This window comes from Dermacentor variabilis, chromosome 8 (genome assembly GCF_050947875.1).
Source record: "Dermacentor variabilis isolate Ectoservices chromosome 8, ASM5094787v1, whole genome shotgun sequence".
Lineage (NCBI taxonomy): Eukaryota > Metazoa > Arthropoda > Arachnida > Ixodida > Ixodidae > Dermacentor > Dermacentor variabilis.
In genome coordinates this window covers 50,784,135-50,928,313 of record NC_134575.1, presented here as the reverse complement: position 1 = coordinate 50,928,313, position 144,179 = coordinate 50,784,135, and the positions used below count along the sequence as shown (strand labels likewise).

General features: G+C 47.7%; 1 pseudogene; it reads right to left on the bottom strand.

Moving 5' to 3' along the window:
• Window positions 1–48,952: 48,952 nt before the first annotated feature.
• Window positions 48,953–137,800, bottom strand: LOC142591023 (allatostatin-A receptor pseudogene; annotated as a pseudogene).
• Window positions 137,801–144,179: the final 6,379 nt, after the last annotated feature.

The window sequence follows — 144,179 nt, the reverse complement described above, 5'->3', positions numbered from 1 at the left end:
ATCTGCGTTTTAGACGAAGCTTCTTACAACACCAGCCAACACAAGCCTCGCAGACACATATACCGCCATTCCCATGATAGCACAGCGCCCCTTACAAAACTACCATAGACGGTGGCGCCAGATTTCCCTCTAGGTGTTATAGTGAGAGACTATCCTCCCCTGTGTGATAACGCTAAGGAGAGTGCCTTGCTATTTGAGGCGCGAGCTCACTGCCTCAGCACAAAAATATACAGATGCAAATATGCGTTACATTATGAGGAACGTTATAAACAGGGATAAGGTGCCTCAGAAAGGCTGGTCTTTCTGAGGCCTTTCTGAGGCACCTTATCCCTGTTTATAACCTTTATACCACAGTCTGATATTCCATCTGTCCGCCCCGTACTTGATTTTGGATTATTAGGAATGTGCGTGCTGCAAAAAAAAGAAAAAAAAATCGGGCATGACTGGACACATACTAATGGAATGCCAGGACATTCACTCAGCGAGACCTATAAGCAGAGTCAGCCTTCCAGAAGCTTTGCTGTTGAAAGAAGAGGGAAGTGTTAACTGGGCAGCAGTCGTGATAAGTGGGCGACGATTAGAGTGTTGGTAGAAGAGAAAAGAAAAGGGAAGAGACTGATAGAAACCTGACTCATCATTAATTGCACGCGCAGGCAGTGGTTATCGCGCTGGAGGCTTCATATACGAATGGTAGGGTAAAGATCAGGTAGGCAAAAGCCTATAGATAGCGATAGATGTAGTAAAACGTAATTAAATATAGCAGGCGATTTATCCCCGCCCAGTTGAAAAGAGGATGCAAATGAAGTAGGGGAGGGCGAATATTCGAAACTTTAGAATAACGAATCGTACAGTGTCCTTTTCAATTCGGTGTTCCTATCGAATAGTCACTATTCGTAAATGCTAATGTGTTGTTCGAATACTTTTCGAACATTTCAGTATGTCAACTGCGCCCAAATAAACATAAAATTGGGACTAAAATACGGTAAATTTTCTTCCCCGCGGCAATAGTATATACATAAAACATGAGAACTTGCGTAGCGGAGCACGCTATTACGTCACTCAGGTAGTCATACTCTGCAGGCTGTACAGCTATCCTTCACACTCTCTGATGAGGCCTGCGCGCACGCGCGTAAGCCACTTCCTTGCTTCTAACAGTCCAATTGTGCTGTTTATGAAAAACGCTTCATAAGGTACTATCTAATGACAGAAACTTCCTAGCTTACGCAACACCGGGTAGTGAATATCTTTTTGTGTTAATTAGATAACGGCAGTTCGTTATTCGAAAACTGTTCGTAAGGTGCCCGATAATCGATTGAATTCGATTCGCTTCTTGCACTATTCGAGGCCCATTCGGTTCGGTCTCAAAAATCGCTGCTCGCACACCCCTACAATAAACATCATAATCGTCATCATTGTCGTCGTCATCATCATCATCAACATCATCATCATCATCATCATCATCATCATCATCATCGTCGTCGTCGAAGTACGAGAGAGGAGACCCACTCCAGTGCACGCTTGACGCGTTTCGGCTGTGCCGATGCGGTGTGTCGCTACGTTGCTTCAATGGTAATCGCATTAACGCTTACAGTCACCGTAACATGAGTTCTGCACTTCTTTTATTCTTTTGTCTGTGTTGTTGCGGGTTTGTACTATTACAGGCCCAGGGGCCGCACTGGATGTACTTCGGAAAATGCACCCTGAGCTTGTACTTGAATCGTGGACAAACACGACATGGCGCATTCCACACACTGAAGCCTAGAACCGTTCAACGAGATGCTGCTGTCAACGGGATGCTTCAATTTTGCACGTTGTGTTTTGCGTATCTCGTGTCATGTGCGTGTCATTCCAAGCAAAAAATAAAGAAAGAAAGTCGCCGCGTGTAGTGTTTGTTGTCCTAACTGGATGAAAAAAAAAAAGGAACTACGCTTACGTGAAAATGCTTGTGAGATCGTGTGATCGGACCTGCCATTTAGTTCGGCAATGTCGATCCTCGCAGTATTCGGCCGCTATAGTTCTGCTATATTCCTGCTTACCGCGGGCACAGGTTAACCCAATAAAGCTAAAACGTTACATGACTGGACCGACCGCTGCTCCACTCTGAGGACGATCTTAAGGCGGCCCAATGTACCGAAGCACACCCCGTGACGCCACGGACGACTCGATATGGCTGCGCGGTTCGGGACAAGCCGACCACCTCACGCTCGACTGCTGAAGGTGTCAGCGATTCAGTCCGTCTTGCGAGTGCTCTCAGCCTAAAGAATTCTTATGCGTACCATAGATCCTAATTCAGCTAAGTGTCTCTGTCACGTCACGGTCATACATCCGGGACAACTTTAAGCGCACTAAGTCGAAGAACAGATGCGTAGTGTGAATGAAATGGAAATTGTTGCTTCGAAAACGGAGATGTGCAACGTTTATTTATTTTTTTAATTATTCAAGAATACCCTTAAACGCGTCATATGGCAATATTTCATAGAAGGAGGGGGCGAAGGAGGCGAAACTGTGTCGACATTACTTATAACTTAAAGGTACGAAATCATAATATTAGTATCACTAAACTACATACAACGGGCTGAATAGACTGCGTATACCATAAAGAAAAATGTCGCAGCTTCGCCCGAAAGGCGAAGCATCGATTGCTATAGCAAATTAGTGGACGGGTGTAAGGATAGTAGTTTTATCGGCCGTATACGCTTGTAAACATCGGCACACAACTTTTCGTGGCTATGAAGGGAGAACTACGGGCGCGTGGCTGCTGCACTTGTTTGTACTGCGCCAAGTAGTCCGGCAGAGCTTGACAGTGCTTTTGGTTGCCCGGAACAGGTGCTGAATCGACGCAGCTTCCACGGGGGACGGTTTCGTGTTTCCCCAGACGCGGAAGGGAAAAGCCGCGAAATAAGTAAGCCTTTACAAACAATTGTTCGTTCTTTCTTATTTAACTGCTGCCATTAAGGTGTTTATGTTTTGTCTTCCCCAGCCTAAACTAACGTGCATTATAACACGGGACTGCTTTCAGAAGCGCTCTCACTTGTGCGCGCTTTGCCTCCGTAGCTTTCCCTTCGTAGCCACAAAAGGTTGTCGTCGAGCACAACTAAATTAACAAGCATGGTGTCACGTGCACAGAAGCAAGCATGCGCATATCTCATTCCTTATTATGCATTCACTCAACCATCATTAGAGAAAGAATAGCATACTCTGCTACTGTGCTACTCGGAATATCCTGTAGTCTAGAGGAAACAATTCAAATTGCTGGCCAGAAGCCTTCACATATGTGTTGGCATTCCCCTTGCATCTGCCAGTGCTTTGGCAATTAACTCACTTTTCATGCACAAAGATTTACGAAAACTTCTCGTCACTGAAGACCTTCAGGATAGAACCACTGCACACATACATGAAGATATACGGAGGTGTAAAAGCTTACTGCCTGCTGTTTGTCTACGCTCCTTCCTTTCCTTATCTCTACTTTGTTACCACTTTACCTCCCCCTCCCCTCTCTCCCCAGTGTAGGGTAGCCAACCGGATCTTTTTCTCTGGTTAACCTCCCTGCCTTTCCCCTTTCCTCTCTCTCTCTCTCTCTCTCTCTCTCTCTCTCTCTACTGCCTGCTTAAGAATACTGACCTACTTGCGCAACCCATCTCCCATGGCGACTAGCAATTCCACAAATAGTCACTTCAATTCCTAGAGTAGGTCGCAAATAGGATATGCCCGCAGTTCCGATAAAGCAATTAACTTTATCGCATCTTTACAATAAGTGCGTAGATCGCATTCACGTGTATACCGATGGATCATGCTGGAAACAAAGCACTACATCTGCGTTTTATACATCTGCATACCAAGAGAAAAACGCCTAAAAGCTTTGCCAATTTACAAAGTCTACAACGGCAGAACGTTACGCAATACTTTCTGCTTTACTTTACGTATATGTAAACAGTCAGAACCTCTGCGCTGGGTATTTCTGAGTGACTCACAAGCCTCATTGATGTGCTTAAATGAAACAAGCTCAACAACAGCAAATAGCACACTGACATACGAAATGCAGAAGACACGTCATAGCGAAAGGTCTACAGCACGACATAACTTTGCAGTGGATTGCAAGTCCCTGTGAAATCATAGGAAATGTAACAGCTGATCACATGGTGCGTGTAGCACAGTAAAAGAATGAGTTATCAGTACTTCCTCGAGTGATGCGCGATGTCTATTGAACAAACTATGCGGCAGACCGTCCAAAGAAACTTGGTTCATAAATGATGCACTGAATTCTCAATTATATAATATAGTTCCTGGAATGGAATTCAATTTTCAGGTTTAAAATTAGTTGATCTGTTGAAACAACAGTTCATGGGATGCGGCTAGCACTGCCTATACTAAAAACATCCCGTATAGAATAAGCAAAACTAACAGTACTACATTCTCATGTGAAGAGGCTGAAGAATACATAGAACACTTTCTTCTACACTGCGAAAATCATGATGCTATCTGCAAGAACGTTAGGGAAAAACTAGACGGCTTGCATAGATAGCCACTATCCTTAGGAAAAACTTTAGGTCCATGGCCAGCTGAAAAACTTCAAAACATCGCTGCGCGTAGCTTAGTACAATTTTTGTGAAACTCAAAAATATCACAAAATACTAAAACAGCAGTTAGTGCTCGCATCGGTATTAAGAGGCACCTTTATTTACGTGTTCATTGCGTCTTCGTGTTCATATAGCATTTGCATTTGTTGTATTCATATTTCGGCATTCAAGAGGTACCTAATTCGCAAGTTCCCAACATTTTCTGGTGAACACCTTCATTTTGTGAACATTTATGCTTTATGAACTCACGCGTTTCGTGTGAACACTTCTGTTTTGCGAGTATTTACGCTTTGTGAACGCTTCTGTTGCGCGAACAGTTATGTATATTGCAGTACTGAAACTTACTACGTGAATTTTCGTTCATATGCTTATTAGTCCAGTTTTGTGAATGTTTACATATTTCCGACGGTAACTAACATGTAAGAGAAGAGGAGTAGCTGGCACCACACATAGGCGCCAACGTCTCCTTATATATATATATATATATATATATATATATATATATATATATATATATATATATATATATATATATTAAAAACCCATCTCGCTATATATATATTAAAACCCAACACCCGCGGGACGATAATGCAGCGCCTCTACCCGACGCTTCACGGCTATCTCTGCCCACAGCGCAACATACCCGGAAACCGTGGCACACTTGCTCCTGGCAAACCCGCCGTGGTTGCTCGGTGGCTATGGTGTTGGGTTGCTGAGCACGTGGTCGCGGGATCGAATCCCGGCCTCGGCGGCCCCATTTCGATGGGCGCGAAATGCGAAAACACCCTTGTACTTTGACTTAGGTGCAACCCGGGTGGCCGAAATTTCCGGACTCCTCCACCACGGCGTGCCTCATAATCAGAAAGTGGTTTTGGCACGTAAAACCACATAATTAAAAATTTTTTGAACTTGCTCCTGGAATTCCCGTGGCCGGAAGGCAGCGAAACCGGAAACGGATGCGAAACGAGCCCAACAGGCAAACGAAGACCACCTGTTCAAAAGTGGGAGGCCGTGCTCGTGCTCGGGGAGCTGAAAGACCAATGACAACTCGTCGCCAGGGCCAAGAGGGCAATCAGATCCCGAGGGTTCCTAAACTGAGGAGCCTTCCCACCTTAGGGTGGTACTGGCCTCGCTCGGGGCACTGTTTCGAATAACAAACGTTACTTTGTCACTCGATGACCGCTGAAACTCGCGGTAAGGACGCTGCAGTGAGAAGAAATGTGGCAGCAGCAGCGAGCGAATTGACCTTCGTGCAGCCGCTCGCACCAACGCAAACTACGCCTTGAAAACACAGCGCAGTGCGGCCTGTGTACCCGTCGCAGAGGGGCTTTCGAGATAGAGTGGCCCGGCGGGCCCCCACGGCTGCCTGGGCTACGCGGAGGCGTACATGCAATTGCTAGTACGTGCACAACGGGGCGTGGTACTATAGGCCAAAGCAGGTCACGTGACTTCCACTGCTTTGAAAAAAAAAGTTAGCTACCCGGAGTAGAACGCGCCCCATCTCCCTCTCCTCCCTCCCCCTCCCCCGAAATCTCGGGCACGAAGGAAGGCGGCGGGATTCCTCCCCGCTTTCCGCCGTTGCGTGCGTCAGATTGAGCCGTGATCACCGCCTCACCCCCCTCTCGAAACTTTCGCTCGCACATACAGCATATGGCGCGCGGCGACAATCTTATCGCGCGTGCACTTTACGCGGAACCTCACGGTGACGCCGATTGGAGGGCCCACATAATTGCTACTCCGATAATAATTATTACAAGATATAGGAACAACTATCAATTTAAACAGCGATCACTATACTTGGACTTCGAGATACATTTGCGCAACAAGCTTCTTATATCTAACGAAAGAGGAGACGGCGCATTTTTTTCACGATAATTGTGGGGGCCGTTAACCGTGGTTGCCAATAGGCCACAATGTTCGTGGAAACGTGCGCAGTGTGATATTGGGATCAAAAATGGCGCAGGCAGCCGAAATTACAGCCTGCACCGTCCCAACATTGCGCTTTTCAAATGATTTCACAACGTTTTCTCAAGTAGGGGGCGCAATGCATGGTAATCTATGCTGAAACGGCGAGCAAACTGTACGGTGCTCGTGTAGAACTTCTGCGTGCTACTGGCCGTTTCTCGCATGCAAAGAAGGTCTACGACTAACGACGCCTTTGTAGGGAACTCCAATTACGCGCTTTTCTGTGAGACGTCCGGTTTGAGCAGTCCTCTCTGAGTCTGGCGAAAAAGTACTCGCGTCCTTTCCAATGTTCGCGAACTGTTGTAACTACAAAAAAAAAAAGGAAGAAATAAAGAAACAACGTTTGTGGAGAACGGCTGGTATTCCCAGTTGTACAGATATAACGTTCAACACTCGGCCTTAAATGCAACTCGCCAGCATTCCTTCCTCGACAAGCATCATTGATCGCCTTCGTCCTCATAACACGCAGCTGTCGACTGCAGCCGCTAAGCTCTCGTCCATCAACTATACTGCTGCTACACCTCACTAACTCAAGCTAGCTTCCTGTCATTCGGGTTCCAACGTTGCGTTCGACGCGCTTTTCCTCTTTTTTTTTTTCAGGTTTACACTAGAAAATACTTCTGCTGCCCTTAATAAGCACTTTCGAGGGTACGTCTATTAAACCATGCCGCAGCTTCGAACAAGGCTATACTTAGTTGTGTTAGTGGTTTTCTCAGCCTTCGCAATGACCGTTACTGAAAACAAGCTTTCTGCCGTGTCTGTACACTAGTACCCTATGCTTTTTTTTTTATTTCCCCTACAATTTATTGCATACACTGAAGGTCGGTGCAATTTCGCTATTATATAGCAGAAGAACGGTAAAGGGCGAGCAAGACAAGTTTGTTTCACTAAATCCAGGGCTTTGTTGGGCAAAGAAAAACAAAATACTATAATAAAGAAATAGTCGAAAAACAGAACTAGACGTGCGCTACTGGGACGACGTAATATGACATACTGAGAAAATAGCCATCACTGCCTGCCAGTCCTGCCAGCCCGCTTCTCGTCGCAAAAAGTGTTCGCGTCACGATTTCGCCTCAGGCTTCTCGTTAAAGTTTTCGCCGAGTCCCCGGTAGCTCTTCACTCGAGTTTCCCAACGTGATTACATTTCTTTTTCACTGACGTCTCTCAAGCAACGTTCCGAACTGCGTGCTTCCTTTCTTTGTTTTCCTGTGTCCTGTTTTCCCTTTTCTTTCTTTTCTTTTATTTGTTGAACCGCCTGTGTTCGCGCCTTGCTGCGTTCGAACGAAGTTTGTTGCCTGGTGTATGATTAACTCCGCGGCTTCCCGGCTCCTGCGCATTATTGCGGCTCTGCTTTATCTTTTTTTTCATTCCCGCTGGTTTCGTCGAAAGTCTTCCTCTGCGGTCGGTGTTGCTTCGCATTTCTGTCTCACGCGCGGGGGTCATCTTCACGGCCGTTAGGGCTTTGCCGTCCTCATTTCCTGTCTGCCAGAGCAAGCAGCAAGGCCGCCTCCTCCTGACAAATACTTGCGCAGTATCGGTGTGGCCGACCAACGGATGTTAGCGTCATATTCCCACCGCAGTTTGCCACACGAAGACGTACATACCGAGGGTTTGCTCTCGAGGACTAGCAACAAAACGTCTCTTTCGATTTTACGCGGGCATTGTGAGATTTAGTGTTCAAAAGGAGGGGCGCTTGGTCGATATGTTCGCGTGCGGTCTTCCAGCCTGAACGTCTTGAGGCATCGCTTCTCGAAAACGCGTTTTGTGTCGCTGCGATATTGCACGCGGGTATGTATGCTTAAACAATGCTCTCTACAAAATTTGGTGTTTTTCTTGCAGACGCAAAAAGAACCCTCGGAGTAACTCGCACGGACGACACCACGTTGCTGCGACACGTGTTAATTGTCCTGCAGAGCAAAATTACGGCTTCCTTATTGCACGTTCGCCGGCTGTAATAAAGAGAGAACTAGCCCCGTTCGTTGCTTTACTAAAGAGAAAGTAAGCCGCAGAGGCGGATGGGCTTCCTTGCGCCGCACTCTGCCTCGGTGCCTGCCACACTTACGGACTTGGACACGACACAAAGAGACGCTGCGTAGTAAGAAGACGACGCACGCGCTTGTGTCAGCTTCTGGCTTGCCGGCGGCACTGTTTCTGGTATTTCACATAACCTCGGCTCCAAGCAAACGGTTTACTTCCGAGTCCAGAAAACAAGCGCTTGTGGTGGCTGCACGCTCGTCCATGTCTCGCGTGATGCGTTCGCAGTAGGTAACCTATAACCTCCAACTAAACCGACAGCCGACATATGTTTCCGCAGTGCTGTTTCTGATTATATGTCTATTTGCGTTCGAACGCGAGGTTGCTCAAGCCTATTGCAAACAGGGATACGGACTCCGAAACCTCTTGAGGATGTAGCGAAAAACAAACTCTCTCGTAGAATAAAAACAGGAACAGCGCAACACCGGACGAGCGAGTAAACAGGACAGAGCGCTGTCCTGTCCTGCAGGGGTCGCATCTATACGTACTACCTCAAGAACCGTATGACACTACCGCGTCTTGCTGCCCTACATCGCTCTGTCCTGATTACTCGCTCGTCCTACGTTGCGCTGTTCCTGTTTTTACTCTGAAGATGAACCAACCAGCCCCATTGAACTCACTGCAAACTGTCTCGATTTTTACCGGCCAATACAACGATTTGATTATGAGGCACGCCGTATAGTCGGGACTCCCTGATTAATTTTGACCACCTGGGGTCTCTTATGCGTACAGAATTTACGGTACACGAGGGCTGTTTTTTTTTTTTCGTGTGCGTGTGTGTGTGTTTTTAATGCCGCAACTGTCGGAATGCGGCTGCCGTGGCCTGGATCGAACCTGTGACCTCGCGCTCGGCTACTGAGCTACCTCTGTACTTTTTTGCTATAAGCGAGTAGGAAAAAGAGAGACAGAGAGAAAGGCAAAGCAAAGACAGGGAGGTTAACCAGAGATTATCTGCGGTTGGCTACCCTGTACCGGGATAGGGACAAACGGATGCGATAGGCGAGAGAGAGAAAAAGAATAAAAAATGAGAGAAAAAAGAAACATGCACGTGAGTGGGAGTCTAGCCAACTTCACGCATTATGTCAACCTCTCCTACACACATATTTGTTAATGGTAACAATAAATTAAAAAAAAATTATCTTCGTTCCTGCAAATGCATCGAGGGAAAAGCCGAAACGCTGGTCGTTCAGAACTGAGCACTTTCGCGCGGAAGCTGAGCGGGACTTTTCGCCGAACTGAGCGACAATATAATCCGTGCGAACTGCGATTGGCAGAGCCACAACTTAAAAGCTTCAACCTATCATTTAAATTGGTCGCCGTGAAAGTGCGGCTTCAGAATGCGCGGACTCGATTAAACTGGTTATTAATATGCGCAGTCCCTCGATGTGGTGAAGGCTTCATAGGTAATCTAATTAGGCCGCTGAAATTAGTAACGTCTTATGCAGCCGGCTCATTGCGGCTTACAATATGAATCTTAGTCCTTGCCGTCCTACATCGTTTATTTCCCCTGCTGATTTACATTTTTCTTGCACCTTATCTTCTCGGACACAGAAAATGTTATATTATCTTTATCATTGTGTCGTCCTGTTGTAGTTGTGGTCGTTGTTTTCTTCTTTTTTTTTCTCTCGCAAAATCGACTTATTTGCCACTCTCTGAACTAGCCTTTCCGCGCGCGTCATTGATTTATTTCGAAAGCCTTCATTATAATCCCGTCGGAAAAGTAAAGAAGCACGTACAGGGCGGGCTATGCGTGGACGGAGCAGCTGTGCTGAGTTCGCTGACCCCCTCCACACGGGGCCAGCTCCCCCGGTTTCCCATTTCCTTTCTTTATGTCTTTTGTTTTAGTAAATGGAGAAAAATGGGAACTTTCTCCGTCTTTAACGAAACAAGGAGTGTCAAGCGAACATAATTTACGACCTCTCGTAGGTATCCGCCAATAACGGGACATTACCGGCGCTTACGGCGATCGAGGTGATTTGTCAAAGACGGCCGGCCACGTAACCCAACTAATCTCTCGCCATCGTCGTCTTTTTTTCTGGCGAAGATAAAATGTAATACTATTTTTCGAAAGCAGTTCGTGTTTCACCGTCCACCGTCGGCTGCAGTTGCTTCGGCACGTCGCTTAAAACTCGAATCTTCCTCTTTTTATGTTCTTTTTATCTTTCTTTCGCAGCGCGTGTGTCTGTCTTCCGTAGCACCCCTCCTTTGTCGCTGTCGGCTAAGCTGTCGCTGTGGCAGAAGAGCTTTAAGCGGGAGATTCAATTCGAAGCCGACTCCGTTTCCGCCTATTCGACTACGTGTATAACTTAGTTATCGTTTTATGAAACAACGGCTAGACTGATTTGAAATAATATTTTCGCATTTGAGAGCGAAAGCTGAACTTAGCGATAGTTCTAGGCGAAAATTTGACTTGGGACCTGGAGCGTTTTACGATAGTTTCCTAGAATTGATAAGTTCAAAAAGAAATTTTGTAACTGTGCACCAGAAAAAGAACACACGTGTAGCTCAGCATCAAAAAAAGATATCGCAGTTCTACACATTGGTTCTGCTGGAGCGTTCAAAGCGGACAAATCTTACACCACGAATTTACAGATTCCATGAAAGTGACGCAATGCTTGCGATGGTGTTGCGAAAGTCCTGAACGCTAATTGGTGGTGTAATTCAGACTGGTGTATAAAACACCAAATTTGTTCGCTTTAGCTGCATTATTTGGTTCAATTTGCAGGATTGTTGTATCGATTTTCATTGCTGAGTTACGCGCTTGGTTACCTGATCGCCAAGTTCTTTGAAATTTTACAATTTTCTGGAGTCTTTTTTTTTCTTTAATGGATCGCGTAAATACAAAACAAATCTGCTTGCCACACTCACCAGACTTTAACGATTCCTTTCAAACACAACAAACACTGTCGAAATTCGTGCAGGCTTGCTGACAAACCCTATTTCTCAGTACCCATTATATATTATGTCCACGATTCATTCTTTATTATTATTATTTATTGACTTCGCCAGCTAGAGCTTTCTCTTAAGATAACGTGCAAACCAATGCTCCTCTCAACTATATCGATCGTGGTGAATAAAACGAAAATTAATTGAGCGTGCTGCCTGCAGAAATTGAAACAATGAGCATTTCCTAAACACTGGCCACGTGCACCCGTATACACGAATGTGTACGGCATAGATATAGACGCATACCTACAGTGACTTTCTTTTTCTTTTTTTTTGTTGTTGTTTTTTGTTCTTTTGTTGTTGTTTTTGTCGGGTTGTTGGGTTGGTTGGTTTTCATACAAAATTTTCTTTTTCTTTAATATCGCCTGCGATAAGAGAAGAGTAATTTGGCACGGTCAATTGGGTTTCTGGAAGAGCGGCCGCTGCTTCCATAAAACATCGCAAGCTTTATGTAGCTGAAACAAGAAAAAACATATATTAACTATCTGATAACTTAGTTATTCACTTTATCATGCATGTTAAATTACGCAATCGAAGCAGAGCAGCAGTGAGGTCACGTCTGATTTGCAGAAATCCTATAAATGGCGCCCCTTTCCAGATATGCGCCCGTAAAATGGGCGGTACGAAATGCACAGGCGTTCCTGTTAACAGTTACCCAGAAAGTATCCCTTCGGGATGCTAAAACTGCGACGCCTACGCCTTCCTTAGCAGATTTTTTTTCGGGACGGATTTCTCAGAGGCGATGCTAGTGCTCAGATTTCTGCTGACCACTGCTGGACTTCGATTTCGAAATTTCAACACCTCTCCCAGAGTGAGTGATATTAGGGTAAATATGCGTATCTTTTGAAGTCCCTTTCCGGGCATTGAGATTTCTCGTGGTTGTCCGCCTGTGCTAGCAATATTCCTATAGAGGTCATGAGTTGTCTTTCGCCTCAGACTTTAAATATACCTGGTTTAATTTAAAAAGGGAAAACAGGTAGCGCAAGTATTGAGAACACACGTAGAGTAATTAGATTCGATGGTAATCGGTTCCAACCTGGCCCAGCACTCACTTTTCTAATGAAGCCTGAAGCGGCTGTTTCTGTTCAACACGTTAATATAGCGTATATAAAGCGCGCAAGAATGGTATTTTTTTTTTAGAAAGGCCAGAAATCAGCAAAAATTACGTGGCAGAAATCCGAACAGTTCGCAATCAGTAGTTTTTATTACAAGTACACTGTAAACGGAAATAACTCCGAGGTGGGAGTATACTGCTTGTCCTATAGCGACCCCCCGGTTCGGAGTTTTTTTTGCTCCGTATGATCGGAGTATAATTTTTACTCCGTACGAGCGGAATTTTCGCTAGGAATTATGGGAGTTTTTTTTCTGCCTTTTCTTTATTTTTTGCTTTGCTATTGACGGAGTTCTTTCGAGGTGCAATGGGAGTATAAAAAGAGCCATCGCGTGAGTTTGCGCGAACATGTTTACATGCAGAGGCTGCTGGTCAAATTTCGAAATATGCACACGAGACCGCGTCGAATTCGACGGAACAAGTCAATGAAAGCACATATATCATGACATACATAAACATTTCAGAAACACCCAATGCAGAAATTTGAAAGACATCACACGTACACGCGATACTCAAGAAGCAACGGTGCCAGTATATATAGCCACGATATTGTGTGCCTCGAAACCGCCTAGGGAGCAGCTGTGCTGTTTTCAGAATTACGACTCACATGCTCGTTCATACGAGATCTCTCTCTCTGAAATTAACAGAATACCTTAAGCAACACAAAACTGTTAATTCAAAATAGTGAGAGAGAAAAAGTTAATGGCGTAATTTTTCAAAATTATCATGCCATTCTGTGAGTGCTGAAGCGACTTCGCACACTGCCGGCGTTCGCGGCCAAAAAGTAGTGCGTTAGTTACAGTAAGCAAGAAAAATGTAAGTGCATGTGTTGCATAGCAAAATTAAATTTTTGCGATATAGTGGTAGCGTAGCAAGAAATTATTACGTTTGAGCATTACCCGCAGCAGCCGACATAATTAACACCGAGAAATGCGCAGTCATACATTTTATACACCGCACTACTTGCTCTGCGTCCGAGCAATCTGTCTCGGTTGCGAAAAGGAGCTACATCGCTGATCTGTCGAGTGAATCCCTAAACTCGGAGCCAGCAGGCATGCGTCTAAATCAATGTCTCGGATAGAGCGTAATGTTAATGCAATATAGGAAGCAACGACGTGACCAAAACATATATGCGCGATAACAATTCGATTCACATAGCTCAATAAGAAGCTTTATTTTCAGTACGCATACTTATGTCCTTCCGTTTTTCTTCGGGCGAGGATATCCGTTCACAGATACATAAAAACAGTTGCTTGCACTCCGGTCTTTCTCACTGGCAACACAGCACCGCAACGAACTTGGGTTACGCCATTCATGCGCGACTAGCACGGATGTCGTCGCTCGAACAGTGGCTACTGTTGCCATTGCTACGCGGTCCTTTCAAACACTACACTGGACGTTGTCAGCATGTACTAAAAGGTCATAGAAGTCGCATTTCACGTACTGAAGAACACAAGACAGGGTGACGCAGCACGAAAACACAGCCAGAACGTGAGCCGACATCACGAGCCAGTGAGCAGCTTCGAGGTATACCTAAGCCTTTTTCCGCACTTGAAAACGTGGTTCTTGCAATCATCGTTGTCAGCAAAGCGATCACAGCTAATGTACTTGATGCTGAGATACAGTGAGCTTCAGGCATGCCAAAAACACTTTCTGGAAGGAAATACGGGAAACAAATTGACGAAACGCTATCGCGGAACGACACTTCACAGACGTAAACAAACCGTCAGCCATGAGCACTGCCCGCTCCGCCGAACGCGCCCGGTCGCTGGCGAGGCGCACAGCCTCATGGGAAGCGCCACGTGACCAACCTGTATCGGCGGATGGGAGTTTTTTTAAAACTCCCTGTCGGAGTTTCACGGGAGAACAAGATTTTTAAGCGGAGTAAAATCGCGTCATGTCGCCTTAATACTCCCGCAGCTAGCCAGCGGAGTGAAACGAGGGGATGGCGCTGTTTTGCTCCCATACATCGGAGTTAATATTTGAGAGGGGAGGTTTTAGGGCACATCACCTCTTAAAAACTCCCAGGTGGGTTTATTTTCGTTTACAGTGTACAGAAACTCTCTCAAAAGTCGGTCGTTTTGTTAGCGTTGCAGCTAAATCACCGATTGCTACGCAGGATACTGTGTGTTGATTCTAGTTCACTCAACATCGTGTCCTTTTTTTTGTCTGTGGCTTCTTTTGCATAACGTGGCGAAACCTTTGTCGCCACACACATCGGACATGGCAGGACGATGCGAAACAGTGCATTGTCACTGCTGCTGCACTGGCACGCGTATCGGACCGTCGGATTACGCGTTTAAGTAAGCTCCTTAATTGCGACTTTCTTACATGCGTTACAGAGCGTGTGTAAAAAGGAACGCCGGAATAAAGGTGCTTATGCGTGGGAATCGACTGTGCCTTAGATAAAGCTGTCAAGTGACCGCGAGGACGTGTAATTCGCTGTAATTTGCCATTCTCAGATGGAAGTGACGAAAAATGTTTTCGCAGCAGCAGAGACATTGCTGAAAAAAAATGAAGAAGAGAGAGAAAAGAAGAAAAAACGTTCTTAAAAATGAGCGGGGGCAAGAAAAGCACGTTGCGCGGCCAAACCGAAACCTGCGACCACAGAGCGGCAGGCGGACAAACTACGTCGACGCCATCGCCGAAGCTTTTCCGATACCTTTTCCAGTTGCCATGTTAACCGCAGCCTCAAAACTTGTTACTCTGTCGCATTATTTTTGTTCTTTTCGGCGTCTCGAAGGACGATTCCTGTGCGCGTTATGTGCATTACATTCCAACATCTTGCCCCATGACGTATTTAATTCCGAATGCCGGTTCAAAACGCGCGTTTCGTTAGAATAGCGAGCCCTCCGCGGGCCGCACTACAACGCATTTCCGTCGAAATAGCGCCACGGCACGTATCCTCCTCCCTCTTGTTCTTCAAGCTTTATAGCTATAGCACACATGATGAGGGGAAGGTATGAGTGTATGATAAGCGGTTATGCACGTTTTCATTTGTTGCATCCCGCAAGCAGTGCGACATTTCGCGAAATGCGACTGCGGAAGTGCGTTCTCCGGACGGAGCTGCCATTCCGTACCGTATCCTTAAGGTGACAGTAGAGATCCCTCTGCGACTGACTGTGAATGACTGACTATTATTTTTCTTTTCTCTCTTTATCTGTTCTTCCATTTTCCCCCTTCTCCAGTGTAGGGTAGCCAACCGGGTACGTCCTTGGCTAACCTCTCCGCCTTCCCCTCTTCGCTTCTCTCTCTCTCTCTCTCTAAGGCGACAAAAGGAATTGCTCGCGCGTGCGTCCAACGTAGGCTTAGGCCAAGGAGGTTTTATTAGACCTCCTTGCTTTAGGCAACGTTTGCGCGAGCTCGTATTCTTAGAGGCGAGACTCTCCAGTGAGCCTTGAATAGACTGGATGACAAGCCATTTCCGGAAGCGAAGATCTTGGGAGCCTGGCCCCACAGTTCATTAGCCCAGAAAGCAGTTCGAGCGCTTTTTCACTACCTGAAGGTAACAGACTTGAGTGCCCGACTATAAACATCCTACACCTAACTTCTCTCTCTCTCTCTCGCTCCCCATGCCCCTCCCCCCGTGTAGGGTAGCAAACTCGACTCAGTCTGGTTAACTTCCCTGCCTTTCCTTCTTCCCTTCTATCTCTCTCTTTCCTCTGCGAACCTCCCGGGATATCGTGACCGCGTGAGTGGCGGCTAGACCGTTCTCCTTGTCGAATCTGCCAACCAATCACAGCGGAGTACGCGCGCATACTCCGCTGTGACTGGTTGGCCTATTCCTCGTAGCACCACGTGGTGCGTGGTGCAATACACGCAAAGTGCCTCCAACGTCCAGTCGCGCGGCACTTTTGCGTGTTTTCGCGTGATTCTTTCACGCTCGGTAAAGTAATTTTGTGTAGCACGTATTGGGCAACAGAAAGCTGTGCCCTATGGTTTTCGTGTGGCTCTACAATTTTCTCATTGGTACTTTTCATCTAACAATAATATCTGAGAAGTTGATTAATTAATTATTGAAGGCTAAGTACGTATTTAGGCAGGATGAGAAAGGTAATCTGTGTATCCCTGTGCGACCGCAAACAACATAACCTGGGTTCTGTCCAGCTGCGTGGAATTTGCATATGTATATTTCTTAAATTTTGGTGCTTGATAGTTAGGACGCCCTTCATATTAAATTGGAAATAATTAACCCAGTATGAACAAAAGGAAGGTATGTAATCCCAACTTATTGAAAAATTCCTTAGCGGACTAGTTGAATTTGATACTTGAACCAAACAAACAAGATAGGAAAACCAGCGCATGATAAATTAATGACGTCCTTCGTTCTTTCTTTCTTTCTTTCTGTCTATCTTTCTTTCTTTCTTTTTTTCTTTTTTCTTTCTTACTTACTTTCTTCCTTTCTTTCTTTCTTTCTTTCTTTCTTTCAACTTCTGGAACAACGTATGCAGTGAAATGTCTGCTCCTCTCTCCGCAAACATATGGCTTTAAAGCGGCCCTCGTTTGAAGAAAATGTTCAGTGACTCTCTAGTTTCCCCGCCACCCCCCACCCCCCTAATGAAGAGAAAGAAAACATTAAGCGTGACATCTCATAAGCGCATCGTAACACGCATTTAAAGAGCAAATTTCTGCACGATGGGCCCTTACCCGCAAGACACCAAAAAATACATCAACTCGGCACAGCTCGTTTCCGTCTACACAGTCGCGAGCCATTCCTACAGCGCAGCTTTACAACAAGGCTCGACCAGAGCGGCCACAAGACGCTCTCTATTCTCTCCGTTTCTTTAAGGAATTAAGCGAGGGTGAGTGGGGTGCGAGAGGGTAGGCACATCGTTATCGCTTATTTTAACGAGCGCGCGTTTGCGGTTAGAAGACGGTCTCTAACGCTGCCGTCTATTGTGCGCGCTACATGGACAACGACGCTATGCCGTCGCTGCGGCGTTGGCGTTTCTCTGGAGCTTATGTACAGTCCGCCTACGGCGAAGACAATCGGGGACCGAGCCGGCTTAAGTATTTCCGAGGATGCGCTCACTACTTGGCGTTCGCTCAACGATCGCGCGGACCTCGCATTAGGTTCGCCTACTTCGAGCAGAAGGACCCTTCTTACTGAGAGACGGGAAAAGGTCAGAGCTAAACCTCCTCTCGTGCGTTTTAAGCGATAGCTTGTCTGTATCACTGCGGCCACCTTCCAATTGGTTGTTAACTGTGTAATAGCAGTTTGAACCTCAAGGCAACGAATATGCCGAGACATGCGGTGGGTGGGAGTGAGGGGTTTTGGGGCGAGTGAATGCGCTTATCAACGAGTATGAGGCGTAACGGTCGCCTACGATTCTGCTTATGTGCCATCAGTGAATAACCATGCGGATGTGCCACTGACCGACTTTTTTGGCTACGTAACTGCGTAATCAAACAAGAAATGGCACCTAATATTCTCGCCACAACAAACATACGCCTGCAAGCGCAAAAATCGTTCGATACAGTGAAGTTTTCTTTTTCTTTTTTTTAATTCATGAGGAAACTTCTTTCTTTGCCTCTTTTGTCCGTTCTCGTGGTTAGTGGGTGGCGGTCGGATTTCTTCCGCTGACGGAAGGGCTCGCGACCTCGTGCAAATGATTTGTGGGGTGCGTTCGTCGCAGAACGTTGCTGTCACGAAACAACTTTGCGACGTCTCAAGGTTCATAATATTTATTTATTTATTTATTTATTTATTTATTTATTTATTTATTTATTTATTTATTTATTTATTTATTTATTCATAATGTCTCACAGGCCCACTGAAGGGCCTTGAGTAAGAGGAACGGTTGTACAGAACCTAAAAATGTGGCATCAAATAAAAAGGTTCCCAAACAAAGGTTACAGATAGCGCAGTGAAACGTCATTGTACAGTATTATAAAAGAGCTTCGCGGCTTGACAAAGATGCGGTGTGGCCAGGAAGACTGTTGCAACTTTGCAGCGGTGATGAGGTGGACGGCCCTCGTTTCACCATGTACGCGCAATCCACTGAGTGGCCAGGAAGATTGTTGCAACATGCAGCGGTGATGAGGCGGACGGCCCTCATGTGACAATGTATGCGCAATAAACTGCGCGTGTTGTGAAGGCGTCGTGACGCGCGCAGAAGTGCGTCAATTGGCGAACTGCGACATGTGTTGATACAAATGTACCTGTGAAATAGACATAGGAAAGCGGCCATGCGGTCAGTTTCTAGTGAGCGGAGTGAAACGTGACAGTGACAGTGACAAGAACTTTATTAGAGTGTCCTGAGGAACTTGACTGGGGGGAACCGAAGGCTCCGCAATAAGGTTGGTGGCTCCGCCCACGACGGGACAGGGAGGTGGTGACTATCCGCGACGCCGCAGGCCCTCTGGACGGCCTGTCTTATCTTTTTTATTCGGGTAATGCTGGAAAGATGGTCACGCATACGCGGGCTGAATCTATTCTGAACAGCTTCCAACATGCTGATAAGGTACTCCTGATCTGGTTACTACGTGGATGAAGCAATTAATGTCGGTACTATGTTGGCTCTTCAACGTACCCTGGTGTGACAGTGGTAGCACACGTTCGTCGACACAGTCCACTGCGCGTCTCTTTTCAGGGAAAGGGGGGGGGGGGGAGTGAGGGATAAGCTGCTGCTTTTTGTCGGCCCACCACAGCTACGGTTAGACCCAACCCGTAGTGCGTGTTGTCTGCATGGCTTTAAAAGTGGGCGGTGGCAGCAGTATCTCGCCTTTGTGTAGTAAGCGGGTGGAGAAGTTAGAAAGCGACGTTGAGCAGCCCTTGTCAAGCAATCGTCAACACGCTGTCGTTGTGTAGCTGCTGCCGTCCCATCATCATTGCTCCCATCGTCGTAATTCCGTGGTCGTCGTCGTCACGCTGTCATGCCGCCTACAAAATACATCTCCTTGTTAACGCGCGCTGCCGACGTGAAACACCGTTATCTATGTCAGCACTGTGCTTCGGAAGTACTGCTAGTGCGTCTGCTTTACTTCTGTGCTTCGCACTCGCTGTCCGCTTCATGTGACAATCATCTTCGATGACTTCGACAAAGATTTTCTTTTCCCTTTATCTACCTCCCTGGGTTTCAGCTTATTTGCCTGGTCGGTTCCTCCTTCGGTGGTGTGGGTCGATCTCACAACAGGGCCGATCCCGGAGATGATGCAATGAAAACTGCGCCAATCCTGGAGACTCTAATCGGCGGTCGGAAGGATCACGTGGGTCACATGTCGTGGTGCTCCGTGGTCACATGGGCGCGTGTGTGGGTAAGCAATGGTAAAGGTGAGAATATAAGAGAGTGTTGCCGCACATATTTCACCCATCGGGCAGAAGAGCAGTAAATGTTTCAATGGCAAAGATTCTGCCGAAATCGGCAAATATTAACAGTAATATTGTCCTAAATGCACTGTGTAGAGAGAGAGAGAGAGAGAAAGCAAGGACAGGATAGGCAGGGAGGTCAACCAGAAGAGCAGCCGGTTTGCTACCCTACACTGTGGGTGGGGAAAAGGGGAATGAAAAGAGGAAAAAAGGGAGCGAGTAAGCACTGAATGTGCGCGGGAGGGACACTATACAGAGGGACACTATAAACGGTCTCTTATACCGGTGCACTTCAAGTATTGCACTAGTGCACGAATCGCTTTTCGTGCCAGTGACGGGTGTGGCCACGGTCCGAGTATCTTTGACTCAGCGAACGGTCTTGAGCCCAGTCGGCGCAAAGTCGCCCGCAGAGAGGCGTTGTACATCGTAGCGAGGGCAGCTGCACAATAGGTGCTCGATGGTTTCCTCGCACCCACAGGAGTCGCACATCGGGCTCTCGGCCATTCCCAAACGATAGAAGTATGCGTTCGTGAACGCCACTCCGAGCCACAAACGGCACAGCAAGGTTGTTTCGCTGCGGGAATGGCTCGATGGCAGTTGTAGCCGTAGCGTGGAGTCCAGTTTACGTAATCGGCAATTGAAGGCACTTGAAATCCAGAGATCTCGTGACTTTTTGCGTGCAAGTAGGCGAAGTTCCGTGGCAGCGTACGACCTCGCCAAAGGTGTTGGACGCATCTGGGTATATTCATGGGCAGATCGGGCAGCCTTGTCAGCTAGGTTGTTGCCAAAGATGCCACAGTGAGCAGGAATCCACTGAAATATGATGTTGCGCCCCCTTTCCAGAGCATGATGGTGCACTTCCCTTATGTAAGATATCATCTGCTCGTAAGTTCTGTGGTGTAATGCAGACTTTATACTGTGAAGAGCTGCCTTAGAATTACAAAATACAACCCATTTCTCTGTTGGCTTTTCGGTGACATACGTCATAGCGGCATGGAGAGCTGCAAGTTCTGCCGACGTAGATGTAGTCGCGTGTGACAATTTGAACCTAACTGTAACCTGCTTAGCTGGAACGACGAATGTAGCAGTTCAGCTGGTAGCTGAGGTAGAACTGTCGGTTAATATATGTGTGGGGTCATGATACGTCTGGTGCAGTAATAGGAGCGTAAGTTGCTTCAGAGCCGGCGATGGATGATTAGACTTTTTTGTAATTCCAGGAATAGTAAAATTCACTTGTGACTGTCGCAGGCGCCACAGTGGAGATGAAGACTTTGCTGCCGGTGTAATATATTACGGTATGCACTCTTGATGAGCGTTAATCACTCTTGAAAAGGTCGCTTGAGGTCTCTCGGCTGGTAGGGAGGCCAAATGATGGTCGGGGACCCTTGACAGATGGCGAATGTGCGCTCTGAGAGAGTCGACAGCTACATGTGTCTGGATAATATGGTCTCCCACGATGGCAATTGTTGCTGCTTTTGAGGTGCACCGAGGCAGCCCTAAACAGCTGCGTAGGGCTTGACCGTGGATGCTCTCCTAAGAGCGAAAGTTCCTCTTGCATGCATTTGGCAACACTGGTGGACTGTAACGTAGGAGTCCGAGAAGCAGTACCCTGTACAGCTGCATCATAGAATGGACTGGTGTACCCCAGTTTTCCCCGCAGGGAAATTTGAAGACCTGTGCAATGGCAGCAAACTTCTTCCCATAGACGCAGTGAGGGCTCCACGAGAGGTTGCGGTCGATGATTAAACCCAGAAAGCAATGCGTCTTAATATAGGATACACCTTGACCATTGATTGAAACAGGATACAATGACATTTGTTTGCGCGTAAAGCCAACCAATGCGCCCTTTTCAGGAGACACACTGAGGCCTTGTTCTCGGAGTAGGACGCCATCATGGTTGCCGCCCGCTCAAGTCTGGCGCGTATCTGAGGGCGAGTCACCGCAGAGGCCCAGATTCAAATGTCGTCTGCGTATATTGAGGCATGAACTGTCTGCGGTAGGTACTCCGCTAGTCCTACCAGGACGAGGTTGAACAAAATAGGGCTCAACACTCCACCCTGCGGCACACCACGGCAGATGTAATGTTCTGAAGTTGGGTCGTCTTCGGTATGTAGGAAAAAGCACCTCTTTGTCAATGGTCCCGAAGCCACTGGTGCATCCGGCCACCAACTCCAAGAGTCTCAAGTGAGTTCAGCATGGCCTCATGGGTGACGTTGTCGTATGCTCCTTCTATATCTAGAAAGAGTGCCACTGATAGGCGCTTGAGGCTTTTTTGTTTTTGGACCCAGGTGACGATGCCAATGACGTTGTCGATGATCGAGCGACCTCGACGAAAGCCCGTCATGGCGTCCGGATAGATGTTGAATCGCTCTAGGTACCATTCCAAGCGGGCACGAATCATTCTTTCCGTCACTTTGCCGACGCAGCTCGAAAGCGCAATCGGACGATATGATGCGAACTCAATTGGAGAATTTCCAGGTTTCAGAATGGTGATCAAGCGACTAGATTTCCATTGTTTAGAAACGGCGCCGTTCTGCCAAGACTCATTGTAGTAGTTGAGCAGCTCTTCACGTGCGTCTTGTCCAAGGTGTCATAGGGCACCATACGTGATGCCGTCAGGTCCTGGTGACGAAGAACGCCTGCAGGTCGCCAACGCAGCATCGAGCTCTTCAAATGAAAATAGCACGTTTATTTCTGGTACACGTGCCTCAGGGACGTCATTCAGTGCTGCGTCGGTAATCATGGCCACGGACCCAGCAAACCGTGCAAAGAACTCTTCGGCCACTTGAAGTTCCGAGCGGTGTTGGTAGAGGGCCACAGCAGCAAAGGGCTTCCTTTGATGCGGAAATGAGCGAAGACCCCTAACCGTTCTCCATATGTGCCAGAGCGATTTTCTGGAATCAAGCAACTGACAGAATGTTTTCCATCGTTTGTCTTCCAATTTATCCATACGACGCTAGACTTTCTTTTGTATGCATCGTGAAGCCCTCAGATCCAAGATGGACTTGGTGCGCCGATACCTCCTCTCCGCCTGTCGACGTGCCGCACGCAGCCTCTCCAGTTCCATGTCCAAGTCTGTTCGCCTTGCTGACCTTGTAAACGAGCAGATGGATGTTTTCAATGCCTCTGCAATTGCATCTGCGATAGTGTGTGAGAGGCCATCCCGACAAGCGTCATCCATATCATTTCTAAACTTCGAACAATCAACTGTACGCAAGACAACAGAGGAGCGTTGCTCAACTCCTCTAATCTTTATATGTGTTGGAATATGGTCGCTTCCATGTGTTTCTATGTCCGTAAACGACTGTACGCTCGAGGCAAAGCGCCGTGACACCAAAGTTAAGTCCAAGCAGCTACTGTAGGTCGTGCCTCGCAGAAATGTAGGGCTGCCGTCATTCACACAGCGCAAATCATGGTCGGCAGCAAAGGAGGCAAGACTCCTGCCTTTGGAGCCAATTTTAGTGCTTCCCTATAGCTGGTGATGCGCGTTGAAGTCACCTGTAATAACCCAGGGGCCATTGTTCATTAGTAATATTTTTTTAAGTCGTTCACCGTCGAAGTGACCTGCTGGGGATATGTAGGCTCCAATTAGAGTAAATGACACATCCTTCTTTTGTACATTCAGGCAGACATATTGGTTGTCGTCATGAGGCTCTACCGAGTTAGCGACATATGTAAAGTCCGTGCGGATGTACATGATTATTTTCGTGCCCGCACCGCATGTGGACGAGACGAAAGATTCATAACGGGACAGTCTGAGGGGAGTTGATGTATTTGGTTCGCAAATGACGAGTATGGGGAAGCGATTTGCAAAAATTAATTGACGAAAGTCTGCTATACGGGTCCGGAGACCCCTAGCATTCCACTGAAAGATCGACGCACCTTTCAGTGCGGAAGGGGACTATTGATCGAGTCATGATGCTTAAAAGATGCTAGCAAGCACTGGATTTAGTGCATCCAGTATTTGCAGCGCACTTCGAGCTGCTGGTGTTTCGAGCTTGTTCAGTATGATGCGCGTTGTATTAATTAGCGATTGCAGCATATCAGCCACCTGCCTGCCTTGGTCGCACAAATCACCGACAGTAGACGGCGGGGGTTGTCCAGCAAAAGTTTGCTGTGAGTCTGTTGGTGGATGCTGTCGTTTCGGTACAGCCGGCCAAGAACTGCAGATGTGGTCTTCTCAGTGGCCTTGTTCTTCGCGGTCTTTTTCACACTGTCTGGCCTGGGCGGTAGAGGCGGAGGTCGTGTTGTAGGAAGTGGCATGCCAGTCGCAGAGGCAACAGTCTTCCTTGAGGAGCACCGGCGACGGGAACGTCGCTTCCTGATTTTATCGGAAGCGTCCGGCCTCTGCATGTGTCTTACTGTTTGTGTGCCTGACGATGAGGACGCCCTGGTGTTCCATCTCTTCATTCTGCGGCTCTGCACAAGCTGGAAGTCGTCATCGGAAGTGCCCTCACTGCTGCGAGAGTAAACATGGGTGCCTTCGCTGTCGCTGTCGCTCTGCTAACCGATCCGCTTCCTGGAGGCGGCCGCCGCTGACGCCGCCCTCGCCGGCAGACGTACGGGGTCGTCCACTTCCATCATGACCGAGCAGGGAGCGAAGACCAGCGGATGGAATTGAATTTGCACAGAAATAAACCGGAGCTAGAAAGAACAGCGCTGTATCGAAAGCACTTCGTCGTCGTCCACTGTGTACCTCACAATGAATTGTGATGCATATAAACGACAATTTAATCCAAGTACTCGCTGGTGTGGCTCTGTAGCAATGACGTTATGGTTCCGAGCGTGAAATCGCTGGTCTGAAATACAACCCCACTGTACTTCAGAGAAAGCTTTAGCTCGGTCGTGACTCCAATTCCACCTATGTCAACTACATGTAAAATGCCAAAATGATCTTCTGAGATAACCCCTACCTCCTGGCCTAAAAGTTTGCTGCACTTGACAGGGAAAATTCTATTCTAGTGACTTTTGGAAGCGGTATTTTGATTTAATGCCTGGATTGTTTATAAGGGTTGTCGAGAATTGGTACGCTAGAAAAAAAATAGAAGCACCAAATTTACAAATTCGTAACTCTGCACCAAAGCAGATATTCCAGTTCTATCAACTGCATCTGTTATAACATCTAAAGCGCACAAAGTGGACATAGTAATTTATGTCTTATGTGAATTTAATACATGGTTTACAAGGGTTTCGTAAGAGTCATATTCAAATAGTATTGATGTAATTAAGGGTAATGTATAATACATCAATTTTGTCCACTTTAGATGCACTATTCTATGCAGTTGCCATAATCGCGATATCGTTTTGCATTGCTGAGTTAGAGGGTTGTAAACATGATAGTTTCGTTTTCCGAAAATTTTTATTTGAATGATCTGCATAATAAAGTTAAAATCCGCTTACTGAAGTCAGAAGTCTTCAACTTTTTCCTTCAAATACAAAAAGCGTGATCAAATTCGATGCGGTGGTTGCCGAGAAAAACAATTTGTACTTTTCTGTGTATTTATATTTAGGAGGCCACAAGCTTAATCTTCCACTGGCTCGCGGACTGCTATCTAAATAGATGGAAAAGGAAAAATCGTTTAGGAGAGGCCACCGACATTGCCAAGACGAAGAAACTTATGCCAGCCACGACCACTGTAGGGCGAAACTAAGCGCAGATCCAACAAAATCCAGCAGAATCCGCTTTCGCGACAACGTGAACTGGCGAGAAAGCCCGGAAATGAAAGTTGCAGAGAGCGATGCCTGATATGATGCCGCTGATATGGGCAACACAGTTTTGTTTTCTCTAATATATTTAGTTGCTTTTAGCCGAAGTTTAAGAAAGGCTGGTTTCGTTAAAGAACTTTTTTTTCGTCCATTGGAATAATATATTACCCAGCAACCATAAGGTTGGTGTTTCATTTACTCTGCAATTCCGCTTGAATGATTTCAGTTTGCCGAGATTCTATTGCAATAGAACGTAAGACTACGGATCAAGACGGCCACTTCAAGTGATCAACATTCTGGCAACCAATGAAGGACGGCGCTGCAAATTTGAGTCTGTTATCAATTCAGGCGTGCAATTTCATGCAGTCACGTTGTAAAATTTCACGTTTTTTTTCTTTTTCAGTTTGGCTGGTTGCTACAAAATATAATGCTTCTTTTTTTTATTTAAAGATACCTTACAGGCACCTAGAGGCATTGTGTAAGGGGGGAGAGTACACTCAAAGGTTATACAATAATCAGAGAGAGAGAGAGAGAGAAGGGAAGACGGAAAGGCAGGGAGGTTAACTAGACTGAGTCCAGTTTGCTACCCTACACGTGGGGAGGGGAATGGGGAGTGAAAGAGGAAGAGAGAGAACTTAAGTGTAGGACGTCTATAGTCGGGCACACAAGTCTGTTGCCCTCAGGTAGCGAAAAAGCGCTCGAACGGCTTTCTGGGCCAATGAACTGTGAGGCCAGGCTCCCAAGATCTTCGCTTCCGTAAATGGCCTGTCATCCAGTCTATTTAAGGCACACTGGAGAGTCTCACGTTGATTATCGAAGCGAGAACAGTGGCACAGAAGGTGACTGATGGTCTCTTCACACTTGCACTTAGCGCACATTGGTGAATCCGCCATTCCAATACGGTAGCTGTAGGAGTTGGTGAATGCTACTCCTACCCACAGCCGACACAGCAGTGTTGCGTCACGTCGTGGAAGGTTCGCTGGTAATGTAAGTTTCAGTGATGGGTCGAGGCTGTGTAAACGACACTTAGAGTTCTGTGGTGTATGCCAGCAACCTAACGTGATTGCACGAGCGAGACTGCGAAGCTCTCTTGCAGCGTCGACTCTGGATAAAGGTATAAGGAGTGTCGGTGAGCCAGCCTGGGCACGTCGGGCAGCGTCATCGGCGAGGTGATTACCAACGATGCCACAGTGTCCCGGCAGCCACTGAAATATGATATCATGTCCTCTTTCAGATGCGCAATGGCAGGTTTCGTTGATTTGTGACACCAGCTGTTCATAATTGCCACGTCGTAAACTTCGCAAGCTCTGGAGGGCTGCTTTCGAGTCACAAAATATTGCCCATTTGTTGGGCGGTTCTTTTTCAATGTATTCGACAGCAGCGCGAAGAGCGGCCAGTTCAGAACCTGTAGATGTCGTTGCGTGTGAAGTCTTGAACTTGATGACGACCGATTGAGATGGTAGAACAACGGCGCCCGTAGAATTTTCCGAGACGGAACCATCCGTGTAAACATGAATTCGGTTAGCGTATGAACAATGCAGAAGCTCCAATGTGATCTGCTTGAGAGCCGCGGTGGTCAGGCTAGCTTTCTTCACTATTCCTGGAACAGTGAGGTACACAGGAGGCTTCTTCAAGCACCACATAGGGGATGGCGTTCTTGTTGCGGGTGAGTGCCTCAAAGACAAAGAGTGCCGGTTAGCCGCAATTGATCTGGAGAACGCTGCCTTGGGTCTTTTCTCAGGCAAGTGAGCGAGATGGTGGTCAGGGACTCTGGAAATATGGCGAACATGCGCCCGGAGTGCGTCGATATCTATATAGGTCCTTATTGGGTTGTCTCTCGCGGTGGCAATTGTTGCCACGGTTGAAGCATTTCGAGGTAGCCCCAGACATGTTCGAAGGGCTTGGCCTTGAATGCTCTGTAGGACATGGATGTTAGTTTTGTTAGCATTGGACAGCACCGGTGTGCTGTATCGCAAGTATCCTAGGAAGAGCGTCCTGTATAGTTGAAGCATAGATGCCACGGATGTGCCCCACGTTTTTCCGGCAAGAAACCTTAATATATGGGAGATAGAAGTAAGCCTCTTCTTCAAGTATGAGATGTGGGGGCTCCATGAAAGGTCTCTGTCTATAATAACGCCTAAGAATCGGTGAGTTTTTGCGTAGGAAATTGGTTGGTGGTCAATAGAAATGGGGTACCAGGTCATGGGCTTGTGGGTAAAGGCGACTAAGGCGCACTTCTCGGTCGAAATGCTGAGGCCTTGCGCACTCACGTACGATGATGTTAGGGTCACTGCTTTTTGGAGCCGTGCACGCACCTGGAGACGTGTAACTGCCGAGGCTCATATGCATATGTCGTCAGTATATATTGAAAGGTTTACTGTATGTGGTAGAACGTCGGCAAGGCCAAGGATTGCAAGGTTGAACAAAGTGGGGCTAAGAACCCCACCCTGAGGGACGCCACGGTAAGTGTAATGGTCAGCAGTTCGGCCATCTGCACTGTGCACAAAGAAGGATCTTTTGAATAGATAGCTCCGAATCCACCGAAACATGCGTCCACCAATTCCGTTATTTTCCAGGGCATCAAGGATTGCTTCATGCGTTACATTATCATAAGCGCTTTTCACGTCGAGGAATAGTGCAACCGATATACGCTTGTGGTGTTTTTCTTGTTGTACAGACGTGACTAGGTCGATGACGTTGTCAATAGAGGGACGGCCTCTTCTAAAACCAGCCATGGCGTGGGGGTATACGTTGTGGCGCTCAAGATACCATTCTAGGCGGGTGAGAATCATTCTTTCCATGACCTTCCCAACACAGCTGGACAGCGCAATGGGTCGGTAGGACGCTAGGTCAAGTGGCGACTTTCCAGGCTTCAGGAGTGGTACCAAGCGGCTGGACTTCCACCGCTCAGGAACGACGCCATCATTCCATGACTGGTTATAACATTCCAGTAGCCTGCTTCGGCCATCTTCACCTAGGTGGCATAAAGCAGCGTAGGTGATGCCGTCTGGTCCTGGCGACGATGAGCGCCTGCAGGAGGCCAAAGCAGCGTCCAATTCCTCAAGTGAGAAGGACACATTCAATTCTGGGAAGCGTGTCGCAGGAACCTCACCCAGAATTTCGCTACTGATGGTGACCACACTGCCCGCAATCTTCACACAGAAGTCTTCGGCTATATCTACCTGTGAGCGGCCTTGATAGAGGGCTAGGGCTGAGAATGGGTGTCGTTGCTGTGGAGACGAGCCAAGGCCGCGCACCGTCCTCCATATGATAGATAGCGGCTTGCGGGGGTCAAGTGATTCGCAGAACGTCTTCCACCGTTGCTCCTCCAGCCTGTCCATACGACGTTGGATTTTCTTCTGTATACGTCGAGCGACTCTAAGGTCATGAATTGACTTCGTGCGCCTATATCGCCTCTCGGCTCTTCTGCGAATCGTTCGAAGTCGCTCAAGTTCCATGTCAAAATCCGTACGTTTTTTAGCGGATGTAAATGTGTACTTAGACGATTCCAGTACACTTGTAATAAGGTTCTCAATGGTGCCGGTAAATCCTTGTTTGCATGCCTCTTCCACCTTTGTCTTATACGTTGACCACCTTATATATGCTTGTCGGGAAGTACAGGAGGAGAAGTTTCCAAATCCAGTGATACTTAAGTAGGTGGGAATATGGTCACTACCCTGAGTCTCGATGTCAGAGAACCATCGAACATTTTGACCAAGTTGCCGTGACACCAAGGTCAAGTCTAAACAACTGCTGTAGTTCGAACCACGCAAGTACGTCGGACTGCCATCGTTCATAATGCTAAGTCCATGGTCGGAAGCAAATTCCACAAGTTTCCGGCCCCTGGAATCTATTCTGGAGCTTCCCCAAGCCAAGTGATGAGCATTAAAGTCTCCCGTGATTATCCAGGGTCCAGTAGTCGCCGTCAGGATGTCTCGCAATCGGTCGCCGTCGAACCGACTATATGGGGATATGTAGGCGCCGATAAGGGTGAAGGCCACTTTATTCTTTGTAATACGGAGACACACGTATTGATTTCCATCATGAGGCTGCACCGAGTGGGGAATGTAAGTCAGTTCTGTACGGATGTAAACAATTACTTTGCTGGATTGCCCGCACGTCGACGCCATAAAGGCTTCGTATCCAAAGAGTCTTAGCGCTTTGGACACGTTCGGTTCACATATTACCACTACAGGAAATCGGTGCGTGAAAACGTATTGGCGGAAACATGAAATCCGTGATTTAAGTCCTCTGGCATTCCACTGGAAAATCGTCGCGCTACGCACTTCATCACGGAATGAAGGCAGTGGAAGAGCCATTGTGCTTATGCAAGATTTTCAAGCACTGGGCTCAGGGCATCCAACACTTGCACTGCGCTTCGAGCTGTTGGCGTATTCGAGTTGCCCACAAGCGTGCGAATGGCATTTATCAAAGACTTGAGCATTGTTACAATTCGGCGGTCATGCTCTGTCAGCTCATCTGGATGAGGGGTGGAGCATTGTGGTGCCTTTCCTTGTTGGGGTTTTTCCACAGGGCTTATCCTTGGCAGTGGTGGCCATTCCTCATCCACGGCATTCTTTTGAGATGCTCCGTTATCCATACACGGTTTGGAAACGTTCTGCGCCGAGGTTGGAGCAGATTCAACAGCAAGAGGCTGTGCGGCACGCGTATTCTTTGTGCGGAGAGCAGAATACCTTGATGAGCGTCTGCGACGAGAACGACGTCGCCTGACGTCAGCAGCTGCTTCACGATGAGTCGACCGGTCCCTCACCATTTTTTTCAAGATGGAGAGTTCTCGCTTAACTCTAGGACATTCCTTTGATGAGGCATCGTGGGGCCCTTGACAGTTCGGACACTTATAAGCTTTTGCCTGGCAGTTGCCTGCAGAGTGTTGCGCTGCACAGCGGGAACATATAGCAGACTTTCCACAGACGGCGCTCACGTGGCCGAATTTCTGACAATTTCTACACTGAAGCGGCTTGGGAACAAAGGGCCGGACAGCATGTCGAAAATGACCTACCTTCACATGCGATGGAAGGCAGTCACCTTTAAAGACAATTTTCACGCATCTGGAAGTTCCGAGACGGGCCACCTGTATTATCTGGGTCCCATGATTGGCAATCTTTATCAAAAGTGGTAAATCCTCGCCTGAGATGGCCGCATCAATGTCATATATGACGCCTGTAGTAGTCTCTTTTCCCATCGGGATGATGGTACGGACGTTCATGCCACCGAGAACAGTGACGGCTCGCAGAGAATCTAACGCCGACGCTTGGGCGACGTCTACCGCGACAATATTCTTCCGAGGGTTGACTCGTACGTCCTCAATGCCATTTGGCAACAGTCTCTCGAGTTCAACCGATGCAACTTGCCTGTTGAGGAACCTCATGTTGTCGGAGGGTAGCACAGGTAAGAAAAGAATGGTGTACTTCGGCGAACTCTGCGGAGTCCTCATAGCAGATGTGTCCACAGAGGCCCTAAGCATCCGCCGCTTTGCTTTCTGACTCAAGACAGTCACGTAGTCGTCGTCGGAGCTGTCGTCGCTCTCGGTCGAGTCTATCAGGGTAGCCTCGCTGTCGCTCGAGAGGCTGTTCCGCTTCCTTGAGGCTGCCGACGCGGGCGCCGCTACGTCAGGTGGGAGTGCGGGTGGCTCCACTTCCATTCCCGTCGGGCAGGGAACAGCGTTCCCCGGAAGAAAGCGAGAATTACCACAAAATACTGGTGACGGAAAACAAACACTCAGCAATAGAATCACTTCTTCCTACAATAATCAGAATACACATGTGAATACATATACAAAATATACAGTCTCAGAAATGCGCTAACATGCAGTAATGTAGTGTTAAAAATTGTGCAAAAGACAAGCCGAATGCTTTTTAACGCGAGAGATCAGTGAACAAGAATTTTTCACAAAGTAAATTATGACCAATAGAATTACAGAGCGAGCGGGACAATATTTGGTTATAATAAAACAGTATTTAAGGGGTAGTAGCACAATAATAACAGGAAACTCAAGAAAAAATAACACGTTAGGTTATGTAGAGCTTGAAAAATGCGTTGCTAGAAGATACCGGAATTTTTCCTGGTCACTCTCATAAGCGATGACGTTAGGAATATTGTTCCAAAGGCGAATGGCTCTTCGAAGAGCGGAGTAGTTATCCGCCGAATAACGCATTAATTTGTTTTTTTCTAGCAGGCTGCGACCCATATTGTTGCTTCTGCCACTGTGGTAACCAACGCTGAGACTGCAGCACGAGGTCTCAGTTTGCAGAGCATGGTTCAAAAAAGCGGACTCGCCAAAATAGCCTGCCGAAATGTGGTGCCACTTTTCGAAAACACTGGCCCCTAGGCTGAAGCTTCCGTTGTTTTGCGTTATTCCTTATATTACCTTTTATTCCCTTTACCCCTTTCCCGACCACAGGATAGCCAGCTACATACACACGCTGAGTTCCCTGTCTTTCTCTGTCTTTACTTCTCTCTGTCTTTCCTTGCTCAACCGCTGTTGATCACTGTCGCAATAGCCGCAAAAAGTATTAACGCACTTTAGCACACGGGATGAATCTAGCTGTGACTTCGTAGATTTCTTTGTAAAGTTTCAGTTATCCCCAGGAACTGAGATGTGCAGCTAACTGAAGAATACAACTCAACAACTGGGCACATCAGACGCGTCCGGGTATTATAGTTTAGCAAAGGGGCGGCTTTCCATAGAAAAAAAAAACGCCGCCGAATTCCCATCTCTTAGCTTAACTTCCGCAAGACCCGTGTTTGTCCACAGCTGAAACGTAAACTCGCAGACCCACCCCTATGTGCGTTTCTCGAACGAATACCTTCCCCGTTTCCTTGACTGCTTTATTTTCCGTTTCTCAATTTCCGTGCACTTTGCCACGCGGTACTTGCTGCTCGCGTAACATAGTCGTCGCCTTCCATTTGCATAGCCTCTAACTGACAGCGTATAACTGTGCTTTGCTCTTCCATACATTCTGTTTCCTTTTCCTGCTTTTTTTTCGGCGATACAATCGCCACCCCTTTCAATCCTTAAGTAAACATTTTCGAAGTAAACAGAGCCAGTTTCTCCCACCACAAGGTGAGGGGTTTCACCGGAAACAGAGACTAAATGAGTTCCACTACAAACACTACAAATTTAGTTTGTTCTTTTTTCTTTTTGCCCCTCAAATGCGCGGCAGCCACTCTCACAACGTGTGCAAATAGTACGGAAAGCGTAGCGGCGAGATTAGCTCCAGCCAAAGAACCAAGCCCCCTCCCCCTCGCCACATTCGCCTTTCGTCGCGACGTTTCCACAATACAGTAAGCTAATTACTGCTCCTTTTGGCACTGTCAGGTTCTTAGCAAGCGAGACAGGTTTCCACTTTGAGAGAGGACAGAATGTCTTTTTTTGCACGTTACGCAGTGAAGTCCTGCCCAAGTCCTAGGCAGAGAAAACATCCTTCAACCTGATCACACCGGGCCCTCCATTAGACAGGACTTATTGCTACTGCATCCAAAGTAGGCTGCACAGGCCCGTGTAAGAAACAGACTTTTGACGCGAAATTAGTTACAGTTATAGCATGCGGAAAACGTTAATAACAGCTTCAGTATCGAAACTTGGGGGAGGGGGGGGAGTTGGCGTAGGTTCGCTCTCGGGAGAGAGAGAGAGAGAGAGAGGAATATAGGAAGGCAGGGATGTTAACCAGTCAAGGGTCTTGTTGGCTGCCCTACGCTGAGGGAAAGGAGACGGGGAAGAGAGCGAAAATAGAAAGAAGGTGTAGAGACGTGAACGGACAGTACTTGAGTTAAAGCCGCTCGCGCAAACCAGACGTTACGCAAAAGGACTGCACTTAAACAAGGACAACACGCGACGGTACTAGTTATCAAGTGGATTTCTTTATAGAAACGAGAATATCTATGTGGGGATACCCGACTTGATAGCGATGAACAAACCCACAATGCGTCAACAGTAAAACAGAAAAAAAAATAATTGCCCAAGCACTCCATTCAGATGGTTAACAAGCGAAGCTGAAACGTGTGGCCCCGGTGCTTATCACTTAAGTAGTTACTCCCGACGGTTCATTTGACGACGGCTTGGTAGACTGCCAGATCCTCGGTACGAAGTCGCTGCTTCCACCAGGCTGCGTGAGCCTGTTCTTTTGCTCGTGCTGCAGCATCGGCACGGCGTAGAGGCGCTCGTTCCCCGTTCTGTTCGCGGCGTCGCTGATCGAAAGTTGCCTGCTCCTGAAGAGCACGTATGACGCGTGGCCTACCCATTTCGGAGCCAGAGAGAAACTGGTGCGCGTGCGCTGCGCGGCGACGGACAGCAACGACGTCACTGCTGGCGCAGCTAATCCAACACCTCCTAGATAGTACGAAGCCTTTTAACTCCGATCCATGACGTCATGTTACCTGGCCCGACCGCCATAGAATCTAATGGCGATGCTCCCAAAAAGGCAACAGTGATTTTGACGTCACCGCTTTCATCACGCAAGCCTTATCCATGGTAGTTTCGGACCAGGTAGCGTGACGTCATGGATCGGAGTAAACAGGCCTTGTGCTATCTAGGTGTTGTTGGCTAATCGAGCGCCTCTCTTTCTCTCTCTTGTTTTTCGCGCATGCGCACGGCGTACAGGCGACCGACAGTCGTACGGATACGGTCGGACGAATCGGCTAGCCATCTACAGCTTCTCTGTACATGTACGCTATTTTCCGATATCTATACATATTGCGTAAAGCTTTTCATTTCCTCTTCATCTGCTCCAAGAGACCGTCTCTTGTCCTTCACACCGCAGTCACAACAGTGGATGTCAGCTATGAGACTGACGTACGAGCATCTCAACAGCGCATGGCAAGCAGCGAGTTACAACGCCCGAAAACGCGTGCTGCACCACTCGATGACACCTACAATTCTGACCGGCGTCAACCACCCTGGCTGGGCGAGCGCCTCATGTTTTTTTTTCTTCTTTTTATATCATGTCAGAGGATCTCGCTATATAGGCAGATGTTAGCACAGCATTTTTTTGTGTGTGTGTGCGTGCTATCATATAAGAATTTACTTTCTTGAAAGAGTAGATTCTAGTTTGAAGTAAGGTTATATTTAGTGAACAAACAATACGAGGAACTACATCGCGATGGAAACGTACCAATTGCAGGACCTCCTTCAAATTTGTGAGGAGATGGGCATTTCCTCCGGCTCCCACAAAAAAAAAAAAAGAAACAAGGAAAGCAATTCTCGACGTGACGCAGCAAGAGGACGTGATGGTCGAGGAAGCTTACAAGGCTTGGGAGACGATTGGATTGGAAAAAACTTCAATAAAAGTCCTGCAGGACGCACGTCAGCGCGCAGTGGGCGTCTCCCACGCAGGGACTGACAGGGAGTACCTGGCGGCCGCTGCGCGAGCCTGCTGGACGGCCCATTGCTGGTCTTCTAGGAGTGGGCTTCGTATCGTCTTCTCCCACTTGTCGGAGGTAGAGTCGGGCGGAGCGTTTCTGCACTCCCAGAGCACGTGTGCGAGTGTCGCCGTGACCCCGCACGAGGGGCACGCATCGTCTGGGTAGACGTCCGGGTGGATGATGTGTAAGGTGGCGGGGTTGGGACAGGTATCTGTCTGTAATAAGCGTAGCGTTAGCGCCTGCGGCCTGTTTTGTTTGGGGTGCGCGGGCGGAAAGAGACGTCGTTCCAAGTAAAAGTGTTTGGTTATTTCATTGTAGGTTACTGGGGCGTCCCTATTCGCCTCCAACTCATCGAGACGTGGTTGCCCGGGGGTGACGGCGCGGTCGGTAAGCGCGCGCGCAGCGTCGTGGGCTGTCTCGTTGAGGTTGGGCGGGGCGTCCGGGATCCGACCCAGGTTGGCGGGAAACCAGATGACGGTGTGGTGTTTGAGGGTGCTTGGATCAGCGCCGCGGAGGATGCGTAACGCCTTGACGGAGACGACTCCTCTCTCGAACACTTTGATGGCCGGTCTCGAGTCGCTGAATATTGTCGTTCGCTTATCGTCGAGCATTGCCAGGGCCATGGCCACTTGCTCCGCCACCTCGGGATCGCGTGTGCGTACTGTTGAGACGTTTACAGTCCGTTGCAAGGATGAGACCGCTACCGCGGCGAAGGCTCGGTTGCATCGGTAGGCGGCGGCGTCCACGAAACCGACGTCGTCTGCTTTCTTGTTTATTCGTTTGAGGAACGCGGTGGCCCGGGCTAGGCGCCTGCCTCCATTGTGTTCCGGTTGGACGTTTCGCGGAATGGGTGCGATCGTGATCAGGTCGCGGAGCTCGCGGGGAACCGGCGTAAGCTCCGGTGGATCCTGGGTGTTCGGTGGGAAGTACCCGAGCTCGCGCAAGATGTGACGGCCGGTCTTCGTCATCGTCAGTCGTATCATCTGCGCTCTCTCCTGAGCCTCAGCGATCTCTTCGAGGGTATTGTGCACCCCGAGCTCGAGGAGTCGATACGTCGGCGTCGTGACCGGGAGCCCAAGGGCCCGCTTCACTGCCTTTCGGATGAGTGTATTGAGCTTGTCACGCTCCGATTGTTTCCACTTATGCGTTGCTGTTGGGAGACGATTGTTGAGCAAAAGTTGGAGGCAAGTTAACGCGCGAGGCGTGAGAAAAAGCCAACGCGAAAGCTCGATCAACAAATTCGAGCATAAATACGAATAGCACGATACCATCTCCACATTATCAGGGTAGACGAGAATAACGTTTACTTTTCTTGCTGACTTTCGAAACTTTGCGAAGAACGAGCTAACCGCCACTCTGGTCCGAGGGGATTTGGAACGCCTGGTTGATGAGGTGGATTGCGGCTGCGACGAGGCTAAGACGGCTTTGTTGAGGTGTTCTGATGTTTTAGGTCAGGCAGAATACGAAAGCCAGAGAGGAATTCCGCTCCCTTTTGATGGCAGCGATAAAGTCAGGCCAGTTGAGAAGAGACATCTCGGCGAGCCTACTAGCTCAGATTGCGTCGGCGGCAGTAGTGCTCTGTAAAACGTACGGACATCTAGCGACGAGCATAGGCTGGTTTTGCCACCAGGACAAACGACGAAGGCGCCAGCTGAGAATGTCGGACGCTGGCTCGGATACGGGCCGGGTCACGTGCGCCAACAAACTGCCCAGACGTCAGCAGTAAATGCCCGAAAACCTCGAAAAGGCGGGATGGGATAAATCCGAAGCTTAGGCGGTTGCTAAAATCTAGAATAGGCATGTCGCACGCCGGGAAAGAAAACACAGAAATTCAGACGCCACAAATGCCGCCTTTTCTCAGCGTTGTCAGGGCACCGTAAGCGAAGGAACATGGCGAAGCATCGGGCTAAAGGAACATGGCGAAGCAACGACACTAGAAAAACTGCTACGATATCCGCTTTCTTCCTTGGGGGAAAGAAAGACGACTTTCAAGCTGACAAAGAGCACGTGTACGCGGTTCCTTCAATGCACCGCTCTCCCAGTGTTTGGAAGCCACGAATCGAAACTCACAGCCACTATAGGTGCTTCAGGTAAATCAGCTTTCTTATTCTGTCGCCATAGGACAAGGCGTAGACCCGAGAATAGGACATCCCCTCAAACGCGTCCAATAGGATGCGTTTGCGAACACTGAGTGATTAGGAACATGGTACTTTGAAAGCGCATTGTGTTATTTGTCATTTTAGTATTCGTTTTAACGCGATAGCGTTAAGGAGCGCGTGTCGCAGAAAACCCGGTGTCGTCGGCGTCGGTGTCGGCGTCGGCGTCCGCGGCGTTGGCCGTGAGCGATAAATCACGGCAGGCACTTCATAAATAAAAAGCAACTTCCAAGATGGGCTGGGTGGGAATCGAACCAGGGTCTCCGGAGTGTGAGACGGAGACGTTACCACTCAGCCACGAGTTTTTTTTTTCTTTATTACACTCAGCCACGAGTTCGATGCTTCAAAGCTGTACAAAAGCGCCTCTAGTGAACGCGGTGTTGCCTTAGAAACGAGCTGTTTCTAAGGCTCAGGCGTGCGTCGCTTGCTCAGGCGCACATTTCGTTGTCGCGCCGAACGCTGCGTTGCTCGACGCTCACCGCGTCCGATGCGGGGCGCGTAGTCGCTGCGCCGTAGCCCATTGTCTTACACCCCTTGGCGGGTCGACGGGAACGCTGTCGCGTTCCACTCTTGAAGGCGAAGCTTAAGCGTCCTCGTTTTCTTTTAGTCTTCTCTGCGATAAACTAGTGTCACGTATTGAGCGTCTGAGATGGTTGAGATGTAAAGAAGAGCGCATAGTGTGAAGCTGTAGGTCTTTTTCTGTTCACGAGACAGAGACACTTCTTTTTGTTATTTATTCCCTACTGAAATCTTATTGCGGAACGCTCGAGTACAGAAAGCATCAGTGTTTACGTTTGTTTGTTGCTTTTACGTATATGTTGGCTAGGAAAAGCCGAAATGTTTGATTATGACTTGTTTTATGTATTGTGCGCGTTAGTTGCATCCATCAGTGTAGTATTTTAGTCCCCTTGTTTTTTATGCTAGCGTGAGTCTCAGTATTCGTTTCTTCACTTGTTAGGACGCTTGCGAAATGGCACCCGAGCGCACAGATCAGAAGCGCTCAGCCTTTGCGCCTAAGGCTTTAGGGGGCGAAACTAACCCCCGTATTCAGATATGCATCTTAACTCGAAGCCCATGCTTGACTTGATATAAAAGACGCCTAGTGAGAACGCGCCCAAGACGCTCATTGCGTTTCCTTTGGTGCGTTCACGACAGGCGCCGTTTAAATCGAGTCAAGCGCGGGATTCAAGTTAAGATGCGTTTCCGAATACGGGGTTAAGTCATCTTCGGCAACATTCGTTCCTTCCAACCCGCCGGCGTTACAGTCGAGGATCGCTTGGGGAAGCAATTCCGAATCGACTGGCCCTGGTCGCGCGATGACAATTGAGGAAAGATCCGCATCTGGAACTTGCTCGCGAGTACGCGTCTCGGTTTGTTCGGAAATCTTTTATTTCGTGTTTTGTTCAGCTAGCCAGATCCGTGAAAACGCCTTGTTCATTCCTTTTGGTCAGGCGGTTTGGAGAAAAATTCGCAGCGTGCTTGGTTTGGCCGGAGTGGTTTGGCGTTGTTGATTCTCGGTCGTTCCAGTGAGCCTTCTCAGGGCCGAGTAGCATGAAAGACCACCTTGAATCTTCAAGACTTCTCCTCGTAACGAGAAGGAATGCGACGCGGGTGGCATCAGCACCAGCTCCGCCTCGTTCCTTCCAGCGATGGGATCGCCAAGGGCATTTAAGGCGGAACCCTCGCGTTGTTAGAAGAGGGAGTCGCCACCAGGGTGCGCTCTTGGCGCTACACGTACGCTATTTCCCGCTATCTTTGTACATATTGCATATAACTTTTCATTTCCTATTCGTCTGCTCCAAGAGTCCGTCTCTCGGCCTCCAGCCCGAAGTCACAACAATATACACAATTATATGAAACACAACCGCGACGGTGACAAAACCATCTGGAATGTGCATATAATTGCCTATCGCAATAACAAGGTTTTCCAGTTACTTTTTGTCATAAAGAAATGGAACTGTGCAGAAGATGTTGGGATTTCCTTTTGTTTTCCAAGCTTCTATGCATCGTTATGTACCATCGGAACATGTCGTGTTCTCGGAGACATATCGAAGCGGATGTGTCGGGCCTACGCCCGGTGGCCTACTTCCTGCCTAGGAATTCTGGTTTAGGCATGACCATTTCCTTTGCCAATGTGGAATCTTTCGCGTCCAAGCTCTGGTCATCTGAAAATTATGCCGTATCTGATTCCTATTGCATCGGAAACTGATACAACGTATAAGAGCTCATATTTGGGGGACTTCTTGCCGAATGCTAGTCGCTAATCCAGACTGTTTTGTCAACTTGTGAGTGAGTACGCCTCGACAGGTGAAATATTGTGCTTCATATGTTGGGAGTGCAAATCTCAAGCATGTGTGATTTGTATTGGCTAATAGACGTTTGCACGCATTGCGTTCCCGTAGGCTGTTTTGCTGAGAATGTCTGATGAAAGCAGGCGCGTACTCTGACCTGGCTGCGCCTGGGTATGCTTACTGTCGAGTTTTGCCTGGCAGGAAGGCAACCTTTCGCGCCGTTTGGCGTAGCGCATGGGCTACTCTGCCGCAAGGAAAACCGAAACTATGGAAATTTATAGAAACGTATTTCGCTTTGCTTTGCTGAATTGCCAAAATATTGAGCACATTAGCGAGCCTTGCCTACAGGCACCCGCATCTGCCTAAATCAACGTAGGTCCACGCCATAATCACCGTCTTTTCCATCTGCGAGCAAGTTGCGAGTCTGCTTTACAGTATGCATCTTATCGAGCTGTGCCATGTCTTTTCACCTACGTCAACGTTGTTCCACTCATTGGCGATGGAGGCTTTAAACAGACTATGCCGTGGCGGCAACATTATGCGTTGATAACTTCGTAACTATTGAAGAGGGAGAAAAGGCTTCGAAATGGTACTTTTCCGTAGCCTCCCGGATGGTTGCGTCAGCGTCACAGCCCATACGAAATTTAAAAAGTACACTTTATTACACGACGATCACTGAGAACGCAGAGCCTGTAAAGTGACACTAGGATTGACGGGCAGATTTTGGCTGACAGCACACAACCATGCAGGCCTGGTGTCAAATAACACAAATAGAAATAGTGACACGCATACCGGAATTTGCTGGTTCGAACTACCCGAGTTGCCGTTTTATAACCAAGAGGTGACGTAAAAATCAAACGTATTAACAGGACATAAATTTGACTAAATTATCTGACAGCCATTGAATATTAATCACAACGTATGAGCTTTGTTGCATCCTACCACTGTGCGTTCCAGGCGGCATGCCTGCCGATAAATGAGGCAAGATAAAGGTTTTGCAAATTAATTTTAAGCTAAGGAGGTGTCGTGCGTGACAAATCTCTATATTGTGCGATACATTCTATTTTGGAACGTAAAACCTTCTTCACGGTGTCACTTCAAAAGAACTCGAGTCTCCTGGCTTTTACTGCTAAGGGAGCTTTCCATAGGATAACAACCGTGGTCCCAGACGCGCTCAACGGCGTCAGCTCGCTTCCTGCTGTTGAAAACAAGTGGTTATCTCCCTACAACGTTTTGCGAACAGAAGAATGAATAAAGGACGCGCGCCACCGTCTTCTAGATTCCTTGTTAAAGCAGAAAGCCGCTCATTCAGCTGCACTCGGCGCGCACAGCTTTCGCAGTTAACGAGGTCTCAAGATCGATGGCGCAAGCTTTCCCCGCTTTCCTAACTAGCACCCCTGGTTATTCTACCGCCCCGCCTGATGGAATCTATCTGTGCTAACGCTATATCTTTTCGCAAGCATTTGCTTTTTTTTTTCGTGCAAGATATAAGGTCGGTCGCATTGGACGAATGAAAACAAGAAGCAAAAGGTGAGGGACAACATATACATATAAGACAGATACAATAAAAAATAAGAGAGACAGGGAGTTATAATCGAGCCAGTGCTTTCGAGAGCAGCGATGCACATAAGGCAAGAAAGTGCGCTATACTGCGTGAGGGCGCGAAGCATAAAATACTACGGATAACTACAGATAAGAGAAAATATCCTGAACTTCGGAACGGTGAGCAAAAGCCTGCGCTGGCAGCGTCAATCCCGTAAGGCACAAAGAAACCCACGAAACAACACAAGCAAGAAAAATAAATTTGAAAATACAGTTAAGCGGGATCGTGTGAAAGGGATAATCTAGTTGCTAGGTTTCCAAAACTTAGGAAATCTTGTTACCCCATTCTTCGATGCCTTTATCGCCTTCGCAGTACCAGCCGATCGCCTTTTCCGTTTCTGTAAAGGGTGCTTTGCCGCGGGCACGTAGGCAGTGCCAAGAAGCTTCCTCTGAGGTGGAAAAAGAAGCTGGCACACAAGCGCGTTGCACGGAAGTGAAAACATCCGCGCTAGCTGAAAAGGAAGAAGGCGCCGTGGGAATCGAAGCAGTCGGGTTGCTGGAGGCGGGCTGCCGAAGCACCAGGGACGCAGGGTGCAGCCGCAGGGGGTGAGCGTGTCAAACGACAAGTGCAGTAATTGAATGGAATGCTGCTTGCAAAAGATGGTCAAGTAGTTTCGAAATGAGCTAGTTGGCGTGTATTCACGCCCATGAGAACGCGAAAATACACGCGGACGACTTATGGAAAGGATAGAAGTGGCGGCCATCAAGTTGAGCGAACTGCTCGGGAAAAGTTGCCCGATCCATGTGGCAATATACTGAAGCCATTATAGGAACAGCCCCCTACGGGAGTAGGTTGCAGCCAGTACATGCTGCATTTAAAGAGTTTTCGTGCTGCGGGGTTTTGCTGAAATTCTCGAATGCATCGACGGTGTCGAAATGTCGCCGTTGTTGACATGTTCTATGTATCTTTTTGTTGTTTTCATTCTCCATTCCTGTAATAGCCCGATGAGGGCTGACAGTATCAATGAAGGAATGAATGAATGAATGAATGAATGAATGAATGAATGAATGAATGAATGAATGAATGAATGAATGAATGAATGTCGTCGTCGTCGTCGTCATGGTGGTTGTTGTCGTGGTGATCGCTGCATTCGTTGCTGATGTCGACATTTTCTTTTATGTTGAAGATGGCTGACGACACTTTCTTTGGGGGAGGTCTCGAGAAGCTTTCTTTGCTAGTTCTGATTTCGAACGCGCAACGGCCGACAGTGTCAGCCGCCTTATTGCCCGCTAAGACTACTCGCGAAGGCCGCCATTGGATGTTCGTCAGACGCGAATGATGATATCGCGAAACACGGGTATTTTTCTCTGACTCGGCTATGACGACAAGCGCACCTTCTGCAGTGAACTCTGGTGTGTCAACGATGGTGTCACGAAATGCGTGCACTTCAGTTCATCAGTGAAGTGACTTCACCTCTCCATGCTATTGCATAGGTGAACCAATGCAGTGGCATGGAGAGGCGACCTCGCTTCACACACAAACGGGAAGGCACGCGCCAGGCGACATCGTGTGAGAGTCGTGGTCTACCTTTCTCGTGTACTCGTAGTTATTTGACGCGAGGACCAATAAAAACCAGCGGGAAATATTCTCATACCTTTTCTTTAGTAAGTGTTGATTTCCATTGGCCGGCCGCGTTCTGCGAGTATCACGTACGACATCGCAATTTGTTTAGAACTGTTCTTACGAGTACTTGGCACGCGAGGACCTTGGTTGTGAGCGCGGGTCCTGCAGAAAACGTTCGTTGACCTTCCACGTCGAGCAATGAGGCTAAGCACGAAATATATATTTATTGCGTCAACATTAACGTACACGTAATCTTTTGAGTGACTATACGATACAAGTGTCTTGATTATCACACACTTTGTCATCATCAACATCCACTGCTGAACGCGATAAAGATGCGCCAAATTGAGGCGGCAGGAATGGGAAAGTTCATACTTTATCATTTCCGTTGCGCCGCATGCTATGTGTTCGAACAACTGCGGACGCTGATGGGGGGTAATCGAGACAATACAGCACACGAGAAGCAAATTGGGCAGTATTCCCGTTCGGGCACTTTCCAGGATACTCTTTACCACAGGGAGCATTTGCTTGACGTCACCACGCACGAAATTTTGTTGTTCTAATCGCAGCGTCCACGTTCCTGCTGCAGATTAGCCAATAGAAATAAAGCGCAGCTTTCCACCGCGATGGCTGCACAAAGGTGCGGTGTCCTCGATCACGGCACCGCTTACCCGTTGTCGTGGGATGTGACGTGAAGAGCGAGACGACGTCACGCTGGAGCGGAAGTCGTTCCGCCCGCTGTTTTGACGAATCATCATCATCATCATCATCATCATCATCGTCGTCGTCGTCGTCGTAATCATTGTCATCGTCGTCACGCTGGAGCGAAAGTTGTTGCGCCCGCTGGTTTGACGAATCATCATCATCATCATCATCGTTGTCGTCATCATCATCATCCTGGTTACACCCACTGCAGGGCAAATGCCTCTCCCATACTTCTCCAACTATTTGGCTCCAACTATTTGATTTGACGAATCAGCGTGCCCTGAAAGTGATATACCGAAAAGTTGCCCACCGAGAATACCGCTCCGGGATTTGAGTTATACATTGCGTCCCCCTTCCGGGACGCATCAAATCTGGAGAAGAGAAAGAAGAAGAAAGTGAACGCGGTGACACGAGTAGATTGAAATGCAGGTCACGTTGTGCGCGACAGTGGGCTCTCAAATGGCGTGTGTGCGTATTCGGAGGAGAAGAGTGCGCGTTTTGTCGAACGCATTAACTTGGCGCACTCACTGCGTGCGCGTTCAGTGCGCGATTATCACAACACAGCGTCGGTCTCCAAAAATTTGAGTCCTTTGGTGATTTCACGTATGCGTCAAAAGTTCGTAGACGGAACGCAAGGAGGTCCCTTCCCGGTTCCCGTGTTCAGGCTAAATGTTTTTTTTCTTCCACAAGATTTCAGACCACGTCTACATAACGTAATACAATGCAATTCTATATGGCATTAAAACTTACTAATTTTCCTTCAGAGTGAAGCCAAGGATGGGTGCATCTACGGAAATACAGTCTTCAGTATCAGCAATGCAATCAATATCGGCTATCTAGTGTTCTCCTTCTTTCTTTTACCTCATAGCTTGCTGCGTTGAGCTGGTCTTTTCTCCCCTGTCATCTGCGATAGAGGATAATGCATGCATGTAGCCTGGCTAAGCACTGTGTTTTTTATAGAGAACTTTTTCTTTTGTGACTTACAGTGGCCCAAAACAGCTTACTCAGAAAAGCTTTAACTAAATAATAAGAATGTACTCCATACTTCACAATGAAGCATCGAACGAGCCTTTTTTCTTCGTTACCAAACCATACCTTCTGCGTGCAAGTTTGAGCGACTTTAGAGAAGGGAAAATCCGAACAGTTTATCAGTGGACTTTCTTCCGATGTGGTTGACGTCTAAGCGGCTGATGGGAATCCATACCGTTCTCCTGAAACACAAATCCCGCTGGTGTCGCTTATCTACGCTACTGGCAGCACATAAGCCACACTCACTCTACGCACACCATCTTGGGTGTAATTTCATCCCGCAACGACGATCATCATCAATCCTGTGCAAATCTCCTTTCTTTAACGTTGTGCGCCTTAATATCTGCAGCGTCATGAACGCTTTCTTAGACATAGATGGCGTTCGTGACAAGCAAATACCTTCTGCGCAGCAACAAAGTAACCGCAAACATGAATGATGACGACTGTCGTCTGCGTGAGCAAAATTACACCCTCGAGGGTGTTCACTGCATTCTTCACTTCATGCGGTTGCCCCCGTTGCGCACGCTTCGTCCTTGTATAGTAACAGCGTGTTGTGGTCCTTTGTATGCAACGCTCCTGGCACAATAGCCGCTTCTCTCTTGGGTCTTTTCGATGTGTTTTGCGCAAAGGCGGTACTTCTTATGCCATATACAATCTAATCACGCTATCACCAGGGAAATGTGATGTCCGTGTTGTTTTCATAGAAACGCGTTTCTTTTCCTGAACGATCGAGCATGACAACGAGCTGTATGGCCCCGCAAGCATTTTCGGCCTTATCGGCTCCATTGTGTCTCCTTGGATGCGCTGGCGGCAACCGTGAAATGGGGCCCAGGTCTCTTACATTCTTCTTATACAGGATTACTAAAGAAAGCGGTCTAACGTGATTGCCCTGTCTTCGATGCATTGTATTGCGGAAAGATTGCTTTTCTTTTTAATCTTGCTTCCTAAATTACGGTCACCCTAACTCAGTTTCTCAAGCCATCAATGCCGAGGGCGCTATTTAAAAGAAAAATGGCGTTCTTTTGTTTTACTAGGTTTGCAACATTCGGCTCGGGCAATGCGTTGCAGTGGCTCCTTATGCTCGAAAAGACTCGACGCCATATAAAAATATTTCGGGCCGAACCATTCATATGGTGACGGATTGGCCAGTGAGGCTGTCGATCGCAGACCGAACAACTACGGCCACGCGTCCAGAAACAATCTCTTGAATTTGGATCTCGCCTCGGTGAAACTACGAGGAGGCGGTAACTCACGCTTCTGCCGCTTGGACGCAGACTAGAACGACCTAGCTCGACGCTTACGAGGTGCCTCCACTGCGCGATCTTCGTCGGTAGCTCGTGCTCGACGTCGTCGACGATCAGGCTCTCGCATCTGTTCTCGCCGACGTTTCTTCGGAGGGAAACTCGTGGGGCGCATTCCTCGCTCTCGCACGGGCACGTTGTCGTCGATTGTAGTAGGCGACTCTGCTGACGACGCCTCTCCTCTTACTCGTCTTTTTTTCTTCGGCCGTGCGCGCCAATGCGTGGCCTTCCCACTTTTCCCAGTTTTGTCGGAGTTGCCACTGTAGCAGTGGTCTGCATCTGCAATGCACAATCCGGTTCCTACACGCCACGGCGACTGCCGCGGTCCACACCCACGTCTTATCCCGCCACGTCTGCCGCGCCGTTGTATTCGGGGCAGACGACAGCAGACGCAGCCAATAGCAATGGCGCCCAGCGTGGGTGCACTCCCCCACTCCGCAGCTGCGGCGCGACTGCCGCGCCGTCGTATTCGGGGCAGACGACAGCAGACGCAGCCAATAGCAATGCCGCCCAGCGTGGGTGCACTCCCCCACTCCGCAGCTGCGGCGCGACTGCCGCGCCGTCGTATTCGGGACAGACGACAGCAGACGCAGCCAATAGCAATGCCGCCCAGCGTGGGTGCACGCCAGCCCCCCCCCCCCCCCTCCGCAGCGGCGGCGCGCGGTGAAATCCCGTGTCCTTTCTTTCTTCTCTGCCGTACTATCGTTCGTTCTGCGCTATTCGGAGCTTGCGCCGCCATCTTTTTTGCTCACTTTGCGGACGTTAGCCACCCCCTACGAATGAGTGAGTGAGTGAGTGAATAAACTTTTATTCGGTCCAGCAAAGCGCGATAAAACGCGCACCCGGCTAATCCCACGACGGGACTGACAGATCTAGTCTGCCAGCCCGATCGCGGGCGCGCTGGACGGCCAGGATTTGATCCTCAAAGACAGGACTTCGCAGGAGCGCGTCCCACTCTTCCTTGGTGAACTTCGGGCCCAGCGACCCGCACTCCCAGAGCATATGAGGCAACGTAGCTACCTCACCACAGGCCACGCAAGAACAATTTGGATAAATCTCTGGATATATGCTATTAAGGGACGCCGGATTTGGGTACGAGTTCGTTTGCAGAAGTCTTAGTGTGACCGCCTGCGGCCTGCTTAGCTTGGAGTGAGGCGGGGGGAAAACCCTTCTCTCTAAGTAAAAGAATTTCGTGATTTCGTTGTGTGTGAGAGGAGCGTCTCTGTGTCCGGGGAGAGAGTCGCCCGATCCGAGGACAGTGCGGTCGGTAAAGCCACGCGCAGCCTCGTGGGCAGACTCGTTGAGGTTCAGAGGAACCCCCTCAATCGCCCCGACGTGTGCAGGGAACCAAAGGATCGAGTGCATGGAGGTGTTGCCCTGTTTGGCGCCTTTCAGAATTTGAACTACCTGCCGGGCTACCCGGCCTTTCTGGAATGCCCTGATGGCGGCTTTCGAATCGCTATACACCCTGTCTCTCCGACCGTCTTGCATGGCGAGTGCAATGGCCACTTGCTCGGCCACCTCTGGGTTCGTCGTCCGGACGGAAGCACAGTTGATGACTTTGCCCAGCGTGTCAATGACGGAAACCGCAAAAGCCTTGCCGTCTCGGTATGCAGCTGCGTCCACGAAGCTTGCTGCGATATTGTCTTTGTTTATTTGCCTTAGTATATTAAATGCTCTTGCCTTGCGACGACCTGCGTTGTGAACGGGATGAACGTTGCGGGGCAAAGGGGCGACCACGATCTTCTCCCCTATTTCTCTGGGGATTTGGGTGTCTTCAGCCAAGTTCTTGGTTGGTGCGTGTCCGATCTCCTCGAGGATACGCCTGCCGGCTGGCGTGGTGGACAGCCGAGTTAGCTGGGCCCGTTCCTGAGCCTCGGCCATCTCCTCCATGGTGTTGTGTATGCCGAGCCGAAGGAGGTCCTCTGTATGCGTTCTGACGGGCAGCCCGAGGGCTCTCTTGAAGAATTTTCTAATGAGGGCATTAAGCTTTACCACGATACGTTTCATTCATAAAAGTCTGTCAGATATACAGCTTTGCTTTAAAAATAACCTAACTAGAAATTCATGAGAAGAATTCCTAATGGACAGGAAATGACAGGACGAAAAAGTCCTGTTTCGTCGCTTCTTCATGTAGTTTTAAGAGTTTTACACCATATTAATCAGAACATCTTAAACAATAACATTTGAACCAGCCTGGTGTCAAGTACCTAAATGTCACCGTGGCTGTATGAGGTTGTTCTTTCTATTTTGTTTCTCATAGTTACTAATGCAACAAAAACTAAATAATCTGTTACTAGATCTTGGAACAATGTAAATATTTAGCAGGCTTGAAGACAATTTCAGGTAACCTCTAGCTTTATCGATGTATTCGCAGTTTCGTTTGCGTTTCAGATTACGCGTAGCGCTACGTTAGGAATAGAATTTGCGCTATGTGTCAGCAGAGTTTATTTCGATGAACGGTTTGTATTGAGACCGCCGTGGTTGCTTACCCGCCGTGGTTGCTCAGTGGCTATGGTGTTGGGCTGCTGAGCACGAGGTCGCGGGATCGTATCCCGGCCACGGCGGCCGCATTTCGATGGGGGCGAAATGCGAAAACACCCGTGTGCTTAGATTTAGGTGCACGTTAAAGAACCCCAGGTGGTCAAAATTTCCGGAGACCTCCACTACGGCGTGCCTCATAATCAGAAAGTGGTTTTGGCACGTAAAACCCCAAATATTATTATTATTATTATGAGATGACGCGTGCAATGATCCAAACAGGAAAAGTAACCCCACGGAAAGAAGTACCACGCGTGCAAGCCTTCTTTTTACGCTTTGTTCTCAGCGCTGTAACCTGCCCTGAATGGATAGTATTTATCGTGTCTTTGTTACATCTCCTGCGGTACAAACAAAAAAGAAGGTTGCACATTCTGATCACAACGTCGACAAGTGGCTTGAATTAACCTCCCAATGCCCGGAAACGTTGGAACAGACTAGCCCCCGAAAACTGCCTCACAATACTCGCTTTCCTTGAATGCATGCTTGACGAAGCGTAGAGCAGCACTCCCGTGAACAACGGAGCCAGGATAGCTCGCGTTAGGTTTAAAAGGCTCACTTTGCGACAACTCGTTTTGCGTAAATTCTTAACTCGACAAGTGTGCGCGGCTGTCTGGTATTCCGCAATTGCTATCGGTCAAAAGAATTGCTTTTTTCTCTTTTGCAAGCAACATGCACTAATTGAATGAACATGTTCAGAAGTGAGGTTGTCCCAATCGTCGCAAGAAATTGGCAATTATTAAGCTTAAAGTTGCTCACTGATTGTTCGAACTGATCGCCCTTCTTTCATTCTCGAAAGCGCTACACCCTAACGGACGCTATACGGAGCTGATTGAGACCTCTTAATGGCCACCTCCGTCTTCAGTGTGGGTCGTGCTTCATTTTAGCAGTTTTATCAAGCACGAAATGTGCTACAAACACAACCACACATCCACGAGAAAGCACGCTTCCTAGTGAACCCTTATATGTCAAGCAACTGCTGAAAAAACTAATTACTTTCGGTGAGTTGTGAGGAGAGTCCTATTGTCTTCTCTTCTTTCCGCAGGATTACTTCCACGTATGATGGTCCTGAACATTCTCTTTAACCGACCGAAAACAAACACCACATAGAGATCACGACACACACACAAGATTGAGCGCCAGAAGCCCTTCTAGCGCTAACGATTGGAGAATTCTCTTTGTAGTGACCGCTTTTTCCGCGTGGCTAAAATGTGCAGTAAAGCACACCAAACTCTATTCCAGCGACGAGTCCCTTTAAATGACGGTCTTGTCAATCAAAACCACACCGCACAACGTTCACAGTATGTCGTTCGACACCTTGGACAGTTTCGCGACGCAGGCAGCCGAGCTCTCCTTCCTCGTCCTCTCGGCTTCGTCGACAATGGCGCGCGATCGGCCCTTGCACGACGACGACCCACCGACGTGCGACGCCTTGCGACCGCAGCAGATCACCTTGCGGAAGCTCTTGCGGAAGTTGTCCGAGAGGAACGCGTACAGGAACGGATTCACGCACGAGTTGGTGTAGGCGAGGATCTGCGACGCGATCTGGACGACGATGCGCGGCGCGTTCATCGTCCTCCCGTACAGGTCGACGCTCTTGAGCACCAGCACCACCTGCACCGGACACCAGCACAGCGCGAACACCACCACGACGACCACGACGAGCCGGGTGACGCGCTTCTTCGAGCGCATGCTCTCGGCGCTGATGCGGCCTCCTGGAGCGGCGGCGAGCCACAGCCTCTTCAGCATCAGGAGGTACAGCACGAACACGATGGCCAAGGGGACGACGAACGACGACATGAAGAAGGATATCTGGAAGGCGACTATGTTGTACCCCATGTCGGTGCGGAAGGTGCAGGCCGAATAGGAGTCCTCGATCAGCACGACCCCGTGAGCGAAGAGGGCCGGCACGCAGGCGGCCAGGATGACGACCCAGGTGAAGAGTATGGCCAGGTTGGCGTTCCTCTCGGTCCTTATGGACATGGACGTGATGGGATGGACGACGGCGAGGAACCTGTCCAGGGACATCAGGACCAGCGTGTAGATGCTTGCGTACGCGCACACGATGACGAGGTACTGGACGATCCGACACCAGGCGTCGCCGAACGGCCAGTAGTTGAGGGTGTAGTCCCAACCAGTGAAGGGGACGCAGAAGACGATGAAGAGCAGGTCGGCCATGGCGAGGTTGATGATGAGGTTGTTTGTGGTCGAGCGCATTTGCGGGTCGCATAGAACGACGAGAACCACGAGAGCATTGCCGAAGAACCCGATAACGGCGATGGCACCGAACAGTATGGGCACGGCGATGGCGAGCACTTCCTCCACCGTCTTGGTGTCTCCGTCACTGTCGTACTCGGCGTGTTCCTGGTGGTTCAGGAACGTCGAACCAGATAAGTTTTCGCTCACTCCGGCCTGACATGGACCGGCAGTTCCATTGCAAGGCGCTGCTGTGAGGATGCCCAGTAACGTATTTTGCGCCAGTAGGGTCAGGAAGGACGTCAGCGCGGCCAGTGGATTCGCTGGAACTTTGGGAGTGGAGGGGATCAGAAGGGCGTTGTCGCTAGCGTTCGGCGCATAGGGCGGGGTCGTTGACCGCAGAATTGTGACCGCCTGCTCCATGATCGTTAAGTGTCCAGGCGATCTGCTTTTCTGCTTTGTCCCTCCTTTAGCTCTTGTCGCTTTTATGGGCAGCTTCCATGTGGCACCTAGTAAAAGAAAAACAAGAAAAAAGAGAAAGACAGCGTCAGTCAGAAGATGAATTTTAGTAACGTTTACAATGAGGTAGTACTGGCGTCAACCTTCAGCACAGTAGCCTATTACGCAACATAAAGGTGGTCTTTCTTAAGTTTTATGGAATTTGTAAATATTGCATGCGAAAGATAGCATAATTCTTGTCCTTGAGCTGGGTTATTCGAAAAGCCAGATATTATAAGCATGAGAAATCGAAACACATATTCAATTAATTAACAAAAGGTAACTCATTTTCTTTTTAAATAATTAATTCATGACACATATTCCAATTTCCGAACTGTAGCCGGTGAGCTTGCGACACGTATCCACTTCAAATGAATTTGCAGGATGGTGCTAGTTTCGAGACATTTCCCAAAGTATGGATTGAAATGCATAGGCGTTCTAGTTACCTTTGTGCTTCAGTACATAAAAGAGTGACTTGTTAAAAAAAGTAATTGGAACGGTGCATTTTTAACCCGGGCTTGATATCGCATATCTCCAAGCTACCATCATTACAAAGTTTTTTTTTTGTTTTTTTCTTCTTCTCGTAATGGTGATAGCACCTCGGGATGTCAGAACGCCAAGTGATGAAGGATACTGCAAATGCTGGCACTTCAACGCTGGATCGGCACGCAACAAGTATGATGATACTATAACCATTTGTTGGCGAATTCTCGTTTACGTTGGACGTCGTCGTGATTTCGGAAACCTGGTATACTTGTAACGACATACTTCCCCTTCGAGTCTATCAATTTTTTTTTAACCGACCCTCTCGTCGGGGCGGTGGCTTGCTGCAGCTCATTTCTGAACACTTAGCTTGTAAACTTCTAAGATTTTCTGCGATAACGCCAGACCACGAAGCTATAGCATAAGAACACTGAAGTACGCTCCAACAAGCTGCACACCTCATCACAGTTGGCGATTGCAACATAAACCTTCTGCAGTCAACTGAGACATCCGGTGATTTTCAACTACTGCTTGATTTTTTTCGCATATGTACTTGTCAAATTATCGAGCCTGCTCGTATCACCTGTAATGCTGAAAGCCTTATTGGGCTAGTTATTACAAGTGGCACAGGTTATGCAAAACTATGTGGTACTATAGTTGCTAGAAATTAGCAGTCATTTTCCAATTTAGATGTTTTATAAGTGCAACGAACAACTCATTGGCACAAATACATTGTCTCCAGTACATTACACAGTGCAGGAAGTTAATAGTAAAACATGACCTAACGTTAGGCGTGAGATTACTCGAACAAATTGGAATGCTGTTTACGAAGCTGATAATGCAAATGAGGCGTATCACATGTTTCTTCGTTTGTAAAAAAAGAGCTTACCACAGAAGTTTTAAATTCAAAACAATTAAGGCTCCCAGGAAAGGCCGCAAAACAATGGATAACATGAGAATCTCTGAAAATTATTGACAAGAAAAATCTGCTATATGCAACATTCGTGCGAATAAGAGACAACGATCTCTTGGAAGCTAAGCGGCACAGAAATTCTGTAACTAAACACTATAGTGAAGAACTAAAGACGTATACTATGAAAACATCTTTAATAGGGAAATGCATGTGGTGAAATGTTATGGCGAGAAATTAATAAGCTCATTAGTAATCGCTATTTCCGAAATGATCCACATGAGATCACTACACCTAGTGAGATAGTAAAATGTGAAAAACTTGCAAATAAATTTGACGTGTACTTCACGTAACTCGCGCCATGTCAATTATCTACTACTTATGGTGCACAGGATAAAGAATACAGGGACTTCTTTAGGTGTACCTAATATGAGCACTACCCATCTCTTACAAAGAACCCCAGAAGAAGTTTTTTCGGTATTCATGTCTCTGAAAAAAACTACCGGTCGTCATTTTGGTGACATTCAAATAAAACCTATTAGAGCAGTATTTCATCTTCAGGCACCATTCCTTAGTTACTTATTTAATGCCTGCTTATCCACAGGAATTTTCCCAGAAATTTTCCCTGACATAATGAAGTATGAGAGAGCTAGGGCTTTGTACAAATCTGTTGATAGAAACGTTTTTTTTTTTTCTAACTATCGTCCCATTTCCATACTTCCTGTGTTCTTCCAAAGGGCTAGAAAAAAATCATGTATCAACGCATTATCTCCTTTTCTGAGAAGTATATTATCTCCTCATCAATACGGCTTCCGTCGGAGCATTTCTGGGGAACTGTCCCTGCTCCCACAAAGATAAATCATACTTAATTCATTCGTAAAGAACATATTAAAACTAGATGTTTTCATTGAATATTCCAATGTTTTCGATAGAATTCACCACGGAATTTTCCATGCAAAACTAAGCCATTATGGTTTTCGCAGAACTCCCCTTAGCCTAATGCAGTCATAGTTATCACAAAGGAAGTAATCCGTAGTTGTGAAAGAAAACCGGTCCTCTTTATTAGGTATAACATCAGGTGTACCGCAGGGCAGCGTATTAGTGCCACCACTGTTTAATATTTATATTACTGATATAACCAGAATTAGCGATTGTGCGGATTTTATAATTTATGCAGATGATACTAGGTTATTTTTTATGGCACTGATTTAGGTAAGCTTATAGATACAGCCAACAATATTCTTAAATATCCATTTATATGGAGTGCAGCAAACTCCTCAGTAGTGAACTCCCCAAAATATAAATTTGTATTATTCGTACCTGTACATAAAGCTGTCTCCCGTAGTTTACGTATATAAATTCGCGCCCGAGGTCGTGAATTAAGTTACATCATTAGGAATAACTTTTAATGAAAATTTAAACTGAAACCAACACGTTGACAAACTAACTGGAAATATAGCTCAAACGCGCGGCATGTTGTCCAAATTTGGACAAAAGCTTCCGTTAAAAATCAACCTTTTGCTTCGTAATGAATTATTATTCTCTCATATTAACTACTGTAGTTAATATGACATTCTCACACAACATTCTCACACAAAACAGCCCTTGTATGTAACATTCTTCCTTCTACGTTGTTGCTTTGTTTATTTCTGACCTGTCTTTGTTTGATTTGTTGTGTTGTTGTGATGGCGTGTTGATTTGTTAAATGCAAGCATGCGTAGTATTTCTCCTCGTGCATCGTTCTTTTATTTCTTTCTCGCTTTCGAGTGTGTTTCAGTTATCTCATATTGCATGCGTTCTATAATTAATTTTTTCTATTGTATAATTGATGGCGTTCAGCAAAGCGTCGACTTATATATGGTTTTTGTGTAAGTTTGTATAAGGGTGTAAAATATGCATGTGCAGGTGTTGCTTATTTGTATTCTGCGGTTTTCCAGGCCAAGGAAAACGGGGTAGGGGCCTTGTCAAGCTGCTAGCTCAGCGGCTTCTTGCTCCTATCCTAGCATTTTCTTTTTTTTCCCCGACCTTTCTGTAAGAACACCGGGGAGGGGGAATGACAAAATGGGAAATGCTGACTAACATTTGACTTCATTTGGTTTGACTTGATTCTGGAAATTCCTTCCGAGCATGGATATGCCTTACAAACTCACCAGCTATAATTTACATATTGCAATATGTGCCGCGAAGTAATTCATTCCCTAGATAATTATAGTTTTTTTGTTGATTGCTTGAATATGTGCTTCGATTTCCCGTACAAGTAATGTCCGCCTCTATGAATAGCCCACGTCAAGGACTAGAATTATGTTATCCCCAACGGGCTATCTTTATAAACTCCGTAAAACTTAAAAAAACGATCACTCGCCCTGTACACAGTGCAGTGTAACTTCTGGAGGATTGTAATTTCACGAGGATAATTTCTTAGGTGACAGTGCCAGGATGGCTAGAGTTTTACGGTAGTTATTCGGGCAGCTTAGTTATCTTGTAGATGACGGAAAAGAGCATAGCCACTGGACAAAATACTGAACGTTACAAATAAGCTGCGTGGGGTCGGAGGCGACGAGAAAGTGAACTGAAAGCAATGGGGTTTAGCACTTGGGCTATGAGCGACGCCGTAGTGTGGATCTCGGAATTATTATGGGACACCATGTGCTATGACGCGCCTCCGAAGCACGATACACACAAGCGTTCTGGCATTGTGTTGCAATATGCATCTTGCTTGCAAAGCAATGCGGCCTCCCTGGTTGACAATCGAACTCATGACCTCGTGCTAAGAAGTAGAACGCCATAACGACTAAGCCTGCAAGAAAGCTGCAGGGGCAATAATTTTGAGGAACACTTTCTCAAAATTTTGTCTGCTTTAGATCTAGATCATACTCCACAAGCAAATCGGTGGAAGGAAACATCATCATCAGCAGCAGCAGCAGCAGCAGCCTGGTTACGCCCATTGCAGGGCAAAGGCCTCTCCCATACTTCTCCCACTACCCCGGTCATGTACTAATTGTGGCCGTCCCTGCAAACTTCTAAATCTCATCCGCCCACCTAACTTTCTGCCGCCCTCTGCTACGCTTTCCTTACCTTGGAATCCATTCCGTAACCCTTAATGACCATCCGTGATCTTCCCTCCTCATTACATGTCCTGCCCATGCCCCCCTTTCTTTTTCTTGATTTCAACTAAGATATCATTAACTCGCGTTTGTTCCCTCACCCAATCTGCTCTTTTCTTATCCCTTAATGTTACACCTATCATTCTTCTTTCCATTTTGGCTCCACAGCTGGAGCCAGAATATTCGAGCGTTTTTGCGTATGACTTAGCGACATGTCACTTCCCTCTCAATTTTCTTCAAACATCATGAAAAATAAATTGTTGCCTTAATTTCTTGTATATTCGATAAGAAGAGGCTGTAACGAATACAAGAAAGGCAGACGGGTTAACCAGAAGAGAAAAATGTGCTTCGCTGCCCTAGAATTGGGCACGCGGCAACGGGAGGCTCAAACGTGATAAGAATGTAGAGAGACACACAGTATACATACACGCGATCACAGCCAGTCAAAGCCACCGCGCACGAGCATAGTAGAGGATCACAATGGAGCTCAATTAGGACAATTAAGCCTAAAGCCGTCTTTTCGTATTTGTTGTCCATAAAGATACTGTAGCAGTTCCTTCGTCACCCACTGCTCCGACGGCTTCTGAGGTCAGCATTCCAAAGGGATAATATTTTTATCGAAATTTTTTTTGTCAACGCAAGCTAGCGCACGCGCGGGCCATCATTTCTGTGCAATGCAAGTATAATAGTTACACACAAAATTTTAAAGTGTGTTCTGGCGACCGCCGCCATCACACGAAGCGTTCCCAGTCATTCTAATGCAAATAGCGAAAGGCTACGTAAGGGCCATTCCCAGCCATCGCCGATAATTAAAGCAGGGTAGCATCGCGTCGGGGTGCGAAGGAGCAGCGAGAAGTCCACGTGGTGCAAGTTGATTGTATTGGAATTCTCGGGGTGTTCCTCAAGGAGAGGGTTCATAAGCAGTTCGCTCACCTTAACTGCTCAGTACGCTACGCGTCTCAATATGCAACTGTAGCATTACGAGAGTGTACACTGTAACAAAACACGCTCATAAGATGTTCATACAGATGAAGTGCTCAACATAAAACACATAGGACGCTCAAGGAGGGAAAGTTGAGCGAATGACAGCGACGGTGCGTACGACACGTGCAATTTTCTAGAGTTGAACGAAGAAGACAGGCATACGCCACTCCACAGTATTCCATCGTTCGAGAAACGCCGCAATCGCCTTGGCTTGTGCTTTCAGGATGCCACGTTATTTGATTCTCAGTGACTTTATCAGTGAAACATCTCGCTGCCGCTTCGTTTTCGGGTACGCACTAAAACTTACACCAGGCTCGGGCGAATTAATCCGGCTTTTCGGCACCGAGCAGTAATTCATGCTTTAAGAGTGCGCAACTGAATCGCTGCCTCGAGAGAAAAAAAAAATTGCACGTTATATGTGAACCTGCAATCAGGCTTCGATCGCCGAGCCAGCGAGCTGCGTTACTCGCCTGCAGCAAAGGCACGAACGCCAGTCACTTGTTGTCACTTCCTACGTATACGTCATAGCGACAGAAGCGCCAGTCTCTCCATTGGTGGCCCTCGTGTCCAATATTAGGTGGAATACTTAGCAGGAAGCCCCGCCGAAGCACCGCAAGTATTCCAGTCATAGAAGTCGCATTTCGCGCGTTCCTCAGTGTCAATATATCCTTACGGACGCAGCGTTATACAGGGTGTCGATACGAAGGCTTTAAGCGATATTTAATACTAGCCGTTTTAAAAGGACGGTTCCTTCGGAGACATGTGGCAAATGGTGGGGACCAAGACGTACTGATTACTTGCTACGTAAAAAAAACATCCTTCATTCCTTTTTAAACTGTTCGTTTCAGCTGGGCTCATTGTAACTGGGAAGTTGAAGCGAGCTCTCCGTGCAAGTGCTCAGATTGACCCTGGTGTCCAACTCGTCTCCAGCCGCCGAACCTTCCCCCCACCTCACCCCAAATTCAGCCGGGCGCAGAGCCGCTACCCTGCGTCTGCTACAGACAAACACGTACCCCTCACCCGCCCGCCTCCACCTTATATTCCCAGACGTTTACACTACCCCCAACTGCCGGTGCTGTTGCATTCACCCTGCTACGCTTCCGCATATGCCGTGGGAGTGCCCAGCACAGTACACACACATTAGAGAGTTTTAGTTTGGGGGACGCAAGCGGCTTGCTTGCGCAAGAACTATGGGCGACGGTACTGCGCATGCGCAGAACCGTCTGCGCATGCGCAGTACCGGCGCCCCTGGTTCTTGCGTACGCAAGCCGCATGCGTCCCCTAACCTAAAACTCTCTATTAACACCACGACCCTCTCGTCGAGGTTGCGTGAGGCTCTGCGGAGCTCCGCCCTCGACGACCAAACCTGGGCGACCCTGCACGCCCGTGAGGCGGCGGCGAGACAAGCCCTTGGGCCCGGCCATCATGAAGAGCTGGTTCTACAGTCAAAGTTTATTCCCGCTCCCCTCCGTGCAAGCCATATCAACGTGTGGATCTGAAAGAAAAAAAAAATGGTATTCACCGGCGGATCTGTGGCCCGACGATGTTCTGCTGTCAGAGCACGCGAAACTGAAACTGCTGGCGGGCTGCAACAAGCGCACAGCCGCGCCTTTCGAGGCGACGTTCTCAGTCAACAGAGGGCAGCCAGCGCGCTTGTTGTCAAGGAAATGCGCACGTCGTTAAGAGAGAGAGAGAGAGAAAATAATGCAGAGAAAGGCAGGGAGGTTAACCAGAGGTAGTTCCGGTTGGCTACCCTGCGCAGGGGGAAGGGTTAAGAGGACGTCGTTAAGGTAGTGCACAACGTGTCCCTGTGCATAGTGTCCCGCCCACACGTACTCGGTGCTCACTCTCTCCCTTTCTCCCTTTTCTATTCCCCTTTCCCCCACCCCCAGTGTAGGGTAGCAAACCGGATACTCTTCTGGATGACCTCCCTGCCTTTCCTATCCTTGCTTTCTCTCTCTCTCTCTCTTACGTCATCAATTTTTTTCATACATTTTCTCTTTCTTTCTTTAATTCTCAGTCAAATTCAAACAATTTATGAGTTCAATTAAACGCGCTAGTCCACTGTTGGTGACAGCACGCTAGCAGGACAGCCAAGTTACTTCAGACGAGACTATATATTTTGCCGCAGTAACATATTTTTAAAAAAACGCGTAATTTAGGCCGAAAGCTGCGCTTACGTGGTAGCACGCAAGGATATAATTATCTGAGAGGCTGAAACTGTTAGATTGTTTTATTTTATCGAATAAGGACCGCTGTTTTACGTCCAGCTAACAACTCCACGGGGAAGAGGGAAAGAAAGTTACAATGACCACCTTTCAACTCGGCGATTACGACGACCCGCGTCCACAGAGTGCTGCTACACCTAAAGCTCAATAATGCTCGATATTCTGGCTCCCCGTTTGCAGTAGCTATTCACAACGCGAAAAAATCCGCGACTAACTTGCGAGGCCAACTAAATTCACTTTCGTGGCATCAGAACCACGTGTGAAAACAACGTCTGGGGGGCGACCGCTAACCACTAAGCGAGAGTTCCGGAATCATCAAAAATGAAGTTATCGTAATATGAAGTGTATGACGCGATAATAAGTACTTGCTTACAATTATTATTATTATTATTATTATTATTATTATTATTATTATTATTATTATTATTATTATTATTATTATAGTTGAGCGATATGTTGTGTGGTATCACAGAGATTGCCGATTGATCACCACATCGCGGCACGCCGCTAAGCGCGGCATTCACGCATCATCATCATCATCATCATCATCATCATCATCATCATCATCATCAGCCTGGTTACCCCCATTGCAGGGCAAAGGCCTCTCCCATACTTCTCCAACTACCGCGGTCATGTACTAATTGTGGACATGTTGTCCCTGCAAACTTCTTGATCTCATCCGCCCACCTAACTTTCTGCCGCCCTCTGCTACGCTTCCCTTCCCTTGGAATCCATTCCGTAACTCTTAATGACCACCAGTTATCCTCCCTCCTCATTACGTGTCCTGCCCATGCCCCCATTTCTTTTTCTTGATTTCAACTAAGATATCATTAACTCGCGTTTCTTCCCTCACCCAATCTGCTCTTTTCTTATCCCTTAACGTTACACCTATCATTCTTCTTTCCACAGCCCGTTGCGTCGTCCTCAATTTAAGTAGAACCCTTTTCGTAAGCCTGCAGGTTTCTGCCCCGTACGTGAGTACTGGTAAGACACAGCTGGTTATAAACTTTTCTCTTGAGGGATAATGGCAACATGCTGTTCATGATCTGAGAATGCCTGCCAAACGCACCCCAGCCCATTCTTATTCTTCTTATTGTTTCAGTCTCATGATCCGGATCTGCAGTCACTACCTGTCCTAAGTAGATGTATTCCCTTACCACTTCCAGTGCCTCGCTACTTATTGTAAACTGCTCTTCTCTTCCGAGACTGTTAAACATTACTTTATTTTTCTGCAGATTAATTTTTAGACCCACCCTTAGGCTTCGCTTCCATCAATAGATTTCTCTAAAACGATGGAAAATACATTCTGTGCGCAACTAAAAAAGACACATAGCAAAAACAAAACGGGCATGATTCCGGGAAACGTAGCGTGCGATGATCAGGCATGGAGCGCTCGACATGGGTCATCAATGATCTTACTATACAGCGCAAAGACGAAAGCACAAGGCGTACTCACCCATTAAAAATACATGCCTTCGTTCCAATAAGGCATTGTTTCAAGTATTCATTTCTTTTTCCACACGCTGTTGAATTGTGGAATAACGTAGATGGTTCTCTGCGTTCATTGCCGACTAACCAGTTTCGCAAAGAACTGCCTAACCATGTTAGGTTGACATTGTTGCGTTCCTAAAGTTATGTAACCCACCTCCGCTATGGCTTTAAATGAGATAGCAGTATCTGTAAATAAATAAATAAATAAATAAATAAATAAATAAATAAATAAATGTTCCTGTAGATAACAAGAAAATGGCGACCAGCATTCACGCGCGTGCTACAAACCCGAAAAAAAAAAGTTATATGCGTAGATATGCGCACCGTACGCGGGGTTGTAAACACGGTAGGGCCTAGCAGACGATGGTTGTAAACACGGTAGGGCCTAGCAGACGATGGTTTTAAACACGGTAGGGCCTAGCAGACGATGGTTGTAAACACGGTAGGGCCTAGCAGGCGATGGTTGTAAACACGTAGGGCCTAGCAGACGAACCGCGGCGCCATCTACACCATCCGTGGTTCGGCCAGCGCCCGCCAGGTGGCGACACTGCTCTATCTCGAAGCCAGCAGCGCACCGTCTCGCGGACATCGGCCGACTTTAGCCGGCGAGAGACCGACCGCGTCCGTGCGCAGAAGCGGCGTTCCCCGTAGCTTTCGTTTCGTTACCGCAGCAAGTTGTGCGCACATCACGGAGGCCAGCGTCCAGCTCCGCGTTCTCTATAGGGAGCGCTCGCAAAGCACGCCTGCACCTTTCCGTATAAGGATTCTTGCAAGCCTAATAATTTCAGGGCAAATCAATATTCTGGCCCCCCTACTACCACTATACAATAACAGCTCCCTCTCTCGGATTCAACGTGCGGCATTCAAAGCGGTCCGGCGGTTGCTTCATCAACGCATTTGTACATTTTGCATGCGGCTAAAGAGGGCGGCGTCGGAGCTGGCCCCGAGAAAGAACTTTCTCTGCATGCTCTATTCTTGATTAAATGGTGCATGCGATTTCTGCCTCCTAGGTAGGTCGTCTTCAATGAAATGAGCGGGAGGTGAGTGACGCGTTCTTTTTTTTTTTCCTCCAAGATATCTGTACAGCTGACCTCCTTTGTTTTCAGCCTCCGCACACACATATGCGCCTGAGGCAGATTGCAACCATATGCTTGCACTAACTCGACTTGAAGTGTTACCCAATTGTAAGCAACTGCTACTCCCTTCTTTGTTCTATAGCGGTCACCTTTCGGAAAAAAATACGAATAAATTACGGAATTTGATGACGTTTCAATTCTAAGCTCCCTGGGAAATGCGGCGCTTAAATTCGCATTAATGACGTATGCGGTTCGCACAGACAGGGGAACAGAAAAGATATGACTACAATTTCTTTTCATCGCGTTCTGCGACCGCTCAAGAAATCGCTATGCCTTCAAGTCTCCCAATGGAAATATTTTGTCTAATCTTCGGATACCCTAGAAAGCTATTGCCTTTTTTTTTTCCTCGGCACCCATTTCGTTCTATTTAGAGAACACCAGTTACCTGTTCTGCATACGAAACATATTCATTTATTCATCTTTACCGAGGTCTCGTAACAGAACATTTCAATAAGTGTGTGGGGAAGGGGGCCGAGGGTTTGGAGGATCGTAAATGTATTCCCGAAAAAAAAAATCCCTGTTCTTCCCCATGTGACACAGTGCAAGGCCTCGAAACAGTAGGAATGTCAAATGGCATTATCTTTAGTTTAGCTTATTATAAACAGCTGCAATATTACAAACCCTTCCAACGACAATCAGGAGAAACTACAATTTTAATAGCGACGTGTTGCATAACAAAAAAGATGCAAATAATTTTGTTCAATGAACTGGCTCTGAATGCATGAAACGCAATAAAATAAAAACAAAAACATCTGCTAAGACAGTGCAAGTTGTAGTTCCATGCATCAAGGAAATCAGGGAAGATGTTTAGACGGCGTTATCACGTGCCCATTAAACAATTAATTTAAAGAAAGATGTGTTCCTGCAGCTATTTTGTTTATGTCTATGGAGTGAGCATGTCATAGGCACATTTTAAAGGTGAAGATAATTGTCTCGGTGGACCGCACTCTGGCCTAAATGTATGTCTCACACAAAAAAAGAAATTCAAAGAAAGGCAAATTGTTTAGAAAGGTCAGACTACATTAGCTGTTTTTTTTTGTTTTTTTTTATTTCAGCAACCCTACTTGGGCACCCGAGCCCGCATTTACAAAATGCTCATACGCCATAATTATTCGTAAAAGAAAATTCAAGCCAATTTGGATGCTGTACATATCACTAGCGAAGGAGGGTGGCCAATGCCAAAGCGTACTTTTGAACGAACAGCTGTGCAAGTTCGGCCGCTGTACTGTTTGTGAATCGGTCTGTACGGTCCTGTACATGCTGCACTACATACTATCACACATGAGTTTTCGAACTGCGTTTCTTTTCCTTCTAAATCTCCCCAACATAATCAATCTTTTGTGATGTCTTACTCCTTCTTAGAATAAAATTGATAAAAAGCGATTTGTGGCTTTTTTGATTTAAGTTTGTTTTTTGTCAAGGATTATTTCCCTGCAGACACCTGGATATCGTCGCGAAATTTTGATAGATGGCGCTTCCATCCGACGATATCGAGGAATTAGCAAAAAAAAATTACCTTAACAAAAAATGTATACGCCACCTTCAGCTATTTCCAAACAACGCGACTTCATGATACAGTGTCACCGGTGAAATGTCTTTTCCTTTTTTTTTTTCCAGCTAGACTTGGTTGCAGCTACTGGTTTTTCATGTGTGCCGGAGAACAGGCAGTAATCATCGGATTATTTCTTCCGCAGCTACGCATCACAGTCTAAGCATCGTGCGCCGTCGTTGAGATTGTTCCGACGTTATCGGAGACAAATTTGGGACGAGGCAACTTCGCCATCCAAGTATAGAGCAAGCCTGTATATTAAAGTTTGGATTGCACGACATTTTGACGAGACGCACAGAAGAGAAACACACACCACAGAGGGCTCAGGGTGGCAGGTAATCCTTTCCACGTGTTAGTATCTGTAGCGCAATAATTGCTCAAGGAAATCGGAACCAGGGCACCATTACCTGGGAGGGAGCCTTGCGCTGCAAGCACACGTGAAAAAATAGTGGTGATGTTGTACGTTCATTCGATCGCGCACCGTGTACAAAAAAAAATTGCTAAGCGATGTAATGTAAAAGTGGTGCTTTCCGCATCGGCAAAATTGCGGAGCTTGCGTACGAAGGTAAACCCAGGTGCCACACAAAACGAGGCTATGAAACACAACAGAGAAAGAAGTTCGTCAATTGCACTGAAGGAGGGCATATTCTGTTCCACTTCAGTGCGGAAGAAAGTACATCGGACAGACTAGACGATGTTTGAACGAAAGATCAAAGGAGCACAATTATAATGTTTCAAAAGCAGTCGCCGCACAACTTGGTATGCATTGCAGAGATTGCGGATGTGGGCCATTCTTTAAGAAATACAAGATTGTGAGCAACGTGGGCCATTCTTTAAGAAATTCAAGATTGCGAGCAAAGATGGCAGCCAAATGACGCGAGAGGTAATTGAAGTTGCTGAGATTGCGCATGTGGGAAATATGTGCGTAAGCATGCCATCCGTCTCCATTAGTGCGAAAGAAATAGATTTCCTCACGAACAAATCTGAAACTATGTACTTTCGTTCTTTTTTTTTGGGATGTCGAGGGCAGCAAAAATGATCACGTGACAAAGCCGGCTTGGCATTGTGGATGGCCCTGTTTGTAAAATTAAGAGCTCTGTGGTGTGTGTTTCTCTTCTGCGTGTCTCGTCAAAATGTTGCGCAATCCAACCTCTAATATGCTATACCGACACGCCCAGCCTTCAACCTTGGCAAGTCTGAATAGTCCTAGCCATCACAGGCGTTGCAATGGTGCATCTATATCACAAACTACCCAGCGTTCTGGATGTAAAACGCTAGTACGCATATTTTTAGAGGCTAAAAACCATTATGCTTCTGAGAGTCTATGCAATTTAGCTTTCTCTCGTGAATGCAACAAAATCATTTAAATTTGGTTCATGGCATGCGTAATAAGAACATTTCTGCGTCTTTCATGTATCTGTATAATGAAATCAGAGTTGTGCTCTAGGCAAACCTTTCACGGAAAATCTGCCCGTTGAACGCGATCTAACACAATGGCGTAATTTGTCAGCGTCAAATACGACTAGGATGCAACACACGTGAACCTCAGAGAACAAAAAGAAGCTGCAACTTGATTTGTCAACGAAAGCCGTGCCAATTATGCGCCCTTCCATCCGTCATTCCCTGTAATGTGGAACTACTCCGACGGGCGATTTCCTTTATGAAACTGTAGCCGAAAACTCTAAAGCCCAAGGGCTGCTCCTGTTTGTGGGTTGATTGAGGGAAACCCTAATCCTGCTTGAATCCTAACGTCTGTGTGGCCACACCTTTTGAATTCAGTTCCCGTGAACTCGCCCACCCTTGCTGACAATTTAACAACGGCTTTATCAGAGTGGCCAGGAGTCAAAAGACAAAAAACGGCAAAAATGAACGTGCGCAAATCCCGCATCACGTCTGTGCTGCCCGGCCAGAGCTATCACCCAGTGTGACGAACCAATACGTCCTTTGTCGGCAATACTTACGCGCGAGACCGTGAAAGGCTTTTGACAGCATGTGTCACACATCCTATGTGCAGGGAAGAGGCGCAATTTCACTGACGTTTCTCATTGTTATTGTTGATAGCGACGATGATGATGATGATGAAGACAGTCCGTCGTTTGTTTCTTTTCTGTTATTTCTTTGCGTGGAGAATAGGGGACTGGGGAGGAGATTGCGGGTTGGATGGGGTGTCAGTGCGCCTCGAAACAGGCATGCCGAAAAAAAGGTCGGGCATCACAACAATACGGACAATCCTTTTTTTTTTTGGTTTTCTTAGACGAAACTCTTATTGATGAGGGAAACGCTAATTTAGGTTCCCCTCGGAACGCGCAAAGAAACGTGAGTTGCGCCCACCAAAAAAGCAGAGACGAGGGCGGCGGGGTAAGCAATGAATAGCCATTCTCGTGGTACGACTGAGAGCAAGGGCACTGCGAATGTAAACAACAAATAACGAGGGAAACAATAATGCCAGGAAAACGAAGAACGATTCCAGGGAGGTCACTGCGACCAAGTGCGACAAGCTCGTTGGAAGCTACTACGACTACCCTAGAAAAAAAAAATTGGGACGCCCCTGAAAGGCAGGCACCAAAATATGAGGATTAATGCGCAATAAAGCGAAACGGAGGCGAGTGGCCCATTCCCGTCGGCGGTTACAAACGGTATATCGCCGAGCACGGCACGCGTTATTGCGCGAGAGCGCAGTCTTCAGCTTTTGTCTTCACGCACACACAGAGCACATGAACTGCTGCATGGCATGTCCTGCATTATTTATCGTAATGGTTACGGGCACCGTTGCCCGAACTCAGGTCACATGTCGGCGCTCTGCACAAATGTATGTGTGTGTCTGTGTCTGTGTTTCTGTGTGTTTGTGTTTGCATGCGCTTGTGTGTCTGTTTGTGTGGGTGTCTGCATGTGTGTGTGTGTGTGTGTGTGTGTGTGTGTGTTTTTGCGTGTGTGTGTGTGTGTGTGAGTGTGTGTGTGTGTGTGTGTGTGTTTGCGTGTTTGTGTGGTTGTGTTTGTGTACATGCGTGTGTGTTTGTGTCTGTATTTGCTTGTGTGTATGTTTGTGCGTGCGTGTGCGCGCGCATGTGTTTGTTTGTGTGTGTGTGTGTGTGCGCGTGCGTGTGTGTGTGTGTGTGTGTGTGTGTGTGTGTGTGTGTGTGTGCGTGCGTGTGTGTGTGTGTGTGTGCGTGTGTGTGTGTGTGTGTGTGTGTGTGTGTGTGTGTGTGTGTGTGTGTGTGTGTGTGTGTGTGTGTGTGTGTGTGTGTGTGTGTGTGTGTGTGTGTGTGTGTGTGTGTGTGTGTGTGTGTGTGTGTCTGTGTGTGTGTGTGTGTGTGTGTTCAGCACCTTCTATAAAGTTTCCGGAGAACGACAGAAGATGAGGATTGATATTAGAACGGGTAGGAAGAAGCAATGCCGTACGCGCTCCCGAGCTCGCATCGCGACAAGTGAAGTTCGTGTTTCTTCCCTAAGGAATACTCAGCCTTACCTTTTTGCTCACTGCTCGCCTTCGGTATAGTATTTCAAGATTTATAACGCCGCAGTTTACGATCTCTGTCTTTTTTTGTGGTTGCGTTGATTCGTGTTAGGTCAATGAAGACGAATTAAATTAGGTTGGTAGCCACAACACATATAAAAAAGCGTCTCAGTCCAGAAGCAGCTGTTCTCCTGCATATTATGTAAGACAAAAAAAATGTCAGCAGACTTTAGCGATTCTGAGGTGTCCGACCTCTTCCAGTAACAGCAACACTTTTCCGCAATAACGACCGTCTCCTTGTTTCTTTACTTGCTCGCTTGCTCTTGAAGAAATTGCGATCGCTCACTAAGGAAGAATGGGGAAGAAGCCAGCGTTTACGTCGTGGTTATGTAAGCATATATTTATATAGGTGCTAATAAAATGAAACGTCTGAAGCATTATTTTCTTGCATGGTACTTACACATATTCTGTGATACTAGCGAAAAAATTAGGTGTAGATAAATAACTGAGACCTTATCTTCTTGATCAAGTTCGCTGCTTTCTTTACGGTACAGTAATACGAACAGTGGCAATTGAAGTATCTGCACACAATTTTTCCGAGGTCCGCAGCGGTGACAAAAGAAAACAGAAATTGCTAAAAAAATTATGTAAAATGGTATGGGAGCATCTGACAGGAAGGCGGGGGGAGGGGGAGTGGGCATAAGAACGTGAGGTTTCGCACACTAGCTCAGCTCAGAATGGGCCAACACGGTTCAGAAGAAGACAAAAAAATCTCAGCCCGTGGTTCGACGCGCCCCGAAGCACAACTCAGGCTGGCTGCCGCAAGGCCAACCTCCGTTTGAGCAGCAACGACACGGCAGTGTTTGCCGCTGGGAGCCGTAAGATCGGAGGAGAAAAATTTATGCGTTACGCTGCCCCGGAGAAGGTCATTTATTTATATTTATTTACTTGTTGCAGGGGCAGGGGGAGGGGGGCTCTTGCACATACGCGTATATCATGTGTTTTACGTATTCAAGTTAGTGTGTACAGCCAGAGTTACGTGACATTGGGCTTTATGGCACGATAACTGCAATTTATGGCGGCGTTTTACTTTTTCTTCGTTTTCTTTCTTATCTTCCCGTTTGTATTTTACACTCAAGCTATAAGACGTGATTCGAGAAAGAAGCCGCGGGTTCGTCAGCACGTGTAGGGCTCAAGGAAAGGAGGTCGCGTGTTGCGCGATGCGCCCGAAAGTAGACCAGTGATGGCTGAAGGAACGAACTTGTGCATGCAGTATCTGGGCATGGCCTCCGAGATCTGACAATAATGATGATGATGATGATCCTCTACAAAATTAAACGGCGGCCCATGGCACCAAGTTCGCCCTTCGAAACTTTTTTGCGCATTCAAATATTTAAGTTAGGGCTGGGCGTATATAGGAAGTTTGGAACGCGAAACGAATATCATGCACCAACACTCGTTATTTGTATTCGAAAACAAACTATTGGGTATCTTTCGAACAAGGAAGCTAACCAGATAATTCTCAACAACCAACTGTTAAATCCCGCTTGCGGTTTTCTGTCTGTTAAACGATGTATCGCAAAATTATGAGAAGTGGAACAACGGCACAAGTTTTCGAAGTAGCGCAGCGACAAAATGGATAATTAGGCTTTTCTTTTTTCTTTAGGTTTCATGGTAGGAGCCCGCGCACATGACAACCTGCGACTTTTGCTTGTGTTCGACGATTTAGCATATTTGGAAGAGTAGTCACGTACAACTGCTATTTTCCATGCCATGACCAGTGATATTTTTCCTCACAACGAGCCCTTATACATTTTATAATTCCACGCACGTCCTTCAGCAGCTTATTATTTGTTCCCCGCACGTTCTGTTATTTCTTCAGTAAATATTTATTTATCGGTAACCATTTATGCAGTAGTAGCTACATATCCTTGGAAGGCTTGCTTGTAATCAAGTCCTGAAGACGTTCAGCGGCTATACGTGCGGCATTTTAATGACAAATGGTAAATTTTATATTTAAATCTGATCCTCACCGTCCCTCATCCTGAACTCTGTGTTTTTTATTTCCACTTGTCCGTACAAGCTTGCGCATGGCACTTAATGATACCGAAATATCTGTCCCTGTTTTAAATATACACGTCTGCTATTGAATATTCGATATTCGATTCGTATACAAAAAAAAAAAAATTGATATTTGCCCCACTCTACGGCAAATGCTTTTAAGTAAGGCGCATTATCCACTGTCAATAGGAAGTCCACTCTATCGTGCGTTAGCTCATTTGCTGCGGCACCAATCTACCAGTTGTCCTTTCTTTATTTCTCTTGCAGTATCCGCAGCAGTTTAATTTGTCTTTTTCCTACCGTCCTTTAAAGCCTGGCACCTCGGGCAGGCTTAGCGCTTCCTTGTTTATCGTTGCATAAGTACTCTTTAACCCAATATGCGCACTTACTCTTGTGCCGTTTTCGATTTCATGCGATTCGACTTCATCTGAACCTGTGCCTAAGGTTTCTGAAGACGCCCTGATCTGATTTCTGAGAGTAGCGCACTGTGTTTCCAAATATTAGTTTTCTTCCGTTGTGACTCTCCGTTCTGCTATTTGGCATTCTTCCACAGCTGGCTTCCTCTCTATTATGCTATCTAGAGCCATATTTATTTCGGTGCCTACCTCTCATCTGCCGCCGCGTACTCCATTACCGTATTATTCAATAACTAGGTTCCTGTCCTTTCTGCACGGTCACTTGGAGGGTTTCTGAGCCACCCCTCGTGCTCGCAGTTTTGGAGCTCGCAAGTGGAGCGCGAAGACACTTTTATCTCAGACGCTTTCTTTTCAAGAGAAGCCTTCTTCTCACTTCTTTTTCTGGACCGTTTATTTCGTGATATAGCAGATTACCATACGCAGCTGCTAAAGGCGATAGTTGACATCAAGGAGGGTGTTTGGATCAGTGCGCTCCTTTCCACTGTTACTACTTGTCTATAATCGTTTACGAAGTTTAATAAACACGCAGACGTAAGAGAAAGCATGCTTTAGAATTTCGATAATAATTACGTACTTCTGGAAGACAGAAGGCCACCATTGACAGGCTGCCATTGGAATCTGCACCTGGCAACGTTTAACAGTAGAACGTTATCTAGTGAGGACAGTCTAGCAGTGTTATTGGAGGAATTAGAGGGTAGTAAATGGGATATAATGGGGCTCAGTGAGGTTATGAGGACAAAATAAGCATATACAGCGCTAAAAAGCGGGCACGTCCTGTGCTACCGGGGCTTAGCGGAGAGACAAGAACTAGGAGTCGAATTCCTGAATAATAAGGATATGGCTGGTAACATCCAGGAATTTTATAGAACTAACGAGAGGGTGGCAGGTCTTGTTGTGAAACTTAATAAGAGGTACAAATTGAAGGTCGTACAGGTCTACGCCCCTACATCCAGTCATGATGACCAGGAAGTCGAAAGCTTCTATGAAGACGTGGAATCGGCGATGGGTAAAGTCAAAACAAAATACAGTATAGTGATGGGTGACTTCAATGCCAAAGTAGGCAAGAAGCAGGCTGGAGACAAGGCAGTGGGGGAATATAGCATAGGCACTAGGAATAGCAGGGGAGAATTATTAGTAGAGTTTGCAGAACAGAATAATATGCGGATAATGAATACCTTCTTCCGCAAGCGGGACAGCCGAAAGTGGACGTGGAGGAGCCCGAACGGCGAAACTAGAAATGAAATAGACATCATACTCTGCGCTAACCTTGGCATCATACAAGATGTAGACGTGCTCGGCAAGGTACGCTGCAGTGACCATAGGATGGTAAGAACTCGAATTAGCCCAGACCTGAGGAGGGAACGGTAGAAACTGGTACATAAGAAGCCGATCAATGAGTTAGCGGTAAGAGGGAAAATAGAGGAATCCAAAATCAAGCTACAGAACCGGTATTCGGCTTTGACTCAGGAAGAGGACCTTAGTGTTGAAGCAATGAACGACAATCTTGTGGGCATCATTAAGGAGTGTACAATAGAAGTCGGTGGTAACCCCGTTAGACAGGATACCAGTAAGCTATCGCAGGAGACGATAGATCTGATCAAGAAACGCCAATGTATGAAAGCCTCTAACCCTACAGCTAGAATAAAACTGGCAGAACTCTCGAAGTTAATCAACAAGCGTAAGACAGCTGACATAAGGAAACATAATATGGATAGAATTGAACATGCTCTCAGGAACGGAGGAAGCCTAAAAGTAGTGAAGAAGAAACTAGGAATTGGCAAGAATCAGATGTATGCGTTAAGAGACAAAGAAGGCAATGTCATTACTAATATGGAAGAGATAGTTCAAGTGGCTGAGGAGTTCTATAGAGATTTATACAGTACCAGTGGCACCCACGACGATAACGGAAGAGAGAATAGTCTAGAGGAATTTGAAATCCCACAGGTAACACCGGAAGAAGTAAAGAAAGCCTTGGGAGCTATGCACAGGGGGAAGCCAGCTGGGGAGGATCAGGTAACAGAAGATTTGTTGAAGGATGGTGGGCAGATTGTTCTAGAGAAACTGCCCACCCTGTATACGCAATGCCTCATGACTTCGAGCGTACAGGAATCTTGGAAAAACGCTAACATAATCCTAATCCATAAGAAAGGGGACGCCAAAGAATTGAAAAATTATAGACCGATCAGTTTATTGTCCGTTGCCTACGAAGTATTTACTAAGGTAATTGCAAATAGAATCAGGAACACGTTATACTTCCGTCAACCAAAGGACCAGGCAGCATTCTGTAAAGGTTACTCAACAATAGACCATATTCACACTATCAGTCAGGTGATAGAGAAATGTGCGGAATCTAACCAACCCTTATATATAGCTTTCATTGATTACGAAAAAGCGTTTGATTCAATCGAAACCTCAGCAGTCATGGAGGCATTCCGGAATCAGGGGGCAGACGAGGTATATATAAAAGTACTGAAATATATCTGTAGCGGCTCCACAGCCACCGTAGTCTTCCATAAAGAAAGCAACAAAATCCCAATAAAGAAAAGCGTCAGGCAGGGAGATACGATCTCTCCAATGCTATTCACAGCGTGTTTACAGGAGGTATTCAGAGACCTCGAGTGGGAGGAATTGGGGTAAGATAAGAGTTAATGGAAAATACCTCACTAACTTGCGATTCGCTGATGATATTGCCTTGCTTAGTAACTCAGGGGACCAATTGCAATGCAAGCTCACTGACCTGGAGAGGCAAAGCAGAAGGGTGGGTCTAAAAATTATTCTGCAGAAAACTAAAGTAATGTTTAACAGTCTCGGAAGAGAACAGTAGTTTACGATAGGTAGCGATGCACTGGAAGTGGTAAGAGAATACATCTACTTAGAACAGGTAGTGACTGCGGATCCGGATCATGAGACTGAAATAATCAGAAGGATAAGAATGGGCTGGGGTGCGTTTGGCCGGCATTCTCAGATCATGAACAGCAGGTTGCCATTATCCCTCAAGAGAAAAGTGTATAATAGCTGTGTCTTACCAGTACTCACCTACGGCGCAGAAACCTGGAGGCTTACGAAAAGGGTTCTACTTAAATTGAGGACGACGCAACGAGCTATGGAAAGAAGAATGATGGGTGTAACGTTAAGGGATAAGAAAAGAGCAGATTGGGTGAGGGAATAAACGCGAGTTAATGATATCTTAATTGAAATCAAGAAAAAGCAATGGGGGCATGGGCAGGACACGTAATGAGGAGGGAAGATAACCGATCGTCATTAGAGGTTACGGACTGGATTCCAAGAGAAGGGAAGCGTAGCAGAGAGCGGCAGAAAGTTAGGCGGGTGGATGAGATTAAGAAATTTGCAGGGACAACATGGCCACAAGTGGCACAAGACCAGGGTATAGTTGGAGAAGTATGGGAGAGGCCTTTGCCCTGCAGTGGGCGTAGTCAGGCTGCTGCCGCTGCTGCTGCCGCCGCCGCCGCCGCCGCCGCCGCTGCTGCTGCTGCTGCTGCTGCTGCTGCTGCTGCTGCTGATGATGATGATGATGATGATGACGATGATGATAAAATTTTAACGCGCCCTTCAAGGGTCAGCAATGACATCGCACAGGCGCCACTACATTACCCGTGTAAAGAGGTGCGCCAGTAAAATTACATCACTTTTCAGGTTTGAGCACTGATATTGTTTTGAGCTTTTAATATTTGATAGTCCGAGAAGATTTAGGATAAAAACACGTGCGCCGCGAGTGCTATCTTTATTGGCATTTGTTTATGGGTTGCCATTCTGAAAATTTAGAGGAATAATTTAGTCAGGAGCATTGTGCCCGGTTTGAGCAACTTTAGTTGTAGCGTAGCGATAAAACCCGCACATACGGCCACGGGTAGCCATATAGCATACATATACCTAAGTAAACCATGGCTTCGACGACGGCAACGATTCGTTTTGAGTGTCTATGTAATCGTCATCTAAACAACAATAAATTCAGCTATCAGTCAGTGCTCATCTCTCCTCTCTCTTCCATGTGTACCGGCTTAACGCTAAGTTTGTATCAGTGCATCCGTGCCAACTCGTCCACCTACCAACACTGTTCGCAGTGTCGCGTTTGCGACTTCTTGAAGAAACAAATGGACAGTTGGCGTTTGAAATCCGTGTGTGCTTCTTTATGTGCGCCTTCAATCTCATCCTCGCCTTCCTTCGCCGGGCTCACGTACCCAGTAGTGCGATGGCCCAACTATACAGCCCAGACTGAAGTTTTGAGCGTATTTCGTGATTTCAAACACTGCGTGCGTCACTGCATACAGTGATTGAGAAACAGCGTCAGGTATCGATTTCAACGGTCGCAGTCTCAGAACAATCGACTTCGATTGTTCTGAGAATCGATAGTTAACCACCAGAAACAAATTACACTGGCGAAGAGCGTTTGCCCAAAGTTAGCGCGACTCATACACTGCGGCGGAAAAATTGACAGCTCATTATTAATTGCCAATGCCGATGCGGCTGTGTCGCCTCGGTATTCGTATCTATCGACTATGTCCGTGTCCACCCTTTATATGCGGTTGCATTTATTGTTCCGCCTCCGACAGGGTATTGAATGCGACATTCTTCATCTCGGTCCAAGTCTTATCGATCGTCTTGTTTGTTCAGCTGATGAATCAAGGGACGAAGGCATATAGGGGAATCGATCGCTTAGGCTTCCTTCGCAACTTACTACCCCAACGAGAAAGCCGTTCCCTTGCCTTTTGTCTGTTTTTTTTCTCAAAAAATGAAAATAAAAAATGGCTGCTACAATCCTGTGAGATTGAATGAATCTGCATTAGTCACAACACTTGTCACAAATGTGCGACACTGAACAAATCAGTATCATGGCAATAAGGATCGATACATTCGCGAAATCTGGTGTTCGATTAAGAGAACTTTTGGTAACGGAAAAAAAAAATCGCAGCCCTGTCACAGCCGCAGCCACTCAGCCACAGTCGCAGGGTAAGCTGGAGCAGCGGCTCCATGGCAGCTCGATTTTTCGCCACCACGCACTGCAGGGTCTTCGCGGCGAATTCTCTTTGCTTCTTCTTTGGCGAAAAACGATCCGAACTGTCCGCCTGGCGTCGACGGCGAGTTGCGGCTTGCGCTGTTCTCTGAACAGCCGTCTGCTGTGCCCGACGTTGCCTGGTTGTAGCTGCGCGTGTTGCCTTACGATTCGCTTCTTCGGCAGCGGTTCGTACCTTGCGAGGAGACGCCATAACGTGTGCCGAAGAGTGTAAACACGGGTGTCCAGACTACGTGGCACACATATCACATCCCTTGACCCGTGGCACCATACGGTGCCGTTGGGGATGACGATGATTTACCATAGCATCCGCTGGCACGTTGGATTTGAAGTGGGACGTCTTTCACTTCGGTCAGCATGAGCGGCCGCTTCCTAAAAGCGCACGTAGCGTTACATGTGTGTAATATGAAACGTAACGAACAACGCGTAATACTAATATCGCGCACATCTTTGCAAACGTACTACCCACGCGCATCGCTTTGGCGTCGTTGTTTGTAAGAAGCCATTACGTGATAATAGATGTATAGCGTTCGCAGATCGCGGAGCTGTTGCGTCATGCATGACGGAATCGGGAGATAAATTTAGCCTCTCTCTCGGGTTTCGTGGAGTTGCAGCTCGGCGGTACGCTTGTCGACCCGACCTGACGTGGGCGCGTTTGAGAGGGCTCAGTGCTCCGTCAAATTTAAATCTGTACTCATCCAGCGATATAAGGGTTACAAGTGAAGCGTGGCAACTTGCTGCTGGAATTTGACGGTGTCTCTGTGGTGGCCCTCGAAACGTAGGGACCTAAAAATGGCTTAAAGAAACTCCGGCAGCAAGGAAGAGGGATGAGAATCTGCGCTCCAACTCGTTCGAGCACGGCATGGCCTGACCACGAATGCGAGATCTGAATGTAGGAGCCCGACTGGCTGTATCGTAAGTTAGGCACGTATAGGGACTGTGATGCGTGTATAAATGTCACGTGTGCATTTGGTGGCGTCGATTCTGCGCCCTTGTGCCCCTACGGCCGCAGCAGAATGCAAAAGACGTTGCCCCACGGCAGCTGTGTCTCAGATGCAGTGTACAATTTTTTTTGTATTTTGAAAAGGACACACGTCACTATCGAATGCTTTGCAACAGGTTGTTCGATAGTTCTCTTAAATTGACTATGTTAGCGCCTGTGCACACATCTTTGCCGTCAAACACGAAAATAGCTGCGATGCCACTAAGCTATGGGATACCATGCGCGACACATTAAGGACATCGCTTGCTCGAGCGAATTACAAATTCGCAAACGCTTTTTTTTTTTTTGCGCTGAAGAAAAAACTAAAGTCTTGATTCGACGTGCATAGAAAAGCGGGGGGAAATTCATATTCCTGACAGCGGCAAGTTTGATCGCGACGATGTTATGCAGATGTAAAGCGATTTGTCAAAGCCTCTGGCGTGACAGCGCATAAATATTCTCTTTCGGGCGAGACTTAGCGCTGCGAAATCTTTCGTTTGTGCAGCAACACAAAATAGTAACACTACAAACTGCAGTCAAGCTTTTACTTGAGTGATAGCTGTAGCTACAAGATTCGCAATCGTTCAAATAAGAGCACGTGAATAGCTAATGCCCGAACGTTAAACTTTATTCTATCGCCCCTGAAATAGAACTTTGATGCACGCGTCTCAGAAAAAAAAACCATGGTGATCCTTTTGCTTTGCGTGTCGATAGAAAGCAGTAACATCAAAGGCAAAAGCGAACTTTTTTGTCATGTTTTGTTTTGTTTCGTTCCTTTAACTAATGGACAGGTCATGCTGCCGCTGGTCTTTGCACACAGTGCGCTGACGTTATTTATGATGCACATGAAAGAAAAATATTTATAATCGTTCCGAATACTTCAAGAGCAGTTTAGTTTTAGCGTTTAAACATCGAGCGCTAGCGTTGTTCCCGCTGCTTCCAAGTCCGGTGTACTTCTAAGCTGCATCTGCCACGCGACGCGTGTACTTTTCGGACACTCTTTTCACTTATGCCGTTTAAAATTTAGAAAAAAAAAGATTGTTAACAAGTTTTCGGCAGAGATTTTAGCCTCTGCGAAACCACTGAGGCAAAGTGCACTATACATGATATGTGAGCAATGATTTGTGGTGCCGCCAAAGAAATACTGCAGATATTGTGAATGTAGTGTGCAATCATATTTAAGTATACGGCAATTTTTTTTTAAATCTGCTGTTGAAAGTATTTCAATATGTGCCGTAAAGCAATTAATTCAAAAGTTCATTTGGCAGTTCTTGCTCATTAGTCGAATACGTGTCTCGATTTCGCTTGCCAGTAAGATGCGCCTGTTCGAGTAATCCGGCTCAGGGACAATAATTTGCTCGCTGCCGCAGGCGATTCTCAAAAATTCCGTAAAACCTAAAAATGATCTACCCCGTATCATATCATAAGCAGGCAACAAACAAAGACAACATTGGAGAACAAAGGACAACATAGGAGAATTTACTTGTACTTAGTAATTGAATTGAAGAAAGGATCAATTATTGCAGGTGGATTTGAATGAAGAATGAAAAAAAGCTGGCAGATCCGATGCCCTTTGGGAATCAATGTTATGCAAAGCAATGTGCGGGGAGCGGACCGAGTTAACGAAACAACCATGACAGCACTAAGACGTAGCGTGTCATGACCGCGTAGTATGCGTGTCATTACCTACATGATACGCACATTACGACATTCGTGTCGTGACCTATCGTCGTATGTTCCTCATATACTCTTGTACTATACCAATTTTGGTACATACCAAGTTACCGAAACGACCGTAGGAGCACCAAGACGTACACGGCTAGACAGATAGCGTCAAAGTGGCAAATGTTCGCCTAGAAATGCTTCGCATTCAAAACGACTTGCCGCAGGTGGGGAACGATCCGATGGCTTTGAATTACGAAATAATTAATACACTTAATAAAACTCGGGCCCCTCGGTTACCCTCCTTTCTCCTCCTTCATATATATATATATATATATATATATTGTAGTGGGTAATATGCAAGTGGCACTGTAGTTATAGTGGGTAATATGCATGTGGCACTGTGCGGACTGCCACCGCTGCGGCGCGAGACACGAGCGCGGGTTGTTGATGCGAAGCGCTAGGACTCGTGATCTAGAGCTACCTGCGATCCCTCGAACGAGCTACAATAAACCCCATTTCATTTGGTGGAGCTGCGGGGTAACCTCGAAAACTGGAACTCCGAAGCCGGACGCTACCGACTGCTGCGACCATGCCTGACGAAACCACCCAGGAAGATGCACCACAGCCTCCGACGGTCATCGTTTCCGGTGCATTGCGCCAGCGTGATCCTGCCATCTTTAGCGGCACCGATGATCATGACGTGGAGGATTGGTTGTCATCTTACGAAAGGGTGAGCCAGCATAACAAGTGGGACGACGTCACGAAGTTGCACAATGTGCTGTTTTACTTAACCGGCGTCGCGAACCTCTGGTTCCGAAACCACGAACACGATTTCACAACGTGGAGCAGATTCAAGACAAGTTTCACAGAAGTGTTCGGGCGCCCCGCTGTGCGCAAGCTTCGCGCAGAACAACGCTTACGGGGGCGCGCGCAACATCACGGTGAAACGTTCACAAGTTACATCGAAGATGTCATTGACCTGTGTAAGCGCGTGAATCCGTCAATGGCGGAACAGGACAAGATAAAACACATTATGAAAGGCATTGATGAGGACGCATTTCAAATGTTGCTAGCGAAGGATCCGCGTACCGTGGCCGAAGTTATCAACTTGTGCCAAAGTTTTGACGAGCTACGGAAACAACGCATCTTAGCTCGGCGCCCACCGCCTACGGAAGATTCGTTAGCAGCATTGGTTATTGGCGACAACCACACAACTTTGCTGACGCAAATAAAAGAATTTGTGCGCGAGGAGGTCGCGCGACAGCTCTCGATTTTGCCGACCACGGAGAAGCCTTCTCAATATTTGGCTCCAGCGATCCGACAGGTAATTCAAGAGCAAGTGACCGAAGCTCTTCCACCTCCGTGTCAGCCGGCTCTCGTGGCCGCGCCTCTGACGTATGCTGAAGCCGCTGCACGGGCGCCTCGTCTGCCGGGATTCTCGCCTCCGCCTTCAGCGCCTCCCCAGCCGGTGTTCTCTCATCCGCCCTCGCCTCGCCAGCAGGTCGCTCCCTTTTTCAGCGCACAGCAGCAAGGCACAAATCCTTGGCGCACTCCTGACAACCGCCCAATATGCTATGCCTGCGGTACACCGGGACATGTAGCGCGCTTCTGCCGCCGGCGCTTGCCGGCCTTCGTGGGCACCGCGCGACCACCCAGCTCCGGCTTCCGACCATACCGTATGCCTCAGCGACCACCACCGGAAGTCTACGCTGCTGATGACATACCAGCACCGCAGTCACAGCTCTACAATACTCGTCGCTCGCCTTCCCCTCGTCGGCGCTCACTCTCACCCATGCGCCGTAGGCCCAGTGCCAGTACTACTGAGGCGGAAAACTGATTTCCGCAGTTCCTGAGGCACGAACTGCGTCATCGTCGGAACATCAAAGTCCTCGTTTTTCCCCCGCTAACGTTATTGAAGTGTCTGTTGATGGCATCAAATGTCTTGCGCTCGTCGATACAGGTGCTGCTGTATCTGTGATTAGTGAGAAACTTTGCCGTGCATTACGGAAAGTGACCATGATGCCTTCGGTATTATTGCTTAGAACAGCCAGTGCACAACAAGTTCAGCCTGTCGCTATGTGCACTGCCAGGGTGTTGATTCGAGACATTTTGTATTCGATTGATTTCTTTGTGCTAACTTGTTGCTCCCACGATGTGATTCTCGGTTGGGATTTTCTGTCGCGCCATCACGCCGTCATTGACTGTGCACGTGCTGAGGTTCAGTTCTCCGTTCTGTGCGATTTGCCGACTCACGACTTTCAAGTTCATGATGTTACCAGGATCTGTGTAGCTTCAGATACTGACCTTCCCCCTCACAGCGCGGTATTTGTCCCTCTTTCATGCGCATCGCTTGCCGAAGCGACGGTCATGTTTTCACCCGCTGCCGTCTTCATTCGCCGCCTACCTATATTGTTGCCTTTCGCCCTCCTCACAATTCACCATGGGACTGCAGCAATACTGATTTCTAACCCAAATTCGTACACTTTGGCTTTGCACTGTGGCGAGACTATTGGTACCATCCAGACTGTGGACGCTGACGTTATTGTGCATTTCCCTGTTCCCGACGACGTGGATACTGCCAACGTAACAGCACTGGCACCCCATGTGCCATCTAACCGAGTACCACCGGATGTTTTTTGTCGCTCTATTGCCGATGACCTCGAGCCGACACAACGTGAGCGGCTTATTACTCTTTTAAATGATTTTCACGCCTCTTTTGACTGCAACCAAGCATCATTAGGCCGCACCAGTACCGTCTCTCACCACATTGATACGGGACACCACGCACCATTACGCCAGCGTCCGTACCGCGTGTCATCCACCGAGCGTCGTGTCATCGCCGAACAAGTTGAAGACATGCTTGAACGTGGTGTTATCAAGCCATCCTGCAGTCCTTGGTCATCTCCTGTAGTACTCATTAAGAAAAAAGATGGCTCGATTCGTTTCTGTGTGGACTATCGTCGCCTCAACAAGATTACACGAAAAGATGTCTATCCTCTACCGCGCATAGATGACGCCCTGGATTGTCTTCATGGTGCCGAATTCTTTTCTTCTTTGGACTTGCGATCGGGCTATTGGCAAGTGCCAGTGGCTGAATCCGACCGCTCGAAGACAGCTTTTATTACGCCTGATGGCCTGTATGAGTTTACAGTAATGCCATTCGGCCTCTGCAATGCACCCGCGACATTCGAAAGGATGATGGACAATCTTCTACGAGGCCTCAAATGGTAGACGTGTTTGTGTTATTTAGACGACGTGGTAGTTTTCTCCCCTGATTTCACCACTCACCTCTCTCGTCTACGCGAAGTCCTTACTTGCCTTACCACCGCCGGCCTTCAACTTAACTTGAAAAAGTGCCGCTTCGGAGCCCGCCAGCTGACCATACTTGGCCATGTCGTGTCCAAAGACGGCGTCCTTCCCGACCCTGACAAACTTCGTGCTGTCGCAGAATTTCCGCGGCCGACTACAGTGAAAGAGCTCCGCAGTTTCGTCGGTCTTTGCTCTTATTTTCGCCGCTTTGTGCGCAATTTTGCCTGCATCATCGCTCCCCTGACGAAGCTCCTGGCTGGCTCTGGTGACCTTCGCGACTGGACTCCGGCATGTGACCAAGCCTTCACCACTTTGCGCCGTCGGCTTACCTCGCCGCCTGTTCTACGCCACTACGACCCGAGTGCACCGACTGAAGTTCATACCGACGCCAGCGGCGTTGGTCTTGGGGCCGTCCTTGCACAACGGAAGCCTGGCTTTCCAGAATATGTGGTTGCATATGCGAGTCGTGCTCTCACGAAGGCAGAATCCAATTATTCTGTCACGGAAAAAGAATGTTTAGCTATAGTTTGGGCCTTAAACAAATTTCGCCCTTACTTGTATGGCCGTCCGTTCGACGTTGTGACAGCCCACCACGCGCTCTGCTGGCTTGCGTCACTGAAAGACCCGTCGGGGCGTCTTGGACGTTGGGCTCTTCGGATCCAAGAATTTGACATTCGCGTCATTTCTCGATCCGGGCGCCAACATTCTGATGCAGATGCGCTCTCCCGTGCGCCCATGCGATCCGACGAAAGGCCACCTTCACCCATAGAGTGCCCGGTTGCTACGCTTGCCGTTAGTGACATGCCGTCTGAACAGAGAAAAGATCCGTGGATTGTGTCTCTTATTGACATTCTTAGCGGTTCTTCAACGTCTACATGCCCTCGAGCCATTCGTCGCCAAGCCACCCACTTCGTGCTACGGGACGCCATCTTGTACCGCCGAAACTATCAGCCCGACGGTCGCAAATGGCTGCTAGTCATCCCTCGCCATTTGCGTTCCGACGTATGCACGTATTTCCATGCAGACCCACAACAAGCTCATGCTGGCGTCCTGAAAACCTACGAGCGGCTCCGCCAGCGGTACTACTGGCGCGGCATGTATTCTTATGTCCGCAAATACATTCGGTCATGTGCAGCCTGTCAGCGACGCAAGACATCTTCTCATACGACAGGCCCTCTGCAACCTTTACCTTGTCCTGCACGTCCTTTTGATCGGGTTGGCATCGACCTTTATGGGCCTCTTCCATGCAGTGCTACCGGCAATCGTTGGATAATTGTCGCAGTAGACCACCTGACAAGATATGCTGAAACTGCTGCACTTGCTTCGGCTGCTGCTCGCGACGTCGCCGCATTCATCTTACGGCATTTCGTCTTACGGCACGGCGCACCGCGAGAACTGCTCAGTGACCGAGGCCGTGTCTTCTTGTCCGAAGTTATTAATGAGCTCCTCGCCGCGTGCCGCACTATTCACCGCACCACTACGGCGTATCACCCACAAACTAACGGTCTAACGGAACGATTCAACCGCACCCTTGGGGACATGCTCACCATGTATGTTGCGTCGGATCATTCCAATTGGGACGATGTCCTCCCTTTTGTGACGTACGCATACAATACCGCCGTTCAGGCTACCACAGGCTTCTCACCATTTTTCCTTCTTTCTGGCCGTGAACCATCCACTACCCTCGACACCGTACTCCCATATCACCCGGATGCCTCTGAATTCACCCCTCTTTCCGAAGTTGCTCGCCATGCTGAAGAGTGCCGCCAACTTGCTCGCTCGTTCACGTCGGATACCCAAGGAATCCACAACCATCGCCACGACCACGATCAGCCCACACAGTCCTTCGCCGTGGACTCTCACGTCTGGCTTCGGCTGCCCTTCCAAGCTCCAGGCCTTAGCCCAAAGCTTGCTCCAAAATATCAAGGTCCGTACCGGATCGTCGCGTGTACTTCGCCTGTGAATTATGTGGTCGAACCGGTGACGCCATCTCCGGACAAACGCCGCCGTGGCCGCGAGACTGTTCACGTCAGCCGCCTGAAGCCGTACCACGACCCCCTTATCGTATCATCGCCTTAGGTCGCCAGGATGGCTCCTCTTCGCCCCGGGGGAAGTTGTAGTGGGTAATATGCAAGTGGCACTGTAGTTATAGTGGGTAATATGCATGTGGCACTGTGCGGACTGCCACCGCTGCGGCGCGAGACACGAGCGCGGGTTGTTGATGCGAAGCGCTAGGACTCGTGATCTAGAGCTACCTGCGATCCCTCGAACGAGCTACAATAAACCCCATTTCAATATATATAAATTTTCAGCATCCACAGCATGCGTCTCTGTACTGTACTGTGCAGAAAACATGAATGAGTCTCTTTTTTGCAATCTAGTAAGGGCAACCTCATTAAACGTATTTCAGGTGTATTTTCAACGAGCTGCCACCTCTGCGTCCGTGCTTCCCCTCAAAGAAACCCTACAAAATATTACTAGAGGGAACTGTGACGCCGGTGTCTTCGACAGCACGATCCATTGGAGCAATCGTAAGTAATACATTCATTGACCTGTATACTTCGTCCATCTGGACTTGAACGGGTTTCCCGTTACATTGAAAGAATGACCACTTTTAACCGAACCACATCGCGTCATAAGTGCAACACTTGTTGTGTTGCAACACTTTTGAGCGGAGTCCAGTCGCCTTTATGCGTTTGCAAAAATTGGACCGCTTCGCAAATTCTGGCCCCAAAACGGTAGGCAGAGCGTGTGGCAAACAAGTGAAGTCACCGGGTCGAAGGTCACAGTCTACGGTGCGCGCATTTCGCTTGCAAGATGACTACCCCGCACTCTTGGACTAAACGCGTTCCGCGCGGCTGGGCACGAGTAAGTAGACCCATGTTGCACACTTGGGCAAATAACTAAAAAAAGAGAGAGACATGAGACAAGCAGGCTGGTGAACCGGAAGACGGACGTCCAGTTGGCTACACCGCAATGAAGAAGCCGGGAAGGTTTAACATAAATGTGGGTACAGTGATGTTTTGGAAGTCTATGCGTTGGTTCTCATTGGCATGGCGGCGCGCATACGTCTGAAATGCGTTCCATGTTGCACGCTAGCACTTTGGGGCAGATGGGCTCAGTGAACGCGTGGCGATTACACCATCGAAGCAGCTGCCGGCAGAAATGTGAAATTCGGTTCTTTCTTTTTTTCGTTTTCGTCGAGAAATGAAATGCGCGTTGTCTCTGCCGAGGTCCGAAATAATTCAGTGCTTTGTTCGCACATTGTTTCCGCTCCCGCAAAAGGTTCGACGACGTCAGTAGGCGCCGCAGTTCCTAAATAACGAGCTCCTGTGGCCGAAAATATTTACATTTAAAAGAAGATCTGAATTACACTGCATGCACTCGACGTGTGACATGGCGCAGAATATCTACTTTCTCGACTATTTTACAGTGCTTCGATAACTGCAGTTATGCATATTTGCGATAAGCGGTGCTTTTGCACAGAGGGCGCCGCTGTTCCACATCACTGTCGCTAGAGGCGCTTCCTGTGCTTCCTGCGTGTGGGAACAGCTTCCGAGCAGGTCGTTTTTCGTTCTTCGTCGTATTCGTCGTCCTTGTTTTTCGTTGATGATGACGATGCTCCTGTCGTTGATTATGATGGCGACGTTAGCTATCGTTGCGCCAGCGTCGTCATCGTGTTGTTCTTGTTGTTGTTCAGAGAAAAGGACGCACACCTTCTCCTAAAAGAAAGTAGGCTTAGAATAGAACGATAGGCGGCACGGACAAATATAGCTCCTACACCTTCATATTCATGAAGCGAAGAAACGATATTTGTGTAGAAACAACAAAAAAAGATTGCTCTCAGCCTTTGGAGAGCAGAAAGAGACAAAAGAATGGCACATTCTGCCGCGGTTCACGAGGCGCTGCCTCAGTTGTCGTCATTTCGTTCATAGATTATGACGTGCGAGACCGAGACGCCCGCTCTACGTTCCCGGAATGAATTATCAACTATAGGCAGCCAGCTGACCTGCTCCAAGGAATTACGCCCGCAAGGAAGAGCGGCCCACGTTTCCACGCTGTGTAGCTGAGTCACGTCAAGGCCGGCTTCGCGACAGCCGTCGCCGCGTGAATTAGTCGGAATTCAGAGCACGGACTCGCGCTCCCGAAGGCACAGGTTGTCTTCGTTCGCACGCCCCCAAACCACGGCGCCGCCACGAATAACGGCGCCGCGTTTGATGCCTGGCAGGGCGAATGGTAACGCCGCGGCGCCGGTGTTTCCCGCCTAAGTACGCCATCAAAGTGACAGGGCCATTTGTCCCGGCTCTGTATACCGCACGAAGCGGCGTCCTTCTTCTTGACGGTGGGTCACGTGCGCCGTACCAGAAGGAGGAAAGGGGCCGTAATACGAGTTGACGTTGTGCTCGCCTCTTCGGTGGTACCTTGCCCTTTCTTTTTTCTTTATTTCCTCGCTCCAGGTTTGATGCCTTAACGCAGCAACCTTAAACGGCGCACTCCAGCTGGTTTCCGCGGAGAGCCTCTTTCTGGATTTCTCGTCGATGGCAGCGTTGTAGAGGGGTTTGTCGGACCTCCTCGTCGGCGATGGTGATGCTGCTTTGCAAGCCGTCTGTTCTTATCTCGGCTTGCAACGCAGACGTGCTGTCGGGCACTGTGCGCACCCGAATGAACTGCGGGGGGCCGGAGATGAGGCGGCATTTTAGGGTTAGCGCGCCAGACGGCTGCACATTTTTCGGCCGCCCGCAGTTGGCGCTCTCTGAAACGCCGACGTGCTATAAAATGCAGCAGTTTGCTGCGTCGCGTTAATTCGGATTCTTGAAGGGAAGCTTTAACACGGGCGACCCCTGTGGAAATACGTAGGATACGAGAAATGGTGTTTTTCTCGGCAACCACTGCACCGAACTTGACTAGTGGTAGCTGCATTTAATACAAAAAGTTAAATGCAGCGGCTGTTCGCGGTGAACTCTTCCTTTGGGTCGTCAAACTACAACGCGACAGCGCTAGGGAGCCCGTGTCCCACAACATCCGGCGTGGGCCAGCTTTGCGTCAAACATACTTTTTTGAACCACAAATGCCCAGGCCGTTCACGTGGTGCAATAAATTCATTGAACTAATTGAATTTCTAAAGCTAAAATACGCGAAAAATATCATAAACTACGACTCACATACAAGTAACAGGCCTGATAGCTATCTTATTGCAATTTGAATATACGGGAAAACATAATGCTCTTACGCGAGAACTCAAACAAACCACCTTTCTAGCGTTTCTACAATGCGCAGACCGTAGACCGCGCACGCCGGCGCGTAATTATCTCCGAGTCCATGGAGCGGCACGCCCGGTTCCTTGAAAGACTTCCAGATGGCACTCGCCTCTGCCGCATCGCGGCCCGCGCAAGGGGCCGCGTTTCTACCAGAAAGCCCGCCTTCATGCATAGCGTTCACCGCGAGCATTTCCCGGTAAACGTTACCGTTACATGCGCTGCTGTTGCCGAGAAGCGTGAGAAGCAGTCAGGGATCTCTGAATGCTGTCCCTTTCCACTCTTAAAGGCGAAGCTTAAGCGTCTTCCACATTTTTTAATGAAGAAACTGGCGAAAGTCACGAATTTCCAAGGAACGAGACTATCATGTTAACAGCCCTGTAACTGAGCAATGAAAAAACGATATCACAATTTTATAAACTACACCTGATAGTACATCAAATAGACCACTAATATGTGAGTACATCTTTTGCGGAACGCTTGTAAAAAATGTAAGAAACTCGCATAAGGTATAAATTGACACATCAAGTTTGTCCCGTTTGGACGCTCTAACTGATGCAATTTACAGAACTCCGATAGCTGTTGTTGATGCAGAGCTAAAAATTCGTAAACTTCGCGCTTCTATTTTCTTTTGTTCAAACTATCCATAAACAAATTCAGGCCCTAAATCGAGATTCCGCTTTCAATACTCTCTGGAAATTTACATTTCTCTCCCAAACGCAACAAATTTCATTAGAATCCACCTCGTAGATACCTGATAAAAAAAAGCGTTTATGCATTTTACATGTATTTCAATCTGCGGCATCGGAGTCTGGCTCACGCTGAAGCTTTCTCTTACGAGGGCTATCACACTTAGCGTGACCAAGGCTCAGGCTTGGAATTTCGGGGCTTGGTTACAGATGGGGACACCACGAGCTGTGAATAAATGTCGCCTAGCGCCCTGAATTGAGAATAGCATTGTTCTTATCGCGGTCAATTATATCAAAAAACGGCATCCCCTAATACTGGGGAGTCGAGCGAACCCTACAGTGATTTCTCAGCATCACGAGACAACTTGCGGGCACCGGTGGAATTATGACTGAAATAATGGTTACATCTGATTTACTTGCTTTCTTATTTTCCCTAATAATTTATTTGCTTCTTCCCTGCCTGGAATCTACGGATTAAACGGCAGGCTACCCGAAGTCATTTTGCCTGTGCGCTGTAATTTCTGTGGCCTAAACATAGATAATGACGATTACGATGAACACGTCATGACGTTTTCACTTTGTAGCAAAAAAACAACACATTTTGATGTGGAGGATGCCAGCGTGCTTCGCTGCCCACCGTAAAGCCAAGTAGGCCTGTCAACGCACCAAAAAATAACAAAGAAATCTTTGTTGGCCCATTCGAAGGATAGCTTCACGTTCATGGAATTTAGGCCCAGACACGCACGGAAAATTGACACAGAGCCGAGAGTGTGTGTCCAGCGCTCGAACCTCCTGCCGACAGTCTGACGATCCAACCTGACAGAATAACGCTGATGACAAAGACGCGACGCCGATGGCAACGGCTGTAATGACAACAACTACAGGATGACAATGACGATGACATGATGTCATATGTGTCGCGAAACACCCAGCAGATAATCGCGAATCGAAACAAGTATAGGGAGCATTCACGTGACCAAACATAACGCCATATTGTTGCCCCGTTCACAGCTGCCACTGTGATGCTGGAGGTGAGCGAATTAGCTATTCGCCGTGCTGGCTGCCCAACATTATTCCGGCCTCGATGACCGTCTGTGCATAACCATTATAGTATTAAAAGAGAACGGCTTTCTTTGGTTCTTTCGGCTGTTTTTTGGTTGGTCAGTGGCCCGTGCTCAGTCGGTGGTCAGTGGTCGGACTCGGCAAGCAAAACGCTCGCTCTCTGTGGTCCACTCTCCCTTGTTCGTCCGTTCGTCCGTTCGCTTTCTCTCTATCTTTCCCTCTCGCTTCCTATATCTGGCGTTCGCTCGGTCACTCGTTCGCTCGTTCGGACTGTTCGCTCACATTGGCTACCATTATCGACGGTTTCTGCGCAATTCTGCGTTCTTCTGACGATCTTCTTTTGCGACGGAAATGCGATAAGCGCAAATGTGACGATCCTTGAGACAGAGGTGACGAAATCTGTTTTGAGCCATGTTAAACTACCGTCGCTGCAAATATCGCTGGCATTCGTGTCGGTGCTCGGCAAATCTGTCACCGCCGGGCGCCGGCACTTGAGACGCGGGCATCGACTCACCTTAGTCCAATTGGTATGCGAATCTGCATACTGTTTGATTCGGTGGAGCACCCGCTCGGGGGGTTCGACAGAGCCCACATTTCCGTGTGCCGGACTTTAGCTATGGCGTACGTTTCCGACGCGCAGCGGACGACTAACCGAGCGCATCGACTCCTTACTTGGTCGATATGTAGATCCATCGAGGAGTTTGGGACGGTGGCTGAAAGTTGCGAGAAGTGTTATCGAGGAAACATTGACTCGGCATCTTGGAGAGGGCAACAATCTTCGAGGAACCATTCAAGTAATCAATATTAACAGTGGTTCCGGTTAATACGATCACGACTTGGTTATGCACGCGGGTTTCGTTCGATGACTTATGACGAGGCGGAATCACAAACACAAACCCAAGTGCATACCTCTGTGCAAGCTTTCACTGAAGTTTGGTGTTGAATCTCTATGCTGTTAACGTAACATCCATGACGCAGCTTAATAAAACAGAAGTACAAGTACGGCAGCCGTGCGAGCAGACGGTAAACAGACGGCTATGCCAGTCGCCTGGTTATCTTGCTGTTGCATATGTACACTGACGAACTTAAACAGAAGGCTAACGCAACTACGACTTGCGTTGTAAGTCGGGTTAGCGTTGGTCGTTTGTCGCATTATTTTTTTACCAGCCGGCCAATAACAGCGCCTGAAGGTTGCTTGGACGCTCGAATTACGCGCCTAATTATTGATGCAGGGACCGTTGTTTTCCTGCGACTATCGTTTCGCATAGAACCGTCGCATTCTGCATGACAAAGCATCCGCTAAGTCTTTTGGATTCACTCAGCTATTTATTAGCGGTACAGACGCCGTATTACGTTATTCTTTATTATTGTTAGAGGCACAGATGGGTGGCGAGCCTTCTGGCTGCTTCGTGGAGACTGCACAATTGTGCGAACAGCCCCGTAAACTTCCACGCAGTAAACCATGGATTGCATCTATAATGCGCGGCAAATCCTTCTGCACGAAAAACAAACTGCGAAAGCAAAGTGCACCTGAAAAAAAGACAATATAATACAAAGCCCGCTGTTGCTACAGCGTGTGCCTGCACAAATTCACACTCGTCATTCTTAACTTGCTTCAAAATAAGAAAAGGAGAATCGCGCGTGAGCCGACACATTTATACTGGTTGTAACGACAGAAACTTAACACCAGGCAGGGTTTCTTAAGTCGAATCGATGAATGCCTTCGTCGGTCTCGAAAAACTTACTTTTGCGACCCACTTTCGAACTTCAGTTTGCGGTAACACGTACTCTTGAAGTTAGTGGCACTTTTCTCCACACATTTTCCCGCCTACTGATCTAAGCTGCCACTGCGTAGTCGATTTCATGGACAAGAAGGAAATAATTTCAAAGGCAAGGAGGAGGACACTAAGCGGCTTGGCATTCCCAAAATTAGGGATACGCGCGAAACTGTTCTCGTTAAGCAGGCGGCACGTCTGAGCTACATTTTTGCGCCTAGTTACGCTAGTTTCACGCTGTTAGTTGACTTATCTTCTCGTAATGCATAATGACACATCGCTAGCTTGAAATCCGTACCCTGCGAATTCACCAAAGCGCAGCTGACCAATTCAAATGATTAAAAAGAAATTCAATGTGTTATAGCGTTATATAGGAGACAGGTGTAAACCGCTGCGGCAGTCAGTAAACTGCGGGGCAGTCAATGAAACAAATTAATTAAAAACATTCACGGCTATACAAACGACCACATGCTCATCAGCGGGAATTTCTTAGAAATGTTAGTTGCCGCAAATGTCTTGAGATAGATAGATAGATAGATAGATAGATAGATAGATAGATAGATAGATAGATAGATAGATAGATAGATAGATAGATAGATAGATAGATAGATAGATAGATAGATAGATAGATAGATAGATAGATAGATAGATAGATAGATAGATAGATAGATAGATAGATAGATAGATAGATAGATAGATAGATAGATAGATAGATAGATAGATAGATAGATAGATAGATAGATAGATAGATAGATAGATAGATAGATAGATAGATAGATAGATAGATAGATAGATAGATAGATAGATAGATAGATAGATAGATAGATAGGGGAAGAGTAAAGGCACGGAACTTAACCGGATATTAGTCCCCAGTTTGCTACCCTATATACACTGGGCTTGGGAGACAGGGGCTAGAAGGGGACAGAGAGGAAAGGAATAAAAAAATGCACACACAGAGACACACACGAAGGGCATTCCAGTTAGAGATGTTCACAAAGGCCGGTAGGCCGCAAGAAGCGCAGTAGCGCTTGGACGGCCTTCTTCTGTGACGTTAGGTCCTGTCGATGGTGTAGGCTTCCTTCTTCCCATAGTGGTCGGTCGTCCAGATTGTTGAGTTCGTGGCGAAGGGATTCCCTCTGTGGACTGTACTGCGGGCAGTCGCACAAAATATGGCCAATCGATTCTTCATTGCCGAAGTGGTCACAGATTGCGGTGTCGGCCATCCCTATCCGGAACGCGTAGGCTTGGGTAAGAGCAACGCCCTAACACAGTCGAAACAAGAACATCGCGTATCCACAGCGAAGCCTTGGTGGGACACAAAGGCTTAATGTGGTATCGAGGGAGTATAGTCGGGAATTCCTGAAATGTGGCTCTTTCTATTGCGACGCGGTGCACTGCCGAGCAATCAGGCGGAGCTTCCGTGCTGCGTCAGTTCCAGAAAGTGGTATTAGTACGTGGCGGTCCTCAGTATGGGCTGAACGGGCAGCTAGATCGGCCCGTTCATTGTCGATAATGCCGCAGTGGCTTGGAAGCCATTGGAAAGTTATTTCATGGCCTGCATAACTTATATGGTGCATATCGTCTGTCTAATTTGAAATACTAGGTGTTCGTGCGGTCCGCGTCGTAAAGGTGACAGTAGAGACTGCAATGATGCATTTGAATCGCAGAAGATCGTCCACTTGTGTGGCGGTTCATTAGCGATGTAATGAAGGGTGCTAAGGAGCGCTGCGAACTCTGCTGCCGTCGATGATGTTGCGTGATTCGTCATAAATTTGATGGTTCTAACTTTCGCTGGTATCACGATTGCCGCAGCGGAGCTGTTTGGCAGGACAGATCCATCAATGCAGATATGCGTAGCGTCACGGTAGTTCTCGTACAGAAGTAGTAGCGTGAGCTCATTAAGGGCTGGTGATAATAGATCGGCTTTTTTCGTCATCCAGGTATTGTCAGGTTGATTTTTGGCTGAGTGAGGCCATGTGCGGTTATCGTTTGGCTGAAAGAGGTGCGTGGTCTGTCCGCTGGTAGAGAGGCTAGTCTGTGGCGAGGAGTCCTGGCATGATGCCTTATATGGGTCCTCAGCGCTTCAATTTTAATGTGGTTCTTGACAAGGTCATCTATACCGAATGCTATAGTCGCCACTGTTGGTCCACTCTGAGATAGGCCTAGACAGATCCGGAGCGCTTGAGCATCAACACATTGTATTGTGCGCAGATTCGTTTTGCCTGTGTTGGTTATCGCTGGCAAGCTTAACTTCAGAAAGCCGAGAAAAAACAACCTGTATAGTTGTAGCATTGCAGTTGTCGACATTCCCCAAGTATTGCCAGCGAAAAATTTGAACACGTGGCAAATGCCTGTCAATCAATTTTTCCCGTATGATACGCGAGCGCTCCATGACAAGTCCCTGTCCATAATGACACTGAGAAACTTGTAAGATCGAACATACGGTATTCTTTGGCCATTTATCATTACGCTGTACTTTGTCATGGGTCTGTGCGTAAATGGTACTAGTGCGCATTTCTAGGAGGATATTTCCAGGCCTCGATTAGGTAGGTGGATAGCAGTTTGGGTGGAAGCTCTCTGAATTCTCGCTCGCAGCTGTAGGCGTGTTACTGCAGACGTCCATATGTAATCCGGGTACATTGATAGCCTGACTGTGCTTGACACGTGCTCAAGGAGAGCAATTAGTGTTAGATTAAATAAAACAGGGCTAAGTACACCGCCCTGGGGAACGCCGCGGTCGCTTTAAAGTAGAGACCTATGGCCTCCCTCGGCGCTTAGAAAAAAGGATCGTACGGAGAGATAGCTGCGTATCTATTGAAACATCCGACCACCCACTCCTATCTCTTCGAAAGCAGAGAGGATGACTTCATGCGTAACGTTGTCATACGCCCCTTTGACGTCGAGGAACAAAGTAGCGCAGAAGCGCTCACGGCATTACTCATGCTCAACGTTGGTGACCAGGTGGACGACGTTATCGATTGATGATCAACCAAGTTCGAAAGCTCGCCATGGCATCCGTGTAGAAGTTGTGGTACTACAAGTACTACTTCAGGCGTCCTATGACCATTCTCTACATTACTTTGCCCACACAACTTGCCAAAGCAATCGGGCGATATGATGAGAGTTCCAATGGCGACTTGCCAGGCTTCAGCAGTGAAACAAGGCGACTTGCCTTCCAGCTTACAGGCAGCGTGCCATCTCGCTAAAATTCATTGAACAGCTCAAGGAGAACAACTCTCGCTGGCTCACCCATTCTACGCAGAGCTCGGCAGGAAGAAAATTCCATCAGGTCCTGGCGCTGATGTACCGCCACACAGAGCTGATGCTGCCTTGCATTCGTGGATTGAGAATGGTAGATCCAAGCGGTGATCACCTGGTGGCGGACAACTACTCGAAGGCGGTGGAATGATGGGAGCTGTGAGTTGGCTGGTTAAGCTGGCGCAGAAATCCTCTGCCACGTCAACTACCGGCCTCTTTTGAGAGAGCGCTAGAGCCTTGAATGGGAACCGCTGTACGGGGCATGATGTCTGGAGACGTCGCACCTTTCTCCACAGTTGCGATAAAGGCTTGCGTGTATCTAGCGACTCACAGGAGGCAGTCCAACGCTGCGATTCGAGCTTGTCTAACCGCTGCATCTTCTTTTGCGTGCGTCTGGCGGTCCGTAAATCGTCCATTGCCTTCGTACGCCGGTACCTTCTTTCAGCACAAACGTTTTGAGGTACACTATACCTTGAGCTCAAACGCCAATGTGGTGCTGCTGTTATACAAGTGTGCGTGCTTTGAGAAAGTTCTCTGCTTTCTTCCTTCACCTCCTTTAGAGCATGCGTGAATCACCTTCCCTCTGCGTATGGTAGCAAACCAGGCGCGCGTCTGGTTGATCTCCCTACATCTCGTTTTCTCTCCCTGTTCCCAGTTATAGAAAGCGGAAGCTATCGCTCCAGGGGGCGCTCGTGAAAAACAGCTCCTAGCGTCGTGAGTGAGAAAGCTTCGTAAAGTTTAGCGCGTAAAACAAACGTGGTAACGCAGGAAGCGCGTTATTTTTTTTTTTACTTTTTACGAAACTGTAGCTAGCTGGCTTATCTTTATTTTTATTTTCTCGCAGTTTGGATATTGGAAACGGTAATCTGCCATCATCGAGGACGAGATTACCTTCTGAAAAACACCCTGTAGAAATGTCTTGAGCCGACATTTTCTCTCAGTTTGAATATTGGAAATGTAATCTGCGATCATCGAGGACGAATTTAATTTGTGAAAAACACCCTATAAGAAGTGTCTTGAGCAGAAAACTGGGAGCCACCATTTGCCCACGAGCTCAGACCTCCGATTGTGCTTTGGCACGGTTCGAAAAGGATCGACTCACTGTAAGAGTCATTTCATGCAATACACCTCGAGAAGGGAATGGACTGCATGTAGGAGATTGCTTTCCACGTTGAGAAAGCAATACCTACTAAGGCGGTTCGGGGGTTTCAGCGAAATGCAATTCACGAGCGCGCATAGAAGCCATACATAAACGCCGTCGGAATTCAAGTAAGTGGTCACGTGTTTCATTTCTTCATATTCCAGACGCAAATGGAGATGGTTCCTTTGTAAGCGGACTGATGTTCATTACTGTGGAGCCAGTTTATGGTGTCCGAAGTACCGAAATTAAAGGCGCGTCCACGTTAACGGCGTGTCAACTTCCCGCACGCCGTTTATGCTTCGCGGACCGCAGGCTGACGATGGTCTCGCTGGTGAACGGCAAGATCCTTGCTTCCACAGAGGGTCTCCCTGCGGCGCAGCGACGTGGCCGTTCAGCGACAGAAGTGTGCGTGGTTGCGTCTACGCTCTGTCGTCGCCGGCTGCCTCAACATGTACCGCTGATCACTGGCTGCCGATATTGTCGCTAGGCCTTTTCCGGTACGCTCCCATTTCAGTTTCAGTTTATTATTCTTTAGACACAATAAATGAGCAAAAGACAATATACAGACGAGGGTCCCAAAGTCGAAGACTGCAACGGGACCCTCTGAAACCTTCGAATCTGTATAACTGGCGGCGCTTCAGAACGATCTGCCGACGCTCTCAAGCCCAACTTTTTTTGTTGTTGCCGTTGTTCTCGCTTTTTCCTCTCGTCGCGATAACATGAACAAAATGGAAAACACGCTGATATTCTGCGGCGCTGTCGGCTGCGGTGCTATCCTATGGCCGAGACGGTTCGCTGTGCGCCGTCAGCAGCGGTGCACTGAAGCTGAACTTCACATGTACCGGAATTCGTGTTCGTGCTAAACGTTTGATAGTGGACACCACGTTTAAGAAAATTAGCGTTATGCTTATTCGCTTTACCACGTGCACGAGGGCACCAATCTCAGAGGCTTTCATCGTCCGTCCGCTACACACACAAGAAACCGCAGCAGCTTCAGCGAGCAGAGTTGCCAGATGCATGCGCGGCATAAAAAAACAGAGCAGAGCAGTGAAGCGCGGGAAAAAAAAAGACGGATGCCGCAAGATGCGACCGCCTCGCCCAAACTGGCTGTTGCGATTCAACTCAGCGCACCCTTCTCTTCTATAACGTAGGGTAGCAAACCGGACTTCCTGTTCTGGTTAACCCTTCCTGCCTTTAGCCTTCCATCCGCCTTGTTTTCCCTCACCTCGTATTCTTCACACACACACACACACACACACACACTCTCTCTCTCTCTCTCTCTCATATAATCTCCCTTTGTCATATATTCCCCATACCGCTGGCCAGAGTTCAGCGCCCGTATTCAGACACACAAAAAAAGAAAAGAAACACATTAAATAAAGCTTACTGCTTACGCTAGAATTATTCCACAGAACAGATGTCATCCAATCACGACGTGGGAGAGAGAGAGAGAGAGAGAGAGAGAAATAAAGGCAAAGGAAAAACACAGAGGTTAACCAGAGATTATCTCCGGTTGGCTACCCTGTACTGGGGAGGGGCAAAGAGATGCCATGGGACGACGTGGGACATCATATTAGTGCATGCTAGCCTGTCAGTGGCAAACATTTACCAACAAAAAGTTTTGTAGGTTAGGCGCCAAGTGTCGACCGTCCGCCATACGTTTGCGGTGCAGTCAGCCGAAGATTTATCTAAGCCAATCTCTCTCTGTCTCTCTCTCTCTCTCTCTCTCTCTCTCTCTATGTCATGCTGCGAAGCGGCCAAATAGGAAGATATCGCAGTGGTTAGAGCGTCTGGCCCACAGCCAACTCGGGCCACCGGTTCTGGCTTTCGATCGCGCCGTGGCGACGGCGAGAAGTTATTTTTATTTTTCTTCGACCTACGCGTGTATCACGGGACGTGGGAGATAATTTGCATTTTTTTTGTTGGCTCTTCTTCGGAGGTGTCACTGAATTTACATTGGGTCTGCCGCAGAGTCTCACTGAATGCTTTGTTCCAATCCCCATGAACTTGGTATCGAGTTGAATTCACGGCTGCCGTGATTGTGTTCCGAACGGGTGCTACGCAAGAACCCGCGCTTATCTTAATTTGGGAACTCACTGCGGAAGCCCGGATGGTCGAAATAATTCCCTGACTCTGCCACACGTTCGTCCCTCGTGAACCAGGTGTTTCCTTGGAGACGCTATACTCTTTCTGGTTACGAATAAGTTCATTTTGGATTTTGTTGATCGTGCATTACTCCTCTGAAACCTTAGGCAGTGTGTCAATCAAATCCTTACTGCAAAAAATAGATGCTTAATTTACCTCAAGAACTATAATCTATTTACGTATAAATTGACAAATCGTTTTGCTCGGCCTCTAATGCATTTATACTTATATAGGTGTGCTGCGCTTAAATGAAAGTGCCAAAATCAAGCGATTGTAGCAGGCAGACTCTCTTTTTTTTAATCAGGCCATCAATTGTTCTGGAAATGTCTTGAAGATCGCAACGTTAGAAAAAAACTCAAGCACCAAGTTTGCAATTTTCTAAATTGGCAATAAAGTGTGATATCACGAATCAGTAAACTGGACCTATTGACACATCTCAAGCGCAGAAGAAAAATTATTTGTTAGAGAACGCTCCGCAATATGCCCCTAATTTGCGAGTAGGACATTCAGAAGACCTTCGTAAACACTCGAAACTTTTCAGGTAAGCTGTAACGTATGCATCATGTCTATCAACTTAAGATTCTCCAACAGAAGTTCTTGAGAGAGCTACAATATATGTTTTGTGCAGAGTTACTGATATGTAAAACAAATGTTTCATAATATTTTTTTTTAACTTAGAAACTTCTGAAAATTGTTGTAAAAGAAGAAAGCTAACGAACTAATTGGTCGTGGTGTGCCCCGTTTTCCTTTTTGTTCTTTTAGCACAGATTAACAACATCAACGTCTCCAAAATACAAAGTGTGAAGACCTGAAGCTTTTAGCAATGTTCGATGTCTGCCTGTGGCGCTTCTTGCAACAACGGTCAACAATAAGAGACAGTTTCAGTTTAGCGTGCTTATGGTAACAGTGGGCTTAGCGGAATAGCGGGATCGAAATGCGCATGCGCAGAACGCTAAACGAGCCATAGCGTTTAGCGTACGTGCCCTATTTCTCAGATTTATCGTTCCCGTCTTGGCGTGGTTGACGTTGTTCACGTAAAAGCATCGCTGGTGGTCCCGACCGCCCACCTGGACCTGCATATGGCGTTTCCCTTGTACGATTCACTTCATTCGTAGCAAATGACTGAGCAAACGGCTTTCGCTTAGTCTCACACCACTTCGACGAGTGGGTACCATGAATAACAGTACAGAACTTTCCAGATCGCGCGTCGTTTTGAACACATCGAGGCCTAACGAGAAAAAAAAAACTTCAGGAATGGTGGCGCCACCTGTTGCCGAAGTCTAAAAATAGGCGCGACAGCATATGGCCTCCGAGATTTGGAGATCTCGGAGGCTGTAGAAGACATGCTTCTGCTGCGGGAATCGGCAGGCACGGAAAGTACAAACGTAACGCGCCCCCGGCAGTCACTGCGCTGCCTCTCGCACTTTCCGAACGCCCGCTCACGGCTTGCGAATAGATAAAATCGCTTATGCGCACTTTGTATGCGAAATTTAAAGCGCGGATTTAGCAGCGTCCCGCATGGGAACCACGCTATCACACTACACTCGCTTCCTGCAACGATCACTTGCGGAATGGTAACGCTATTTGCCATAACCCCGCTGTTGCGCTACCGTTATGCCAAACTGCCTGACGACGCGATAACAAGAATAAGGAACATGTTCAGTGGGCGTTGCATCATTTTACGCTACGCGACGATCATTTGTTGCGCTCATTTGCGTAGGTGGCATTGACGTACCGATGCGTCTGTCGCGAAGCTATCGTTGTAAACAGCGGCTGCAGTTCATCCTCCTATTGCCAGAACCCGCGCGCATAGACGTGAGCCAGCATGCTACCTTGAGGCAAGATCGAACAAATTGAGCTGAGATCTTTTTCGCAACAACACAAGGAATGATAACGTGGACCTTTTTTTTTTCCTTATTATTAGTGGCTTTCTCGACGAGACGTTCTCGTTGCCTCCGGTGTTAGCTGCACCTCGATAGATGTAAAAAGAGAAAGGAAAGAAAACGGGAACAGGGAATAGAACTTCATGAAAAGTCGTGCCTGACGTCCAAACATCCGACAAACTTCGCATCAAAACGTTAGTCCCCTGTAAGTGCTTCTTCTATTTTTGTTATTTTTCGCAATAGGTATGTTTCTAGATTTTGATTTAAAAGCGTGCTTATTAGCGGACAATCTCTCAACTGCCATTTCCTCTTCCTTCAGCCGCTCTTTAAAAAACTAAAACGAAAAGCTTTTTGACACACTTAAACAACAACGTTTCCTCTGCAAAAAAATACATCGAAGAGAAAATTGGACCAGCCCACTGCTCATCACTGTTCTGGCGGCAGCTTGGGCGAACAAAAGTTATCTTCTACGCCAAAAAAATAAAGAAAAAATAACTCTGTCTCCCGTTCGCCTGAGCTTTCTCGATCACCTCAGCTATAGCACGACGGAAGTGTCTTCTGCTCCAGAGTCCGGAGCTAAGCAGACAACAGAGGCTAGGTCCGTCGCGTCTGTCACAGCTCCGTGGGCTTCCTTTTCGCAACAGCTTGGGCCACCAAACCGCAAAACTTTGAGCTCACTCCGACTCAAATGCAGCCCATTCTTGTTTTCTGCGTCTCGTCTCTCTAGGCCGTCTGCTTCGCGAAGAGAAGCCAGCGGAAGGAAACGTTCTCAATCGAACTGTGTCTCGAAGCGCCGGTAACCGCGGCGCGTGGTTTCGGATCAGCAAATTGCTGCCGCTGCTTCTGTTGCTGGGGTGAGCAGACGACGTTGCTCGAGGCAAAGACAAACTTCTGCTCCGTTTTGTTTTTCTTCTCACTACAGCGTAGCCTCGAAGCGTTGCCGGACGTGGCTGGTCTACATAAAACCGAAGGATCAGGAAGAGTACAACAGAGTTGGCAGATGTCGTGTTTGCTGCGAAAGAGAGAAATGCCCGAGCGTGGAGTTCGGGTGCACGAACAAAGCCGCTCGCAAGGACGAGTTTGGATGGAGCGGGAAATGGCTGGAGGTGCATGCGGAGACATATTGAGAAAGTTTCGTTAAACGTGGGCAGACGGCCGTTGCTGCAGGGTGGCAAACGGGTGCCACGGGAAAGTCACGTCCGGTGAATACACGGTCTCCGACGGCCAATCGGACCCAGGGAAGCGTACGCGTTGGGAAGGACGTGATGAAGACGGTGGTTGGTTTCCATCGCCCTCGGCTGTGGGTCGCAATATTCAATGCAGTTGTCCCGTGCAGTGCCTTGAACAGCACGCAGACACGACAACAAATCGCCGTTGAACGCAAAAAATAAGCACCTCCGGGCTGCAGCTAACCTTCTGTTGAAAATCTTTAAGACATTTGTCATATTTCGCGCGCCGCGTGTAGTTTCAGGCGTGTTGGTGACCTGTCGTTGGCTTTCTGGGCGCGGAAGGACCAGGAGTGTGTTTATAGGTCACGTTGAAAAAGTTGTTTGTGGGGGAGGGGGGAGGGAAAAACATTTTTGTTTCTGTTTTCTTCCTGCTCCTTTTTTTTTTTTTACCGCGACAGCATCAACGCATTTTTTTTTACTATTACGTTAGACGAATTAAGCGTTTTTTAATACGTAAGTAATGTATCATATGCTATGAAATGCGTAACACGTTCTTAGTGCATGTTCAAGCCCTATCATTGAACTTATATAGCGACTCGAGTTATAAAAAGTTACAAATTTCTTCGTCTACACGCCTCCAAAGGCGAATTTCAACATATGCTACAATTCAATGAAGTTTTGTTTTCCTGTTCACTACGGGGGACTCACCCGGAGGGGAATTATTTACCAATTAAGTAACTGACATACAAAACAAAACGAGTTTTAAGCTTTAAGCTGCTGTTGCACTTTAAACATGGCAGGCGGTACAAGTTAACTGTCTCGGTTTCGTATTCTCTCCAGTAAACAAGAAAAAAGTAACTCCCCCAGTTCAAGTGCTCCCGAAGAAATAAGAGAACAAATATATGTTTAACTATGGACTTACTTTTATTCTTTTTCAGAACCAGACGCATTTATAACATTTTTTTCCACATTGCCGGTTCAGTTCTAACGGAGTTAATTTTGCTTACAGCAACACATCTCTTTGCTATACTCTCAGTCGTAACACGCGCTGCCTACCAAACCCCTCCTCAGCAAACTAAACCTCCTCCTCTACCTTCCATTCCGAGTCCCCAACGTCCGACTACGTACGCCTGGATAAACATATTTCCGTGCCGCTTTTTTTCCTCAAACAAAAGCAGCCATGACGTCATGGCTGCGGCCGCTCCTGGGGCGTAACATTCTGTACAAAGCACCTCCACTCAACTAAATGAAGTCGCGCCTAAAAACTCTCGGCGGGCCAACCGCACTCCCTTGCCTCTGCTTCTAATGCATCTACCCCTCCCCGCACTGTTTTTCTTTTTTTTTTCGTACGAATCGCTTTCCCACAGCGTCGCCCTCACCGAGCCACTGCGAAGTGTTCCCAGGTTTCCACTTGTTTGTCGATTTAGCTGCTACCTGTACGCGAAGCCAAGCCCGGAATGCCGTCGGGATTGCAGCTACTTTGCTCAACGCACCGGCGATAGTTGTGGTTGGGAACTTGGGGACTCCCATCAGCGAAGGCCTCATTGTCATCACCCGTGCCTGCTTTGTGGTCACAGCGAAAGCAAACGGGCGGGACCATCCGAGTATATAGGTGCGAGCTAACTGTAGCAACAGAGTATGAGAGAGCCCGCTATACGCGTGAATGTCTCTCGATCTATGCGACAAAACTAAGCAACACTCGGAGCTGTATTTTTTTTCTAAGCATAGTACTGCTGTTATTAGCGCTACTAATATCAACGCCATTGTTTCTATCGAAAATAAGTTCGTAGTGTCACAGTAAAAGCTTGCATCGCGTTCGCGCTGCATTCGAAGCAAAGTAGATTTTTTTAATTGACAGTTTCAGTTTGTACGGAAACTGCTTGCTTTTTTTTTTCGGTCGACAGCGTTACCGATGACGTAGACGCGAGCGACCGGGTTAGTGGTGCCACCTCGTAGCCCAACCGAACAAACACAGAGCTGCTATTTGATTAACCAAGTGCATTCTATTTTGCTGATGGTGTAGATTTGCCCGCGGTGGCCATATCATCAGCACACTTTTTTTTATTCGAGGAGAACACTCATGAAACACGAAAACCTGCTTCGGGCATTGTGGTTACACGGAGCCACACAAGATGTCACTACCACCGTTTTTTTTTTTCTCCTAAACCTCTCCAGTAACTCGGTAGACCGCAAACAGCTCTGAAAGTCCCTGATCTCGTAAATATTGTTTTCCACCAGGTCCCATGCTACCGACTTATCCTATTTATAGAGTATATAACGTGACGCTGAAGAAACACATGAAATTCAACTATGTTGTTGCTAAGAAATTCTGCTATTTTGTGCGATATTATGTTGCAGTCAACAGAAGGTCATGTGTGGTTAGGGACAAACAAATGAAGTTATAGGCTACAAACGCTTACGAGACACGCCAGGGACGCCAACATAAACCTGTCCTTGTTCTCCGGGAAACCTCTGCAGCGCTGTGTCCTAATAAAGCTATTTCGAGTAGCTCACACTGAAGTCCTAATCAATATAAATGAAGGGCATGTAGCAATGCCTCCTTGTCATTCCGGCGCAAGCACTCTGCGTCGTCCAGCATTTCGAGAATGTCACTGTACATAGTAACTCATCCATAATAAGACACAGATTACATTGAATTTGCAAGAAATATCTCAACGTGAAAATATTTTTTTTTTTCACATCTAGAAGAGGGCAGTCAAAACACATAAAAAGCTTTACACAATCCTGGACGTCGCATCGACTTCACGAAAAGTGCATTTTTGCGCGGATCTAAATTCAGAAATGAAGCACGCTTAGCCATTATCATCTCTGCTAATAATAACGTTCTGTGAATGAAAGGAAAGTAATGGTTTTGAGAATGCTAAATAATTCTAGACGAATGTACTTTCATACAAACTGGTCACTATTACAGCTCGCAGCTCCACCAACAACCACGCCCGGTTGGTATAGCGGTGGTAGCTGTGGTGTTTTCATGCTGATAACGAGGTCACCGGTTCCCTTCAAGGCCAAGACGGCCATGTATCGGTCATGGTGGAACACAAAAAAAATGGCCGGCGTACGCAGACGTATGTGCACGTTAACGAGCCTAAGGAGGTCAAATGTTAAACAAGAACTATCCCCCATAACGGCTTCTCGCAGCCTGAACATTTCTTCGGGACCCGCAAATCGATCGTCACTATTTACTTCGAAGCAGTGCCACTTCAGTTATAATAACTGACGCTCTCAACCGCAGCCTGTCTAGGTGAAACGACGAGATGCTACTGAAACGAGCCTGCCAGACGCAACATGATAGGAAATGTTGGCAGACATATATCATGGGAGAGGCAATTTTCAATCGAACTTGCGCAGTTATAAACGGTTTACAACTTTCAATGCATTAAATTATTTCCGATACTTTAGCGTCTTATATTTGTTGCGACGCTAATGGCGGCTTACTTCTGTAGTAGAGATGAAGAAATGGATTCGAAACATTTGTCAAAAGAAAACTTTTGGACGACATATACAATTACAAGTTCGAGCATGATAGTTAGGTGTCAGTTAATGTCTTACTTAATCTTGAAAAGAAGACGGGTCACCAGCTGAAAGAACATTAATATCACTTTTGTTTTCTTTTGCCTTTTGTGCTGGGAGACCTTCTCATCTGGGAAACACATAGTGCGAGCACAGGGCCCAAAGCAGGAACGTGTCTTGAAAAGGGCTTGTAGATTTTCGGTTGTCAACGTCAGGCGTTGACAACTGAAAACCCCTTTGCGAAATGAGATTCGCGAGTGTCTGCCTCGAAAGCGAGGTCGAAAGGTTGCGTGGACTTGCGACCCACACAATGGTCGGGCATTTATTTGCCCAAGATATGACCCTCGCTCGGAGAATAGCTCGCCCCCATTAACATCGGCCCATTCAACTTGGCGAGCGCTGGCGAGGGGTTTTTTTCAAGGGAGGGGTGGCAGTCGCTTTCTGATTTCAAGGAGCGGGCCCGTCACATGCCATCTCCATACTGTTGAAATGAGTTTTGAGTGCCGCGTTAGAGGGCCCAAGGCAGGCGGGGTTCCCGAACTTCATCATTTACGACGTCGCCGAGTCCCCGTTACAGAAAAGCCGAGAGGGCTGCCACCATGGGGGCATCTGACAAAAGGGAGTCCAAGAGTTGAGACAACTCGCCCGACATTCAGTGCTTTTCCCAAAAGCCGAGGGGAAATAAAGTGGGGAAAGAGCGAAAAACCGGGATAGGGATTGCGTCTCCGCAAAACGTACGTTTGCCGCTTTCTGTGAAAGAGGGTCAGGGAGGGCACAGTGAAACTTGGCAGATAAGAAAAAAAGAAGTCAATCGCAGATTGCGCTCCCCTTTTCGCGTGGTTCCAGTAAACCGTGAATAAATATGTTTCGCGACTGAAAAAAAAACGTATAGTAAGGTACGAGCGGTGACCCTTCACTGGAAGCTCGCGAATGAAGCGAATGGCAATGCTGCAGCAATAAGGCTGCGTTCTCGACGAGATTGTCCGTCAACAGGAACCGCGCGAGCACCGCTTGCCACCGGTGCGGGCTTTCACTTTCCCGAAGAGGATGAAGTAAGGCTGTTCCCCACCGCGTAATTGGCCCATCTATCAACCTCCTTTAAGGCCACCTCAGATACAACAAAAAGTGACACGCACTGCCAACTTTTCTGTGCATTCTGGCTTTCCTGATACGCCCCTGGTTCTTTTTCCTTGGTCTTTCTGATTGCTGCCTGTCAGCTCTTTCCTTCTGGAGACAACCTCCTCACTTCCCTCGGTTCCTCGCTTACACCACCATCAGTTTTTTTTTCTTTTTTTTTTTCAATGCAGAGCTCCTTACTCCGCGAAATCAGTGTGTTGCTTTCTTCCATTTGACAGTCGTCTCTCACTTTCCCATTTAAGAGCTCCACATATTCACAGCATTCGTGTCTTATAGCAATGTCTGACCACACAAAATTGCGTGGCTTTTCTGTATAACTTGATATTCTCGCACAGGACTATATTGAGTCTGTTCCACTCCTCACCAGCGTGGGAGATATTCTACGTGGGCTGATAAGACAGCTTTGAGCCTAAGTAATGGAACGCGCCTGAAGCCATCAGGAAGATGTCACTGTGATGTGACGCCCCCTCTTGTCGACTAGAAGAAAGCAAAAAAAAGCAAGTAGTATCTCTACCATTTAACTGTTCGCAAATGCGAACCTATGATAAAAACGACGTAACTTACAATAACCGCATAGGGAAGCATTAATATGTTTTCTGGTCCACAGACGACCCTCCCGTCTAGTTTGCAAGCATCCTGCTCATTTCTTATTTATTCATTCAGCATTTATTTATACACAGTGAAGGTCTTGGATGGCAAGGCTAAAGGCAGAACATCGTCTGCCTGACTAAGGCAGACTATGTTCTATCTCTATCTAGATGATTCTCTATCTTGTTTGAACAGCCACGCAGGCTGCATCGTTTCTGACTTCGATGCTGTCTTCCTGGAGCTGTCTTTTTTGAGGGGACGCTCCGTGGTTGCCCGGCGGCTATGGTGAGCACGAGGTCGCAGGATCGAATCCCGGCCACGGCGGCCGCATTTCGATGGGGGCGAAATGCGAAAACACCTGTGTACTTACATTTAGGTGCACGTTAAGGAACCCCAGGTGGTCTAAATTTCCGGAGTCCTCCACTAAGGTGCGCCTCGTAATCAGAAAGTGGTTCTGGCACGTAAAACCCCGAAATTTATTTTCTGTGAGGGCTTCGTCAAAAATGCAAGGAGACTCAAGATTGCCGCTATGCGCTTATCCGTCCGCCTCTCTGTTTACATAGACATTATGAATGATGACGTTTAAACAACAACGCCTCAAGCAAACACGCCTCCCTCCGTGTTCTGTGGACTATGCAGACAAAGAGCAGTGGTGCACGCAAGTTGACGTGTAACGTCAACTCACCACTCTCCTACTGGACTGTAAACGCCGAAAAAATTAAACATTCGCCGCCAGCATCACCGCATACTATCGTCGATCAAAGCAAACAGCATACAATACTTCGCTTACATCGATTCGCACCAGTGTGTGGAATCTGTGAATTTTTTCTTTATCATTCTTTTTTTGTTTTGTAGGCCGCAATCGCCCGTATACTTCTATCGGGCCAACGTCAACTATTTCTTTCAGATGGCTTTCTACGTGTGTATCACGTGGCATTGCATGGGTGCTTGAGCGCGCATGCGCATCAGTTTCCTTTTCGCCGAAAGACGCAGGAACGAAACCGGCAATTTTGTAGCACCTGTAGCTACGAAAGTTCCACTTCACGTAGGTTACAAGATTGGCGTTGGATCTGCGCGATTTCTTTATGGCTCAGCGATTTCTCTGAGACCTATCGACAGCTCTGGGGGATTAATAAGTATGAGACATACAAAAAAAAAATGAGAAGGTCACCCGGCCCTATCGCGTGTCACTTAACTACAACAGCCTCGTTAAATTGGTAATAAAATTTATTACAAGCAGATTTATGAAAGGCAGATCTGTTTTCAAATGCTGTGGGAAAGAGAAAAGCGAAGAGAAAGCGATCAAGATGAAGGGAACGAAAAAAGAAAAAAAAGACATAAACAAGAGGCGAAAACGGCATCGATGTAAGCACAATACGGGTTTTCGCACAAAACAACTATTCCATCGTGTTTCCGCAGCTGTCAGAACCATGTCCCACCACTCGGGTTTTATCGTCGACTTCGGAAAGTGAAAGATAAATAGTTTGGTCTGTTATGCTCTAAACTATGGGTATTTTTTCGTTATCTCTGTTCCCAAGTAGCCGTCTTCGCTTTTTTTGTTATACCAGGAGAAAAAAAGAAAGCGTGCGAAGCACATCGCTGTGTAAGGCGTTCTTTATATTCTGTTTTCTATTCGTACGTGTTCTTCTTCAAAATATGGCGCCATAGAGTGATGTATCTAGTTTCCGAAGCGATGCCTTTCCCTGCGTATATACCATATGCTTTGTATCCAAAACTGATTATCGAATCTTAATCGTTCTAAGTTTACTGTTGTAAAATCTATGCGTTGGCCTTTAGACAAAAGCGCGAACGACAGGCTTGGCTTGTCATACTCGGCTGTATCCGATCTATCTATCTCATGTATCTATCGCTCATTGAAGGCGCCGGCACGTGGTGACGAAAAACTAGTTTTCGCACCATGGGCGTGGCGAATGTACCTTCTCTTTGTAGAAACCGAGAAGTTCGATCAGTAATTTTTTTACACGTACCGATATTGAAAAGAATGCTATGCTGCATCCAATACAGGGTGCTTTCTTGAGTACAAAGAGTGAACCTTCTTTTCTAAAGAAACAAAGCACGAACAATTCGGTAATGACGGAGATGGTATTTTGTGACAACCTGTTATTTACTGGCTCGTGACTTCAACGGTTCTGCGGTAATTGCCAATGAGCTTTTTAACCATTTGTGGTTCGGTAATTACGTTCGCCAGTATTGCTGGGGAATATGTTGTATAACGCTAGAATCGTGCCCGTTCAAGTTGTCCACATTAAGACTTCTTTCTGGGCGAGTTGGTGCATACTTGCACATAAGAATTGTTACGGCGCAAACACGTGCAACCACAAGCATTTGTGTCCCGTCCTTGATACTTGTGGTTGCATGTGTTTGCGCTGTAACAAGTTTTATGTCAAGTTATTTCCACGAGCGTGCGCCAAGAAGTCAACAGGCAATAGCGCAAAACGCTTGCGTTAGCGTTAGCGTACGAGCCAACGGTAATGCCAAGAAAGGCTGCTGTGCGCGGCACAAACTAGTCTTTATCGAATAGCGAAGCGGAGCGAAACGGCGACGCTAAGACAAAAATATGCGGCGCCATCTAGATGTTAACAAAATCAAATCCCCTTTCTCAAAGAAGATGGTGGAACGCGAAGCTTTCGCCCAATGCAAACTGAATCGAAGTCCAAAGCCAACGACCACGCAGCGAAGCCAAGAAATGCTGAGCGGCCCGATGTTGTGCATATGTGATTTGACTGCTTGTTTAGAGCTGTATTTATTTAACGTTGAAACGTTGAAATTGAATGAAGACGCGTTTCATTAGGTTGCATAGCCTTTATTTTAGATCATGTAGCGCCGTTGATTACACGTACACAAGCACTCTTTCACCACGGACGACTCTACACTTAAAAGGAATATATATATATATATATATATATATATATATATATATATATATATATATATATATATATATATATATATATATGTCGAGAGCATGACATTGTTGCCGTTGTTCTCATCGGTACAACTGCGAATGTAAACTGTTCTACGCAGATGTGTAATTTGGCTTTCCCTGATCGCGTTTTCGCCGCTCACGGAAGCATCAATGAGACACAGAAAGCTTCGCTTTAAAACACCAAGCACAGGCAAGCTGGATCCAGACGAAATGTCGAGCCAATCCAACGCCGAATCCGTAAGTGCCTCTCATCAAGTCAAGCGAATGAGCGAAAGACATGTTTCGGCTCCATCTCGACGCGGGCCCTCGCTTCCTCTAGACGGAGCCCCGCTTCATGCCACACGCTCAAGGTTCACCCCGATAAATGCCCTTACGTCAGACGCACATTCTTCGACGTCACCGATTATGGCACGTGGCTCCTGTAAATCGTCGAACGAAGAGATCGTCACATCATCACGCAGCAAAAAAAAAGAAATAAAGAATGAATGAAGGAATGATCGCCGAACGAAGAAAGCGTCACACCATCACGCTGAAAAAAAAAAGAATAAATGAATGAAGAACACAAAGAAACATGAGCCGAACTCATCCTTAAGGACTATCCAAGTACACGAACAGCCGAAGCACGTCATGCACGAGGCGTTTACTGCAATCGGGTTCCTCTCGCGCGTTTCTCTCTGGACTCAACTGCGCCTTCTGGTGGCGCCACCGCGAAGTCCGCGCATTCCCGCTGGCACGGCGACGCAAGTTGGCTTCAGACGAAAAGTTCATTGCAGAGCGACACATGCATTAGTAGCACGTACACACGTGAACGGCCCACACTCGTAGACTGCATTACCTTCGGGATCGGCCCCTATATTTTATGAGATAGCGAGATACCTGGACAGGCGGAAAGAAAAGTGATCTGAGAATGCCCAGAATGCTTTTCGCATTAAAAGGAGATCGGGCTCGTGACGCAAGCCGGTCGCTAACGAGATCTGGCATGAGAGAAGTCAGGAAAGGAAAGTCCCGTGCGGACACTGGTCGAGGCAAAGGGAGACAGCGTCCGTGTTAGCAGTGAAGCTAACCTCCTGGAAGCACAGCCACGCGACATTTAACGTTATATCTCGGCTAATAATTAGTCAACCTTTAAAACTCTTGCTGTGGAACACTCCCTCGACGGCGCGTTCTAAGTTCCAGTGCAAAAGGCGGGTCCTGGTGAAATGCCCTTTAATGACCATTACCGCGTGTGTGCTGGACCCACTGCTGCAAATCTTGTATGGCGTCCCTCAAAGATTAAAATGAACCTCTTTTCTCTGCTGCACCATTTTTCTTTCTTCTTTTTTCTTTACGTAATGCACAAAGTATCAATTGAAACAAGCGTATGCGCTCTGGAGCACACCTAGGTCGCGCAGTACCCCAAAACTGCACAACATTATTATAAATAACCTCAAACGGCCCCCTAATTGAAAATCATATCGTATTGCGAAAGCACAGGTCCGTGCAGCGTTAATTTATATTTATGCTATAACGTCGAAATACGGTTCCACATCGCGCAAATGAGAAAGTACGTATTCTCGTTTATTTCAGACCAAGGTGGATACATTTGAGCAAAAACAAAGAAATGCTACTCGAATTATAACCTTTTCTTGGTGTGTAATAAATAAATGATTGATTAGGACTTCGTTCCCTAAACTCGCTGCAACTGTAAACGCCCTGCACGTATCATAACCGTTACGGTGGGCGATAGATTAAGTTTCCCGATCATAAATCAAAATTTGTACGAATAATTCCAGATTTTATATCAATATTTCCATCAATAAAAACGGCGTACTGCGGATACCTATGATACGTATGCAAGCAATATTGCAAGACTAAAAAAAAAACATAAACGTTAAAGCTTTACGAAATCGCAAACGACCGTTCGCAGAAAACTCCGGGAAGTCTGGGAAGCGGGTCAGGCTTCAACTTGATTAATCGCATCACCGGAGAGAAGCTGGAAGCCATGTTCGCGCTCGAGTTTAACCGAGTATACTACAACGATCGGCTCTCTGTTTTCGATCGCATCTGGTTTCACCGCGCTCGCAACTGATCCTCAGATCACGCGGAAATTCATCCCTCGCCTTTTTTTTTTCTTGTCTTGTGCACGCAAAGAGGTTGCGTGAGCCTTAAATAAATCGCTGCGTCATTTCCAATCTGGTTCGTTTTACTGCGACGCTCCGGCATCCTAAGAGTTGGGTGTTAAGCTCGGCGAGATTTCTGTGTTTCGGGTCCCTTCGGGCCTTGACGTCTGCAGTTCTCATTCCTTGCCAAACTTCAAGCGGCCGACCGCTGCCTTTTGTTTATGGGCAGGCATGGAGGGAAGCAGCAATCTCTCGCTCGTTTAAAGTAAGAAACAACAACAACAAAAGAAACAAGGAATCGGAAGTTCTCTGGAGGAAAGAGAGACGTCGCGCAGAACAATCGCTGTCGGATTCTCGATCGAAGCCGCTATACAGCAGCCCGAGCGAAGACATTTGGCGGGAATGAAAATAGCCAGGGAGAGAACGTCCGCAGCGAATAAGGCGAAAGTAGGGCATCTGCCGTGCGCGGGAGGCATTCAAGCGACACAGCTGACGCGAGGCGTGACTTTGGCGCCGGTGAAGCGTAGCGACCCGGGTTTCGCCTTTAACCGCTTCCATAAATCCCGAATATCCACGGGGATGCCTGGGAAATAAGAGAACATCACGGGAAGGAGTAGTTCTAGCGTAGGAAGTCGTGGTGAGGGAAAAGGGGGACGGAGATGGTGGGCAGGGGGGGGGGATATGACGGTTAAATTGGGTCGAAAGCGTTCAGGGTCGGGTATTTTTTCTTTCGTTTATGATGTACGGTGCCCCCGGGAAACAGAAGCACTAGTGTTGCCGGGGTAGTTACAGGAAAAACGAGACATGGCTTATGAGGACACGGGCGACGTAATTGTGACGTAGCAAGCCGCAATTCCGTCACCGTTTATCGTTATTGTGGCGTAGCGATTGCAGTTGGTGAATACGTAGAGAGGGAACGGAATAGAGGAAATACTGGAGGTGCGCTCTTTTTTTTTTTTTTTACACAAGCAGGTTGCCCTGTGCAAGATGGCCGACCTCCAGCTCACGCCACAATTGTTCCCAGCGTAAGCCTGTAAATTGCGAGTACGTATAGTAAGGAAGCGATATCGCGGCTAAGCTAGCCGTACAAGCTCATGCACTCTCGCTTTGTTTCCATATCCAGGGCGACGTCCGCCATTTTGTGTAGGTTCTACATTAGGTTTGGGGTAGCGCAGTTGAAGGATTTCGCATTTGCCCTCACAGCAGCGCTGTTACTCGCTTAAGAATTCGTCTGTGGTAAATATTCCGTTGCAACTTTATTAGTGAAGTAGTTGTGACGTAGGCTCAACTACGTCTATTAAGTGAGTCACGTTGTGAAGCAGTCATAATTGCAGATTGCTAATTGTGACGTAGCAATCAAGACTTCGTCGTCAGTCACTTCCTGGGCTAGTCAGCCGTGCGGCTAATTGCGCGCTCCACGCAGGGCATGATATCTAGCGCGTAATATCACACCGAGTCATCGAAATTCTCCGTGGAACTCCAATCGTCGGATATACAGCCTCGACCGATCATTACAACTGCATCGAGCGACCACGGAGTATGCAACAAATGTTTCACGACGTGACGCGATTGCCGGCTGTAGGCCAGAGAAATATTCGTTTACTTCGCCATTAAAAATTCGCTATCAAGCAACCAATTCGCGCGTGTGCGCCATATGCACATGTGAAGAGCCCATCGACCGTCTCCTGCGCCCCTGTTCCCGTTTCGACAGACAACGCCAGACCTCGACATCAAGACTGCCTTGAGTACCGACTCGCACAACTTACAGAAGACGAAACCATCCGATTACCGTTACAATTCGAAAAATGCAATTAGCGAGAGTTACCGGTTTCTCATTCCCAGGAAAGTAATTAGGCATGCTACTCAAGCGTAATCGATTACTGTTACTCTCCTTTCGTCCCAACGTTTGTTAACGTCCAACAAATACATTACCTAGAACGAGCTGGCCTGGCACTTTCAGTGCGTGCTCTGCTGTTCTTCACGCCTCGTTTATCTTCACTGGCAGCTGCTTTCCAAATATTTAATTGGTCATTTTCCCTCGCTTTCTTGCGATGACATCCGGGCAATGAGGCTGAAAAGTCGCTAGATGGGCGCGCGGGAGGCGAAAGCAGTGCTGTAACGTACATACACCTTGACAGACGAAAGGTGCTTAACCGAGGGGACCGATACGAAGCCAACAAACGCTGACACCAAGGAGAACACAGGGGAAGTTACTTATGGTTAATAAATGAATAAAAAGGAAACGATAAATTAATGGAAATGAAAGTGGATGAAAAAAAAATAGACGCCTTGAGAGCAAGATTGCGGTTATTCAACGGAAAGGTGCTCGCGTCCAGGCCCTCCACGAAGCGCGCCGCACCGTTGTTGCTGAGGCCTTGGAGAAGGCGATTCCGGTAGGTCCAGCGAAAAGACCCAAGGCGTTTGCCGCAATTCATTTTCTTTCACGGACGTCCGATTCGTTGCAGTGCTCTTGTTCAAATTGCCGTCCAACATCTGGCGGAGCGTTAAGGGTAAACAAACACTGAGCACCCGTGTTGGTCCGGTTGTAAATGAGCAGCCCTGAGGCTTCTGCCTGCAGCCACCGACTTCGGCCTGTTATGCCGCGCAGCTCCCGACAAACTCGAAGCTGCGTTACCTGTTACAGTTTGTCTTGTCGATAATGTAACTGGTCACATGGAGTTTGTTACCGAAAAAGGAAAAGCCATTGAATTAACGTTGCACGCTACAGAGTAAGAAAAGTAATCGATCAATTACAAAACTGAAAAAAAGGAACGTGCAACTGGTTAAAAGTAATTCGTCACAGCTAGTTAGTTAAGTACGCCTCTGCTTGAACAGACTGAACCATCGGACTCCGACACCAGCGCAGTCCATAAAGCCCAACAGCTGCGCTTCTACAGTACCTGAACGCGACGTACTTGAGTGCCTGACCGTAGATATACGTTGCACCTTGCTTAGTGTTTGAAAGCGGTCTAGGCTCATGTCTTCCCACTCCCTCGCACCCCCAGCCCCTTCCCCACGTGTGGGGTAGCAACAAACTGGACAATGTAGGAACAAATCTCCCTGGCATTCCGTCTTTCTCTCTTCCCTCCTCGAAGTGAATGCGTGTCTAATAATGAATCGAAGAAGATTGCTTCAACAATGTTTAATATATAGGAGACGAAGACGCTGCATAAAGTTTTGCCCACCAAGAGCCTTGTTCCTCGCCGACCCCATTAAAGTAATGTACCGTACCTTCCGGGCTGTACTCCGCGCACTGTACAAGTTTAAAGGATGCGGGTTGCGGGCTACGTACGGGTGCGAACTATACGTGATTTTATTTCTCAAGATCGGAGGCACGCTTAATGCAAGGGATCCCAGACTGTGCCTGCACAATCTTCCCGGAATAAATCGCGTAGCAACATCAGATCCGCAGTGATCATCGTTGTTCACGAGCAAGGTATCCAGCTCAGGCTGACGGCTCAATTCAAAAACGAAAGCCCCCGCGATACTCTACGTGGCTACTTTTCAGTTGCTCGGATTTCTGAGAACACGTGCAAGGCGACGTGGCCAAGCGTGCAACGTCGTTTACACTCCACCTAATATATGCACGAGGCGCGGGAACCAGTGCGAGCACGGTCGAGGAAGCGTGGTGGCAATCAGAAATTAATATTTTTTTATTTCATTAGCGTACATCATCGTTAAGTTAGAGCACGCGGAAACAACGAGTCTGCGGTTAAGATAGTTAGGGTCACCAACACAACGGTGCCGGCCGGAGCGGAAAATTACGCCCAACTGGTCCGCGGTTGGCCGCGCACCCCCAGCCGCCTTCGCCCTGCCCGGTTGCGTAGACGTGGAACCGGCAGGCGAATGGGGCAGCGATGGAAGTTGCGAAGAGAACGCTTGCGTAGATTGGCGGCGGCTGCCTAATTTGGGCCGAGTGGATGGCGGCCATTTGTTTAGTTCGCGTAACTCCCCGGCTGTACAAGACGAGGAACAAGAGGCCCCCACTCTTGCGCTGACGAGCTCCGGGACAAAGGGAGTTGGCCGGGGCTATTTGCGGCCTAATTGCGGCCCGGTACACGGTTGGGAGCCGGCCAGACGTATGGTTCCGGTCAAGGCTGGCCGTAGAAGCCACCGCGCAGGCGTTTGCAGTCACGGACAGGCTTCTGCAAATGCAGTCTCTCTCCCGTACAAGGGGGCAACCGGCGTCGGCGCCATTCGTTTGTCGGCCGTCTCACGTACAGTGGGGTACGAGACTTTGCGAGTTAGCTTAACCATGCAACAGCTAATGCGCGTCTTCTGATGGTCTCTAAGCTGAGCTTGAGGAGTGTCAGCGTCACTTGCGTATTCTCATGTCCCACTACCGCCACGATCCAGTTGGCTCTCCGCCACGCGGTCTTGACAAGAAACATAGGTCGGTCTCCTTCTTTCTTTTTTTTCATCTGCCGCTCAAGGTTCACAAACATTTGTCTCCTAATAAGTGTCAAAAGTATAGGTGTACTGTCATTATTGTAACTTCTATTATTGTTTATTAGAGACTGTACAAACATTCCGAAGACGCCTAAGCACTTCTTATGAGTTGTGAATGCGAAAGTAGTATTGTCCACTTGAACGCCGCTGAGTGGTCGATCGAGTCATGAACTCCTCGCCGGCAAGCGAGCGCACTCAGACGCTTGGCGCGTTTCGATTTGACCTTACCGAGGCGCCATTAGAACGCAGGCGAGAGCTTGGGTGGACAAGGGACACGCGGTGACAACACAGGATTCCGAGAGCGAGAGCGACGGTGACGTGGCGTCGCGGCGATGCCCCCTCCCGCTCACTCAGCGCCTGGCGCGCTACTCCTGCAGCAGCTGTTCCCTTTGGCCCCCTCGCGCCGTGGCGCGCCGCAGCCAATGGGAGCTCCGTCGAGGCGCGAACGTGACGTGACGTCGCAGCCAATGAGAATTTAGGTGCCGTAGCGCTGCTACAGACGCCGGACGCCGGCTTTCTTTTTTTTTCACTCACTACGCCCATTGCATGCTTTCGCATGAAAAAGGAAGGCGGCCACCACGAAGCGTTCGATGAGCATTCCTTTTTTCTCGCGCTTGTGTGGGAAGGAATGTACGTTTACTGTGTGATTCGATCAGATGAGATCGTTTAGCGCGTGAAAGTGAAAATGATTCCAGCGAATGGAGGCCTCGGGAGAAGACCCGATATTATAATAAATCCGGCGGCCGGCACTGGTTCCCCAGGGCAGTCAACGGACAGCGCAGAAATCAAAGCTCTGACCGGGGCGGTCCCGAGGGGGTCATGCACAAAGTATCGTCGGTCCTCGATACTGGTCGATCGATATTATACTCGACCGGCCCACCCGCATTTTCCTCCGGGGAAGAACATTGATGATACGTGTATGCAGAAAGAAGTATAGGAGGTCCCAAAATTCACGCGAGAAGTAATTTCGATAGAAAACACAGGCTCGTTATTAATAATTGTAAATTTTTCGTTTATTCCTATAGTGTACAGCATAGGGTTGTGTATAGAATAGCATATTGTGTAAAAAATGGCCACCATGGCTTTGCTGGCTCGTGCGCACTCTTTCGTTGAATTTTTCCTCGGCCGTTTTGCGTTGATACAGCGCTTCATTTCGTGCCCGAAAATGCGGGTGGTCGTAGGCTTGTTGGCATAAAGCTTAGACTTAAGAAAAAAACAATCTCTTCATAGTTGAGGAAGTTGAATCACTATTACGACCATATTTTGTTCGAAAATTAAGAACTCTAGCTGCCGGACGTTCGTTATTTTCACAATATTGCTCAAGAATAAAAACTCGCTGTTCCTTCGTGTAGCTCTCCAACTTTAATAAATCTGAACTGTCAGCTGTCACGCTGTCTTTTTTGTTGTTCGTTGGCAACACTTCAACGCAAAAACGGCGCTAAATTCAAATCTTGCGTGAATCTTGCGATCATATTAATTCACGAACTTTTTAATCGACTTAATTGAGGGCGCGAATTTTTTCGCTAGGAAAGTAATAGTTGCTTGTTTTAAAAACACCTGACGCAGCTGTTCTCACTGCGCTACGTCTCACGTAATTGCTTTTGTGGTGTAAATTTTGCGCGTTATAAAGAAAACACACGAAATACGAAAAATACCCGCACGATTACTCATCCGCAGGCCCCAACACCAAAAGTCCCAGCCGTTGCCCGGAGGAATTAACTCTGCTCAACGCCTCGCTCAGCGGCCGTCCGAAATCGACGAGGCATCGGTATTGGCAGTGGTCGCCGCGCAAACTGCGTGCTGCCTTTCCGCGTGAAGCGCCAAGCCAATGCAGTGCATTGGCTACATTGCTACGTTGGCCACGTTGGCTACATTGCAGTGCAATGCATGCATTGAGCAGGAAGACAAACGCCTTGAGCAGAGTTAATTATTCCAAGTGACATGTGCCACCGCAGGCGCGCCTAGTTTAATACGAGTAGTTTTCGTAATTCGAGCGTTATATATATATATATATATATATATATATATATATATATATATATATATATATAGTGTAATGAAGAAGAAGAGCACAAGAACAAGGCCGGGCGAAATTTGAATAATATCTTGCACGGCCATCTACACCAGCTAACCACTGACAACGTAATAGCTACTGACGCTTCTGTTTGCAATGAGAAGGCAGGAGTGGGGATCTTCTCTGAATCTCTTCAATGGTCCTACTCCCATCGCCTTCCCGTCTTCACACCTATATTTCAGTCAGAATTATTTGCGATTATATTAGCATGACGAAAACTCCCCCAAAAAACCAGTGGGCCACCTGCCTCCTCGGTTACGAAGAGACGTTACCCTCGGAACTGCTCAGTGCAACCATTACAATATATATATATATATATATATATATATATATATATATATATATATATATATATATATATATATATATATATGTTGCGGATAAAGTAAATGTGCGAAACAGCACACTGCGAACAGCTGCATCGGGTGCTTTTAAAACGCTGTTACTGCTTTTCTATCGACATTCGCGCGCTCCATTGAGTAATTGACAAGTTCGTAAGGTTAACCTCACCTAATTATCTATAGTTCAATTATTAAAAAAAGGTTCCTCCTCCAGGTGCGGTACGCACGTCATTACTGGCAGAATATCATTGGCTGCGTCCTCGCATATTCTGTAGTTTATGTGCACTAGCTTGGCTGACATTTGCTGGGACACACTGTGTACACAAAAGCGAGCGGCACTTATGGAATGTCGTATACCGATCTTATGACATCGGCATTCCGATATCAAGCTATTCGCGGCCGTCACGTGGCCGTGCCACTTAGGTGAAATGAGAGACGTAACATACTGTCATTTCCCACCGACCACACCGCGAAAAAACAAGTGCGCAAACTCAAAACATTACTGATCAGCCAACGACGCAATCGTCAAGTGATTTCCAAAGGCCGCAAATACGCCATGATCTGCTTTTCTTTTCCTTGTTTTTTCGTGCTCAATAAGGTATCCCAAGCGGGAAAAACGCAGGCTATGAAAGACGGCAACAATATTTTCGGCCTAAGTCGGTCACCTGTAAATTGCATTCTGTGGCTGCATGGCACAGAAATTCCGTTGGGCCGCGTTTAATAACTTCGACAAACCGGACCAATGTTATTTATGTAACTTAATTGCTTCGGGACACAAGACTCCATAAACAAAACAAAACAAATAATATGTTTGTAAAGCACGTCGTCCGTGAACGAAACAAACAGCAGCCTTGTTTTCCTTAACTTCTCGGGCAAATATGAAGCGAAAAAAAAAAAAAAACACTGCCTATAGAGCTTTCACACACCATTTTTTTTTTAATTCTTTCTTGACCTTCACAACCCAGAAAGCAAGAATGGCCATATTTATACACGGCCGTTCCTTTATACGGCCATATTTTTTTTTTTTTAGATGGCACCCCATATTGGTATGTGGGGTCGTATATCCTACGGCCCCGGGGTCTGCCGTGACAGCGGTCCTGTGCGGACAAATTGGACGCCGAAAAAGTTTTCCAGCGCCACGCGCGGTACATCAGCAAGTGGCACGAGGTTTGCCGGTGGCACCATTTCTCGGCATGAAAAGTTGGGCCACTCTCTAGATCGGCGTGAGAAGCAGCCGACCAAAAACAGCGGAAAACCGTTGGCATATACGACGGCTGTTATTATTTTTTTTTCATTTAGCTGTGATCCTCGCGTGTTTTCTTTCAAAACTTTTGAACGTGTTGACACTGTGGCACCTTAAAATTGTCTCAAGCCAACGAATATGAATACACGTACACACACAAATATACGCACGCGTAAGAGCATTTTTTTGTTCTTGTTTTTTTTTTTTTTGAATATACAAAGTTCCGACTCGTGCGAAGACCTGGAGTGGTTAGGAGCTCATGCACCAATAGTCTACCTAACTGTTCGTAAACCAGAACTCGACTGCAGTTAGCGTTCCTTCTAAACCAGCGTTTTGAACTCTGAGCTTCGCAGACGTGCGCAGTTCCGCTAATTTACATTAGTAAAAACAAAACGTGCTTTGTGAAATTGCTAGGCCCTAACAAGGACCTAACTAGGGAACACCGCGAAGGTCGCTCGTCTCGCCCACGCCATTCAACGTGGCAATGCAATGAGCGGACTGACACGAAGAATAGAGGAAACTGGCGGCATACAACACGCAACTTATGCCGACGACATCACCATATGTACCAACACGGGCTCACACAGCGAAAAAGAAGAGAAACTACAGAAAGCGGCCACTTGCGTAAAAAGCTACGCCAAAGAAAGAGCACTAGGGTGCTCGACCGAAAAATCAAAGCTCCTACGAGTGTGGAGAGGAGAGCAAAACCGAACGGTCCCAACCAGTGAACAGCTGCGGCTTGGAGTCTACCTGGAAGGAAGACCGATATCCGAAGAGACAATCATACGAATCCTAGGGATGCGGCTACAGTCAAACCAGCGCTGTTCCCAAAACTTTACGCCACTAAAAGCATCAACACTCCAAGTCGCACGCATGATCACTCGAGTCTCGAACAGATGCCATGGCTTGCGAGACGAAGACACACTCAAGCTAGTTAAAAGCCTGGTGTTCAGCCGAATGACGTACAGCCTCCCTTACCACAGCCACACCAAGAGCGAAATCCAACAGGCGGATCCGATAATACGCAAGGTGTACAAAACTGCGCTCCGACTACCCCCAGACACCTCAACCGAAAACTCCTAGCCCTGGGACTGCAGCACACGCTCGCAGAACTAAGAGAAGCACAAATCACGCCCCCAATGTGCAGACTACAGCGGACAGCCGCAGGCCGAGCTTTCCTCCAGAGACTCGGCTACGTTGAGCAGGTACGGGAAATCTCGAGGACCGAAGCTATCCCCGACGAGTACCGCAGCACGCTTAAAGCAGCACCAATCCTAAGGGACATGGGCCCCAACCTCCATAAAGGTCGCAGGGATACAATGGCCGAATATCTCCAGAAAACTTACGTTCCCCAAAAGAGCACAGTGTATGTAGACGCAGCCGTGTACAGTAGACAAAGCGGAAGCAACAATGCAGTAGCAACTATGGTCGACTCGGCGCTACGTGAGAGAACCAGCGTTTCGCTAAAAGACTGCACGGTAGTCGAGGCTGAAGAAGTGGCCGTTGCTCTAGCGGCAGCGGGGGGCTATCGGATCGGAGAGTCGCTAACAATATTCTCGGACTCGCAAACAGCTGGCGCAACTACTTGCATGTCAGAATGAGTCACCTAGCACTCCGCATACTCTGCTCAGTAGGCTGCGAAAGACAGCAAGAAACTGGCACAGAACGAACATCAAGCGATCGCACACAAGCTGGTATGTGTACCGGGACACACGGGGGGCTGGCAGGGAACCAAGAGGCGGACAGGATAGCTCGAGAGCACACTAATTACCGAGCGTTCAACCTCGACAGCCTTGAGGAACCCACTCCTGTACCCCGAGAGTACTCCACCATTTTCGACAATTACAGAGGCAGCAGGAAGCGGTGCACCCCGCCGCCCAAGTCCCTTAGCAGGGAAGAAGCTGTCACGTGGAGACGACTGCAAACAGGTTCGTAGCCTAATCTTAACGTGCTAAGTAAAATGCACCCCACACTATAAGGACAAATGTCCATGGTGCAATGAGAAACCCACATTATACCACATAACATGGGCACGTCAACAAAGTGACTAGTCCAAATCATGTCACACCTAAGTGCGGAGCAATGGGAAGAACTCCTTTCCAGTGACGGCTGTGAAGACCAGCTAGGCCTAGTGCGGCTTGCACGACGGACAGCAGAAGACAGCGGAACCCTGCACCGAAGACAGCCGACCATTGCGAGAGCACGGACGAAGCAGCGGGTGAAGACCTCCGGGGAAGACACAAGGAGGAAGTCTTCCCTGAAGAATCCGCCCCAGCCGCAGAAGAACACAATTACTAGAGCTCAATAAAGATTTCACTCACTCACTCAGCTGACCGAAAACTGCGCAAACAGTTGGTTTACACGGCGGCATTTAATTGGCATCCTCGCGTGTTTTCTTTCAAAACTTTTGAACGCGTTTACACTGCGCCACTTTAATGTATTCTCAAGCCAACCGATATGAACACACGTACACACGCAAACAAACATACGTGTAAGCGCTTTTATTTTTACAAAGTCCTGACTCGTATGCAAACCTGGAGTGGCTCATGCGTCGATAGTCTACCTAACTGTTCGTAAACCATAACTCCACTGCGGTTAGCGTTCGTTCAAAACTGGTGTTTTCAACTCCGAGTTTCGCAGAGATGCGCAAGTCCGCTAATTTGCTTTAGTAAAAACAAAACGTGCTTCATGAAATCAGTGGGCCCGATGCAACCGCCAGGTTCAAGAAGCGAGCTCTAATCCCTCGTTGTGGGTGTGACACAGGAAATTTTTCGGGCTTTCATCGAAACTTCGTTAACTACGTGAACAAGACACTGTCAAAACTACGTTAGCATACGCTGCGTAATGATAATATTTGCAGTTCACTCCCCGATCAAAGCCAGCTGTAATTTCTATTGAATTAAATTTTAATTGTTTAAAGTTTATTTCAATAGGTGAACGTACGTGTAAACAACGTGTACAGTTTCCAGGCAATCTTTCTTTTTTCTCCGAAATGGACTGTTGGCGGCTGCGGTTATGGGAAGCGATGATGATGATGATGGTGATGCAACCAAGATGTAGAAGCTGCAGCAGCGCTTACCCGACACGGCATTTCAGCGTGCTGTGTTCGAAGTTGCGGGTTCGATTCCGTTCACATTAACCACGCTCATATCGCGCTAATCTTATCCACACCTCCTGTCATACGACATACTGAATGAGCAATGCAGTAGTCGAGCCGTTTTCGAGTGTCCGAGGACAACGGATGGCCGAAGCCATGACCTCTAGTTTATGAGGCACTATCCGCGTCACGTTCTGTGTACTTGGCGGCCCAAGGAGTGATCGCGGGTCGTCGCAGGAGGAAGTGTATAGCAGCAGTCTTCGGCAGGCGATCGAAGCGCTGAGTAATATACTGCTTGCCTAAAGCGTCGGCCCTGTGAAAGGACGGACTCAACCGCCGCTGCGCAATTCTCCCGCAAAAAGCAAATTCAGTGCACCGTCGGCAGCACCTTGACGGCATGCACTTTGTCGGCTTCCGACATGTCTTTGTCTGCTTTTCTGCGAAGAGTCAACACGTCCTAGATGAACGAAACGTGGGATTCCGTGTTCGTCTGAGCTCGCGTCGAAATCTCTTTTCAATTGCGAGCTCATGTACACAAGCTTTTCCAAATGAGCTGAGTTGTATTTCTCTTTGCTAAGGTCCCAACTCGTCAGGTTAGACTTCGTGGGCTTCATAAGACACGTGAGCAGTGCCTTGAGGATGAGAGATTACGTTGGCGAGAAGGAGCGAAGCGTTCCGCCTGTAACGGTTGCCGGACAAGTCAGTACGGGGCCAATCGGTGAATGTCGTGGGTCACGAGGATGCGACAGAACCACTGGTCACGAAGCCCGAGTTGACGCGGACGGAGGGAACGTCGTTGTTCATCACCGGAGGAACCGAGGCGGCACCCTCTGCGGGACCTCCGATGCCGCGTAGTATCTCACTACATCCCCGCACTTGCAGCCTCAACTATTACGTTGTACCAAAGCTACGCCGGCGTAATTGCAAACACTGCGGCAAAAGGTACAGATTAGCACGTAACCACGGTTGCGACCGAACCAGTCCTCGTATTAAGGCGTAAGCCTTCAGTGGCTCATGAGTGTCCGGGCGCCGTCCGTGGTGGACGCAGGAAAGCTGTGATCACCGGCGAGGGGAGCAAGGAGAAGAGGCGCCATGCCAGTAGCGCTGTGCGAGAGGGCGCGGGGGAGAGTGGGGATATGCGCGTGTGGGTGCGCGCACATCGGTGACAAGCCTTGCAGCCCTACGGCTGTGACTGCATCCCATGCTCGCGACCACGGCGGCGTCCGTTCGGAGAACAGTTCAAACGCCAGCAGAGGCAGTCGTAGATAGGCTTTCGCCTATCGCAGTTTAGCACAGTAAAGTGCCCATAGATTTTTTTTTCTTCCCTCTTGCGCCAAGGCACCGACGTCACATTGACAATATTAACGCTCCCTTCCTGGTACACGTGCTCTTCCACTTACGTAGGGTCATCTGATGCTGTATCGTTATGGGTGTGCGAACCGTAGTTTTCAAGCCCGAAACCAATACGAACCGAACAGAACTAGAAGCGAATCGGATTGACTCAAACGCTGAATACGTTTCGAATAGTTTTCGAGTATTGAACCGCAGTTTTCGTTATTACTATAATTGATCTTAGCACCTTAGTATATCCACAGCGTTAGAAGGTTTCTGTCATAACAGTGCACGTTCTCAAGCTTTGTTTACAGAAAGTACAAATGTTACAATAGGATGAAACAAATTTATTAGCACACTCTGGACTGAGTTGAAATATTGAGAGCGGCTTAGCCGGAGAAGTCTGACCCCTTTAGCGACGCCTTGCTCCTCTATACGTAGTATCGCGTGGTTTATTGCTATCTGTGTGAAATTAAACTTTTCTTTTATTTTGCTCCAAGTTTACGCTTCACCGCTTAGAGTTGGTGACTTGAAATATTTGTTTTCAAGAATATTGGTCATTTGATTCGCAGATCAGATCACGTAGAGCAATACCACGGCGCGTTATTCGAAACTTTCGAACATTCGCGAACACCTGTCTTCTGTCGGTGGTATGTAGGGTACACGCCTTCTCTTCGAAATAGCTCCATTATATAGGCGCGACCGTAACGATCGAGGCGTCGTCCCCCCTCCCCCCACCCCCCGAAAAAAACTCGCGGTATCACATTGTCTTATTCCTCTGCAGCGGGCTTCAGCCCCTAAATTTATCGTGACTCCCACGTCTCCACGCAAACGCGACAGTGCCTACCAGCGAACTTCTTTCTTCCTTGTCCTCTTTCCATCCCCCTTCCCACTTCCCCTATGGTAAGCCCGGGGCTTAGCCTACCGTGCTAAGAACGGTCAACCTTCCTGCCTTTCCCTTATGACCTCTCTCTCTCTCTCTCTCTCTCTCGCAACTCGGCCCATTATTTGCTACACATCACAGAGCAGCCGGGAGATCTGCTTCCCAACTCTTTTAATTAACGAGCGCAACCAAACAGTGCAGCCCGTCCAGCGTCTGCCGCCGGGTCCTGGACGCCCAGTTTCATGGAAACGGTCCGCGCAGCAGCGGAGGCATCGCGCGAGCTCCTCGCTCGCGGTGATTTGCATGCACGTGACACACGCAACAGGGCGCACCGTCCTCTATCGCCGGTTCGTTAAGACGCCCATTACAGCCGCGTCACACGGGAGAACGCACCGCGCTAGCCGTTAGCCATGCACGCCACGCGGACCGGGTTAATGAACACGTGATCAGCGACCTTTTAGTGTCAGCGCTGATGGAGCACCGCCGTAGGCTGTGGGGGCGCTGTTGACGCTTGCGATGGAACCTGTGCGACGGACATGCTCCGGGCCGATGGGGGTGAGTGGGCGTCGCCCGCCGTAATTGGAAACTGGCCCTTTTCGGGAAGCTACTCGGAGTTGGCGTCGTGAGGTCAACTGCGGCAGGCTTCGGTGACCATTACGCGGGTGCTGTTGCGTTGAGGAAGCTCGCATACAGGAAGTTTCACTTCCCCGATTCATTTAGCTACGACACTTCGGCGGGACGAGCGTGCTTCCCCAGGCGCTAGAACTCCGTTCCAAGTGTCGATAACGTTGTTTATGCGACAAATGAAAGCAAGAGTGCCTGTGATAAACATTTATTTGTTTTTTTTTTTGCTATTGAAGTTTTATTAGAAATATGCAATACAAACGCACGCACACACGCACAAGCAGAAAAAAAAAAACACTTGCATCCTGTAGTCAACGCGCGTAGCGGCGGGTTCGTGGAACGAAATGCAGAATTGTGGGCATACGGCGTACAACATGTTACATAACGAACTCGAGAAAAATTGCAGCAAGGACGGGAAGCTAATTCGTGCGATCGATAATCAGTGATTAAGCACCCGTATTAAGCTATTAGCTTTGCATCATTCAGAAGACGATTGCAGATTGATGCTGCAATAAATTCTACCAACCTATGCTCATGAGTATTTCTACCGAAACGCAGGTTAAGCTCTTATTAGGAGGGTAGGTTTTCGTATTGCTGAACGCTTTGCGTCTAACCAACCAACTTCAAGAACTTACGAGCGTACGTTTTTGTCCGTCGTCTGAAGAGAAACGAGGGCTGAGTTTTTGGCTGCACACTTCCCTCCCTGAAAATTTGATTGAAGGCAGTTTCAAAATACACGTCATCGCGTCGAGCTAGAGTGAACAGCAAAGTCCCTGGCGTCGTTTCTCTAAATTCGGTGAAGCTCGAAAGATGCGTAAAAGTGGGCTATGCTATACCAGGAAACGTAGTTCGCTGTTTTTTTAAAGGTCGAAGACGGTGAAGAACATTTTTTTCCGGGTCCTTTGTTTTGTTCTTGTTCTTTTTTCTTCTTCTTTTGTTAATTTTTTTTCTCTTTCAGTGATTTTGAAATATCTCGACAATCTGTGCTAAGCCGACGGAAAGTGCACCTGACAAGTCAGAGAGAGAGCTTGACGCTAAACGTCACAGTGACGTCAGCATGTAAGAGAAGCCTGGGTAGCATGTCGCACTTACCGCCGGCAAATGTTGCATCGTACGCGACAAAAAAAAAGAAAGAAAGAAAAAAGGGTCACGTCGCACTGTCACCTTTAATGAAGACACCCCTCCTCAAGCGGTTACGCAAGTCGAGGCACTGTCAGCGAAGCGCGTGTCACATTACTCATTGCGGGTCAGCCCGCCTTATATTGCGCTACACTGCTCTGACAGTGTCCCTCCCTGATACCTCGTAAAACAGGTTAGGCTCGGTTGTCGCATCTATCGGTAAACTCGTTCTACCGACGTGACGACCCCGGCTACGTCGCGCGCTCTGCGATCACGGGGCCACGTGTCACGTATCCACGGCGCCTCTCGAAGCACGGAAGAAACGTCCTATATTGTCTTCCAACACAGGCGCGCGCGCGCGCACGGTAAAACACTTACTCTCACTTCATCACGGAGCGACGGCGAAGTTGTAGCCTGATCTCGACGTTCCTTCGGCATTCCGAGCGTTCCTGAAGAGCAACCAAGAACGGTTGCTCGAGGAGGAACAACGCAGGTTCGCGAGAAGGGGACCGAAAGAACGTCCCCGAAAGAGTGGAACGGAGAGTGCAATTGAGAGGCGGCTCTTTGATGAATCTTGGAGACGTCCGCCTGGTGGCGCAATGCCGGCGTGCTATGCTGTTCAAGGCGGGGACTGATGAGAACATATTGTTTGAGTGCGGGCCGCCCTCTCGACTTGCAACGTTGGATGCACGGGCGTTTTCAGCGGTTCTCGCTGCACCTTACGTACGAAGCAAATTTAGTTGATTCGTGTGCGCTCGGAGTTCTTTGTGCAGTTCTGTCGCAGATTGCAACATTCGTTCGTCGGGCAACCTTCCTAAAAAAGAAGAAGAAGAAAGATTGTTTCTGTGCGTCGCTCACAATGTCACTAACGCTTGGTTTTTCTTTTTCTCTCTCTCTATCTCTCTCTTTCTTTCGCTGCTAAAGTCGACTGCGCGGATAAACCTGCATCGCGGCTGTCATTGAACAGCTTAGTGACTGTGGCGTTGCGTTTTCGACCCCGGCCACGGAGGCCGTATTTTGATGAGGCCTAAATGCAAGAAATTCCAGTGTACTAAGATTTAGGTCCATGTTGTGAACACAAGTTGGTCAAAATTAAACCCGAGTCTCCCCCAACTACGGCGTCGATCACGTTGCAATCCTGGTTTCGGCGCCATAATACCGCAGAATTTGATTTTAATTCCTACAGTCCGGAGGCTTTCGCTAATCCGTTTGTTGTTTTACGCGAATGAATTTCCTGCGCACTGAAAAGCCACAAGAAAGCCTCTTGCCGGCTGATGGATTTGCTAGCGGCCGTCGGTAGTCCTCAGCACAAGAACAAAAAAAAAACGTGGGAAACAAAAGAAAATGAACGATAGAGCCGTGTAGACGGAAGGTTGCCAGGGTAAAGAGAAAGAGGCGCGAATTGCTAAAGGTCACTTCCTCGGTGCCGTAAAGGGCATCGCCAAAGCGAATGAACACTTTCTCAGCTCGACTGTTGCTGGAATTCCTTTCCTCCTACCGGGCAATCCTCTCCGCGATCCAGACAGACGGCGTGGAATTGCCGCGTACGATGGCCCCGTTATGGGCTTCGCGCCTGTCTTCTTCCCGCTGCGTTCGCGGGCGGTGTCTTTCCCCGCGTGGCCTCTTGCTGTGCGGGGAAGACGCGCTTAGAAACGAAAGAAGCAAAAAAAAAAAAAATCCAAGTCATTCCGGCAGTTCCGACGACCGCGCCCCCTCCCGGCCTCCCCGTACACCGACAACCGAGAAAATGGATGTTCCGTACGCTGATGGCGTTGTTCTTTCTTCTACACACGTGAAGGACCGAGCTGGCAAAAAGAAAAAAAATAAAAGTGGCCTCCACTGTATAAGAAACGGGAGGCATAGCGAACTGAACGGCGAAGTTAGGCCTCGTAAAAACCTCCTGTCGTCTTGAAGCCTTCGCGAAACGTCCACGCTTCCATAAACGCCGTCTGCCGAGAGCTTCCTTGTTTGTCGGTCGGCGCATTTGTTTGTCGCTTGTCATATTCTTTTGTGTGTTTTCTTCATCTTTATTTTGTCAATGATTCTAACATCACAATTTCTTGTGCAAGAAGAGTATGTGGATAGACCCGCCGTGGTTGCTCAGCGGCTATGGTGTTGGGCTGCTGAGCACGAGGTCGCGGAATGGAATCCCGGCCACGGCGGCCGCATTTCAACGGGGGCGAAATGCGAAAACACCCGTGGTACTTAGATTTAGGTGCACGTTGAAGAACCCCAAGGTGGCCAAAATTTCCGGAGTCCTCCACTACGACGTGCCCCATAATCAGAAAGTGGTTTTGGCACGTAAAACGCCACAATTTTTTTTTTAATGTAACGTATCAATTGTCCTCGAAAGAATATCATGACGTCGCAGACGAAGCAGGAGAAGGGCTAATAAATGAGCTAGTTGGTAGTAATTCTGGATCCACATTACCATCACGATAGAAAGTAGGCACAAAGCGATTGTTGTACATGCGTCTCCTCCCTGTGTTTCGTGTCTGTGTACCCGTTTTTAACGCGCCGATAGCGTGAATCAACAACAGTTTAATCGCAGACGTCGCACGGAGTGTTACCACGTTCGCTAAGCACGCTCGCTAACCACGTTCGACTTGAACGTTCGCGCGATGCGTCGCCGGCTACGTAGTCACCGACACGCAGGGTCTTCTTTCAATTACAACAGGGCCCACAAATAACACGCGTAAACCTTCATAGCAACGATTGGTCGTTTAACAGATGCACCAGAAGATGACGCCATGAGCGTTGCTACTGTCCTCCGCACTTTCCGCTAACCTGGTCTCCCATGCAATCACTGTAAACATCTCCAATAGTGCATTGCCGCATAGCTGGCGAAAGAGGCATGGGATCTGTAATAAGTATGTTGCAGTACAACGTCTTGCAGTTAACACGGGAGCTATGAAGAATTCGTAAAAAAAAATGGGGTCTAATATTATGAACTATATCCAAATGAGAGCACACAAACTTTGTTTCCTTCTTTTTTTTGATAGACCTAATCCTGGTCGGCATTCCAGGCAGAAACCTCGTGGCTCTGGACTGAGGGCCTTTCCACGTTACCACCGAACATGAAAATAAAGTTTTTTTTTCTCTCTCTCTCTCTCTCCGTGCCGAGGCCACGGGTCGGCGCGAACCTTTGAGTTCTTCAGCAACGCTGCAAAGTTTCGTAATTCACAACACAACCTCGCCTTCCACTGTGCGATATTTCATTCGTGCGCAAGCGCGTGAGACGTATTACGAGACAGTTCCTTTAACTTAAGAACCATATATCAAGCTTACGCAACTAGCAGGGCATGAAAGGTATGGTGGCACGCTATGTTGGGGAGCTTCTGCCGCAAGCCCTATTCGGTTTGTAATTAACAGGCTGCGCGCTGGGCCATATTTAACACGTACTTAGTACTGCAAAACGAAGGGGAATATATAGCGGAAACGTGTCGCACGGGATTGTTCAGCTCCGTTCTGTATTTCCTTCTTTTTCTCCTGTTTTGGTTGTATATAGCCCTGACATTTCCTCGACTTTTCCGTGCCGCGAAGAAAATTAATGACTCTTTCGAGATCGATGCGCTCACGTTCCAGCGAGGAAGTGCTACCGCGAGCTCTCTTTTCGAGCGTGAGCGAGATTAGGGATCAATAAGGAAAAGTTTTAATTACGGCGACTCGTCGACGTTTCGAGGGCGACGGCTTTCGGCGTCCTACACCCAACAGCTGTAAAATTACTCCTCCGCGCCAACGGAACGCAAATCTGCCGGTCGTTATGCTGGCGGCTTTGGTTGTTCGGTTGGCCGCCGAATAAAAGACCCTCGCCATCCGTGGCCCGGCTGCTAATCACCGAAAAACGCGGGTGCGAAGCACTCGAGTCGTGCAAAAATGTTTCCGATTCAAAAACAGTCGTCCTTGTAGACCCACCGGTCCTCCGTTGTCGTGCAGAAGTTTAACGACGCCTATAACTGTCCCCACGAAATGTGTCGCTGCGTTGACTTCTCACGTTGGTTTATAGCTCTATGACAAACTAAAGTGCTCAAGTCTGCTCGCTCATGTGTAGCACTCACTATTGCCTGAGTGATTCGAAAGTCATTTTATTGCCCATTAGCGCCCACTTTACCGGAACTGGTACACTTGTGTTCCGCGTGCCTACCTTTTGAACGGCTGAATTGTGTAGCGTGGTTTGCTGGGCCATTTGGTGCAGGATGACAGTATAGGGGCTTCCGGCACCCATCGACGCGATTACAAGAAACAGAAACGCGCGCGGGACAACGCCAGCGTTGTCCTGTGCGTCAACAGCTGAATAGTTCCTTTCAGCTGTTTCCGTTTATTGTACCCGGAGCGCGTACACATACACACCAAAGCTGGGTGGGATCCACTGTTCAATGTATACCTAAAAAAATTTCTCGCCCCCAACTCAAGCAATACTGCAGAAAACCTGACGAATTCAGATGTGTGCTTGCTTTTCATGTATTTGCGCTCGCCTGCTTTACATATTTGCGTTGTGCTTTTCATAGTGTTTAGTACATATGTTGGGCGCCTGAGAAAGAGTCCGAAGAATCTGTGGCTTCATTTCGAGAAACAGAACACGCATTGAATGTTTGGTGTACTTGATATAGTAGAGCGGGTGTTAGCAGTTACAAATTGGCGCTTTCTTTTCTTTAGTTGTGTTCCAGCATGAACTGAGAGGGCCGTTTTGAGGATGCCGTTTTCTCCCTTGCGCGATGCTCTCGATACAATTGAGAGTGCAGCAAACATGAATCGATGTTGTGATTGTGCCGCGAGAACCGGCTGAAGATGCGGATGAGGAGGCAGGTGACGACCACAACACCGATGCCTTGGACGTCAGCAATTAGTGTAGGTTAGTAAAGCCTTCAACAATGTTCCACGAGAATGGCTTCATTGAAACAGCAATAGTGAGAAGGACATAGCCGCACCCGTGATGTCGGCGTTGCCTTGCCTTCTGAGAGTTACTATATATGCGAAGGTTGTGGGATCGTTGCGAAGCTGCGGCAAGTTGTTTTTTTTTTCATCCACTTTCGTTTTCATTAATTTACCGTTTCTTTAGTTCATTTATTAGGCAGAAGTAATTTCCTCTATGTGCCCCTCGGTGTCACTGTTTGTTGGTTTCATGTGATGTATGTGTATTTGAACGTTCATGGCGGATGGTCACGGTCGCTGCCCCCGGAAAAAAAAAAATTGGAAGACAGCTGCGATGCCAACTTTGTCACGCCCGAGCATCATAAAAAGATTTCGGAAGTGCAACAGGCTACTTTATAGCTCGAAAGAGGGCGGTTCGAAAATTTCATATGAAGAGGTAGGAGTGCACTGACAAGCGTCTTGGCAATCGAAACCCCATGCACCCAGTGTACTAAATGCAGTACACCATTGTAACCTAAGAACCAATCAATATTTCTCGATAATTTTTCGAGGACGTAATATTTGTGTTATTCTTACATGGCGTGCAAAATTTGATGAATATAGCACCGGCAGCTTTATCACAGGTGATAATGCGTTAAGGTGAGGGGCCGGACGAACACCGTATGTGGGGAAAGAAAGGAGCAGTGGTGGAGTTTACTTACTTCACACCACCGAGATAGTCCAGTGGCTACACCGTCGCCCTGCAGCAGCTTGAGGTCGCGGTTCGATCCCGGTCGCGGAGGTCAAATTTCGGCTTCGCTTACATCGATCCCGACGGTGCGTGGGATCCGCCAATTTTTTTGTATGTCTAGATTCGAATGGTGTGCAAGGAACGTCCTGCGGATGTCCGCCCTTTCAGCTCAAACACGAATAGTCGCCGTCCTGAAAGCGATCACCACATCACTATCCTAGGAAACAAAAGGGTTTTCTTATGCGTTCAAATAATAGCTTATAGGCTATTACGTTCACAATTCTTTTCTGAACCTTATTTTGCGTGTTTTCTGTAGCACTAACCTCAGGAACTTTAATTAGTTTAACATGTAACCAGCACCATGCTGATGGACCTCCAAAAAGACATGGTGCGCTAGCGCTCCGTGTCATCCTGTAACTAGCTAGTCCTAAGCGCTGTCTTCTCAGTTGGCCACCCTAGAGCGCATATACCTTCTAAGCAGTGCTGCCAACGCTAGGGAAATTTCGCTAGGTCTAGGGATTCTATGTCTTGCATAGCAAACATTTTCTAAATTTAAGGAAAAGTCCTATGACGAGGAGGGCAAAAAAAAAAAAGAATTCACTGACGCATACGTTACTCCCTTTTGGGAACTTAGAGCACCGCTCTGCACGTGTTTTCAGTTCGCGATATAATGGCTGGCGCGTACAATCTTTCTCGTGCAGCACGTACCAAACGGAACGGTGTGGCGCGTCTGCCTCGCTATTATCGGGAGATCACGAGACGCAGCGCGTGGGTAACGCGCGGGTGCGATTCGCAGCGGCCGCAGCAGACAGAGCTCCGCTCATGCAACGCTTTGTTTCCATAGAGACGACGCACGCTACTCGGGCGCCATATCGCAGCCATCGTGGCTGCACAGCCCGTCTTGCGCGGCACGGTGCTTTCCATCTCACGCTTTCGTTGCAACAACGACGAGAGCGCCCATTGTCGTAGGGAAGTACTACCATCAGTATCGGCGGCGATAACACCCCAGGGAGCGTCACATCGAGCCTTACTCGTAGGGGTTCGCCATCGCCCCTTGCAGGAGCAGTGTCATCCCCGCCACACTCAGTGGCACCGTGGACTGACCTCAGCAGCAGACGCCGCGGAGGAGCGTGGCCCTCCCCACCTCACACCTCGTGCATAGGCGTTCCAGTTACTTTTGTGGCTGAATATATATGACAACGTTTTGTTAAGAAAGTAATTGGGACGCCATTGCATTTCTCCTCAAAGTTCGAGAATCAGTATCTCAAATCTAGTGTCACCCTGAGAATGCGTTCTAAGTGGATCGGCCTCGCAAACTCCAAGGCTAGAATGCGTAAATTGCAATATGAGCTACAAAGTAAAGGTTTAACAACCTAATTAGTGAATTTTTGTTGATTAGTCGATTATGCATTTCAGTTTTTTGTGCAAGTAATGTGGCCTCTTCGAGTAGGCCCGTTCGTGACTAGAATTGTGCTATCAGCTACAGGCGACCTTTGAAGATGTTTGAAAGTGCCCTCTGAGAAACCCGGTATACCAAGAGCTGAGCCCAACTAGGCGGTCCAGGCACTGCGTAGCCGAGAGTGCACTCAACTTTACCGTCCATAGGCAGAACAGACTCACATTGCAGAGTACCGGGGGTCACGTGTTTTGGTGAGTTTCGGCATAGGGAAGGGGGTAAGCGAGCAAGCGTGGTGCTGCTAGGTCGGATCAGAGCACGTAAGCAAAATTCATTGCACATTCTTTATATTGGTATTGTGAAGGGACACACACCCTTTCTGACATTGCTACATAATGTAATCCGGCGTAGTCCGAGGCCAGCTTCCTTACAGTTCAAACAAGGTTCCGTGCCAGTCTGCTCAGATTGCTGTTCAAATTTGTTTTGCATGTGGAGCGAATGTAAACGTGCTCGTGTGTTGTTCTGGGAATGTAGCTTCAACCAGGAAGCTGTGTTGTCAGCACTGGTAACTCTGGGTTAGCGCGGCTTGCACTGCAACATCATTATTCAAATTTATAAATCAAGCTTGCCACCAAATTAAAATTGTACAATTTCGGCATACTTGCATACGAAAAAATATATCTTTAAAATAAAAGGATATTGGCAATCTTAGCAAGTGTATATTACAAAAACTTAGGGAGATCCAGGGTATTTCTTTATACAATTTAAGGGGAAACTATCTTCCGAGGATGGCGGTACTGCTTGCAAGTGACCGAGAAGAGCACAGCTTCCATGCGCTAATCATCGCTGCGAGCGTGTTTCAGTCGTGCCTGCTGGTTCCGAACTGACCGACGTCGCTCAGCCGGTCTCTACTGGGTTTCGTCTCCTGACTGTATTTCTCTTTTACGGTTGTCCGGTTATCCTGGTTGGTTAATTTACCTGCGTATTAGATACGCGTACTGGTGTACAAGGCCCCCCAAGGGTCGGTCTGATTGGAACTCACGTGAGCTGCAATGCCTTGTCCGCGACTTTTTTTTTTCTTGTTCTTACTGGACGCGCAAAATTCGCTACATTGATCGAGACACATTTGTCTGAACATGGCGGCGCGCATCGTCCTCTAGCAGGTTGCTGCCGAAATGATGTGCCGCACGCCTTCGCGTCTTTCGTCAGCAGTTTTGACACTCTGGAACTTCACAACGTCCCCCGGGGCCCTGTGACGTAAAACTGTTCCGACCTGTTTCTATTTCAGTCTCCCGACGTCGAATTTACGTAAACCCGGACGCAAGCATCGGGCGGTGACCCGCAGCTTTGCTTGAACCGCCCCGTAGAACTGTGCCCCGTCTTGTTTGTCACTTTTGTTTCCTTTCAAAGCAAATAACGTTGCCTACTTTGACAGGTTTTTCTTATCTAATCGGCTGACAAGATGCGAGGAGCACACAGAAGGGAGAGGGTTTCGTTTGTGCTGACCTGGAGCAGTGAAAGTAGATAAACCTGACGATCTTTCCTGACGTCGCATGACAGACAAGCGAAATGAAGCGGGAGGGGGGGGAAGGGGGAGGTGAGGTAGCCAGAAATCTGTATGACCAATCGTGGAGGGCTGATTGCAGAAATGAAATAGAAACAGTTTCGAATAGCTTCATAAGGTGCAGCGCCCCACCATGCATCTCTCTCATTGCCGACCTTTAACCCTCGGGCTGGTCGTTCCCTTTCCTTTGTCCCAAAGCCAGTGGTGCCTTGACATCCCTATCTTACATTACGCAGACTCGTGCTAAACTTCCCGTGCTCTCTGCGAGCTTCACCTGCTGCACCTAATCTGGTCGCTATGGCCACGCATTAATCGCTATGGGGCTTGCATTCCTACAATCTGCACTTATTACATTTCTTTTTTTGTGTGTGTAATTTGGAAAACGAACCGTATACTCGCCATTAGTCTGCAAAGTTGTTTACTGCATTTTTCTTCTAATTTCGGTATGCGTAGCAATTTCTTGTCCAAGTAATATCTGTTTCTTTCTCAGAAACCCAGCTCGAGCACGAAGATCGCGCTCTCTGTTCACAAGCTATTTGTAAATTTCTATGTCTATTTCTACTTATTCCCATTTCTAAACACAAGGCGTGTGTCGGGAACAGCATTGAAAATGCATGGGTGATTTGGAACATTAAGGCTGCACTGTTCTTAAGCAAACTTTTTTCCTCGGGAGCTCGTATCTGTAGGATTGGAACCACGAAATGTGAATATAAACAAATGTGTGTATATATATATATATATATATATATATATATATATATATATATATATATATATATATATATATATATATGAACAGAGAAATTTTTTTTCTCAGCAGTCACCACCTTTAAGCCGACCTTGATAAACTTTGATGCATCGAAAAAAAAGTTTATGCATATCGTTAGCAGTGAGGTTATTATCACGGGACAGTTTTTCAGCCCTGCCCACAAGGCTGCGGCAAGATCGAAGATGATGAAGGCGCGCCTAGCGTCCTGAGCCGATTGGCAATATTGATACATGATGCAAATACCCAATCTAAATATATCGTTCACCTCTCCACACCTCTCTACAATATATTTAATTTGAGCCATCAAAGAAACAAATTCCTGAAAAATTGCAAACTCCAAAGAAATGCAAATATTGTTAGTACATTTCTGTAACTGAGCAATAACAAATATTAATATATATATATATATATATATATATATATATAGCACCGACGATCACAATATTCCCTAATGCGAATTTTCAGCGCAGGTCTTTAGGTGTTTTGAATTCACGATACATCGCGGCAAAGAATTTGATTCTCAACGACACAGTCCAATTGGCGACGGTGCTGAACCTCTGCTCGGGCAGCTCGTTTAGCAGCAGCGGCGGACAAAGCATTTGCAATGGTTTCGTCGCTCATTGCTCAGATAGAAAGCGTGAACACGGGAGTGCATTCTCTAGCGGCGGCGCAGGTGAAGTTGCGCATGCGCCGTGAGTCCGAAGGCCACCACTGCGCTCTGTTTCCGTATGTGGGATCGGTGTGGGCGCGCTCGAGGCACGCCTGCCCGCCGCTCTAGAGCACGTCTCGTGCGCCACTGCGATTTCCTCCTCACCCTTTGGCCGTACTCTCCTCCTCCGCTTCCCTCCTCATGTTTCCACTGCACCCTCCTCCTCCGCTTTCCTCCTCGCGCTCTGCTCGCTCTCGCCGTCTCTCATCCCCCGCTGCACTCCGCGTTCCCTCTCTCATCCTTCGCTGGACTCGTTCGCTCGGTTACGCCGAGGGACGCCGACGCTCAACGCAGAAGCTGGCGCCTAAGAGGTGCGGTCTAAAATGTCTAAACTGGAACTACTGACACATGTTAAAGGGGAAGAAGTTCGTGCTTTTTTGCAGTATACCAAAATACGCTGGTACTAATTTGTGAGTAGGACTCTTGTAAAACCATAGTAGCATTGTAAGAAATGGAAATAAAGCGGTAGCGTGTATATTAAATTTTTTTCCGGTTTAGATGCTTTAACAGGTGCGCAAACATCTGCAGCACGCATTAACAAAACTACAATTTCTGTCTCTCTCTCTTTCTCTGTCTCTTTCTCTCTCTCTCTCTGTCTAACCGATGCTGCTTAGAGAACTGCTATCTCTCTTTCATTGGTGCAGAGCCAGAATTTTGAAACTATAGACTGCAGTCTTTTCTTTTAGATATCGACTTATGTCAATTTTTGTGAAAAGAAATTGACACCCTAAACGAAAAATTGGGCTGGATACTGTCGTTAGAATAGAAGTTGCGGTTCTTAGCAGACAATAAGGGGGAAAATGATTCCGCCGGTATTAGTAAATTTGACCTTCTACATACCGAAAACACTACACTTATCGCAAGAATAGCCTTTGGTATGACGGAAGAGGATCAGAAAGAAAAGTCAAGCTTTTATCAAAGAAAAGTGAATTTTCCAAGGCGACGCCGCACAGAATTTCTCGCACCAGGAAGCCTAGACGTCATGGACTTTGACGGTGTGTGACAGGTGCCAGGTAAATGTTTAAGGGTAAAATTAGGGTGCACTGCATTCTGAAGGAGCCACAAATGGAACATGACACGTAGCAAGGAACTTATGCTTAAGCCCTAGCGGCCCACACAATTTAAATAAATAAAGTGTAATTACTAACAAACAAACATACTGACAGCCGTGCATTGTTCATCGTTTTTCTTTCTGGTCACCGTTGTTTTCGCCGCCTCACCGCAATTACAGTGTTTTCGCCCTGGGCGCAACACGCCGCCTTCATGAATCGAAACCTTCCCGAATGTCGTCACCGATTCCATAGAGAGAACGTATTGTCCAATCAGAGAGCGCACGTGACGCAAATGGTAGCGCAAATTTAGCACCAATGAGACCACCAACAACGAACTTGGTATATCTGATGAGCCATGTATAAATAGCCGATAGAAATAGCAGAGACCACGTTTTGACGACAGGCGACTTCACTCGCCGCTACAGTTGTTGCTGCGAGTGCCCGTTAATTTTTTTTTCCTTTGTTTCCTTTTTGTCTCCCAGTCACCGATTCGTCCAATAAATTCGTGACCCACGGTTTTCGTACTGCGTGGTTCTTCACCGTCACTGCAACGTGGCAATACTTTGTACTCCTTGACCTCACACTGACGTACCGGCCCTGGGGATCTGGAGCGAAATCATTAAAAAAAAATATTACCCTTGACCTTTATTTTCTCTGGCCTAATCTAGCCGTTACCGCGAGAAAAAGAAAGCTAACGTAAGATTTTCAGAAAATATTTTATCAGTGTAAACTGATTTAGTGCTTCTCTTTCTTGTCCTCTCGAATTCGCCAAACTTCATTAAAATCGGCTCGGAGGTTGTGTACTGCGAGTACGCTTGTCCTCATTTCTTTTTTCTTACGTCCCTTCTCCCTGCTTCGCGCTGTACCACACAATGTAAAATTCGAAAGCAACTAGCCCAAAGCATCACACTTCTACGGTACTGGGAATATTTCGGCGTCTAACCCTCATTTTAACAGGAGTATTTCGAGCTGGCCCCGAAGAAAAGCTCTCTGCACGGCTTCACTCGAACACGCGCGAGCACCGTTGCGCCAGTGTTTCAGCGATGCCGTGCTCTCTCCTCTTAGCACCCTGCAAAGCACTCCGACATGTCCGTGCGACGCCGTCTGTCTTCCGCGGCCACGCATTGGAAACCCCCTGGATGTGTAAAAATGTGACCCGAATACGTCTAAAAGACGTCTGCCCAACGAGCGACCATTTGGTCATTTGGCAGACGTCGTTTAGACGTATTCAGCTTGTCTCACGGGTTCCTACGTTTCTGCGGAGGATTTCTATGTGACATTAAATAGATGTTGTTTCAATGAAGGGGTAAGTACAATATACGAGCCACAGTATGGCCTTGGCAGCAGTTCTGTTAAATAACGCAAGCCATTCAGGTCTAGTAAGACGACTACCGATGCTAATTTTTTTTTTTTGCTGAAACTCAGAACTCATGCATTGCCAATGAAAAATAAATGTGCCAGAGTAAACATTCATGTTTTCTAAATGACAAATCAAAACGACGCTTCCGGTGTTTCTGCCTGGATCTCATACTTTCACAACTTCTCGCAAAAATGTTTCCTGACTTCGGGCGTCCATCATAGATAAAGTTCAAAGGCATTCAAATTTTAGTGTATTGCGCAATGTCACATGCCGCGTTTTACGTGATAAGTAATGCTTCAAATGCCCTTGAATATTTATTATATAACTTTACGGAAAGAAAAGGGAAACGTTACGGCAGTGCAAGCCTCAGTAACGCGTTTCGGGGGCCTATGTGCGAAAATACGTATTTGAGAGATGGTAAGGATTTGGAGTCATCAACAGCGTGTCACGTTTTCGCTCCTACAAGTTCTTCCATAAATGTTTTCTCCAACAGCAACTTGGAGAGTTAACGCGCAAAGCTACTTTTATCCCACATCTGTCCGTGCATACCATGACGCCCGATTATCCTACTTGAGGAGGTGATCATATATCGCAGATAAAAATAAAGGCGCCTCAGCAAGAAATGTGGAATTTCACACTGTCAACTTCAGCTTGCTCATTCAGATTTTCACATTGAATTCAGCGTAAATATTGTCCTTTCTACTCTGTGGCATTTGTTCATCTAGTATATTATGAATAGGTTTATGAACACTGCTACAGCCCTGGGCAACGCACGTCTCCCTCTGTGTCTATTGTAAGCGTACGTTTGTTGCATTTGTCAGTTTTAGAAAGTTTAGTAATTGAACTTATTATTAATTCACGAAAAACTTGCACAACAGTAGCTCCATAGCTAAATATTTTCAAAATAAGTGGGAAGCTGTAGAAGAGACCGAGAGGTAAAATAAAACCGCCTTCCTTGCATTCATCAGTCGACTCAATGAAACATTTAATATTTTCGCTCTTAAGAGCGTATCCTAAATTATCGACATTCATATCGCGCTGGAATGTCCGCTCTCGTCGCTTGAAATTTACATCGCGTCTACGTTGAAAGTGAGAGCAACAGCGCAAAAATTAGAACACGCACGATTGAAGAAACGCCAGGGCATAAAAGCATGCAAGGCACAACTGCTTATGCACCAGTGAAAGTTAATCATCGGAATGTACCCCGCGTGTCCTCTGCCAAATTTTCGCGCTATTTTCTCTCTCCGTTGATTCGTTCCAACTCCCTCAGCAGTCATTCTCAGTGAATCACATTTACGTCGATGCGATCGTTCGCGATCGCATCGAAACCACGAGGGTGTCGAGACAATTACGCATTGTCGGACGCGAAAGGCAACGAGAAAGCGCTTACCTCGTCAGGGTGACGAATACATCGATCAACCGAGAGACACAGTTCGTGATTCGCAGTCCCAAACTCTTTTCTTGCAATATGCTTGACCCGAGTCTTCAAAAAAGTAGAGATCGTGACGTCACAAGTTCGCGCCCTTTATTAGCCGGAAAGCTCCAGTTCCGGGCAACTTGAAAGCCGTCTGCTATCTGTTATCGAAGTACTTCTGCTCCTTCTCGTATTGCCACGACACACTTTCCCGTCGGAAGTCCTCTGGTCGAGCTTTTTTTCCCCTTACATCCAAGACGAGTTTGAGCGAAAATGATATTGGAACCTCCTCTTCTATGCGCGGATGAGTTTCGGCGACTTCCGCTATCAAAGCTCAGTGATGGGAAGACGCCGAGGAGCAGACGTCGATGCGAGCGCGTCGCCTACAAAGTTACCGCTCGCGCTCCCTAGCGCTTTCACGCGCCTACATTGCCAGCCGCGATCTACTTGATGCTTCGGGAAGTGTTCGGGCCAAGAGCGCTAGATTGGCGGCGGAGGGGGAAATAAAGCGAGAGAGAAGCTATTGTGGGATTATGGACCAATGGGGCGCTCCGGAGATGGAGCGGCTGCAACGCCATCCTGCGGTAGCCGCTGCAGAAGTTCGCCGACGCTCGATCGCGCGCTCGTTTGAACCACGCGTACGCCTGACACTGTGTTCATAGACGGCTACGACACTTTAGTACATTGCTGCACCTTCAAGGTTTCAAGATAAGTGCTCACGATGAGCAATGTAAGAAAGCCCGTAGCAGGTGAGGACTAAGGTTGTATGTTTGGGATGCATCAGCAGGCATTAATGCGCGTATGAGTTTAGCAAATTAATAGAGTTTGATAAGTCAATGTTATCGGGCTCGGGAAGCAAGTCGTTAACTTTTCTTTAGCTCGCCTACAAGAAACGAGCCCGCGATACCATCTATCTTATCTCCGAGACACCAGCGGAGTGGCGCAGGCCTCACCAAATGTGTTCTGCATCTTCTATATCATCTTCATACGACAAATATGAGCCCCCTCATGTACAAGGGGCATATGTCTCAGACTTTGAGCGCATTGTCTGTCGTATAGCCCTTATTTCGGCATGACTTGCCTAAAACCATTCTGATTGCGCACATTTTGCTGTTAAGAACTGCTCCGGGAAATGCGCAGATGATATTCAAATGACAGCTGACGTCTACCGGCAATTGGTCCTAGTGGCGTAAAACTCGGGCATTGTGGTTTGCCTAATTTACAGTGCAGCTTCCTTCGCTAACACTGCTGGCCACGGGGGGGCGGGGGGGGGGGGGGCTGCGCGGCGTAGCGCTGCGTTGCAAAATAATTTATGCCCCAATGGTGAACAAGGGTGTAAACATGTTTTACACTTCGCTGCCTGCCGTCGGCTTGGAATAATTTAGGAACAGAAAATAAAAGAATTGGATATCCAATTGCCGCATAGAACCTAGGTGTCGCAGCTCAGAAGACCGTTGCTCTAACCATTTCACCAAAGTAACACGCACCCTCGGTTGTGTCTACGCTAACTAGCTTGTTGAGATTATCTGTGCGTTCAGCACTCCGCAAATGCGGTTGCACGTGAGCGCAAGTGTATGCCCGCGCACGCAACAGTTTACACTAGGTCAAAGAAGTAGAAACGAAATGGTTGAACAATAGTAAACTTTACAGTAAATACGGGTGAAAATCCCTCTGTAACTCACACTCTTACACCCTTGTTGGATTTAAGAGTGTAGGTTATAGACAAACTTACAATCTCATTCACATTTAAATGAAACCATTTATTTTAGAGAGTGCCACTGCTTCTTGCGTGCCGTATTTCTCTTACATACACGTCCCTAGCATTCTTCCCTAGATAAGCATTAAGCATTGCCTTCGTTCTGGTGGCATCACTCCATCGACGTTTTACAGTACGCGTTCGTTTGCACTGCTGTGTGTGCGTTTCGGCAAACCTTTGAACGCTGTAGCCCATAAACTTAAGCTTTGCCTGACGTTAAAGTTGGGACCTGTAGCGTTGCATATACATTGTATGAGACTACATGTTGCATATGATTACAATGACGATAATTGTGTGCATCGCGCGTGATATTATAGCATTTGATTACCGCTTCATGAAAGGATCGCGTCACATAGAAGTCAAGTTGTGCGGTCGTTAAGCGTAATATCATTTTTTGTCTCGTTCCAGCGCAGTTTAACCTAATTTCGCTGCAATATTAAACTGTCGACCTCCGCGCCTGGTATGTTCTCTAAACTTGCAATGTTTGAAACATTCTAAATTAACCATGTTCTTTTTGTGAACAATCTCTACGACGGACTGCATTATTACTGTCGTAACTACACGTTCGAATAAACATTTATTTATTTATTTATTTATTTGTCTATTTATTTATTTATTTATTTATTTATTTATTTATTTATTTATTGTAATTTTTAGTAACATCGTGGCCTGGCGCCACCAGTTCCGGAATAGTTAACTCCAGTGATGGACGAATACATCTTCCAATGCTTTTTCCTTTCTTTTTATTTGGGGGGGCGGAGGAGGAGTTGAGGTGAATAATGATGATGATGATGAAAAACGTTTATTTGCTCTATTTTACAGCGGTTTTTGCAGCTTCAGATGGATTCTTCCATCTTATCTTCAGGGTCGGTTCCCCTAGTGCAGGGCTCCGCTGAGGGTGGCTAAGGCAGTTCTCCATCGACTAAGCGCACACCGCAGCCTCCGGTCTCCTGTTTTCTTCTACTTAACTAGTGGCCAAAGATGGAAAGCTTTGCCCCTAAAAAGGTACGCTATCCTAAAAGTTTGCACGGAAAATCTCAAATGAAGAAAGAGAAAACAAAACAACAAGACACTACAGATGGAAGCAAGTTTCACGAGATCACGAGGCAAAATAAGAAAACAAGAGTATGAAAGGGCAAAGGCAGAAACAAAAGCATGGAAATAATCTGCCTTGGGGACTTCCGAAAACAAGATAAAAATAAAGGAAATACATTTCTGCCCACAAGAACACGACAGCGAGAAACCCTCCAGAGCGTTCTCACCGACGCAATGGGTATTACCAAGTATAGTAGGCATCAGCTCTCGACTTGCTCTCTTAAACTTTCCTCTACTTTCCCTGACTTAGTGCTCAGATTTGCCTCCGGGTTAACCTCTCTGCCTCTCATTTATCCATCTCTGTCTCCACCTCCATCGCTTTGCGCGCCGTTTCTCTTGACCGAAGGAGAGGGGCGGTATCGTGGAGAGGGGGTCGGACCAGGCGCCAACTGCTTTCTAAGCAAGACAAAAGAAGAAAACGCCTATCTAAAGCATTGAGACGACTGTGAGGCCCGCTTCGGGACTGTCTGGTTAGCCGCTGGACCACGTCGTCGGCACACGATAAACCAATATCCCTACGTTGTGAGCGAACGCGCAAGGGCCTTGTGAGCGCCGCGATGACCCGAAGTCCGCACCTCTTTCCCGCGGTTCTTGTCTTCAGGGAAATAGATAGGGGAATGTCGATGACGATGGGGCTGTGCATTTTTCTCTGTCAGCTTTGTGGGAAACAGGGAGGTGCAGTGCTCAAGCGATTTCCCGTAGTAGAACGTGTTCTGTCTTTTTTCTCACCTGCTTGTCTTTTGATCGTAAGAGACAAGCAGGCATATCGTGAAACAAATACCATGCGTTACACCATAGTCGCTCATCAAGCTGCAGAGCGGTCGTGTTTTGCGACAGTTGTGACGATAGATGCAAAATGACTTAAACCCCACATGTTGATGCGGGAGTGAATACGGGTGTAACTCGCAACCTCACACTCTTTTCGAAGCTAAGAGTGTGACTTATAGACAGAGCTGAAAGACTCCCGTCAGTGCAGAGTGGGCGCTCATAGGGTGGAAGGCCGTATAGCCTGCGCAGTCACCCACGCTCACACACGCGCATATATATATATATATATATATATATATATATATATATATATATATATATATATATATATATATATATATATATATAGTCATATTATCAGAAGCCAACAAACACTGACACCAAGGACAACATAGGTGAAATTACTTGTGCTTAATAAATGAAATAAAGAAACGATAAATTACTGGAAAAAAAACGTGGATGAAAGGATGAAAAAAGCAACTAGCCGCAGGTTCCCACCTGCGGCAAGTTACATTACATAACGAGGGTCTCGAATCCAGCAACATTGATGCCTTCAGTTAGCATATGTGGGTATATTGACCAGTTGCCTTCACCCAAAAAGATCACGTTCTCGTTACGCCTGCGGCAGAAAAGGACGTTCCACGTCCGCCGCCAAGGTTTGTGAGTGGTGGCGCTGGCTAACATTCCCAGGGTTCTACTAGGGCACATAAATACCCAAGAAAGTGGATGGAGAAACGGCGCCACTGTAGCTCGATTGGAAGAGCATCGCAAGCGAAATGCGAAGGTTGTGGGTTCGGTTCACACCTGCGGCAAGTTGTTTTTTCATCCACTTTAATTTCCTGTAACTTATCTTTTCTGTATTTCATTTATTAAGCACAAGTAATTTCCGCTATGTTGTCCTTGGTGTCAGTGTTTGTTGGCTTCTTATGATATGACTAATAAAAATCGGGCCCCTCGGTTAACCCCCTTTCTTCTCATTTGTATATATATATATATATATATATATATATATATATATATATATATATATATATATATATATATATATATATATATATATATATGCGCCGCTTCAGGCAAAAGTGTGCAGCAATACAAAAATACCTGGTGCCTGTCTTTTGCTGACTTTCAGATAAATGGACTAATAGCGATAAAACCTTTACGATTGAGTCAGGCCATCCATGCATCTGTCGGATCCGAAACGGTCATCGACTTGAGGAGCCTGGATGTTGCCAACTTTAACCATCCACTATAATTGGGCGAAATAAGCATCTACGCCTTCGCCCGCTTGCCTAGTGCACTTTTCAAAGTGAGAAGACTCGTAAACTTCGTTTTTTTTTTGTGTACAAACTTCTCGGTGAAACTTTTTACGACAGTCTCGTAGCACCGCACCTGGTCCACGAAAAGCGAGAAGGTTTCAGAAAGGGGACGACTTTATGTGCTCATACCATATAGAAGTTAGTGTAGTACTTCTGCAGTCGTGTGCTCAACCGCAGAGAGCGCGGCGTTATCTTGATAAAGGGTTCTGCACGCCGTCCAGGACGCAACATAGTTGAAGTTGAAGTTGAAGTTGAACGCATTGGGTTGCCATACGGAGACTGCGAGGCACTTCAAATCGGACGCACGTTTTTCGTTGCCCATCTTGCTTAGCGTTCGGCAGACGAAAGCAAACAATGCCTACAACCAGCCACTTCTGACACGTCGTAGAGTGTTGGGTTCCCCATATCGAGGCGGTAGCGCCACAGCATGCCGAGAGGGGACACAAGGAGGCGCTCTGGCGTCGTAAGGACAAGTGAAGTTTACTTGTGTGCGAGAATACAGGAAGGAATGCCGGTGTCGCCACCAGATAGCCAGACAAAGATAGGTGGCGACCTCTACACTCGCGAGAAGATTCGCGAGACGGAGGAGAAAGAAGCCCGCCGCTCCACGCGCCGTTCCACGGGGCTCGCGAACGCTGCTCGACTGGCCAGATCAGATTCCGCTTGGACTACGGAAGGAGGCCGTCCTCCCACTGCGGGCACTGCTCCCCCTGAAGCCCAACCTTCGAGTACATTCCGGCTGACGACGACGGTGGGGAGACTGAGCGAGCGAGTACCGACAGAAGACCGAGGCGGAAGGATTGCGCCGAGCTGCTGCCGCCATGACGCGGGAGGAGGGTACAGCCTACAGCGAAGCGGCCAGGCGCAAGACGACCTGGGCGAAGCGGAAGCCGGCTGCTGCCGACGATGAGAGCAGTCCATCTCCAGAGGTGCCCCTCGTCAAGCGGCCGCGTGGGAACGCCACCAAGAATTCGCCTACACCAACGATGAGGTCCAGGTCAGTGAAGCCGGCAGCGCAGAAAGCCAACACCACCAGGGCTTCTGCTAAGACAAGAAAGGCCTGCGATGAAGCGGCACCAGACGCCGAGGAGAACGTCCCATCCACCAGCAGGGGACGCCCACAAAAGGCCCCCAAAGTGAGCCGCAAGACTCGAGCACGGAGCTCGTCCAAGAGCCATGCCTCCTGGGCCTCTGCCAAGGGTACCAAGCGTCGCCACCGCTCGCATAGTCACCACTCCGGCAGCAGCAGCCACCATGCCACGGGGGAAAGGAGCCGTGGCAGATCCCGACGCTCGTCCCGCAGCGGCTGAGGTGGCCGCAAGCACAAAGGCAGTCGCCGGAGGGACGCCCACCGCCGACTCGGAGAGCAGCCGCGGCTGGAACAGGGGACGCAAGAGCCGACGCCACCGCTCTGCGGAGGGACGCTACCAGCGCGCGTAGCGAGCGGACGCATGGGACATCGGCTCCGGCGATTTTCGACCGTGGCGGCGGCCCAACGCGTTTGATCCCGACAATTTTGGACTTGACAGGACCAGCAGGTCAGCCGGCACGCAGGGAGACCACTCCCAATCCGGTGGGCCGATTTGTTGACCTTTCTAAGCGTTTTTCCTCCCATCCGCCATAGCGCCGCGACGCAGCCTCAAGGCTGAACGCCGGCGTTCGGCGGTGGGGAGGCCGCTCCAAGCCAACATGGCAAGCGCAAACCAGCAACGCGGCTACGACCCGGAAGGCATGGCATGGACAACTGTGCCGCAGACCAGTCGGGACCAAGCCTGCAACGCTAATGTGATCCGGGCCTTTGAAACAAGAGCCCAGAAACTC